The 144,179-nt window shown below is 43.1% G+C and overlaps 2 protein-coding genes across 3 annotated transcripts; both read right to left on the bottom strand.

Annotated features, from left to right (window-relative positions):
- Nucleotides 1–8,748: 8,748 nt before the first annotated feature.
- LOC117354463 lies at nt 8,749–43,559 on the bottom strand. 2 transcript variants are annotated; one of them, XM_033932055.1, is made up of 5 exons: nt 43,503–43,554; nt 43,285–43,340; nt 38,617–38,736; nt 26,158–28,197; nt 8,749–10,225 (listed from the first exon to the last, which is right to left on the bottom strand). In XM_033932055.1, the coding sequence occupies exons 3-5, from the start codon at nt 38,714–38,716 to the stop codon at nt 9,186–9,188; spliced, it is 3,180 nt and encodes a 1,059-aa protein (XP_033787946.1). In that variant the 5' UTR covers nt 38,717–38,736; nt 43,285–43,340; nt 43,503–43,554; the 3' UTR covers nt 8,749–9,185. The 2 variants fall into 2 exon arrangements, with proteins under 2 accessions (XP_033787946.1, XP_033787948.1); XM_033932057.1 differs by lacking the exon at nt 43,285–43,340 and having other exon boundaries at nt 43,503–43,559.
- Nucleotides 43,560–59,967: 16,408 nt separating this feature from the next.
- On the bottom strand, nt 59,968–120,931 carry LOC117354947. Its single transcript, XM_033932908.1, has 5 exons — nt 120,611–120,931; nt 118,996–119,086; nt 87,745–87,864; nt 79,356–81,389; nt 59,968–61,666 (listed from the first exon to the last, which is right to left on the bottom strand). Exons 1-5 carry the CDS (start codon nt 120,929–120,931, stop codon nt 60,642–60,644), a joined length of 3,591 nt encoding a protein of 1,196 aa, XP_033788799.1. The 3' UTR covers nt 59,968–60,641.
- Nucleotides 120,932–144,179: the final 23,248 nt, after the last annotated feature.

Below are 144,179 nucleotides of genomic sequence, written 5' to 3'. Positions count from 1 at the left end.
TTGAATTTATTTATTTATTTATTTTTACCACTATTTAAAAGATCTCTTCTGCAGAATCGGGATGTCATAACAGGCTTGAAAAAGATAAATTACCAAGAACATCAATGGATGATTTATGTAGACTGGGTCCTCCTCTTTGTGGTTCACTAGCCCACCCCCCCCCCCCAGACTACTTAAGCCACCTCTGTGCAGCTCTACTAGGCTTTCCTATGCCAGGTGCTGATGTTCTGGAGCCAGGTATGTACGTTTTATTCTGATTTTTATGGGGTGGGGGGTGTCAGTGATCATTGGGAGAGTGTGTAGAGGTCTGTTCTTTGTGTATACAGTGGTTATCTGGTCACTTTGGATACCGTCTGGGAAATTAGACCTTTTTTAAGATTGTCTAAGTCACAAAGTATAATTTCAGTCCAAGCAGCCTCGTAAAATTTTCAGTTATACATGCAGTAGAACTAAGTCAAGGTTGGCCCATGTCCCAACCAAATCCCACCCTCACCACTACTCCTAAAACGCCCCTTCAGCTCTGAGCTTATAGCAGCAGTAAAAAGGCCTAAGCTGCTTCTAGATACATCTAAAACCCGTTTCAATTATCGTCTTTTAGGTCATCCAAGTGCAGATTTAGGCGGGTTTAAAAAAAAAAATGTTTATTGAAACAGGCAGTACAACCATAACACAGGCACAAACAATGCAACAGATGTATTTTCGTTTCAATTATGTACCTCATAGCACATATGCTACTTGGACTAATCATGGAAAAACTGAAGGCAGGCATTTTCGATGGTCCACAGATCAGACAACTTATAAATGTCCCACATGTCATAGCTTTAATGAATGAAATCAAATCATGAGCTTTTTCTTCATTTGTTCTTGTTGTGAAAAACTTTCTTAGCAACAAAGAGGCAGACAACTACACACAATTAGTAGAGGATATGCTCTTTCATTTCAACACTTAGATCGCTTTCCAGAGAACCTTGGTGACTTAAATGAAGAGTAAGGTGAAAGATTTCACCAAAGTAATCTATGGGAATGAAAATGTGTCAAAAATCACAGAACATTTCTTGAATGAACACCAATTCTTCCATGTGCTGAGTGAATCCAAACAAACTCTACTTGATACAAACTACAACAAATTTTCACATATGCTCAGATTTGTGTAGTTCCCCCAGGGAATTACCCTACAGGGGAACCCACCACCCAGTCATTGCACATGTGTTGGTAATTGTTGGAAAATAATAATAATAATAATGTGAATTTTATATTTTATATGATTAATTTCACTTGCATCTCAATTCTTTCAAATGTGTAATGAGTAGATAATCTTCTCCACGTACATGTTTTTTAGATGGGTATGGGATATGTATCCAAACCTACGGAAATATGGGCCTGCATTCATGGATAAGAAACTTTTTTTAAAAATTTTCCAAAATTTTTATTTTAACAAAGTCACATACAATTTTTATTTTAACAAAGTCACATATAGTCTGATCACTTACATAACCTATACAAAACTAAAAATAAGATAGTCATACTCGAGGTTTTTGCATCGAGACTAAAGAACTCAACAAGACAATTCAAAAACCATCCCCTCATCCCAATTCCACCCCAAACCCCCCCCCCCCCAGCACTCCAGTGTCAAAACGCCCCCCAAAAAATCAATAATTCAACAGGGCACTTCAAGCTCCATGGGACAAACTATCCCAAACAGGAGCCCAAATGGCCTGGAACTTTCTCCAACGACCAGGCCCACAATTCTTAACATCCAAATATTCATACCTTAACAGAGTGAACAGTTCATTTTTCCACATAGTAATGGAAGGTACCTCTGCCTGGCACCACAATAAGAGTATTCATTTCCTAACCAATAAAGAAGCTTTTTGCAATAACATAAAATTACCCTTAGACAATCCCAAGAAAGAGATTTGAGAGCAAAGCAAGACATTTGCCTTCAACGGAACTCGCCTTCGAATGATCGTCTGCAGGTGAAGACCAACAAACGACCAAAAGGTTTGCAAGACCAGAACATATGAAAGAGTCCAGCTGGCTTGGGACAGCTGGCATGAGAGGCAAACCTTGCCACATACGTCCTATAGGGTGAGATATAAAGGCGTAACAGGAATTTATAATACTGTTCTTGCAGAATCACAGAGCGAGTCAAACGCGGGAGACGTTTCATAAGAAGACGCAAACCATCTTCAGTTATCTGTTCAGAGGAAGCAAGATCCTGATTCCACACCACCGCCACAGCTTCATAGTCCCAAGGAGCACTGAAACTGCCCAAACTGACCTGATGAAAGGACAAACTGGTTCTAGGATGTAGAGACAGGGTCAAAGTTTCCTGAACCATATTCACCATGTCCTCATTCAAAGTATTATGGTCCAAAGAGTGTAGATAATGTGTAACTTGACCATAGGAAAACCAATCTTGAGCTTGCAAAATTCCCCGAGCCTGGAGATGGATAAGAAACTTTTAACCATAACTGTTTCCCTAATGTGTTAAACTGCGCTCACATTTTTTTTAGTGCTGGCCACAGAGGTAAGATGCCTCATGCATGGGTTGATGATGATTTATTCCTCTCCACTTCGATGGTCACATTCTAGTAAGTTTAGCAAGCACTCTTCCAATCAAAGCATATTTCACCTAATTGGGCAGAAAAACATAAGCAATCTGCATCGCCTGCAGCATCAGATTGGTGCCGGGCTAAGCGCTGGTACCTCTCTCCCTCAATTCCTGTGGATTCCGATCTTCGTCTCAAATCTACCCAAAATTTTTTCCTTCTACCACAGAAGCCTATGATTCTCCTGAGGCGCATTCTCCTTGCACCACTTCTCCTAGGGAGCCATCTCCTTCTGAGCCTATATATCGCTTCATCAAAAAATGAGTAAAGATATGGCTATTAGAGGCAGACTCTAAATATTCAGAGGCACTCTAAACTAAAGGCAGACTCTAAATATTCAGAGGAATTTCTAGAGCCCATGGACTACAAACATCCTCATAAGGAGCTTATTAAACTTCCTTTACATGGAATCCTAAAGGAAACTCTCCGCAAAAATTGGGAGTCTCCTTTTTCGGTTCTTGCTGCTCCTAGAAAGCTGGACACTCAATACAGGATTATTCCCACTCCTGATTTTGATAAACCTCAGCTTTCCCATCAATTTCTAGTGGTGGAGTCCACGCTAAAAAGTCTGCTCCTTCTAAGGTCTATGCCACAGTTCTTCCAGTCGAGAGAGGTGTATGATGGACAGGTTTGGTAGACTCCTGTATCAAAACTTCATGCTTGCAAATGAGTCATCAATTATAACTTCTATTTTACATGTTATCTCAAGTAGTTGGTTAAGCAAATGCCTGGATATTATAAATATCTTCCATCCCACCGGAAGACGTACTCCCGGTATTTCCTTGTTCTGAAGAAGAAGGGAGGTTTTCAACCAATATTGGACCTCAGGGTTCTCAACAAATTTCTTGTCAAGGAAAAGTTTTGGATGTTATTTCTAGCATCTCTGTGCCCCCTCTTGGATCGCAACGATTGGTTATGCTCTCTGGATCTCAAGGAAGCTTACACTCACATTCCGATTCATCCAGCATCCCGCAAATTCTTAAGATTTCATGTGGCACACCACCACTATCAATACAATGTTCTACCTTTTGGCCTCTTCTTCTTCTCCCAGAGTTTTCACCAAGTGCCTGGTGGTAGTGGCAACAGCTTTGAGGTACCAGAGACCTTAAGTTTTTTCCCTATCTGGATGACTGGCTCATCAAGAATCCTTCATCTCAAGAGGTGCTCCTAGCAGCACCTAGCATCACATCAGACCATACTGTTTCTTTAGAATTTGGGGTTCAAGATCAACTTCCCCAAATCACAACTTCAGTCATCTCAGAAGCTCAAGTTTATAGGAGCCCTCCTCGACACAATCTGACTTAGGAGTGTTAGGACGCCCTCATTCAACTTCCATCGCTCTCATGATGGTTCTGGGCCACATGGCATCTACAGTTCACATGACTCCTTTTGTCCTTTTGTCCTACTTCACCTATGGATCCTTTAGTGGCCTCTGGCTTCTCAATGGTCGCAGGCTCTCGACCCGCTTTCCCAACACATTACAGTCACATCTGTTCTGCAGCAATCTCTTCAGTGGTGGATGCTCTCTTCCAATCTTTCCAGAGGGTTGCTGTTTCACACGCCACCTCATCAGAAAGACGACATATTCGTCAACCTATGCTTGGGGAGCTCACCTAGATGGCCTATGCGTTCAAGGCCTTTGGTCCACCAGAGATCGTCACTATCATATAAATCTGTTGGAACTCAGAGCGATTTTCAATGCTTTTCAAGACTTTTCAATGCTTTTCAAGACTTTTCAGCGTCTTCTGCAAGATCAAGAACTCCTGGTCCGTATGGACAATCAAGTAGCCATGTATTATGTAAACAAGCAAAGAGAAACAGGGTCTCTCCTTCTTTGTCAAGAAGCTCAAAAGATTTGGAATTGGGCAAACTACAAACTATCACAACGACCGGAAGCTAAAGAAACCTATCTGGCCAATTCCAGAAAAGTTAAAACTACAGTCAGAGAAGCCAAACTCCGAATGGAAGAAAACATAGCTAAGCAGGTAAAGAAAGGAGAGAAAGCCTTTTTTAAATATGTTAACGACAGGAAAAAGAACACAAGCGGTATTGGACGCCTAAGGAAAACTGATGGCAACTTTATAGACTCGGACGCAGACAAAGCAGAACTACTCAACAACTACTTCTGTTCAGTCTTCACCTGTGAAGCACCAGGATCTGGTCCTCAGTTACAGGTAAAGGGGAATTTGGAGGACCCTTTCCAAGACATGAAATTTACTGCGAGCGAGGTCTACCAAGAATTATCAAAATTAAAAGTAAACAAAGCTATGGGCCCGGACGATCTACATCCTAGAGTACTTCGAGAAATGAGTGAGGTCCTGGCAGAGCCGTTAGCGGTGCTCTTCAATCTTTCCCTAAGCGAGGGAAAAGTTCCCCTGGACTGGAAAACTGCCAATGTTATCCCGCTACACAAAAAGGGATGCAGGTCAGAGGCTGAAAACTATAGACCGGTGAGTCTCACATCAATAGTGAGTAAACTCATGGAGAAGTTGATCAAGAACAGATTGGACACATTTCTGGATGATGAAAGATTAAGGGATCCCTACCAGCATGGCTTTACAAAGGGAAGGTCTTGTCAATCCAACTTGATAAGCTTCTTTGACTGGGTAACAAAAATACTGGATGAGGGTGAGTCCCTGGATATCGTGTATTTAGACTTTAGCAAGGCTTTTGATAGTGTTCCACACCGTAGGTTACTAAACAAGATGAACGCGTTAGGACTAGGAAAAACATTGACAGCATGGGTACAGGACTGGCTCAGCAGCAGACTCCAAAGAGTAATGGTGAATGGTATTCCCTCAAATATGTCAAAAGTGACCAGTGGTGTCCCACAGGGTTTGGTCTTAGGCCCGATGCTATTCAATATCTTTGTTCAGGATCTAACTCAGGGACTTCGAGGCAAAATTACATTATTTGCTGATGATGCTAAACTATGCAACATTGTGGGCAGAGCAACAGAACCTGATAATGCGACCAGGCCCAGCACTATGGAACAGGACCTGCTTATGTTGGAACAATGGTCAAGTACTTGACAGCTAAACTTTATTGCCAAAAAATGTAAAGTAATGCACCTTGGGAGCAGAAACCCATGCAGAACATACACCTTGAATGGTGAAATCTTGGCAAGAACCACTGCAGAAAGGGACTTGGGAGTTCTCATCCGGGAAGATATGAAAGCTTCAGCAAAGGCAAGACAAATGCTGGGTTGCATCAGAAGGAGCTTTATCAGCCGTAAGCCTGAAGTCATATTACCGTTATACAGATCCATGGTGAGACCTCACCTGGAGTACTGTGTCCAGTTTTGGAGGCCACATTATCAAAAGGATGTGAAAAGAATGGAATCGATCCAGAGAATGGCCACTAGGATGGTCTCAGGACTTAAGGATATCCCATATGAAGAACATCTGACCAGATTGCGCTTATATTCTTAAAGAAAGGGGGGACATGATAGAGACATTCAAATACAACTTGGGTCGCATTGAAGTGGAGGAAGATATATTTTTTCGTACGGGTCCCACTGCAACAAGAGGGCATCCGCTAAAACTTAAGGGGGAAGATTTCATGGTGACACCAGGAAGTACTTCTTCACCGAGCGGGTGATTTATCAATGGAATAAACTTCCACGCCAGGTGGTCGAAGCTAGTAGCGTGCTCGACTTCAAAAATCAATGGGACAAACAGGTGGGGGTGCTACAGGGTCATGCATAAAAGATGGGTAATCCAGGGAGGGGTCTTGAGTGGGCAGACTTGTTGGGCCGCTGGCCCTCTTCTGCCGTCATACTCTATATTTCTATGTTTCACAACATCTTCCTGAAAGCTGTTTACATTCAGGGGGAACATAATTCTTTAGTGGACAAACTAAGCTGCATTCTTCAACCTCTCGAATGATCACTGTAGCTCTCCATCCTATTTTCTCTCAATGGGGGGCGCCTCAAGTAGACCTGTTCGTGCCTCCCAACAACCACAAGCTACCCTGCTTTTGCACCAGACTATATTCACTTCATCGCCTAGAAGCGGATGTTTTTCTTCTGAATTGGACGCACAAGTTCCTTTTTGCATTTCCACCCTTTCCTCTTGTTCTCAAGATGTTTATCAAGCTCAAACAGGAGTCTTATAGCTCCTCAGTGGCCCAAACAACCATGGTTCTCCCTTCTAGTTCAACTCAGCATTAAGGAGTCAATATCTCTGCCAATTTTTCCATCTCTTTTTATGTAGACTCCAGAGTCAAGGTTCTCTTCTATCCCAACCTGCAGTCTTTGCATCTGACAGCTTGGTATCTCTCGGGCTGACTTCAACTATCCTCCCATTCTCTCAGTCTGTTAGAGACATCTTGGATGCTTCCAGAAAACCAGCCACACAACAGTGTTATGCTCAAAAATGGACCCGGTTTTCTGCCTGGTGCATTCTTCATCATCAGGAACCAAAATCCACCTCTCTCTCTTCAGTTTTGGATTACCTCCTGCATTTGTCACAGTCTGGCCTCAAGTCCACTTCCATTAGAGTCCATCCCAGTGCAATTGCTGCTTTTCATCATCCAATGAATGGAAAGCCTCTCGCTGCTCATCCGGTGGTTTCCAGATTCATGAAATGACTTTTCAATGTCAAACCACCTCTCAAACCACCTCCAGTAGTTTAGGATCTTAATGTGGTAATTGCTAGACTTATGAAGCCTCCATTTGAACCAATGTCTTCAGCTCATCTCAAATATCTTACTTGGAAAGTGGTTTTTTTCATTTCTCTAACTTCTGCTCATAGAGTTAGTGAACTTCAAGCATTGGTAGCGGATCCCCAATTTACAGTATTCCATCATGACAAGATGGTGCTCTGCACTCATCCAAAGTTCTTACCGAAAGTTGTCATTGAGTTCCATCTCAATCAATCCATTGTGCTTCCAGTATTTTTTCCAAAGCCTCATTTTCATCCTGGAGAAACAGCTCTTCATACTCTGGACTGCAAACGAGCATTGGCCTACTATTTGCAATGGACTATATCACATAGATCATCTCCCCAACTTTTTGTCTCTTTTGATCCTAACAAGTTGGGACATCCTGTTTACAAAAGGACGATTTCCAATTGGTTGGCTGCTTGCATCTCATTTTGTTATGCTCAGGCTGGGCTGCAGCTGGAGGGTCATTTCACAGCCCATAATGTTCAAGCTATGGCAGCTTCCGTAGCTTTTTTCCACTCTACCCCTATTGATGAAATCTGCAAAGCTGCTACTTGGTCCTCGGTTCATACTTTCAGTTTTCATTACTGTCTGGAATCCATTTTGGCCAAGCAGTATTACAAAATTTATTTTCCTAAAAGGCCAACTCTCCCACCATCCCATTCTGGTTAGCTTGGAGGTCATCCACACGTGAGAATATACTGCCTGCTTGTTTTGGGATAATCTTATCAAAACATCAACTGGAAAGTCCAAAATAGTTTTCAATATACGTTCTATTATTTTCTCACGGACCTCAGTGGTACCGTCTGCAAGCCGCTAAACTTTTAGATCATGCAGAGCACTGGCACCCCTAATCGTCATCGGTCCCTTGTAATTTAATTTTTTCAGTTTTTTCATTCCTAATTTATAAATATTTTAAACTTTTTAAAACTTTAAATAAGTCGGTACTTATCTTATGCTACGCGGGTGGGGGTAAGCACTCCGACATAGGCTACGTTTCGCCCCGTAGGGCTGTGTCAAGGAAATCCCCCTCAAATCAACCTGCTCATGCTCCCCGCGTTAGAAATTCAAGACAGAATAAAGCACAATTATTTACTGTAACAGGTGTTATCCAGGGACAGCAGGCAGATATTCTCACAACCCACCCACCTCCCCTGGTTGGCTTCTTAGCACCTCCCCTGGTTGGCTTTTTAGCTGGCTTACTGAAGTGAGGAGCCATGCGGCTACATCGGGCGGGAAGGCACTCACGCATTCGCAGTGTGGTCAGTCATGAACTTTCTTAAAGTTCTTAAATTGCATGGACACTTTAGCAGCTGTCCGTACCGGGGCTCCATGGATGGCATCACCCACATGTGAGAATATCTGGTTGTTGTCCCTGGATAACACCTGTTACAGTAAGTAACTGTGCTTTATGTGTGCATATATATAGGATGAATGTACACTTCTCCCTCAATATGCGTGGGGGTTAGGGGCAAAGCCAGCCCGTGAATATTAAAAATCTGCTTCTTCCCACCCCCTCCTCTCTCACATTCTCCCTTCCCCTCACATACCTCTGTAAATCTTTGCCAGCACGAGTGACTTCTTCCGTATGTTGCTGGCGCCAGCATTGGGTTTCCTTCTGACGTCACTTCCTGGCTCCACAATCCGGAAGTGATTCAGAGGGGAACCAAGCAGGCGAGAGCAACAAGCAGAAGTTGCTTGCTCTAGCAAAGATCTACAGAGGTATGGGATAGGGGGGAGGGAGGCGTGAGCATGGCATGGTGGGGTAGGGCAGAGAGGTGGCGGCGCCCCAATTGAGACAGCGCCTGGGGCGGTCCACTCCCCTCCCACCCCCCCTTACTACGCGCCACTGTGTATAGGTAAGATGAGTGTATATACTGTATATATAGGTGGATTATACATAATAAACTAAACAATTTTTAATACCACAGCCAAAACAACAACTATTGCTCCTACTAGAATTGGTACAACTTCAATCAGTACATCAATCAGTGCTCTTCTCCTGATTGACCTTCGATTTCTCGTATAAAGATTTCTAATGCCACTCAGATCTAGATTTTCATCATAGTGATTTCCAATACCAAATGTTGCTGATTGAAAGGGAAAAACAGATTCTATAGCCCCGCCCCCAAATCCTCTAATTGCTGATGCAGCATTGGTCATGTCATGGTTCACCCCACTCAACTGAGTGTATGGCAAATTTCTGTTTCTTCTAAACCTGTTTCGTACACTTTCTAATGATCTGCTGATGTGTTCTTTTAGCTTTTTAATTGGTTCCTTCTCCTTTTTGGCAATGTTCTCTTCAGCTTGGGCGTACATCTCATTAGTGTAACATGTGCCTTCATTTTCCTCTACCATTCTGTCAACCATGGCAATCAGTTCAGAGACCTGTCTCTCACGCTCCTCTCTAGTAGCTTTGTTGTTAAAAGCACAATATTGATTGCCACACGTTTGGATCAGCTTCTTAAGGTCCAGGTCGTCTGAGTCTGTTAAATAGTCGTCTACTGACTGATCCTCATCTAAATTATCTTTTCTGGTGAACAAAACAAGCATGTATCTGGTTGCTGCCTCTCCAAATATTTTTTGGAGTTTCTCTACAGCTTGCATTTCTTCTGGAGTGTAACGATCTAGCCGCAGTACCAACACTATGACGTGTGGGCCTGGAGAGGACATAACAATGCATCGTGCAATCTCTTGGGCAGTCTCTTCGTTGGGAGTTGTTTTATCAAAGATTCCAGGAGTATCGACAACTGTGATTGCTCTTCCTTGCCAGGTGCTGCTTTCATGGCTGCAGGTACGAGTGATTGTAGAGGCACTCATCTTGCTCAGAAATTTCTTTTCCCCAAGGATTGTATTACCCGTTGCACTTTTCCCACTTCCCGTCTTACCCACAAGGACAATTCTCAGTTCATCTTTACCAGTGTATCGGCCATCAGTTCTGCTATCTCCTGTAAACAACATAAAGATTACAGTTAAATATGACGCAATTTAGAGACCCTGTTTTACTTGAGATCTTTATTTATGCTAAACAGCATTTACACTGTATGCATCAAAAATATACAGCATTATATTTTTTTAATGCAATTTAGAGACCACCACGATGTGTTGCTTCAGTCAGACTGTCAGCTTTTTCACAGAGGGTTGAAGAACTTGCTGTGTATGGGAAATGGAGGGATGACGGTGTTGGGGTAGGCTTTTTCTCTGTTGCTGAGTTAATTTAGGTGGGTTGTGGGAAGCTGGACATTGTAGGTACAGTAATATGTTTTGTTTTTAATACCGTAAACTGCTTAATTAGTCTTCTTAGGCCAGTAGGTGGTATATGAGTGTTATAATTAAATGTATCTTAAGTAGTGCCTTTAGTAATAATTTACGGAATCAGTACCTTTGCCTAGCAAGTGCTGTACTATTTACACCCTATGTAACTGTGCTGTTTCCACACTGACCTGTTGAAGAGAGGATAGTGCTTGAAAGCCAATCACAGCTGTAATGGATTAGCCCAGTGTTTTTCAACCGCTGTTCCGCGGCACACTAGTGTGCCGCGAGATGTTGCCTGGTGTGCCGCAGGGCCGCCATCAGGGCAGTACTACCAGTCCTGCATTCAGGGGCCCGGAGCTGACAGGGGGCCCGGGCTCCCCCAGGGTCCTAGGCAGTGTTCTAAGGCAGGGGCGCCAGTAGCTCGCCAAGGCAAAGTGAGTCGATCACCCAGGACTCACTTTGTCTTGGCGATCTAATCTATCGAGCCGATAAGTCTTCTTCTCCCCGACGTCAATTCTGTAGTCGGAGAGGAAGTTCGGGCCAGCCAATCGCTGCCTGGCTGGGCAGAACTTCCTCTCCGATTGCAGAATTGACGTCGGGGAGAGGAAGACTGATCGGCCCGAAGCAGGGAGAGCATGCGTCGGCTTTGGGGCCTGTTATCCATTGGTGGGTCCTGTTTCCCGATGGCAGCGGCAGTGGCAGTGGCTTGGGGAACGGCAGGGAGAAAGAAAGAAAGGGGGCAGGCAGGGAAACAGAAGGAAAGAAGAGAAACAGAAAAAAAGAAAGAAAGGTCAGGGAGAGAGGAAGAAAAAGTTGGGGGAGGGAATGAGGTGTGGAGGAGAGAAAGCATACAGGCTGATAGAAGGGAAGAAAGATTGGATGCACAGTCAGAAGAAGAAAGTGCAACCAGAAATCACCAGACAAGGTAGGAAAAATGATTTTATTTTAAATTTAGCAAAGTGGAGGCAGTATTACCACAGTTTTCAAAGGAATTTGCCCAAATAACTTAATAGTTAACTGGGTAAATTCCTAGAGATGAAAACTTCCCTTCACTTACTATGCACAGTTCTGAATTTATATCTGCTGTCTATATTTTACAATATGGTCACCTTTTACTAAACCGCAATAGTGGTTTTTAGCGCAGGGAGCCTATGAGCATCAAGATTCCAGCCAGAATATCAGCTTTGTGTTCAGCCAAACAGGCCCAGGTTTCGCACTGAATAAAGTATTTTATAATTTTTCACTATTCTGTTTACTTAATATTTCATTATAAAATACTTTCTTTGTGTTTATTTGATTCCTATTCAAGAGAATTACTTTATATATAGTCAATATAGGCACAGAGTTAAATTTTTTAACATTTTCTAATGGTGGTGTGCATCATGATTTTTTTCATGAAACAAGTGTGTCTTTGCCCAAAAAAGGTTGAAAAACACTGGATTAGCCTAATGAAAAGGTATCACAGTGTATACCCACAATGCCTTAGGCATGAAATAAGAAAATGGACGCTCTGCATGACTCTTAACACCTTGACCCTGAAGAAGTGGATGAAATGTTATTTCATGTCGGGAGAGGTGTCTGTGCAGTTTGATTACAATCAAAGATAAGTAATTTTTCAACTATTTTTCACTATATGAAATCTAAGGAATTTTCACTGATGTATAGAAAAATGCTATAGAAAACTCTTTGGATCAATGAGGAATGCAGCTGTCTGGAGTAAACATCCAAAAATACCCAAACAGCGTTCTGAAGAACTGAAAAAAAAAAAAATATATATATATATATATATTTCTACACATATACAAAAATTGTTTACAGGGCTTCACTATAGTGATATTATCATGATGTTATATATTTTAATGTTTTAAGATTGATTATTATTTTGCTACAGACTTAAGACTCCTGTGGCTGAAACATGGCAAATGTCGAGTCGAGCGTTTGATGTGAAATATGTATGACCGTTGTAAAATGCTTATGATTGTGGTATTCATTGCTAAGATCCTGTGATAATGTCAATTGGTGGAGTTTTTTCAGCCTATGACTGAAGGTGAGCTGCCCTGTTTCACATACTCCATTGGGGTTCAACAGGGTTTAGCTCTTTATACTTGAGGCTTTATGTCCACCTTTGTTGGATGGGTTGGTTGTGACTGATTCTGGAATGATTGGATTTCATTGTGTTAGTGTGATTGTACAGTATATCCAATCCCCTCTGTTTATTGAGTGCGATTTAACATTATATCTGAGGGGCCTTAGGTGTCTGGGCCAATCAGATCCTTAGGCCCCTCACCAGTATATCCCAGGATGCACTGGGGAAGGGAAGGCTCGCCATTTTGAAGAGGGCCTGCTGGCCAGAGGGAGTAGGCATCCCTTCAGAAAGCCATTGAAAGCAAGGTAAGAGGGAGGGGGGGGGGGTCGGCGGAGCCACCAGGGTGGGGGTTGGAAGGGTTGTGTAGCAGCGGGAGGGAGTAGGCATCTTTCCCACTGCCGGGGAGGGTGTCGGAGGCTGTGTGTTGCTTTTTGGCTGGAGAGAGTGAACATCTCTACAACTGCCGGGGGAGGGTGTTGGGGGGCATTGCTTGGTGGCGGGAGTGGGCATCTTTCCTGCTGCCAGGGGAGTGTCAGGTGGGGGAGGGGTTGCTTGACATCGGCAGTGGGAAGGGGTGTCCAGAGGCGTTGCTTGGCGGCAGGAGGTAGAGGGCATCTCTCTCGTTGTGGGGATGGGTGGGTATAGCAGTGTCAGGCGATTGTGTCTTTCCTGCCAATCTTCAATTTGTTTTTTTGTTGTTGGGGTTTTTTTTATTTTAATTTGCTTGGGTGGGAGGTCTGGCTGTCACTCCCTTACTTTCCTGTCAGTGCCTGAACCAATTAATGCTCAGGCACTGATCAGAAAGTAAGGCAACGACAGCTCAGACCTGTCAGCAAATTTTGGCCACAAATGTGGCATAACGAGGTTAGAGAATCACTCAGCGATTATAGAGAATCCCTCAGAGTGATCATTTTAATATTAATGACCTCGTTGTACTACATTTGCATGGCAGTATCGGAGACTGCTAGAAAACTCAGAAAAGACCTCTCTAAACTGGCTGAAACCGGATTAGAGAGCACGTTAAAGGCAGATTTTAGTTTTGAGAATTTGCCCCTAAATGAGAGCGAGAAAATGTTGACCTCGAGAGGAAATCATAAGGTAGAAGACAAAATATTTGGTGAGGTGACAAAAGGTTTCTAATTGTTTGAAATAAGGAACAAGGTTGGAGGAGAGTTAGCATTAGGATGAGAAAGTGTAGTGGAGCCACAGGAAATGGCAGTTGACTGGATGTAGCATGAATACCAGCACTGGAAGTCCAAATGCAGAAAAAAACACCTATTGACAGCTGTATTAGGTTTGGTTAATTATGTACGTTCATCTCTTGACGGTAACCGAGATATTGTTCTCTTTTCTTTAGACATAAAACGCACTATTAACTACACAAGTAATACATAAAACATCCTCCTCCCAATTATTAATACAATAAGACATATAATATGATTAAAATATTATAATTAAGTAATTTAAATCCTCAAAATACATTTCCCTCTCCCCACCCACCCACCCTGGATGTGTAAGGAAATCTAAGAAAAGGAAAGATACGTGACCCTTATTGCAAGGTAACAAATGTATTCAATAGGCTCCATATTTTATTAAATGAACTACTAAACCCCATACATTCCGCATTCATTCTCTCATATTTATATGTGGTACATACATTTGCCCACCAAAATGTGCAATTTATTCTGTCGTGGCTCTTCCAGTTATGTTGACCATTTGGAGAGCTATTCCCATCATGATCAGACTGGCTAACTATGAATAGATTAAAAATTAATTCACAAAAACCATCTACAATGTTGTTTTTATCTACAAAAAGTAGTTCAGATCTCCCTTGTTTTAGCTTGAAGGGTACTACTCTTCTGTATTCAACATCAATTAAAAATTCTTAGCATAATCAGTATAGTTTGCCGGTCCTATGCTTCTTGACAGATTTCCTGGGACATCAGGCCGCTCAGTGGTATAAATTAATATCTGAATTTTTTAATAAGAAACCAAAGACTGGTCTTCTTGACATTTGGAGCATTGAGATAAAGCAGCAGATTTCTGCATCTCAATGGCCACGAATTTGAACTTGGAGGATGAGATGTACGGCATCTGCATCTATGAGACAAACATGTTTTTTCTTGTTACATAGAGCTTTTTGGACCCCTGTTTGTTTGTAGAAATTGGATAGTTCTAAGTCTAATAGATGCTGGCACAGTCTTCTCGATGTCGAGACATTGGATCATTTAATATTTTATTGTCCATTGATACTTACATTTTGGAGATCCATTTGGGGTCAAGTGAATAAATTATTGGAAAATCCAGTGGCATTGACGTACGATACCGTGCTATTTGGCACGATAATGAGGCCAAAAGCCAAATATCTTCTCATAATAATAAACTTCTCTGTATTATGACAGGGGTTGCCATACAGCTGATTTTGAGGAATTGGAAAAACTGGGATCGGTTAAATTTTACTTTCTGGTGGGAATCTTTATGTAAGGTATGGAGAAAATTCCACAAAACAACTACTAAAGAAGTGTGAAAACCAAATGGAAATACAAATTCACTTCTTGTATCACATGTGAGAAATACACTGTTTTAAGTATACCACGCCTCAGAGACCAAGTATGAAAGCACACATTGGCTAAATACTTAGTTTGGTCTTGGTATCAATCATTGGCAAGTGGTAATTTTGAGGTGTTTTATCCTTTCATTTTCTTACTTTCTAATTTAGATACTTTTTCTTTTTTTGATTTTAGTCTGAGTTTTCAAACCAGATGTATAAACATCTTTGCCACCAAATACTATGAAAAATATGAATCAAAGATAGTGCATAAATTCAAAGAGAGCACTTATCTGAAAAGCAGTTCACACTGTGTAGATCCCAACGGGGCCACCGTTTCACCTGAAGTGGCTTCGTCAGGGGAACGTGTGGAACAGTGTCTAAAATAAGCAACAAAGTTACATTTAGTATAGTATTTGAGTGCATACACATATTAAACTTTAAAATTAACATGTTCAATTTCTAGCAAACTTACGGAACCGGCGTTGATTCAGCATGTATTTTTCAAAGAATGGCGTCGGCAAACCCCAACGCTGAACTATTTAAAGGAATTTAGATCAGCTGTCGGTACAGCGTGGAAAACGTCAAAAAACGTAATCACGTGATGACGTTCGTGAAGCTGACATCGTAGGAAAGAGCAAAAAAAATTTTTTTATCTTCAACCTGAATAGGTCAGTCTCAAAGCATGATCAAAATGTGAAAAATCAAATTATTGAACAAGAAATAAATTGTTGAACAAGAGATAAATTTAATAGTACGCTGTCCAGTCTATTTTGTCATTTAATCCTGAGGGATGCATTGATTGTAAGGTGAATATCCAAAATGTTTCTCTGCGTTTAAGTATAGTGGCTCTATCTCCTCCTCTCCTATTTTTGTTTATGACATCTATTATAAAACCTTTGAGATTATGAAAAGAGTGGGATGCATCTTTGCAATGCTGAACTAATGGCTCTTTAAGTTGACATCTCTTAATATTGGATTTATGTTCAGCAAGTCTTGTTTTAAATGGTCTGGTAGTCATACCTACATAGATTTTTTTGCAAGGACACATGATCACATAGACTACATGATCTGTTTGACAGGTACTAAAATGTTTAATTTTGTAGCTCATATTGTTGCAAGGATTAATGAACTCTTTCGTTACCATAGAAAAATCACAGTACATGCAGTGACCGCATTTAAAGTGTCCATGTATATTGTGCATGCTACTTCTTACATATTCACTATTACTGCTGAAGAATTCCTTAAGATTTTTTCCTCTTGAGTAAGCAAACCTCAATCTGGTATTGCTGAAAGTGGGAAGAGATTGGACAATAGCCCAGTGTTTTTTAATAATTTTAGTTAACTGAAAACTATTAGATGAATGTTTTAACACGAAAGTTGTACATGGATCTTCTGCAGTAGTGCTTGCGGTGTGGTCATTTAATAATAGATCTCTGTTATTATATTTTGCCCTTCTGTATGCATTCTTTATAATGTGTGAAGGATACCCTCTGGCTTTTAGTTTTTTGCTCAGAGATTTTGCTTGAATTTTGAATTCAGATTGCAATGTGCAATTACGTCGTAAACGGAGCATTTGTGAAAAAGGCAGGCTATTCTTCAAATGTTTCGGATGACAACTTGAGTATTCTAAGAAAGTATTTTTAGTCAATGGTTTCTCATATGTTCGTGTAATGAATACTTGATGTTCAATGGTAACCTCAATGTCCAAATAATGTATTCGTGTTGAAGAATATGTATAAGTGAATTGAATGTGATTGTCACAAGAATTTAGCCATTCTACAAATGCTTTTAATTGACTTTCTGAGCCTCTCCATAGAAGAAAAACATCATCGATGTATCTCCACCAAATGAACATAAGAGATTCAAAAGGGGAATGTTTTACCCATTGTTGTTCAAATGCTATCATGAAAAGATTAGCGACCGAGGGGGCAAATGCCGCCCCCATAGCCACTCCTTGTATTTGTTTGAAAAGATTCCCTTCAAACTCAAAGAAGTTTTCTCGCATGGCTAGCGTAGTCAAGGAGATAAGGAAATCTGTAGGGACTAATTGTGGTTTTGGTTGTGAGTCCAATACTTTTTTAATAACATCAATAGCATCTTGTTGTGGAATAGACGTATATAATGCTGATACATCTAATGTAACCATTATGAAGGGTCCTTCATTTAGATCTATTTTGTCTAATTTTTGTAAAAAATCTTTAGAATCTTTAATATACGAGTTACATTTTGGAACTTCATGTTTTATGAATTGATCTACATATCTTGATAGAGGTTCCAAAACGGACCCACGAGTTGAAGTAATGGGTCTGAAAGGTGGATCTATCGGATTCTTGTGTATTTTTGGTAAGAAGTAAATGATTGCAGTCATTGGATACTTAATGTTTAGAAATCTATAATCACGATTGGTGATGTAACCCAGTTTTAATGCTAGATCTGTGATTTTCCTGATTGAATTTTGAAGTCTTTTAGTAGGATCTAATTTGATTTTCACATACGCTTGAGTGTCGTGAAGATGTTCAAGAGCTTTAGTAATGTAAACTGCCTTATCTTGAACTACAATTGCACCTCCCTTGTCAGCTGACTTAATGATAATGTTTTTGTTACTTTGTAAATTAATTAATGATTGGTGTTGATCTTTAGATAAATTAGACTTGAATTTATGTATTTTTAAATTGTGAAATGTTTTTTGAGAATCTTGGCGTACTAATTCTTTAAAAACATTTAAAGTAGGGTCTACGGGTCCAATTGGTTTCCACGTAGATTTAGGAGCAATAGTCGTCCTGTCTACAAAATCAGTTTTACTTGCAAAAAATAATTTAACTTCCAAGAGTCTGAAGAACCTTTCTAGGTCAATATTAAATTGAAATTCATTGTTAGGCACCGTTGGTACAAAGGACAGACCTCGATTTAATAATTCAATATCGGCTATTTCTAAATTATGTTGGGAGAGATTAATTGTTACTGTTGGTTGGGTTGCTGTTGTGATCTCGTCCATGGTTTGCCTCTGGCTTGCGTTCTGCCTCGTCTGCTTTTTCGACTTTGAAACCCTCCTCGTGCGCCTAAAAAAGTCTTTGATGGATTGGAGCTACCTGAGGAACTAAGATTACTAGTGGATGAACTAGAATCTTCTGCATTAGTATTGCTTACAATTTTTGATGGTTCATTATTGGTCATCCAATGATAAACTTTATTGTTAAGATAATCTTTTTCGTCCCTGTAAAACTTTTTCAATTTGAATTTCTTAATATTGTCTTTGAATTTATCTAAATTTTCATTGGTTTTGATCAATTGGCTCTGATAACTTTCTATTGTTTGAGTAGATTTGAGAGTATTAATGGTTTTATCTACTTCAATTTTGTAATGTTCTACTTGTTGTTTGCTTTTTTCTATGATCAAAAGCATTAAATCTAATGAACATTTATTCAAAATCATGTTCCATTTTTTCAAAAAATCAGTGTCATCTTTAAAATTTTGAGGTTCTTTGTTCATACGTAACCCTCTCGGTATTCGTTCACATTTGCAATATTCAACTAATATTCCACTATTAAGCTCAGTTTTAATGATTTTCTTGTTTAAATTGAAAAAAATTCCCCAATCTGTATTGAAATTGTCTGTACCAGTTGAACTGATTTCAAACTGTGAAGGTACATTTAATATTGATTCAATTTGTTCTACATTGAATCCGAACGTCGTATTCCAGTTGCTTGAGGTCATAATTAGTAAGGTATGGAGAAAATTCCACAAAACAACTACTAAAGAAGTGTGAAAACCAAATGGAAATACAAATTCACTTCTTGTATCACATGTGAGAAATACACTGTTTTAAGTATACCACGCCTCAGAGACCAAGTATGAAAGCACACATTGGCTAAATACTTAGTTTGGTCTTGGTATCAATCATTGGCAAGTGGTAATTTTGAGGTGTTTTATCCTTTCATTTTCTTACTTTCTAATTTAGATACTTTTTCTTTTTTTGATTTTAGTCTGAGTTTTCAAACCAGATGTATAAACATCTTTGCCACCAAATACTATGAAAAATATGAATCAAAGATAGTGCATAAATTCAAAGAGAGCACTTATCTGAAAAGCAGTTCACACTGTGTAGATCCCAACGGGGCCACCGTTTCACCTGAAGTGGCTTCGTCAGGGGAACGTGTGGAACAGTGTCTAAAATAAGCAACAAAGTTACATTTAGTATAGTATTTGAGTGCATACACATATTAAACTTTAAAATTAACATGTTCAATTTCTAGCAAACTTACGGAACCGGCGTTGATTCAGCATGTATTTTTCAAAGAATGGCGTCGGCAAACCCCAACGCTGAACTATTTAAAGGAATTTAGATCAGCTGTCGGTACAGCGTGGAAAACGTCAAAAAACGTAATCACGTGATGACGTTCGTGAAGCTGACATCGTAGGAAAGAGCAAAAAAAATTTTTTTTGCTCTTTCCTACGATGTCAGCTTCACGAACGTCATCACGTGATTACGTTTTTTAACGTTTTCCACGCTGTACCGACAGCTGATCTAAATTCCTTTAAATAGTTCAGCGTTGGGGTTTGCCGACGCCATTCTTTGAAAAATACATGCTGAATCAACGCCGGTTCCGTAAGTTTGCTAGAAATTGAACATGTTAATTTTAAAGTTTAATATGTGTATGCACTCAAATACTATACTAAATGTAACTTTGTTGCTTATTTTAGACACTGTTCCACACGTTCCCCTGACGAAGCCACTTCAGGTGAAACGGTGGCCCCGTTGGGATCTACACAGTGTGAACTGCTTTTCAGATAAGTGCTCTCTTTGAATTTATGCACTATCTTTGATTCATATTTTTCATAGTATTTGGTGGCAAAGATGTCTATACATCTGGTTTGAAAACTCAGACTAAAATCAAAAAAAGAAAAAGTATCTAAATTAGAAAGTAAGAAAATGAAAGGATAAAACACCTCAAAATTACCACTTGCCAATGATTGATACCAAGACCAAACTAAGTATTTAGCCAATGTGTGCTTTCATACTTGGTCTCTGAGGCGTGGTATACTTAAAACAGTGTATTTCTCACATGTGATACAAGAAGTGAATTTGTATTTCCATTTGGTTTTCACACTTCTTTAGTAGTTGTTTTGTGGAATTTTCTCCATACCTTACTAATTATGACCTCAAGCAACTGGAATACGACGTTCGGATTCAATGTAGAACAAATTGAATCAATATTAAATGTACCTTCACAGTTTGAAATCAGTTCAACTGGTACAGACAATTTCAATACAGATTGGGGAATTTTTTTCAATTTAAACAAGAAAATCATTAAAACTGAGCTTAATAGTGGAATATTAGTTGAATATTGCAAATGTGAACGAATACCGAGAGGGTTACGTATGAACAAAGAACCTCAAAATTTTAAAGATGACACTGATTTTTTGAAAAAATGGAACATGATTTTGAATAAATGTTCATTAGATTTAATGCTTTTGATCATAGAAAAAAGCAAACAACAAGTAGAACATTACAAAATTGAAGTAGATAAAACCATTAATACTCTCAAATCTACTCAAACAATAGAAAGTTATCAGAGCCAATTGATCAAAACCAATGAAAATTTAGATAAATTCAAAGACAATATTAAGAAATTCAAATTGAAAAAGTTTTACAGGGACGAAAAAGATTATCTTAACAATAAAGTTTATCATTGGATGACCAATAATGAACCATCAAAAATTGTAAGCAATACTAATGCAGAAGATTCTAGTTCATCCACTAGTAATCTTAGTTCCTCAGGTAGCTCCAATCCATCAAAGACTTTTTTAGGCGCACGAGGAGGGTTTCAAAGTCGAAAAAGCAGACGAGGCAGAACGCAAGCCAGAGGCAAACCATGGACGAGATCACAACAGCAACCCAACCAACAGTAACAATTAATCTCTCCCAACATAATTTAGAAATAGCCGATATTGAATTATTAAATCGAGGTCTGTCCTTTGTACCAACGGTGCCTAACAATGAATTTCAATTTAATATTGACCTAGAAAGGTTCTTCAGACTCTTGGAAGTTAAATTATTTTTTGCAAGTAAAACTGATTTTGTAGACAGGACGACTATTGCTCCTAAATCTACGTGGAAACCAATTGGACCCGTAGACCCTACTTTAAATGTTTTTAAAGAATTAGTACGCCAAGATTCTCAAAAAACATTTCACAATTTAAAAATACATAAATTCAAGTCTAATTTATCTAAAGATCAACACCAATCATTAATTAATTTACAAAGTAACAAAAACATTATCATTAAGTCAGCTGACAAGGGAGGTGCAATTGTAGTTCAAGATAAGGCAGTTTACATTACTAAAGCTCTTGAACATCTTCACGACACTCAAGCGTATGTGAAAATCAAATTAGATCCTACTAAAAGACTTCAAAATTCAATCAGGAAAATCACAGATCTAGCATTAAAACTGGGTTACATCACCAATCGTGATTATAGATTTCTAAACATTAAGTATCCAATGACTGCAATCATTTACTTCTTACCAAAAATACACAAGAATCCGATAGATCCACCTTTCAGACCCATTACTTCAACTCGTGGGTCCGTTTTGGAACCTCTATCAAGATATGTAGATCAATTCATAAAACATGAAGTTCCAAAATGTAACTCGTATATTAAAGATTCTAAAGATTTTTTACAAAAATTAGACAAAATAGATCTAAATGAAGGACCCTTCATAATGGTTACATTAGATGTATCAGCATTATATACGTCTATTCCACAACAAGATGCTATTGATGTTATTAAAAAAGTATTGGACTCACAACCAAAACCACAATTAGTCCCTACAGATTTCCTTATCTCCTTGACTACGCTAGCCATGCGAGAAAACTTCTTTGAGTTTGAAGGGAATCTTTTCAAACAAATACAAGGAGTGGCTATGGGGGCGGCATTTGCCCCCTCGGTCGCTAATCTTTTCATGATAGCATTTGAACAACAATGGGTAAAACATTCCCCTTTTGAATCTCTTATGTTCATTTGGTGGAGATACATCGATGATGTTTTTCTTCTATGGAGAGGCTCAGAAAGTCAATTAAAAGCATTTGTAGAATGGCTAAATTCTTGTGACAATCACATTCAATTCACTTATACATATTCTTCAACACGAATACATTATTTGGACATTGAGGTTACCATTGAACATCAAGTATTCATTACACGAACATATGAGAAACCATTGACTAAAAATACTTTCTTAGAATACTCAAGTTGTCATCCGAAACATTTGAAGAATAGCCTGCCTTTTTCACAAATGCTCCGTTTACGACGTAATTGCACATTGCAATCTGAATTCAAAATTCAAGCAAAATCTCTGAGCAAAAAACTAAAAGCCAGAGGGTATCCTTCACACATTATAAAGAATGCATACAGAAGGGCAAAATATAATAACAGAGATCTATTATTAAATGACCACACCGCAAGCACTACTGCAGAAGATCCATGTACAACTTTCGTGTTAAAACATTCATCTAATAGTTTTCAGTTAACTAAAATTATTAAAAAACACTGGGCTATTGTCCAATCTCTTCCCACTTTCAGCAATACCAGATTGAGGTTTGCTTACTCAAGAGGAAAAAATCTTAAGGAATTCTTCAGCAGTAATAGTGAATATGTAAGAAGTAGCATGCACAATATACATGGACACTTTAAATGCGGTCACTGCATGTACTGTGATTTTTCTATGGTAACGAAAGAGTTCATTAATCCTTGCAACAATATGAGCTACAAAATTAAACATTTTAGTACCTGTCAAACAGATCATGTAGTCTATGTGATCATGTGTCCTTGCAAAAAAAATCTATGTAGGTATGACTACCAGACCATTTAAAACAAGACTTGCTGAACATAAATCCAATATTAAGAGATGTCAACTTAAAGAGCCATTAGTTCAGCATTGCAAAGATGCATCCCACTCTTTTCATAATCTCAAAGGTTTTATAATAGATGTCATAAACAAAAATAGGAGAGGAGGAGATAGAGCCACTATACTTAAACGCAGAGAAACATTTTGGATATTCACCTTACAATCAATGCATCCCTCAGGATTAAATGACAAAATAGACTGGACAGCGTACTATTAAATTTATCTCTTGTTCAACAATTTATTTCTTGTTCAATAATTTGATTTTTCACATTTTGATCATGCTTTGAGACTGACCTATTCAGGTTGAAGATAAAAAAATTTTTTTTTGCTCTTTCCTACGATGTCAGCTTCACGAACGTCATCACGTGATTACGTTTTTTGACGTTTTCCACGCTGTACCGACAGCTGATCTAAATTCCTTTAAATAGTTCAGCGTTGGGGTTTGCCGACGCCATTCTTTGAAAAATACATGCTGAATCAACGCCGGTTCCGTAAGTTTGCTAGAAATTGAACATGTTAATTTTAAAGTTTAATATGTGTATGCACTCAAATACTATACTAAATGTAACTTTGTTGCTTATTTTAGACACTGTTCCACACGTTCCCCTGACGAAGCCACTTCAGGTGAAACGGTGGCCCCGTTGGGATCTACACAGTGTGAACTGCTTTTCAGATAAGTGCTCTCTTTGAATTTATGCACTATCTTTGATTCATATTTTTCATAGTATTTGGTGGCAAAGATGTTTATACATCTGGTTTGAAAACTCAGACTAAAATCAAAAAAAGAAAAAGTATCTAAATTAGAAAGTAAGAAAATGAAAGGATAAAACACCTCAAAATTACCACTTGCCAATGATTGATACCAAGACCAAACTAAGTATTTAGCCAATGTGTGCTTTCATACTTGGTCTCTGAGGCGTGGTATACTTAAAACAGTGTATTTCTCACATGTGATACAAGAAGTGAATTTGTATTTCCATTGGGAATCTTTATGTCACATTTTTAAAATGGAGCATATGATGGCCATACAACTGGGACATTATAAGAAATTTATGCATGTTTGGGAGCCATTGTCAGAATTTTGTAAGGAGTGATTGTTAATTTTTCCCTTTGATCATATACATCCAGGGTGGCAAAGAAGGCAAATAGAATGTTGGGCATGATAAAGAAAGGAATCTCGAGTAGATCGGAGAAAGTTATAATGCCGCTTTATAGGGCAATGGTCAGACCACACTTGGAATACTGCATCCAACATTGGTCTCCCTACCTAAAGAAGGATATAAAACTGCTGGAGAGGGTGCAGAGACGAGCAACAAAACTGGTGAAGGGTATGGAGAAACTGGAATACGAGGACAGACTTATAACACTAGGATTGTTCTCCCTTGAGAAAAGGAGACTGCGTGGGGATATGATCGAGACCTTCAAAATACTGAAAGGAATCGACAAAATAGAGCAGAGAAGATTATTTACATTGTCCAATTTGACACGGACTAGAGGACATGTAATGAAGCTAAGGGGGGACAGGTTCAGGACTAATGTCAGGAAGTTCTGCTTCACTCAGAGAGTGGTTGACACCTGGAATGCCCTCCCAGAGGAGATTATGACGGAATCGACCGTCCTAGGCTTCAAGAGCAAACTAGATGCATATCTCCTTAAGAGAGGCATATAAGGATATGGTGGACTATAAATTAAGCCAGGTGTACACCTGGCAGGGCCTCCGCGTGTGCGGATCGCCGGACTTGATGGACCGAAGGTCTGATCCGGAGAAGGCAGTTCTTATGTTCTTATGTTCTTATGCAATTGTTGGATATTTCTAAAGGGGGAGATGATATATGAATTTGTCATAAATATAATTTGATAGAATTTAAGTGTTGTTAAAGTGTGAAATGTCTGTAAAATATGTTGCACTTATTTTTGGCTTTAAAATGAATAAATATATTTTTAAAAAAATATTCTTGGCATAGTTATAATACTTTATCTTTTCATCAGCATATTTCCAGTGTCGTTTCTTCCTCTTTTTTTCAAATTGAGGCAAATTCATTGTGTAAGATCTCTTCTAAATCAGGCTTTCTTTAGAATTCTCTTACATTCTATGATTATATCCCGATTGGACTACTGTAATTCTCTGTTAATTGGACTTCCTCGGTATCAATTCTGATGGCTTCAGCTTGTCCAGAATACAGCTCTTCGCTTGCTTTATCCCCGCTCCATATTTGATCTATGTAAAATTGAACATATGCTTCCAATAGCATATAGGATTCCTTTCAAATATAATGTTCTTACATTTCAAATTTGATCATCTAGCCTTCCTTTGTTTCTGTACAGTCATCTGATTCCTTACATGCCAACAAGCAATCTTCGTTCCTCTTCTCAGCATTTGTTAACTGTACCATCATTTCGACAAATGTTCCTGGATGCTAACCGCGAGTCAACTTTCTCAGTGATGGCCCTGCGCCTTTGGAACTCGTTACTTTATCTGAGATCGGAAAAATCTCTTAAAGTCTTCAAGCCACAGCTGAAGGCTCATTATTTCAGAAAAGCTTTTGACTGTGAATCCCTACAGACGCTTCCTATTCCGGAATAAACAAAACAAAAAAACCCTTTATCCTCTTGTGTTTTTTCCTTTGTTTTATTAATTTCCCCTTTCCCTTATAAATATTGTAACTCATCCCTTCCCTGAATATCCTTTTGTCCCAGTTTGTTTACAGTATCGGTCTTTCCCCTGTCTTTTTATTTTTTAAAAAATAAATCTTGTACCCATTGTTTTTAACTTTGTTAACATCCTTGATTTGACAACAATTGTTAAGAAATGTAGTATATCAAATAAACTAACTGTAACTGTATAGCTCAGGGATCTCAAAGTCCCTCCTTGAGGGCCGCAATCCAGTCGGGTTTTCAGGATTTCCCCAATGAATATGCATTGAAAGCAGTGCATGCACATAGATCTCATGCATATTCATTGGGGAAATCCTGAAAACCCGACTGAATTGCGGCTCTCAAGGAGGGACTTTGAGATCCCAGTTATAGCTCAATACTAGTTTGCTGAATATAGACTTGCACTTTCTCTAAGGTGTTCCTTACCTATTTCTGGTATGTCTGTTGAAACAACTGTCTCATCGCTCGGGACACCAACTCTCCCGTCGCTATAGATCACAGACACACGGAATCTGTAAAACGTGTCAGGTTTCAGTTCCTGTATCTCGCACTGGCTCTCATTTCCTGTTCTTCGTTCTAACCATTTATCATTTTCCACATCACTTGTTTCAAATGTTTCCTCTTGATACTCTACTTTATAACCGTTTATGGTCACTCCTTCCCCAACTTCAGCTGGCATTTGCCAGCTGAGGACAACAGTAGACGATGTCACATTGATAACTGATGGCTGTTCAGGTGGACTGACCAGCAGAGTCTTCACAGTGTCAGTGCTGTCGGTAAGGGCTCTGAGTCCTGGTTTGCACATCACAGAGTATCGAAGCTGATAATTTGAGTCTGGATGTAAATCTGCTATGGTGCATTTTGCTGTAGGATCATTTACTTGCACAATTGTCCATTCTGCCTGCTCTTCAGTTTTATACTCTATCAGGCACTGCAGTATCTCCTCACTTCCAGAGTCCACTGGTTTACGATGGAGTTGTATACTATTGTGACCAACTCTATCAATGATAAAAGGTTTTGGCACGGACGGAGGTTCAAAATTTGTGCTGATCAGCTGTCCTCTTTCATACAGGTAGATAGAAACTCCTGGATTGTCCTTATCTGGAATGGATGCCACTACAAACTCAATTTTCTCATTGGATTTATTGACATTTGCAAACTTTAGAAACAGCTCTACTTGTTTTCTGGTTTTAGCGGTTATTTCCATATTATTAAACCATGGCTTGGAATATTGTTTCTCCGAATCATCGCTGATTATATCTGACTCAAGAGATTTCCTAAGGAAGTGTTGCAGATCCACTAAATATTGTTCATTTTCATTTAAAGAAGTAAATGTAAATGAGACAACGTACTCAACTTTTGGATTTTGTACTAGTTGGTTGAATTCTGCCCTGGAGGAGAGCACTCTCACATCCTTCAGTAAATCAAGGTACAAGTCAACAAAGCTCATCTCTTGCTTCTTGGAATCTATAAATTCTGCAAGTAACAGAGAATTGAATGGTGACTGCTCTTTCCTAATCAGGATGTCGCCCAATTCACTTTCTTCTTTCTCACCTCCACGGATAGAAGGTAAGATCCTTGCTAGATCTTTCTGGAAGGTCTGTTTGAATTGCATGCACAGGCTTTTGAACTGTTGGAGTTTCCTCTTGATTTCAGGGAAGTGCATGGCAGCTGGATGTTTCATCACATCGCAGCATTGCGTGTCCAGCTGAGTCAACTCCTCTGTCCAAGTCTGTATACTGAAAATGTGCCCTACATGAATTTCACGCATCACCTTAGCAGCTTTGGAATCAAGGAGACTTAAAGGATAAAGCCAGACTTTCACAGGTACAGCATTTTTTCCATTTTCACCCAGCAATTTGGGAAGAATTGAGTAAGTATGGATGGCATCCTGATAAGTGACAGGGTTGTTTTCAAGATAGAAATCCCCATAAAATTTACAAGTGAAATTTCTCATGTTGCTATTATCTTGGTTCTTCTTCACGAGAGAAGCGTCTCCTCCTATTGCGATCTTTGGTATCTTTTTTACTATGGCCTCCAGTTTTCCCTGTACATCTAACAAATTTTCTGCAGAAGAAGCCTCTTGATCAAAGACAAAGAAAGCCTGGGCCCCGTACAACACCGCTGTGACAACATGAGTTGCTCTTCCTTGGTCAAAGACCTCCGGATGAGAGACATTTTGATGTCCCAAATGACTCATTGTCAGCTGTTCAAACTTTGTTGTTGTGGAGTACTGAAGTGTAACTCTGGCCTGTTGGTTAGATGTTTTTATGTCTGTCAGATAGTTTCCAGATCCATTCACTTTTATCAGGTCACACAGGAAACTGGCCATCAGCGATCCCCTGACATCCAAAGCAGAAGTTTTCATTTCAATGCTGTCAGATGCAATTATTTGAAATTCACTTTTGGGGTGTGGTCTTGAATCTACATTTTTCGAGAGTGTCTGAATGTTCCAGAGTGTAATGCCTGCAAAGTTACAATATGAAAAGCAGGTTAAATAGGAGATGCAAACTCATATGGATTGATATTCAAACCTACACCTAGCTCATCCCAGTTTTATATAAGCATCTGGGGCAAATTCTATAAACAGTGTACCAATTGTAGGCGGCCTACTGTTGCCTAACCAGCCATTAGGGACACACGTTATTTTTTAAAAAACATCCTAAGGCACGATGCCTACATTGTTTGCGCTTCCGCGAACTTAGGGAGGTGTGTAGGGCCGCCTAAGCTCGCCTAAGGCTAGGTGTGGGTGTGGTTTTGCCCGGAAGTGGCCTTAGATGAGCCTAGGGCCGCGATAGGTGCCTGAAATGTAAGCCAGCAAAATGTCAGAACCCTCACAAGATCATTGGCAGGAGAGATGTCCACTTCCTCCTGCCAGAAACCCCTCCCCCCAAGATCATCGGGAGGAGGAATGCTCAGTCCCTCCTGCCGATCCCCCATGGGGGGGGGGTGGCCTGAGGGATCTGACCAGTCAGAATCTTAGACACTCCCAGCGCATCCTAGAATGCACTGAGAGGCCTAAGATTCCGGTTGGCCCAGGTTTCTAAGGCCCATCCTACTGGAGGGGCTTTAAGCGCCTGGGCAAATCAGGGCCTTAGGCTCCTCCCCGGTGCATCCCATGATGCACTGGGAAGGGGCAGGCCCACCATTCAGTGAAGGCGGGCTTGCCGGATGGAGGAAACATCCAGCCCGCCAACATAATATAAGGTATTCTGGGGTCCGGGTGGGCTGGTTTCGGCAGGAAGGACTAAGCATCCCTCCTGCCAATGAACTTTTGGGGGGTGGGGGATTCCAATAGAAGGGATTCCTAGTCCCTCCTGTCAATGATCTTGGGGGGAGAGGTGGGGGTTCCAATAGGAGGGACTGGGCATCCCTCCTGCCGATGATCTTGGGAGGGGGTGGGGGGTTCTGGCAGGATAAAATGGGCATGCCTCCTGCCAGGGGAAGTCTTGGGGGGGTTGGCAGGAGAATTGGGCACTCCTTCTGCCTCGTACATTCGGTGGGGGGGGGCAGCTTCAGGGGTTGGGGAGGAGGGACTGGGCATCCCTCCTGCTGGTAGTCTTCACAGAGAGATAGATTCCCTGCCATGGCCGCTAAACTGTAACATGAATGCTGGTTAGATAATTGTGGATAGGTGGGCTTAGGCACACGCAGAAAATCCTCATAATTCTGAATTATGCTTTATTGACTAACCCCCCTCTTCTACGAAACCTCTTCATAGGAACTCAATGAGCGTCGGGAGCAGGGCAAGACATTCAGCGCGGCTCTCTGCACTAAAAACTGCTAGCGCATTACTCATTACTCCCAGTAGAAGGATTTCTAAGAGGTAGATCCCCTCTGGGTACAGCTTCTTTGTTCCAGTATAATGTAGAGGTGGTGAAGGAGGGAGAGAGACAGAGGCAGGTACTAAAGAATGCAGGTGCCAGAGAGGATAGCAGGATGATTCTTGTGTGAGGTCAGATGGAGAAGGGTGAAAACGATAGGTCTCTAATCAAGGATGACAGCAGTATGGTTTGAGCATCCATGCAGCCAGGAGTGTCTTTCAGCAGAGTTAAAGCATGACTGACCCAGAACAAAATGTCTAAAGGAAACACCCCAGGCAAGGGAGGAGGGATTGAATATATGAAGGAGGGAGTAGAAAACATGAGAAAGGATCTGCAAAAGTTAGAGGAATGGTCTAATACAGGGGTGCCCAAAAGGTCAATCTCAATCAGCCAGTAGATCACGAAGGCAACGCGAGTCGATCGCATTGCCTTCACGTTCTACCTACTTCCCTTCTCCGTAAAGAGGATGCTGAAGCGCCGGGCCGACCAACCTTCCCCACCCGATGTCAATTCTGACGTCAGAGAGGAAGTTCCGGGCCAGCCAATTGCTGCCTGGCTGGCCCAGAACTTCCTCTCCGAAGTTAGAATTGAAGTTGGATGGGGAAGGTTGTTCGGTCCGACACTTCAGCTCCTCTTTATGGGGTATATTTGTCTATTTTTGTATAGTTGTTACTGAGGTGATATTGCATAAAGTCATCTGTCTTGACTTCTTTGAAAACCTGCGGAATATAAATGATAATGTGCTCAGATCCGCAAACCTATGTGCTATAATACCTAATGAGTGGCAGGACTACTGCATCGGGATGCATTAAAGGAAGAATAAACCCAACTGCTGCGGAGCTAACCTTTCAATCTCTCATTTGAACTTTGGTACATTAGGTATGTAGAAATACATTTGCGTATCGACACTGATTTGCAAATTTGTTTACTGATAGTGATATTCATTTGTAATTATTGCAGTGGTATGTGAGTGTTTGGATTTGTGAATGCGTGTGAGATATGACAACAGTCATTTTTATTTTTCCACTTTATTTCAGTTTATACCCTACTGACGATGCGTTATGCAAAACTCGAGTCGAGGGTTTAAGAACATAAGCAATGCCTCCGCTGGGTCAGACCTGAGGTCCATCGTGCCCAGCAGTCCGCTCACTCGGCGGCCCAACAGGTCCAGGACCTGTGAAGTAATCCTCTATCTATACCCCTCTATCCCCTTTTCCAGCAGGAAATTCTCCAATCTTTTCTTGAACCCCAGTACCGTACTCTGCCCTATTACGCAATCTGGAAGTGCATTCCAGGTGTCCACCACACGTTGGGTAAAGAAGAACTTCCTAGCATTCGTTTTGAATCTGTCCCCTTTCAACTTTTCTGAATGCCCTCTTGTTCTTTTATTATTTGAAAGTTTGAATAATCTGTCCCTCTCTACTCTCTCTATGCCCTTCATGATCTTGTAAGTCTCTATCATATCCCCCCTAAGTCTCCTCTTCTCCAGGGAAAAGAGTTCCAGTTTCTCCAATCTCTCAGCGTATGAAAAGTTTTCCATCCCTTTTATCAGACATGTCGCTCTCCTCTGAACCCTCTCAAGTAACGCCATATCCTTCTTAAGGTACGGCGACCAATATTGGACGCAGTACTCCAGATGCGGACGCACCATCGCCCGATACAACGGCAGGATAACTTCTTTCGTTCTGGTAGTAATACCCTTCTTGATTATACCTAGCATTCTATTCGCTCTCTTAGCGGCCGCTGCACACTGTGCCGCGGCTTCATTGTCATGTCCACCATTACCCCCAAGTCCCTTTCTTGGGAACTCTCATTTAATAAGATCCCTCCCATCGTGTAGTTGTACCTCGGGTTTCTGCTTCCCACATGTAATACTTTACATTTCTCAACGTTGAACTTCATCTGCCATCTCGTCGCCCATTCCCCTAGTTTGTTTAAGTCCCTTTGCAATTCTTCGCAGTCCTCTTTAGTCCGAGCTCCACTAAATAGTTTGGTGTCATCCGCAAATTTTTTTATCTCACACTTCATCCCTGTTTCTAGATCATTTATGAATATATTGAATAGCAGCGGCCCGAGCACTGAGCCCTGCGGGACACCACTCGTGACCCCCCTCCAGTCCGAGTAATGGCCCTTTACTCCTACTCTCTGTTTCCTTCCCGCCAACCAGTTTCTGATCCATCTATGTACGTCTCCTTCCACCCCATGGTTCTTCAGTTTCCGGAGTAGACGTTCATGAGGCACCTTGTCAAAGGCTTTTTGGAAATCTAGGTATATGATGTCTATGGGGTCTCCTTTGTCCATCCGTTTGTTAATTCCCTCGAAGAAATGCAATAAGTTAGTTAGGCACGATCTCCCCTTTCAGAAACCATGTTGGCTGGTTATCAGAAGTTCGTTTCTTTCAAAATGTTCATCGATGTGTTCTTTAATCAGTGCTTCCGCCATTTTCCCCGGAACCGAGGTCAGACTCACCGGTCTGTAGTTTCCCAGGTCACCTCTTGATCCCTTTTTAAAGATGGGTGTAACGTTGGCTATCTTCCACTCCTCCGGGATCACGCCTGTTTTCAGGGATAGATTGTAAATTTGCTGCAGTAGTTCCACTATTTCCTCCTTTAGTTCCTTCAGAACCCTTGGATGGATTCCATCCGGACCCGGGGATTTGTCAGTTTTTAATTTTTCTATCTGCCTGCTTACGTCTTCAAGGCTCACTTCCATGGATGTTAATTTTTCTGCTTGATCTCCCTTGAAGATTTGCTCAGGTTCTGGTATGTTGGTTGTGTCTTCATTTGTAAATACAGATGAAAAGAACATGTTAAGTCTTTCTGCCACTTTTTTCTCCTCCTTCACCACTCCCTTCCTGTCTCCGTCATCCAGCGGTCCCACCTCCTCCCTAGCCAGCTGCTTCCCTTTAACATATCTAAAGAATGGTTTGAAATTTCGTGCTTCCCTGGCTAGTCTCTCTTCATACTCTCTTTTAGCTTTTCGAACCACACGGTGACATTCTTTTTGATACTTCCTGTGCTCTTTCCAGTTCCTCTCAGTTTTGTCCTTTTTCCATTTCCTGAAAGAAGTTTTCTTATTGCCTATCGCTTCTTTCACTATTTTTGTTATCCATGCTGGGTCTTTTGTTCGACTCTTTTTGCACCCCTTTCTGAATCTGGGGATATACAGATTTTGCGCCTCGCTCAGCGTGTCCCTGAAAAAAGACCAGGCATGTTCTACTGTTTGCCATTTTCTGGAAGTGTTCCTAAGTTTTTTCCTTACCATTTCCCTCATTGCTTCCTGAAGTTAAAAGTTGTCGCTATGGTTCTTTTTCCTTTCGGTATTCCAACCTCAACCTTGAACTTGATCATATTATGATTGCTGTTTCCCAACGGACCCACTACTTCCACTTCCTTTGCAGGTCCCCTTAACCCATTTAGGATTAGGTCCAGAGTGGCATTTCCTCTCGTTGGTTCTCTAACAAGTTGCTCCATGAAGCAATCTTGTGTAGCCTCCAGGAATTCTGTCTCCCTAGTGCATCTTGAGCTTCCAAGGCTCCAGTCTATCCCGGGATAGTTGAAGTCTCCCATAATAACCGTGTTACCGCTTTTGCATTCTCGCTTTATCTCGGCTTCCATTTCTTCATCGATATCTCCAGTTTGCCCGGGTGGACGATAGTATAGGCCCATCTTTATTTCAGGTCCTTTCCTTCCCAGTATTTTAACCCATAGCGATTCCAGCTTATTGGTTGTCTCTGCTGTGTCCATTTTTGTTGATTGTATGCTTTCTTTTATGTATAGGGCTATTCCACCTCCTTTCTGTCCTGACCTGTCCTGGCAATAGAGTTTGCACCCCGGCAGTGCTGTATCCCATTTGTTTTCCTCATTCCACCATGTTTCAGTGACTCCAATGATGTCTAAGTCCTCTGCATTGGCCATGGCTTCTAATTCCCCCATTTTGTTTCTTAGGCTCCTTGCATTGGTATATACGCAATTTAGATCCTGGTGATTTCTTAGCTTCATTTCCATTCCCTGTGCTTTTGTCCTAGGTTTCTTCTCTTTTGCTACAATCTTTCTAACCTCCTCTTCTTGGTTAGTCGACTCCTGTAATTTGTCCCTTGTTTCTTCCCAGCCTTTTTTCCCCTCGGTATCTTCATGAGATACCTTCTTCCGAATCATCGATGCTTGGTCGACTGTCGGCTTTCCCCTTCTTCTTAGTTTAAAGCCTGTTCTATTCCTCTCCTGACGTTGTTTGCTAGAAGTCTAGTTCCCGCCGCGCTCAGGTGTAGTCCATCTCTCCTGTAGAGCTTGCTCTTGCCCCAGAACGTTGTCCAGTTCCTCACGAAGTGGAACCCTTCTTCCTCACACCATTTCCTCATCCACGCGTTTATTGATTGTAGTTCCTCCTGCCTTTTCACATCTACTCTCGGTACCGGTAGGATCTCTGAGAACGCTATCTTCTGAGTCCTCACCTTCAGCTTCCTTTACAACAGTTCATAGTTTCAAGTTTCAAGTTTATTAGGATTTTATATACCGCCTATCAAGGTTATCTAAGCGGTTTTTACAATCAGGTACTCAAGCATTTTCCCTATCTGTCCTGGTGGGCTCACAATCTATCTAACGTACCTGGGGCTATGGAGGATTAAGTGACTTGCCCAGGGTCACAAGGAGCAGCGTGGGGTTTGAACCCACAACCACAGGGTGTTGAGGCTGTAGATCCAACCACTGCGCCACACACTCCGCGCAGGACTTCAGTGCACCGACATTGCAGCACAGACAAATCGGCACAAGACCCCAGTACGCCACTTAAAAAGTTACTTTTAAAGAGCTCCGATGGAATTGTGGGGGGAACCCCCCCCCCAAGTTTACTTCATACTCTTCGCGCTGCCGTTGGGGGGGGTTGGAACCCTCCATTATAGAGAACTTTTTTCCTGATTTTTTAGGAAAAAGTTAAGTTTTCTCTATATTGTGGGGGATTGCACCCCCCCCCAACGAAAGCGCAAAGAATATGAAGTAAAGTGGCACATAGGTTTGCGGATCCGAGCACATTACACACAACAAAATTTTTTTTTTTTAACATTTGAAGAATGTGGTGCACATTTATATGTATTCTGGTAATCACAGCTATAGTTCAATTTAGGAATTTTTCTTTTCTTTTATGATTAATCAAAATATATTTTATATGTAAATTATTTTTATAAATTATTTGTGAAGTGCTCAGACCAAGAAACCCATATAATAGTGATGTCACTACAATGAGGTTTTCGAGGGGACCATCATCGCCTTCACAAGTCCCCTGCTCTTCTGCTTGTTCCTGCAGAGGCCTAATGGAGATCTTCATAAAGGTTAACTACTTCTGCAGCAAGTAACCTCCTCCAACTTGTTCTCCAAGCTGCTTTTTTAATTCCCTAACCTCCTGTTCCCTTCTCTGGTTAGAGGCAGAACTTCCTGGGTTTTAGCTTTCAGTTCAACATTCAGCCAGACATTATGGCTCTGTGACCACTTCCTCTTTTCCCAGTTGCTCCTCTCTAGCTTATAAAGATTTATTTACAAAAGAAACTTGCTTTACCACATTTCCCAAAAGGTCTTGGTGGTGTACAATCTAAAAAGCAGAAAGAAATCCAAATTTTGAGACAGGAGAGATAATATCTACCTTTCTACACCCAAGATTTCACCTTAAACACCTGTCTGCTGCTTGGATGTTCCATTGCCACCTGAAACTAAACATGTCCAAGATTGAATTGATCCTCTTTCCTCCTAAACCAGGGGTGGGCAAGTCCAGTCCTCGAGGGCCAGAATCCAGTCAGGTTTTCAGGATTTCCCCAATGAATATACACTGCAAGCAGAGCACGCAAATAGATCTCATGCATATTCATTGGGGAAATCCTGAAAACCCGACTGGCATCCGGCCCTCGAGGACCGGAGTTGCCCACCCCTGTCCTAAACCCTTTGCTCCTCTCTCTCTGTTCTCCGTCTCTGTAAATAATATTGTTATCATTTCTGTCTCCTCTGCTTGCAACCTTGGAGTCATCTTCAACCTTTCATTTTCTACCTACATCGAACAGACTGCTAAAGCCTGTCGGTTTTCTCTCTACTGCTAACACCACAGCAAAGGAGACCCAAACCACTGAACTGTAATCCAATTTATTAGTTCATGTAACAAGACTTAACACAATTCGTGTTTTGGCCAAAGGCCTGCATCAGGAGTCTCTGGAGCTTGAAACTGATGGATAACTCAACTGGTTTGATGTATGAATGTGAATGTATCCAAGTGAGAGAAATCTCATGGCCTGAAACTAAAAGACACAGTGGTGTGTAACAGCTGTTAAGCACCACTCTTTTAGTTTCTATCTCTTCTCCACTTCTATCTCTACAACATCACCAAAATTTGCCCTTTCCTCTCTAAGCACACTACCCAGGCCCTTGTCCACACTCCTATGACCTCGTGCTTAGACTACTGCAATCTACTTCTAAAAGGTCTCCCGCTGAACCGCCTTGCGCCCCTGCAATCTGTACAAAACTCTGCTGCGTAACATATCTTAGAAACATAGAAACATAGAAATTGACGGCAGAAAAGGGCCATAGCCCATCGAGTCTGCCCATACCAATGACCCACTCCCTGATTCTTACTCTCCTAGAGATCCCACATGAATATCCCATTTTCTCTTGAAATCTAACACGCTGCTGGCCTCAATCACCCGCTGAGGCAGCTCGTTCCAATGATCGACCACCCTTTCGGTGAAGAAGTACTTCCTAGCATCACCCCGAAATTTCCCTCCCCTGATTTTCAGCGAGTGTCCTCTGGTTACCGAGGGCCCTGTAAGACTGAAGATATCATCTTTCACCTCTATACGCAAAGTAATATACTTAAAAGTCTCAATCATGTCCCCTCTCTCTCTTCGCTCCTCCAGCGAGTACATCCGCAGTTTTTTTAACCTTTCTTCATACGTGAGATCCCTGAGCCCCAAGACCATCCTGGTAGCCATTCGCTGAACCGACTCAATTCTCAACACATCTTTTCGGTAGTGTGGTCTCCAGAATTGAACACAATACTCGAGATGAGGTCTCACCATGGATCTGTACAGTGGCATTATGACTTCAGGTTTTCTGCTGACAAAACCCCTACGGATACAGCCCATCATTTGTCTTGCCTTGGACGAAGCCTTCTCTACTTGATTGGCAGCCTTCATATCGTCGCTAATGATCACTCCTAAATCACGTTCCACCGTGGTCCTGGACAAGGTTTCACCATTTAGTGTGTAAGTTCTGTGTGGATTTTTTTTTGCCTAGGTGCATTACTTTACATTTTTTAGCATTGAAGCCTAGCTGCCAAGTTGATGACCACTGTTCAAGCTGTCTTAGGTTCTGCGTCATAAAGTCAGGCACACTGCTTTTGCCAACTATGTTGCATAGTTTGGCATCGTCGGCAAACAGTGATACTTTTCCTCTAAGTCCTTGGGTCAAATCTCCTATGAATAAATTGAATAGAATCGGCCCTAAGACGGAGCCTTGAGGTACTCCACTCATCACTGCTGACGTTTTCGAGGGGGTACCGTTTACCATCACCCTTTGAAGCCTACCATCTAGCCAATCCCTTACCCATGTAGTGAATGTATCTTCTGCCAACCTCGCTACACTCACCTCACCCCTCTCCTCAAATCACTTCACTGGCTTCCTATCCGCCTTCACATGCAATTCAAACGCCTATTACTAACCTACAAGTGTATTCGTTCTGCAGCCCCTCAGAATCTCTCCTTCTCTCAGACAAATTGCTTTTATCTGTACCCTTCTCCTCCAGACTTCATTCCTTTTAGCTTGCTGCCCATATGCCTAGAATAAACTACCCGAGTCTGTCCGCCACACCCCTTCCCTTATTCAAAAGTAGACTGAAAACCCACCTTTTGCGAGAGAGCCTTCAACTCATAACCCTACTGCCCTCCTCTCACCACATTAGCCAGCAATTTAACCAACCCCTACCCTCCTGGCATCCTGATTGTTTGTCTTGATTGTTTAGATTATAAGCTCACTTGCCCAGAAACTGTCTCCTTTGTGACTCTGTACAGCACTGCATACATCTGGTATCGCTCTAAAAATAAAAGTAGTAGTCCTCTATAATAAAACCCTAAGCGTGCATGCGCACTTAGGAGGCTGTGATCCCTGCCGCCGTGCTGTGTGCTTCCGTGGCCGCATTCCATTTGCGGTGCTTGGGGTGGCTTGCAGCGTGGGCTTGGGGCGGCTTGCGGTGCATGCATGGGCCGGCTTACGGCATGTGCGCTGGCTTGGGGCGCGTGCAGTGGATTGCCAATGGCAGGAAGGTGTCATGCGGGTAAGAAGTGGAGGGGGGAGAGGGAAAGGGGGCTGCCTTGGGGGGAGAGGGTGTGCTGGGGGCAGACAGCAATCATGCTTTGCTCTGGGGGGGAAACAGAAGGGGGTCACGGAGAGACAGGCAGGCATGGCACAACAGATAAATACAGGCAGGCAGGGGGCCAGGGAGAGAGACAGAGAGACAGCTGGACAGGGGGGGGAGGTAAAACGAAGGGAGAAGGGCTGCTGCTGGACAGGGAGAGCAGGGAAGGAGTGCTGCTGGACACCGGGGAGGTAAAAGAAAGGGAGAAGGGCTGCTGCTGGACAGGGGGAGCAAGGAAGGGGTGCTGCTGGACACCGGGGAGGTAAAAGGAAGGGAGAAGGGCTACTGCTGGACAGGAGAAGCAGGCAAGGGGTGGTGGAGGGGTAGTGGTGGACAGCTGAGGAGAGAGACAGACAGAAAGAAAGAAAGAAAGAAAGAAAGAAAGAAAGACAATGGCCAAGGAGAGAGAGAGAAAGAAAGAAAGACAGACAGACACATCTATTCTAGCACCCGTTAATGTAACGGGCTTAAAGACTAGTAGTAATAATAAAAGACCAGTCAATAATTACACACACACACACAAAATCCCAGTCCTCTACCGAAGTCCATGCAGCAGCCCTCGAGAGAACTCAAGGAAAAGCCAATTCAAAAAGGTACGTTTTAAAGGCCTCTTTGAAGGCTGGAATGCAACAAGACTTCGGATTGAGCGTGGTTACATATTACACAGACCATTTACCTGGAATAAGAGTGTCAGACCGACAGTCATAAAGCATTCCAAGCTGGAAAGGACGGCCCAGAGTTGGCATTTCAGTGACATTATCTTCAAAAGAGGCCATGCTCCTGGAATGTTCCAGACCTATAATACAATTCAGATGATATTAAATAATGGATTAAGTCTACTGCATGGCTAGTTGAAGCTGCCAGGTGTTACTTCATATTACAAAAGGTCAACGAATCCAGCAGAAATGCACACAACTGCATTTGTGACCTCTCCCTACCACCATCACATCACTGTAGTACTGCGACCTGAAATGTATTTGTGTATTCAGGCCAGATCGTGTTCAGCCTATTCTCCAGCGGCCTGATGAATGGAGCACAACTCTGCAAAGGGAAGCGTAGCTTAGGTGCTTAGAGCAACGGGCTAATAGAGAAACCAGGATTGAAACCTACAGTAAAGTTTGAGGGTGGTTTGAAAAGTCTGGTAAAGTTCCATGAGATGGCGCCATGCTCCATTAAGTCACTGATGCCGTCAATAAGTATTTTGCAGAGTTTGACAAAACCTTTTTTTTTTCCGATGGAATTAAAAACTGGAAACTCGCTGGACTAAGTGTATGGCCATCGATGGAGACCACGGTGTTTAGCTTGCTTTTTTACTAAACTTTTCAAAACACCTTCATAGTACATTTATTTATTTATTCAGTTTTCTATACCGTTCTCCCAGGGGAGCTCAAAACGGTTTACACGTCTGTCCCAGTGGGCTCACAATCTATCTAATGTACCTGGGGCAACAGGGGATTAAGTGAATTGCCCAGGGTCACAAGGAGCAGCGTGGGTTTGAGCCCACAACCCCAGGGTGCTGGGGCTGTAGCTTTAACCACTGCGACTAGATTGCCAAGGTGGGGTTGGTCCATGGAATATTCGTGGAATCACAGTCTGCATGCACCTGACCGATGACTCCATTGGACTCTGCTACCTCTGACATCAACTTCCTGTTTTAGGGCAGGGACCAATAGAGCCAACAGCTGCATGCATGCGGACCATGGCCCCACACACCCCTACAGCCTGGAGGCCAGAGGAGGGGTGCTCTGCCGCAGGTGACCACCAAACCATGTACAGTATGCCACTGTCAAACAACTGTGGGCACTTGAGGTCACTGTTCGCCAGCGAAAAAAAAGAATTAGCAATAATAAAAAGGAAAGAGCTTACTTCCTATTAGTATCACAAAGGAAGGGTGTTGTGTCATTGATATAAAATAAACTCACCAGGATGTTTGAAAAAACCACCCAATTGGTCAGGAAAATCGAATCGAAAAATCAATTCAATAGGCTGAATTGAATTAAATTAAAATTTTTTTCCTGAATCGGGCAGCACAACCCTCTATATATATTCAGCAGTGCCACGTATTCAGGTAATAGTGCTGAATATGATATTCAGCACTATTTAACTCATCAGCAATGGCCACTGACCACTTAAAGAGCATTTAATCAGCTAAATGCGGATATTCAGCAGGAGATAACCAATTATCTACCATGAATATTTGTCATTAGCATATTGCAGCTAATCAGCTACATTGCGTGATATACCCGGTTGATGTCCGATATTCAGTGTTGGATTTAGCAGTTAAAATAGGCCGCAGGAATAACCACTAGGAGCTTAATAATAATAATAATAATAATAATAATAACTTTATTTTTGTATACCGCCATACCCCGAAGAGTTCTAGGCGGTTCACATTATTTAGACAGAGATTACAAGTGGTTACATATCAAATTGATCATGGAGTAGTTTGACAGAGATTACGAGTGGTTACACAAATTGATCATAGAGTAGCAGACAGCAAGGAGAGAGTATTTACAAGTGATTACATATCAAAATGGTCATAGAGTTGCGAACAGCAAGGAGAGAAGTAGTGGGAAGAGGAGGGAGAACAGGGGGGGCGAGGATCAGAAGGGGGGGGAAGAGGATTGGAAGGGGCATTGAGGGTCTTGGTCTCGGAATAGGTGAGTTTTGAGTAATTTTCTGAAGTCGAGGTAGTTGTGGGCCTTGAGGACCATTTGGGCTAGCCAAGGGTTTAGTTTGGCGGCTTGGAAGGCGTAGGTTTTGTCTAGGAATTTTTTTGAGTGGCATAGTTTTAGGGAGGGGAAGGCGAAGAGTTGAATTTTACGGGCGTTCTTGTAGTTGTGGTTAAGGGTGAAGTGAGGGGTGATGTAGCTTGGGGATAAACCAAATAACGTTTTGTAGCAAAAACAGGCGAATTTGAATATGATTCTGGATTCTAGAGGGAGCCAGTGAAGTTTATGGTAGAAAGGGGTGATATGGTCCCATTTTTTCAGGCCAAATATGAGGCGGACTGCGGTGTTCTGGATCATCCTTAGTCTCCTGATGGTTTTCTTTGTGGAGCCTAAGTAGATGATGTTGCAGTAGTCCAGTATGCTGAGTATGGAGGATTGCACTAGGAGGCGGAATGAAGAGTCGTCAAAGTAACTGGTTAGCAATGAATATCGGCCTAACCGGTTAAGTCCCAGCAGCCAAAAATAACACTGGAAAGTCAACGTCAATTGCTGGACATGGCGCAGTTTGGAATTTCCGGGTTCAGCGCCGGCAGCAGGTTTTAACCATGCTGCCCACTGCCCGCTGAATATCAGCCCCACAGAGAATTTAAACATTGTGACGGTATTTTTAAAAATGCTCTTCACAGGTTTGAATACTGAAACCCACGTATTTAGTCCAAGATAAAGGTTGTCAACTGGAATTTATTTGAACTGTTTGTCTTACTAATTGAGGCAAAAATGAGAGAGGCGCAGCCTGTTAGGCCTATATTGATTTATTTGATTCAAAAATACAGTACTCCCTCGATATTCGCGGGGGTTCCGTTCCAGGAATCCCCGTGAATCTCGAAAAACCGCAAATACAGTTTTTCATTGGGGAGCCTAAAGAGGGCAATTGGAAAGCAGTTGGAGTGCCTCGGGTGCAGGAAATCGCTCGAGGTAAGCTCCAACTGCCTCTTCCTGCACTAAGTTGGGCCTTATCCAATCAGGAGCTGCGTGTCAAAGCTGCTCTCTCCTGCCTCTCCCGCTGCCCTCTCCTTGTTGGCGGTCCGCGGTCCGAAAATTCCGCAAATGACCAGGACCGCAAACCGCCGACTGTGAACGACTGAGGGAACACTGTACTTATTTATATTCATTTGGGGCTCCTTTTACAAAGCTACACTAGTGGTTTTACCGCACGCACCAGATTAGCGCGTGCTATAGCACACGCTAGCTGAAAATCTACCGCCTGCTCAAAAGGAGACGGTAGCGGCTAGTGCACATGGTAATTTAGCGCGCGCTATTCCGCGTGTTAAGGCCCTAGCGCAGCTTTGTAAAAGGAGCCCTTGATATCTAATATAATAAAACCCTAAGCCGCGCATGCACACTCCCATTTGCGTGCTCCCGTTTTCCGTGTGCTGTAGGGCACCGCAGGTAGAAGTGCGCATGCGCGTGAATCTCTCTCTCTTTCTCTCTTCCCCTGAGGCGGATGTCGGCCGCGGCGGCTGTCAGCGGCTGCAGGCCGCGGCAGCTGTAGGCCGCGGTGGCTGTTGGCGGCTGCAGGCCGTGGCGGCTGTCAGCTGCCATCAACTGCAGGCCGCCGCAGCTGTCGGCGGCTGCAGGCCGCGGCGGGCAAGCATGGTGCACGGAGCCACCAGCAGCGGGTGGAGGTCAGCCCGAGAAACCCCTGATCTACAGGCCGGGCCGAAGTTTCTTTTTAACTTAAAAGACGCTGCAGCGGCTCCTCTCACGAGCCGCTCCTGCGTCGGAGAAGGCGGCGATCGTGAGAGGTGCCGCCGGAAAGTTAAGCTGGTCGGGGCTCGGGCTGTTTGGTCCGTGCAGGCTCCTCTCTCGCGGTCTTGCCGGCAGACAGGAGGGGAGCTAGACCGAAGGAAAAAATGCTGATGCACAGGGAAATGGAGGGAGAGAGAATGCTGCAGCTGCTGCATAGGGAAGTAGGGAAGGAGATAGAAAGAAAGGGACAGGGGCAGGGAAAGAGATAGAAAGACAGACAGACAAAGGGGGCCAGGGAGGGAGAGAGACAGAAAGAAAGACAGCGGGAGGGAGAGAGACAGAAAGAAAAAGACAGGGGTAGGGAGAGAAACAGAAAGAAAGATAGACATATATTCTAGTACCAGCGGGAGGAAGGGAGACAGAAAGAAAAGAAGAAAGACACAGGGACAGGGAGAGACACAGAAAGACAGACAGACAAAGGGGGCCAGGGAGAGAGAGACAGACAGAAAGAAAGACAGCGGGACAGACAGAGAGAGATAGAAATAAAGACAGACAGACATATATTCTAGCACCCGTTAATGTAACGGGCTAAAATACTAGTATTTATATAATGTATGTAGAGGTGGCTAAAGTTCTGCCTTGTACAGCAGTACGAAAACTCAGAGTTGTCCCAGAAAGCCTACAGTTTCCAAAGCAAGGAGTTGTATCTCATTTCCTGTCTATCTCCATCCTTTTGAGGGAAAACAGCTCAGGGTAGGGTTACTGTCTTTGGCCTTCAGCCCTGAGCCACTGCACCAGGACTATTTTTACTAACTGCCAAGCTGCGGCATCCTCTTTCACCGGGGAAAACTGGTCTACGACTACGATTAAACAGTCACTGACTTGGAGCAATCAGGAGTATGGGAGCCAGTCTTGAAGCCTACCAAGCTGCTGAGCTGCTTCCTCGGAGTTAAGGCTCAGACCTCTCCTCTGACACTGTCTGCAAGGAGCAGAAAAGGAGAGAGACAAAAGAGATTGAGTAATTTCTTCTCCTGTGGTCCTAGTTTTCATGCTCAAAAGGACTTAATACATGCTAATAGGATGCTTTTAATGAACTGGATGCAATTACATTAATTAATACAACCAGAACAAAGCAACTTACCTTAAAATAAGAAAATAAATTGTGGACAGCTTGAGGGAAACACTGCTGCTGCTGCTGCTGCTGCTGAAGAAGAAGTGAAAGTGAAAGTGAAACTTTCAGAAATAATGGTTTTGATTAGGAAGAAGTAAAATGACTCACTTCTGCTCATGTTGACCTTGGATATTTGCATGCATTTTTTAAATCTATATCCATCACCACAGCTTTATGAGAGCTATGTTCTGTATGTAAAACATGAGGTAATTTTATAAGGATTTTTACATGTAGAATACTGTTTATATGTAGAAATTGACTCAAGGCGTACACACAGTTATACAAGCACATTACCCTCGACCATCCCCACCCCACCTTTTAAAGTGTCAATGAAGCATGTTTGTGTCAAGTTCATATCAGCAGTTGTGGCTCAGTTCCTGTTTCATTTCCTCATTTCATGCTCCATCTCCAGCAGTATTTAAATCGAAGCTAAAAGCTGCTTTCAACTCCTACCTCTCACCCTCAGACACCTTTACCCATCCTATTATTCCTTCTGCTAGAAACTCCCCAACCTTGAGATGACCTTTCTGTCCAAATTAGATTGTAAGCTCTTCAGAGCAGGGACCGTCTATTGAATGTTAAATGTACAGTGCTGTGTACGCCTTTCATTGCTATAGAAATGATAAATAGTAATCAAAGGAGCCTGAGGAAGAAAAGGAAAGGAAACTACTACTACTAGTAATGCTGAGCTGCACTCCTCCACCTCTTGATGCTTTAGGAAACAGGAAGTGGGCAGCATGCCTCCAGCTGCCAACTCAAGGATTCCTTGAGCACACGTTCAGTTCACAGAAACACTGAGCAGTTCACAGAAACAAGGAGTTGGTTACACCCCTACTGCTCTAAACAAATTGAATGCTCCTGGGTCCCAAATGAACTAAACTTCAGTGTACTACTACTACTAGTACGCTGGTCTAGGACCTGGCAACTCAGCTTCAATGCCAAAAAAATGCAAAGTTATGCACCTAGACAGCCAAAATCCATGCAAGACTTATACCCTTAATGGTGAGATCCTAACAAGAACGGTAACAGAACGAGACTTGGGTGTGATCGTCAGTGAGGACATGAAGGTTGCCAGTCAGGTGGAGCAGGCTTCATCCAAGGCAAGACAGATCATAGGTTGCATACGCAGGGGTTTCGTCAGCCGTAAGCCGGAAGTCATTATGCCAATGGTGAGGCCCCACCTGGAATACTGTGTGCAATTCTGGAGGCCACATTATCGCAAGGATGTGCTGAGACTGGAGTCGGTGCAGAGAATGGCCACCCGGATGGTCTCGGGACTCAAGGATCTCCCGTACGAAGAACGGTTAGACAAATTACAGCTATACTCACTCGAGGAGCGCAGAGAGAGGGGAGACATGATCGAGATGTTCAAGTATCTCACGGGCCGCGTCGAGGCAGAGGAAGACATCTTCTTTTTCAAGGGACCTGCGGCAACAAGAGGGCATCCGTGGAAAATCAGGGGCGGGAAACTACGAGGTGACACCAGGAAATTCTTTTTCACTGAAAGGGTGGTTGATCGCTGGAATGGTCTTCCACTGCAGGTGATTGAGGCCAGCAGCGTGCCTGACTTTAAGGCCAAATGGGATCGACACATGGGATCTATTCACAAGGCAAAGGTAGGGGAGGGTCATTAGGGTGGGCAGACTTGATGGGCCGTGGCCCTTATCTGCCGTCTATTTCTATGTTTCTATGGCACCCATTATTTGTCTCTGTGGCCAGAAAAATAGCACTTATTGTTGCTCTGGACACCAAGGAACTGATATTCAGTGATATGAGTGGGCAAGAGAAGCTGCAACTACAGCAAGAGCAGTGGTCTCAAACTCGCGGCCCACAGACTGCATGCGGCCCGCAAGGTATTATTTTGAGGCCCTCGATATGTTACCAGTGTTCTGGAACGTTGCCTGCCTCCCTGCTGTAACCTCACATAAGCGCTTTCCTGCGTCTGTACGCGATTGTGAGGTGGAGTGGAGAGGACGATTGCGTGAGGTTACAGAAGTGAGGTGGGCAATGTTCCAGAACGTAAGGTAACCATTGGAGGCAGTACAGCTTGTGTGTACATAATCTCGTGAACTCTCGCGAAATTCGGTGCCTCTCCTGGCGGTGACTGCTTGATGTAAGATGGTGGTTGTGTCTGGTGCTGGAGAAAGTGAGAACTGAAGGCAGTTGCGGACGCAACCACCGGACACTTAAGGCACAAGTCAGATATTGATTCTCCCCTTTATAAAAAAAAGCCTAGAAGACTACACCCAAATTTTTGTCTCTTGCAGTTGATACTTTAGAATCTTACTCACAATTTTGCATGAGGTAAAACTTGTTTTAGTTTATAAATCTTTCCTTAATTGCTTCTGATAATTTCAGCTATGCACGGTTCATAGACAACGGCGCAAAAGACAAAAGCGCGCGCCGACAATTGAGCGCAGTGCGGAGGCGCGCACCGCAAAAAATTACAGTTTTTAGGTGCTCCGACGGGGGTTTTTGTTGGGGAACCCCCCAAGTTTATTTAATAGACATCGCGCCGGCGTTATGGGGGGTTTGGGGGGGTTGTAACCCTCCACATTTTACTGTAAACTGAACTTTTTCCCTAAAAACAGGGAAAAAGTTAAGTTTTCAGTAAAATGTGGGTGGTTACAACCCCCCACAACGCTGCGCGATGTCTATTAAGTAAAGTGGGGGGGTTGCCCCCCACCCCCCCACCCACCCCCGTCGGAGCCCGAAAAACAGTAATTTAGAGCGGCGCGCGCCTCTGCGCTGCGCTCAATTGTCTGGGCGCGCCTTTGTCCCGGCGCGCTTTTGACCTGACACCGCTATGCACAGCTGAAAGCAGCGCAACATGCATAAAGTGAAAAACTAACTAAACTTCATTTTCTGCATGTTGCGCTGCTTTCAGCTGCGTATAGCTGAAATTATCAGAAGCAATTAAGGAAAGATTTATAAATTATAACAAGTTTTACCTCATGCAAAGTTGTCATTTCTTTAATAAGACATTAACTATTTTTTTCTGTGGACGCCCAAGTACCTACAACTCCAAAAAGTGGCCCTGCAAAGCTGAGCTAGAGGTTGTAGGTTGGTGCTGATATTCAGCAGCATTTAGTGGTAGTTGTAGAAGTGTTTCCTTTCCCTTTCTTCCTCAAGCTCCTTTGTTTATTATTTTGGTTAGGTATTACTTATTGTATTTGTTCGCCTCGTGTACCCGCCCTATGGCTTGTGTTTTTTTAAATGTTAGTTTTACTTGTGTATCCTAGTATGTATTTATTACCCTTTTAGTGAAGAGCTTCTAAAGCTGCTTTGAAGTCGATGAAATTCAATTAAATCTTCGACCTTATTTTTAGGCTGCATGTGGAGAGGAATGTCGGAGGGGGGAGGGGGGGCAGAGACGAGGTGGGATTTTGACTAATAGGCTTATGTTACCCTTGAGAAGAGAAGACTGAGAGGGGATTTGATAAAATAGACCAAGAAGAAGCATTACTGAAATATTCTGATGTGACACGGACAAGAGGACATAGCCTGAAACTGAGTGGCAGCAGGTTTAGGACAAATGTCAGGAAATTCTGTTTCACACAGCGCGTGGTGGGTGCTTGGAATGCACTCCCGGAGGAGGTTGTGGAGGAGACTACTGTTCTGGGATTCAAGCGCAAGTTGGATGCACACCTTCTTGCATATCATATTGAGGGTTACGGTAAATCCGGGTCTCCAAAAAGGAGTACCTAAATGGGCCGCCGCGTGTGCGGATCGCCGGACTAGATGGACCTCGGTCTGATCCGGTGAGGGCGTTTCTTATGTTCTTATAAAACAGGCCAGAAGCTTCAAGTATTGTTAGGGTTACCTTATTTAATCATGGAGAAACCCAACACATGGCCCCGCCCTGTTCTGCCTGTTCCGTCTTTAGCCCCGCCCTGTTCCACCTCCAGCCCCACCCCCAAAAAGCCTCATCTCTTTTTTTCATGATCTCCAGGCTGTGTCTGGTGGGCCTCCAGCATGCGCGCATGTTTGTTGAAGGCCCTCCAGATGCGGCCGGAGCTCAGGGCTTTCCAAAACCTGGACAAACTACAGGTTTTAGGAAGTCCATCCAGGAACCCAGACAGTCCTCTAAAAACAGGACATATGGATGTCTGGTAACCCTACGTATCGTAAATGAAGCTTACTTACCCTATAACCTTAAAACAAACACTTCTATTTCAAATAATTCTCGGGTGTCTATGGGAACAGGACCATCAACAATGGGTAAATATTTTCTCATGAGTAAACATAACATAGGCCAAGAAAAAAAATGTGTTTCTTGGTGCCTTGGGTCGTTTTTATCTGTTCCTGGGGTTATTTGGGGCGCTGATTCTGAAAATTGCATTGGATAGACCCAGTGGCGTACCTAGGGTATGTGGCACCCGGGGCCCATCATTTTTTGACACCCCCCCCCCCCCATGTAAAAATTTTTTTTTTTTGCAATAACCATGAAATGGAATAAATGGTCAGAATAGAAACAGGCAGTGAAAATTTTCTTTTATTGAACCTCATATATGTAACCATTATTCCCAACATAACATAACATAAATTATGTCTAAATTGTCATGACATTAGAAGTACATATGGAGTAGTTGCAGGTGATGCTTGGGACAGTTCTGATTGTGTTAGTTCGGTTTTATGTGTTTTTTGAATAGAAGGGTTTTTATTTCTTTTTGAAGGTTTTGCAGTCTGTGGTTGATATCAATTGGTTGTAGAGTTGGGGGTCGAGTGTTGCAGCTCGAATGGCTAGGAGGTTGTCGAACAGTTTTTTTCTTTTGACGTTTTTGGTACCCTCCAACCAAAAACGTCAAAAGAAAAAAACTGTTCGACAACCTCCTAGCCATTCGAACTGCAACACTGATAAGTTCCCAGAAAAAAAATACATTAAAATAAGAAGTACTGAGGATGCCATCTCTCCCCAATCCCAGGTCCTAAAGTCTAAGACAGTAGCGCAAACTAATGCTGCCAGATACAGGAAAAAAAAATTTTGATTCGATTCAGCCCTATTGAATTGGTTTTTCAATTCGATTTTCCTGCCCAGTTGGGTGATTTTTTTCAAAACTCCTGGTGGGTTTTATAGCTTTTTCACCCCCTTTGGCTTCTCCTAACCACACTGGCGCTGTGGTGTAAATAAAATAAAGAAACAAAAAGGACTTTTCCTCTCTCTGTTAAATCCTAGCTCACGTTTGCAGTCCAACACCAGCTCTGACAGGATACACATTTCAAATCTGACATATTATAATCACAAAACAGAAAATAAGATTAATTTTTCTACCTTTTGTTGTCTGGTTATATTTCAAATCATGTTGGTCCAAGGCTCTGGTTTTCTTCTGATAACTTGCTTGCCAGGGTCTCCTTCTTTCTGCGTGCTAACCATCCATCTGCCAACTCTGTCCTCCCTTTCCATTTCCCTTCCCTCCCCAGGAAGTCTGGTATCTTTCCTTTTTTTCATCTCCCTCCACAGATCCACCTTTTCTTAAATACCCTTTCATCCGGCATCTCTCCCTCCTTCCCCACCATCCCAGAGTCCACCATCTCTCCGTTTCTTTTCCTAATTACCCTCCTATCCAGTATCTCTATCCCTCCTCCACACCATCCCTTGTGTCCAATTTCTCTCCCTTTCTGTTCCTTCCCTCCCTAAATCCCATGGTCCATCATCTCTCTCCCTCTCCTCTATTTTCAGACCCATTATTTCTTCCCCCCCCCCCAAAGTTTGGCATATGCATGTCTCTTTGAACACCCCCTTCCCTCCGTGTACTTCTAAATCATGGTCCCCCCCCAAAGGCCTGTCCCCCCTTAAAGGTCTGCCTGTCCCACCTTGAAGGCCTGCACCCCCCTTGAAGGCCTGTCCCTTCCCCTTGTAGGCCTGTCCCCCCCTTGAAGGCCTGCCTGCCTGTCCCCCCCTTGAAGGTCTGCACCCCCCGAAGGCCTGCACCCCCCCGAAGGCCTGTCCCCCACTTGAAGGCCTGTCCCCCCTTTAAGGCCTGCCTGCCTGCCTTTCCCCCCCTTGAAGGCCTGTCTCCCCCTTGAAGGCCTGCACCCCCCTTGAAGGCCTGCACCCCCCCTTGAAGGCCTGTCCCCCCCCCTTGTAGGCCTGTCCCCCCCCTTGTAGGCCTGTCCCCCCCCTTGAAGGCCTGCCTGCCTTTCCCCCCTTGAAGGCCTGCACCCCCTTGAAGGTCTGCACCCCCTCAAAGGCCTACACCCCCCCCGAAGGCCTGCACCCCCCTGAAGGCCTGCCTGCCCCCCTTGAAGGTCTGCACCCCCCCCCGAAGGCCTGTCCCCCCTTGAAGGCCTGCCTGCCTGCCTGTCACCCCCTCCCCCTTGAAAGCCTGCTTGCCTGCCCGCCCGCCCCACCCTGAAGGCCTGATGCCCCGCCCCACCCCGAAGGACCGCTCGCCCCCCTGGCCTCCCCGCACCACCTATGAACAGCCGCAGCAGGATCGCGAAGTCAGCGTCAGCGATCCCTGCGCTGCTTCCTGCGTCACGGTCCCGCCCCTCCTCTGACGTCAGAGGAGGGGCGGGATCGCGGCGCAGGAAGCAGCGCAGGGATGCTGACGCTGACTTCGCGATCCTGCTGCGGCTGTTCATAGGTGGTGCGGGGAGGCCAGGGGGGCGAGCGGTCCTTCGGGGGTGGCGGGGGACTGAACGGCAAGGCCGGGAACACCCCCTTAGGGCTGGTACCCGGGGCGGCCCGCCCCCCACGCCCCCCCCCTAGGTACGCCACTGGATAGACCAAAGGAAGTTGAAAATGAGGACTCAGGATAGTGTTTTCAGAGATCCTACCAGTACCGAGGGCAAATGTGAAGAGGCAGACAGAACTACAATCAATACATGCATGGATGAGGAGATGGTGTGAGGAAGAGGGGTTCCACTTTGTGAGGAACTGGACAACGTCAGGAGAGATGGACTACACCTGAGAGCGGCGGGAACTAGACTTCTGGCAAACAATGTCAAGAGAGGAATAGAACAGGCTTTAAACTAAGAAGAAGGGGAAAGCCGACAGTCGACCAAGTGTCGACGATTCGGGAAAAGGTATCCTGTGAAGATACTACGAGGGAAAAATGCTGGGAAGAAACAAAGGGCAAAACACAGGAGCGGATTGAACCAGAGGAGGAGGATAAGAGGATTGTAGCACAGGAAAAGAAAATAAAGATCGAAGCACGGGTAAAGGAAACGAAGACAAAAAATTACCAGGACTTAAATTGCATATATACAAATGCAAGGAGCCTAAGGAACAAAATGGGGGAACTAGAAGTCATGGCCAAAACTGAGAACCTAGACATCATTGGGGTCTCTGAAACATGGTGGAATGAAGAAAACAAATGGGACATAGCACTGCCAGAGTCAGATAGGTGCACCAACGTAACGCCTGCTATTGACCTGGCATAAGCAGTTGCACCTAGATTTTGGTGTGCCAAATTGGATTTGCAGTAATATTCTATATCAGTTTAGGTGCATTTCAACTCTATTATAGAACTGGAGCTAAGTGTGGCCTGTTGTGGCACCCAAATTAGGAGCCACTTTCTAGAATTGCCACATTAAAGTCTCTTATTTGATTTATTTTCTTGTGCAACCTAAATTAAATAACCCGAGTGGTGTAGATAATCAAAATAACAATATATATTTGCTCCACTCACTTGGAGAAGCGCATCTAGTGTTTATCAATTATAAACGGCGATATGTAATATAGTCACTTTACTCTTCAGGAAAAGGCCTCAGAATTGGAGCCTACGCACAGTCGTAATGTCATAGACTGAGGTGATCAGCGTAGTTTTAATGCTCCTTGCTCCAGTCATTGGCCAAAAACCTGATTATAGCTACACTTTTTTAATATTATTTAACAATTTTTGTCTGATTTACTGATCCGGAATTCAGTTTACTTATTATACATTTACTTTCTTGTAACATTAGCATTCGCATTCCCGTCACCTGCAACTGAAAGCTAATCACCATCAATCAATAATCACACAACTCAGTTTTATTGGAATAAATATTTGTCCGCAGCTTTATTATCTATCTGAATATTATCTCCACTTACAATACAATCTGTGTCAAAATCCAACAAACCCCCAATGCATATTTCACACACACCCAGGGAGCTATTCGGTGTCGAAACTAGCTCTCGTTAAGTCTTTAAATTTATAACATTCTCCCAAACATGATCCACGGTGACGCAAGACCATGCTTCCCCACCCCTCCCCCCAAACATGATCCACGGTGACACAAGGCCATGCTTCCCCTCCCCTCCCCCCAAACATGACCCACGGTGACTCAAGGCCATGCTTCCCCTCCCCCCAAATATGATCCACTGTGACACAAGGCCAAGCTTCCACTCGCAGCGGTATCGCAAACGAGTGTTACATTTATTTATTTATTAACTGCCAAATCCCATTTTCCGCCCCACCCAAAGCTGCGACCACCTCCACCCAAGTCGACATATAACATGTACACCCCCCCACCCCACCCCACAATACTGACACAAAACATAACACCAGCACAAATGGGAAGGAGGGAGGGATAATATTTTCCTGAAGAGACTACTCTGCTGTTCCCCTTTCCTCACAGAATTCACTCCAGACTGCCACAACATCCAACCAATCACGTGACTGCTCCACCCCATCACCTTAGAAACCTCCCTAATCATTTTTCTTTCTTTCAAGCTCTATTAACCCTTTCTTACCTCCTCTTATAAGCTTGCCAATCCTTATTCTACAGACCCTTGACAGCACCTCATATATTCACCCTCTGCCCCACCCCTCCCATTTTACCCACACCATCATTCAATAAATATTACCAGCCGGTGACATCAGCTCAGCTAATGTTATAATGATGAATCTGGTGTGATATAACATTTCTCTTCTATCTTTCTCTTCTATCACTGCATTCCTTCACTGTTCACCATTTTTCACCAATTTTTTAATGTGAACTTATCCATTATACTGAAAAGAGTGACATCTAAATTACGTATCTTAAGGCAGTGCTTGTTCTTAAAAATGCCGACGCGGCCAGCGTTTCGCGGAGTTTTGTTCTCGTCCGCTGCTTCAGGGCCAAAGTTAGGGCAAGAAAAGCTATTGCTCTTATATTCTGAAAACCCTAACGCGGCTTCGTACACGGAGCCCATAATTTCAAAGAAAGAAAAACTAAGGGCTCCTTTTATGAAGCCGCGTTAGCGGCTTTATCGCGCGTGACTTTTAATCACGCGCTCACCCCCGCGCTAGCCGGAAAACTACCGCCTGCTCAAGAGGAGGCGGTAGCGGCTAGCGCGGCTGGCAGTATAGCGTGCACTATTACGCGCGTTAAACCGCTAATGCGCCTTCGTAAAAGGAGCCCTAAGTAAATCCTGCAGTCTGGTTACACTTCTAATATATCTCTTAATAACATGAATAACACTAGTTAACTTCAGAAGTATTAACATAAGCCTTAGTTGAGAGGAAAATCTCCAAATGAGCAGAATCTAAAAAAAAATATATGAATGTTTATCATATGTGATCAGACTCTTACAGTGAAGCTTTCCCCCTCTTCTACTAAACCGCGCTAGGGGTTTTAGCGCATGGAGCCGTGCGGAATGGCTCACGCTGCTCCCGATGCTCATAGAGTTCTTATGAGCGTCGGGAGCAGCACGGGTCATTCAGTGTGGCTCCTGGTGCTAAAACCCCTAGCGAGGTTTAGTAGAAGAGGCCCTTTGTCTCCTATTGCCAAACCTTAAAGTCTTTTTAATACACCCCATACACTAGAACCAGTGTCAGCCAACCTTACAATCTCTAGAGTAGTCAACTTCGTAATTTCCAGCAGGCAGATAGTATAGATATCTGCAGAATGATTTCCCTTCCGAATCAATGAAGGACCAGAGCCAGAGTAAACATATAAATGGTTTTATTGATCATATTTTTAATATTACAATATTTGACAGTGAGCAGGAGGATGATTGGTATATATGTTTAATAATTTATATTATTAACTAAGGGGTCCTTTTACTAAGGGGCGTTTTAGTGCACGCTAAATGCTAATGCGTCCATTACAGCCTATGGACACGTTAGCGTTTAGTGCACACTAAAATGGCTAGCACGCCTTAGTAAAAGGACCCCTAAAAAAATTAACACAGTTAAATTAATGATATCAAATTGTGTAATGAGGAAAAAAGACCTCAAATACTCCGGTGTCAAAAAACAGAGGTTTTTGAAAGAACACTCCAATGGGGCAAAGGATACTGTCATAGGTCATATAAAAACTCATTTTAACACAAATTTGTGCAAAAAATAAATCTTTTCTAATCCTATACAGTACTCCCCCGATATTCGCAGGGGCTCCGTTCCAGGAACCACCGTGAATTTTGAAAAACCGTGAATGCGGTTTTTTTTATCTGTCAAAAGGCAGGGGAGGCAGGAGAGGGCAGCTTGAGCACCGGCAGGTGAAGAAAATCACTCGTGGTCTGCTCCAACTGCCGCTTCCTGTAGTAAAGGCGGGCTACACCAATCAGGAGCTGCATGTCAAAGCAGCTCCTGATTGGTGTAGCCTGACTTTATTCAGGAAGAGGCGGTTGGAGCAGACTGCGAAAGAGTGAGTCCGCGATTTGCGAACCGCAAATTTGCAGGGGAACACTGTACTCCAGTCCCTTTTTTTTAAATTAAAGTTTTATGCAGGATGCTTTTGTTTTTATTTGTATTATAATTTATATTTGTTTATTAATCAAATCAAACTCTATCCCAACAACGCTAAAAAGCAGGAGGATGAAGAATAATCCAAACCTAATAGCGATAACGCTGAAAAGCAGGTAGTATATACTGGCAGTTATATCATAAAGAGAATATCAAAAAAAGAGAAAAAAAACCTCCCTCACATTTATGTAATGTCATCCAAACAAAGAGAGAAAGTCAATATGTCAATAGTGTAATCACAAGGAATAAAAAACCCGTGGTTTTGAGAACCTAATTCATTATTTATTTTTTACATTATTTAAATCTCTTTTTAATAAGTTAATTTAATTCATTATGTGCAAAAATATCAAGTGAAAACATCACTCAAATTTTAAAACATACATCCACATATTCATAGAGTTCCAAAAGGCACAACTTTATGTTGGAATAGGACAAAAAACCCCAAAGAAGTCCTTGTAAGGATCAACTGTGTAGTCCTTCAGTCAGTCTGTTGATCCAATCCTTATGGGCCAATTCAGTACTTTGATTGACTGATTGGTCCAATCTCTTTTAATTCAGTCTTTAAAGTCTAATCTTCTGTAGTGTCTTTCTGGTTCAATCTTTAACGTTAAGTCTTTAATCAAATCCTTAAAGTGCTTGACTTTAAAGATTGAACCAGAAAGACACTACATGCATGAGATCTATTAGCATACAATGAAAGCAGTGCATGCAAATAGATCTCATGCATATTCATTGGGGAAATCCTGAAATCCCGACTAGATTGCGGCCCTCGAGGAGGGACTTTGACATCCCTGCTCTACACCCTCCCAGCCACTGAAGCCCTCCCTAGCTCATCCTCCCCCAAAACGGCCATATACAGACATAGACCGTGCAAGTCTGCCCAGTACTGGCTTTAGTTCTTCTTCCTCAGGAGTCCTCCCAAAAAAATGAAATGCAAATTGCTCACATACATTCATTCTAGCAACATATAAGACATTATGAGGAGAAAAGAGAGTAATAGAAATGAACTACAGGCCGTCAGGGAGAAATGTGTGAAAAAGGGTACATGTTTCTAAATGAGCAAACAGAGAAAACCTTGTCTTGCTATGGATAAAGAACAAACCAAAAGGCAAGAAAGATGTCCTTTCAACCAATTATCTTTATTCTTAGATGTTCGTCCCAACATGGATCCAGGTTTCAGCGCATGCATATGCCTTCCTCTGGGGGTACTGAATTCATCTGCTGGTAAAGAAATACACCAAATATGCTATCAAAACCGCTGCTGAAACAACGCCAGGAACTAGCGTGGTTAGTATTGAAAAAGGAAAAAAGAGAGAACGAGAGATGCACAACTGAAAAGTGAATGTGAAGAAAATAAAAAATGGGTCTGAATTACTATATTGTGATTCAGAACGATGCGTGCCCAATTAAAAACGGTCATTAAAAATAATCAATGAATTTAGGGCCCCTCTACAATACCTTAGTAGCGATTCCTGGTGCGGCAAATGCAATAAAACCCGTTGAAACTGAAGGGGACTTCGTACCACAGCTTTGTAAAAGTGACCCTTAGTTACTAAATTGTGAAAATGAAGTGGAAAGAATAAAGGTAATATCGCAGTATATTAAAAAGTACTCATTTTGAAGTGTGAACCTTGAAAATAAACCAATCTCAAAAGTAAAGGAATGTGTTCTTACTAAATCAAGTTGTGCTAACTATATGACAACAATCAAAATTTATTTGAGATTAGTCTTATAGCCCGTTACATTAACAGGTGCTAGAATATATGTGTGTGTGTCTGTCTTTATTTCTTTCTCTCTCTCTCCTTAGCCGCTTTCTGTATTTCTGTCTTTCTTTTTCCTTGGCTGTCCACTACCATCCCGCACCCCTCCTGACCTGACTCCCGCTGTCTTTCTTTCTGTCTGTCTCTGTCCCTGGCCCCTTTGTCTGTTTGTTTTTCTGTATATGTCCCTGGCCCTGTGTCTTTCTTCTTTTCTTTCTGTCTCCCTTCCTCCCTCTGTCTGTCTGTCAAAAGCAGCATTCCCTCCCCCTCTATTTCCCTCCCCCCACACCAGTTCCCTGTGCACCTGCCCCTGTGTCTTTTTTCTTGTCTTTCTGTCTCCCTTCCTCCCTCTGTCTGTGCAAAGCAGCATTCCCTCCCCCTTCCATTTCCCTCCCCCCACACCAGTTCCCTGTACAGCAGCATTAGCGTTTCCTCTACCCTCTTTCCCTTCCCACAGTGGCGACTACAAACGCGGGTCCGAGTCATTTGCCGCAGCCGCCCCCCCCCCTTCCGTTCCCGCGGGCCCGACTGGCGATTTAAGCAGCGTGTGCATCAGTGTTCACACGCTGCTTCGGGTCCTTCTACTGCCCTGATTTACTCAGGCACGTCCGGAGCAAATCAGGGCAGTAGAAGGGTCCGAAGCAGCGTGTGAAGACTGATGTATACGCTGCTTAAATCACCAGTCGTGCCCACGGGAACGGAAGGGGGGGGCGGCGGCAAATGACTCGGGTCCCGGGCAGCGGAAAGTTGCTGGGCTCCGCAGGCCTCTCCACCCCACCATCCTAACGTCAAACTGATACCTGAGGCCGGCCACCACCACCACCACTTCCGCAGCTCGCTCGCGCTTCGGCCGGTAGGTGGAGAGCAGGGAAGCTTTTGTGATGCGCGAACACGCAGCAGCAGGACGGACCAGAAGCCGCGCATGCACACTTCCTATGTGTCGCTACAGCTCACGGAAAAGCGGCACACACTTAGAAACTGCGCATGCGCGGCCTAGCATTTTATTATATTAGATGATATGACTTAAAAACATGTTATAATCAAGTAGATGAATGCGAATGAAAATGTACATAGATAACCATTATAAATATATTAAAATGAAAGGGGTCCTTTTAAGGTGTGCTAACTGATTTAACGAGTGCTAAAGATTAGTGCGCACTAAATCGGTTAACGCACCTTAATAAAAGGACCCCTAAATGCATAAATCATGGCTCATAGGTACAAAAGGTTACATAAACATGGGTGCATGAGTAATAGCTCAAAATTCAAAACAGGTTGCAATAAATGCATACGAAGCATCTGAGATATATGGACGATATACACTGTATACTTAAAATATATTTAAAGATTGTTTATAGAAGTAAGAGACCCTGTCCACATTATACAAGGAGCATAAAGGCATTCTGGAGTTAAAAAGAAGGAAGTCATCCTGCCACTGTATCGTGCTATGGTGCGCCCGCACCTGGAGTACTGTGTTCAGTTCTGGTCGCCGTACCTCAAGAAGGACATGGAGGTACTTGAGAGGGTCCAGAGAAGAGCAACTAAGCTAATAAAGGGCATGGAGGACCTCTCATATACTGACAGACTGAAAAAGCTGGGGCTTTTCTCCCTGGAAAAGCGGAGACTTAGAGGAGACATGATAGAAACCTTCAAGATCATGAAGGGCAGAGAAAAAATAGACAGGGACGGATTTTTCAAATTAAGGGGATCAACAAGTACAAGGGGGCACTCAGAGAAATTGAAAGGGGAGAAGTTTAGAACAAACGCCAGGAAGTTCTTTTTCACACAGAGGGTGGTGGATACATGGAACGCGCTACCGGAGGATGTGATAAACACGCTACAGGGGTTCAAAGAAGCTTTGGATAGGTACTTGAAAGACAAAGGGATTGAGGGGTACAGATAAGAGTAGAGGTAGATTATAGGGATGGGATTAGAGGTAAGTTATAAAATTAATCAGGGATCACTGTTCAGGCACTAGGCCTGATGGGCCGCCGCGGGAGCAGACCGCTGAGCAAGATGGACCTCTGGTCTGACTCAGCGGGGGCAACTTCTTATGTTCTTATGTTCTTAAAATAGATTATTGCTTCACTTCACCAAACTGCCATGTTGGCATAAATGTATGATTGTCAAGTAGCAAGCTAGAATTCCGCGATAATTATACAAAACCTGACAGAATTTACTCTGGGTTTTACTAAACCACAGTAGAGGTTTCCACCATGGGCCAGCGAGGTAACTGCTCCGATGCTCATATGAGCGTCAGAGCAGTTACCTCGCCAGGCCACGGTAAAAACCTCTACAGCGGTTTTGTAAAAGGAGCCCTTAGTAAAACGGCTGCAGTGGGTTTTTTTTTTTTTTTTTTATTTTATTTTTTTTTTTTATATTATTTATTTATAGAATTTTTTACAAATTTTCCAAGCATATACATCTTGTACAGTAAAGTGAGATCACACAACATATTAAATTAACATTCCAAAATTAATATTACTACAAGGAACTTCTAATCTAGCTGATCTCACACTAGTCCTCAATATTATTAGATCCATAATTAAGAGTAGAACAAATATAATTCAAATTAGTTAAATAAGAAAAAAAAATCCTTTTCTGACTAAAGTGCAGGGAATTAACCTTAAATAGACGTTATGTTGTTATTATTCCTTTTTCTAGACGTTTCACTGAGATAAAGCTAATCAACTGAGATGGCTCTGTAAATATATACTTAAATGATAAATATCTAACTACACATTTACATGGATATCTCAAAAAGAAAATACCCCCTATTTGGGTCTGCAGTGGGTTTAAAAGCTATATAATTGACATTTTGGCAAGTGGTCTACAAGTACAAGCTGTATCAGAAAACCTGTATCTATTTTTATAATTATTTATTTATTGAAATTTTCAGTACATTACAAGAAACTAACATTCTTGCTAAGGAAATACAGCAGGAATAAATGTTAAACATCACATTTTTATATATAAAAAAAAAAAAAAAGTAGAAATAAAATTCTCGCTTCTTTAGACCATACAAAAATCAAAGGGGAGTATAAGGCAGGTAACATTAAGAAGTTAAACACAAAGAAAAAAGAACTAATCAAGGAAAGGCTATAACATATTTGGCTTTTATATTAAATTCCGCTAAACAACAGCAATTTTCTTTAGCTCCAGAAATGATCTTAGCTGCTCCGGCTGAAAAAAAATACAGTGCTCCCCCGAGATTTGCGGGGGTTCCGTTCCAGGAACCCCCGCAAATCTTGAAAAACCGCAAATACGTTTTTTTCATGGGAGAGCCTGAAGAGGGCAGCGGGAGAGCAGCCGGAGCACCGCGAGTGCAGGAAATCACTTGCGGTACGCTCCGACCGCCTCTTCCTGCACAAAGTCGGGCCTTATCCAACCAGAAGCTGCGTGTCAAAGGGACAGTCCTGAAATATTTCAAGGAGAAACCAACTAGTATTAAAGAGATCTTGCATTAGAAAAACGGTTTGAACTCCAATTCTTGATTTAACCCATTTGGACATGAAGACGCCAATTCTATAAATAGTGCCTACTGATAGGCACCTAGATCGGGGCGCCGACCAAGTTAGGTGCCTAACAATTGTTTCTTAATTGGTTTAATTGGCACAGTAATTGAAAGCGACATTAAAAACAATTTTTTAAAACTAGTTTAAAAATTTCATTTTTGGGTAGGTGTCTAATTTGGTAGGTGCCATGTAGGTATCTGCACTGAGGTGCCTAACCAAAAAGTCAGCATGGTTAAGGGCAGAGTTTGGGTGTGAACTTAAGAACATAAGCAGTGCCTCTGCTAGGTCAGACCAGAGGTCCATCGTGCCCAGCAGTCCGCTCACGTGGGTGCCCATCAGGTCCAGAACCTGTATAGTAATCCTCTATCTATCCCCTTCTATCCCCTTTTCCTTATCCAATCCCTTCTTGAACCCCAATACCATACTCTGTCCTATCACTCCCTCTGGAAGCGCATTCCAGGTGTCCACCACCCTTTGGATGAAGAAGAATTTCCTAGTGTTGGTTCTGAATCTGTTCCCTTTTAATTTTTCCGAATGCCCTCTCGTGCCTACCTTAGGTGTCTGCATTTTAGGCCAAGGATACTCTGGTCTAAAATACCGGTGCTTAAGTTAGACACCTACCAGCACCTAGGCGCTGGTATGTCTGATTCTAAAACAGTGTCTAAATTTGATTGACATGCGGTATGCACCATTTTTCTAGGTGCCTACTGATTTAGGCCCCATTTATAAAATCAGGCCTGAAGTGTTGAATTCATTATCTTTTGTTTGGCACACGAGAGGGATAATTCAATATTACCACCCCTCCAGCTTTATTTAAAGGTCCTGAATACAAAGAAAAGGAGGTCCTCGGATGAATGTTGCTTTTCTATCCAATGAGTAACTAAAGGGGCTGACAACCTCTCTGGAAATGCAGCTTTGGTGTTCTATATCTGAGACTTCACCATCTGTTTAGTTTTGCCCACAGAGAGTCATTTGCAAGGGCTGGTATTACAATTGTTGGAAAAATTAAGGTGATACATATTGCCTCTAGTTGGGTGGCTAAAGGTGGAGTCAGCGAATGGCGACAAAATGAATGAGTCATATGACTATGGCCATTATGATTTATATTCAGTTGTGTATGTTGCGTAATGTTGAATATAGCACTACATATCTAGTATCCATAAACGGAAGGGCACTTGTATTCTATGGTTGGACATCTGGAGGTTTTTTAAAAGCTGCCGTAAATCTTTTTATCATAAACCACCAAATACCTAACATTCCTATTAGAATTCGTACAAGTATAGGCAGCGTATCGGTCATTGCTGTGCTCCTGACACTAGTTCGAACAGTTTCATAAGTATTTCTAATGCCATGCAGATCACGGGCAGTAGAACACCAATTAAGCTCTTCTGCAGCCCTGTCCTCAGGTCCTCTAATTGCTAATGCTGCATTGGGCAAAACATTGTGCCTGTCATGGTCCCAAAGGCCCACCTTACTCCACTTCCTGTCTGTGTTTCGTGCACTTTCTACTTCCCTGCTGACGTTTTCTTTTAGCTTTCTCATCAGTTCCCGCTCCCTTTTGGCGATGTGCTGTTCAGCACAGACATACATTTCATTGGTGTAACATGTACCACCGTTTTCCTCTACCATTCTGTCAACCATTGCAATCAGTTCTGAGACCTGTACCTCACGTTCTTCCCCAGTAGCTCTGTTGTTAAAAGCACAATATCGACTGCCACATATTTGGATCAGCTTCTCAAGGTTCAGGTCTTCTGTTAAATAGTCGTTTATTGTCTGATCTTCTAAATCATCTTTTCTGGTGAACAAGACAAGCATGTACTTAGTTGCTGCTTCTCCAAATATTTTTTGGAGTTTCTCTACCGTCTGCGTTTCTTCTGAAGTGAAACGATTTACCTGCAGTACCAATACTATGACATGTGGGCCTGGAGAGGACATTACAATGCATCGTACAATCTCTTGGTCAGTCTTTTCATCGGAAGTTGTATCAAAGAGTCCAGGTGTATCAACAACGACAATCGTTCTTCCCTGCCTGGAGCTGCTTTCTTGGCTGCAAGTATGAGTGACTGCACTAGTACTAGCCTTGCTTAGAAACTTCTTTTTCCCAAGGATTGTGTTACCCGTTGCACTTTTCCCAGTTCCGGTTTTACCCAAGAGGACGATTCTCAGTTCATCTCTACCAGTGTATCGGCCATCAGTTCTGCTATCTCCTGTAAACAAAAAGCTTACAGTTAGATATGCTATAATCTAGAAACCACCATGATTTATTATTTCAGCTACTATCAGCCTTTTCATAGACGGTTAAAGAACTGACTGTGGGAACTGGAGGGATTGTGATGTTGTTGTGGGCCTATTCTCTGCTCCTAGGTGAATGTGGGGGGTTGTGGGAAGTTGGATAATGTAGTTTATATGTTTTGTTTTTAATGTTTCAAACTGTTTAAATGGCTTTCTTAGGCCAGTGCAGTGACGTATTAAGGGGGGGGCAGTCCGCCCCGGGCACCCTCTTGGTTTGGGCGCCAGCATCCATTCTCCTTTCTGTCCCTCTCTTTCCCAGCCCCCCCCCCCACTACTGCGCACACACGTCGCTTCCCTTGTACCTTTTTAATGTTTGCGACGTGAGCTGCTCGCACCAGCTTCAGCTCTTCTGCTGTCACTTCCTGGACCCGCGCATAGGAAGTGACGTCAGAGGAAGAGCTGACGCTGGCAAGAGCAGCATGTTGGGGTTGCTGCTTGCAATGTGAACATTAAAGAGGTAAGGGGGAAGGGAAGGGGTGGGCTCGTGTGGAGCAGGATGGGGTGGGGAAGGAGCGGGTGGAGGTGGGGGTGGAGAAGAGGGTGGGGGAGGGCACCTCTCATCCTTGCTATGCCACTGGGCCAGTAGATATTATATGAGTGTTTATATTAAAGGTATCTTAAGTAAAGCTTTACTATGCTGTTTCCTCACTGACCTGTTGAAGAGTGGATAGCAGTTGAAAGCTAATCGCGGATTTATTGAGTTAGTCCAAAGGAAAAGTATCACCTGTAATTTGCTTTTTGACCCTTTTCTCTAGATATGGAACTAAAATTTTAAGCACTTTCCCAAAATACACACATAAAAGAGAATTAAATAGACCTAAGGACAACAGATTGTTTTCAATGAGTAAAACATAGAGCTGTACAATACATCTCCTTGATTTTAGAAGGAATTGAGGAAATGGGAACCTACTACAAAGTGAGCCTTACCACTTCTCACACTAGATTAAAACAAAGGGCATGACTCAACAGTCCCCTGCAGAACTCAGCTGATGAACAGACTTAAAGGTTCAATTAGGTTTTTAGGTTCACTATACATGCCACAGGTGGCATCCACAAAAATTCAGAGGGGCTAGGATGCTACCAGGATTCTTTCAATTTCCACCCAACACGTTGCCGCAGCTGCTATCACCCTTCAAGCAGCAGTGGCAAAAACAAAGAAAAGTAGATCGCTAGGCCACATTATTCTTGCTTGTGGCTGCTGGCCCTGTCCTGGAACACAAAATTATTTCGGAGGGGGAAGGGGTTGGCAGCCACGGGCAAGAGAAGTGTGGCTCTGCGATTTCTTTGTTTTTGTCACCACCGCTGTCAGGTGAGAGGGGGAAGAAAACAGATAGAAGGGAGAGAGTAAGACAGATGAAGCCTGAAGGGGAGAGAGGGGGAAAGATGCTAGACACATAGAAATGGAAAGAGGGGAAAGATGCTGGATGACATGGTGGAGAGACAAGGCAGACTCTGGATGGAACTGGGGAGAGAGGCCAGACGGTGGATGGAGGGCAGAGAGAAAGAGGATTCTGTGTAGAAATGGGGAGAGATTGCAGCCAGATACTGGATAGAAGAGACCACAGAAAGAGAGCAGATGCTGGATGGAAATTTTTTTTTGGGGGGGAGAGGGGCCAGATACTGGATAGAAGGGATCAGAAAAAAGAAAGCAAGCACTGGGTGGAAAGGGAGGGGGGGAGAGGGAAAAGACACTGGATAGAAATAGGGAGAGAGAGGGGAACCAGATACTGGATGGAATGGAGCAGAGAATGAGGTCGAACAATGGGTAGAAGGCAGCAGAGAAAAAATGACAGACACTGGGTGGAAGGAGGAGGTAGAGAAAAGGGGAAGGGAAAGAGGGGCCAAACACTGGATGGAAGAGAGCAGCGAAAGAGGCAAACACTGGGTGGAAGGGGGAGAGGGAGGGGGAGGGAGAAGGGGGCCAGACACTGCATAGAAAGGGGGAAGAGAAAGAGGGGCCAAACACTGCATGGAAGAGAGCAGAGAAAGAGGCAAACACTGGGTGGAAGGGGGAGAGGGAGGAGGCAGATTCTTAATGGAAAGGGGGAAGAGAGAAGGGGAGAGTGTGGCGCAGTGGTTAAAGCTACAGCCTCAGCACCCTGGGGGTGTGGGTTCAAACCCACGCTGCTCCTTGTGACCCTGGGCAAGTCACTTAATCCCCCCATTGCCCCGGGTACAATAGATAGATTGTGAGCCCGCTGGGACAGACAGGGAAAAATGCTTGAGTACCTGAATAAATGTAAACCGTTCTGAGCTCCCCTGGGAGAACGGTATAGAAAACTGAATAAATAAAAAAAATAAAAAAGAAGGCAGATGTTGGATAGAAAGGGGGATAAGTAGAAGGGTAGATGCTGGATGGAGGGGGAGCAGAGAAAAAAGGAATAGGGATGGAAATAGGGAGAGAGGGAGCAGAGAAAGAGGGTTGATGCAGTATGGAGAAGGGAGAAAAGAAAGGGCACACGCTGGAAGGAATTGGGAGAGAGATAGGGCAAATGCTTGATTGGGGGGGGGGAGTCAGTGAGAGACTGGGAAATAAGAGAAAGTGAAATAGGAGAGCCAGAATGAGGGAAAGAGATAGCAAACTGTAGGTAGAGAAAAAAGAAAAGGAAATTGGAGACTGTATAGTAGGAAAGAATTAAATCTGTAAAGAGGCAGAAGAGTAAAGAGAAGAAAGGAGAGAAAAAGGATAAATATAGAAAATGGAAATAAGGTGATGGACTAATTTTAATATATTTATGACTAATATTTGGAAATCAAACTCTCTGTCCTTATGTCAGAACAGGATACCATAACAGCAGAATACTGTCCTGACATGAGGAAAAAGGTTTTAGCCTCTGAAAGCTAACTGAAAAATGTATTTAGTCCAATAAAATTATATCATCATCATATTTTCCATCTTTTGTTTTATTTGTATTTGTTAACTCATAGTATAGTGATTGGAATGTCAGTTTCTCAAATTTACATCTGCTATCTTTTAATTTGCACAGTACAGGGGGGCATGTATCACTTTATCTATTTCTTGTGTTGCTTTTGAGGGTTGAGTTTAATATTTGTCTATATGTTTCTAGTTTTAATTTGTGGTTAGTTATTTTTATGCTGTGAGGGTCTGTCTGTGTTCTGTTTATAGTTTATAGTTTATGGTTTATTACATTACATTACATTAATGGCTTATATTCCGCCTGTACCTTGCAGTTCTAAGCGGATTACATCAAAAAGATAACTGGACTTTTCCAGGAAGAGGAATACAATTAAAGACGTAAGGTCTAAAACAATTTTGATGTGAGGATGCTAAGAGGAGGCGGGAGGGGAAAAAGGAAGGGGTTAGGACATTTGGGTGAATTTCTTGAATAGTAGACTCTTGATTTCTTTGCGGAAAGCCTGAGGACAGTTGAGGCTGTCAGTAGGTTGGTGATTTTATAGCTTTATAGATTTTATAGTTTATAGTTTATTTAGATTTGCTATACCACGATTTCTAACTAGCAGATCACAGTGGTGTCAAAAATAACATAATTCAAATGGTAGAAAAGAACTACAATATTTTGATATGAAAAGCTGCAGTTTCTATATTCTTACTCTAGTTAGGAAGACATGATTTTCTGTTAGCATTAACTGTGCAGGATGGATCTGTGCTAATCTGGCTTCTTTAGTTTTTCAATAGAATTTATTTATTCAATTTTCTATACTGTTCTCCCAGCGGAGCTCAGAATGGTTATACATGAATTTATTCAGGTACTGAAGCATTTTCCCTATCTGTTCCAGCAGGCTCACAATCTATCTAATGTACTTGGGGCAATGGGGGGGAATAAGTGACTTGCCCAGGGTCACAAGGGACAGCTTGGGCTTGAACCCACAACCTCAGGGTGCTGAGGCTGGAGCTCTAACCACTACGCCACACTCTCCCCGTTAGAGAGTAACATGGGGACAAAGATTCATCCTCGTCACCTCACCGTCCCCACATTTTCAGCCCTTTTTACTCACCGTCCCTGCAGTGAAGTGCATTTTTCATCCCCATCCTCTCAACGTCCCCACAGTTTTAATTTTCTTCCCCGCATCTCCTCACTCAAAACAGAAAGATGATTTTATGCAATTTTATGGACCTCTAAGGCATTGCAAATAGACATTTTGGGCCATATTCTGTATAGGACGCCCAGTCTCAGAAGCAACCTAAGTGGCTTTTGAGAATCGCACATGGGCGTCCTATATAGAATAGAGGTCTGCACGGGAACGGGGATTGCGGGAATCCCGTGGGTCCCGCAGGAATCCCCCCTAACCCACAGGACTCTCACAGGGAACCCCCTCTGGCCCACGGGACTCCCACGGGGACCCCCTTCTAGCCAACGGGACTCCCACGGGGATGGAAGGCTTTGGAAGCAGGGTTCGTCCATTTAATATAATGGACACGTCAGCCTTAGTAAAAGAGGGGGTTTATAAGTTAATTACCTGAACAGAAAACAAAAAAAGGGTTCCACCAAAGAGATTCCACAAGAAAAACAGCAGCGCAAACACAAAAGAAACTGTGGAATTGATGATCCTGTGAGAAGTAATTGCTGCTTTTTATGGGGACAGGCGGGGATGGAGGTAATTCCTTGCGGGGAATGAGTGGGGACAGAGAGGATCCTGACGGGGACAGGTGGGGACGGAGAGGATCCTGACGGGGATGGGTGGGGACGGACAGGGCCGGATTTAGATGAAAAGAGGCCCTAGGCTATTCCACTTATGAGGCCCTTTCACCTCCCATTTTTAAGGTTGTAAATTACATGAGAGATAATAAAATACATCATTACTGTAATATATATCAATATGTTAAATGAAACATGTTGTTATTGGTACTAACCTTTATAAAAAATGTGACGGATAATAAATAAAAAAAAGTCGAGAACACTTATTTGGACATTTATTCTCAGTACTTGTAACAATAACTAATCAAACATAACATACAACATTTACAAAGAAACAAAATTCAAATAATGAAAATCTTTGACTACGAAAATAAAATACACAATAAAAATTATCATATTTTCTATCAAATTAAATTAAATATATTCAATACATTGAAGATTAAACCAAATTCAATTCAGATAAATTTATTCCATAATAATTCGCATTTAAAGTTTGGGTATGAATTATTATGAATTTTAAGTCTTAAACTAAACCAGAAATGGAACTTTATTCAAACAAAATCCAGATCACAAAAAAGAAAATATCAAATTGTATATCATATTAAATTTTATGTTAATAGTTATTTTATTTAAGAACTGATTCAATCCAAGTATACATTTAAAACGAAATAGTAGATTAGAAGAATTTCTTTCTAAACTTTTTCACACAGAATTCTTCTCTAAGTTCATCAAAATCTATTTTTCTGAAGGTCTCATTTTCGATGCACAGAATACTCAATGAAGACAACCTCTTAATTGATTTTTTATATTTTTAAGTCTTGAAAATGACCTTTCTCCAGTACAATTAGTGACTATTAAACTGAGAAACAGCCGTAAGATTGATTCCACATTGGGGAAGGCCACTTGAATATTTTCTTTGAATATTATTTGACACAAGTCTGTATGCGACAATGTGGAATTTTTTGAAGGTTTATGTGTTTGTCTCATCTTTTCTAATAACATTAACACGTGTTTCATATTATCGAAGTAACACGAATATAACCGAACGTCGGGATATCAATAGGTCTGTTTGTTTGTCTGTTCCAATCTAAACCAATCTGCACTTTATTTATGCAAGAACAAACCAGAGCTTAGTAGCATAAGGCACGTCAATATTTGCCATAGCAATCAGTGAACGTATGAACTATACTTTGGTGTAATCTAGTATATACAAACGAACAGACCCAATGAGCCGAATGCGTTAATCTCAACCAATACATTTTTATGTTTGTTTATTAGTCATATGCGTAGAATTTCTCCTTATTTTCGGTTCAGTGTTTTAGTGTTCACTGTTTTTAGAATAGTGTCATTTTAATTTTGCTAACAATTTGAATGTAGGCCCCTCTTGATCTGGAGGCCCTAGGCTGAAGCCTAGTTAGCCTATAGGAAAATCCGGCCCTGGGGACGGAGAGGATCCTGGCGGGGACGGGTGGGGACGGAGAGGATCCTGGCGGGGACGGGTGGGGACGGAGAGGATCCTGGCGGGGATGGGTGGGATTTCTGTCCCCGCGCAACTCTCTAATACAGAATTGCATCTGTCCTCACAAATAGACACCTAAGCCCACCTAACCATCATGTCACAAGCGCAAGTTAGAAAATTGCACTGCTGCTGAGCAATTGTGGCAAGGGAATCTCCCTGTCGTGATCAGTTTAGCAGCCATGGGAAGGACCCCCCCCCCCCCAATGAAGATGACCGGCAGGAGGGATGTCCACTCCCTTCTGCCGGAAACACCCTCCTCCCCGAGACATCCCCTGGCATCAAGCTCAGTAACCTGTTTCCAGCAGTGACCAATCCAAGTCACAAGTACCTGGCAAGATTCCAAAGAGTAAAACATATTTATGCTGCTTAAAATAAGCAGTGGATTTCCTTACATCATCTTAATAATGGCTTACGGACTTCTTTTTTAGGAAGAGGAAGATGGTTTAAGAAAGAAGAAAATTTAGGAGTCAACGTCAGTGAGTGGACTTAGGGAAAGATTCTCAAAACTTTAACGCGGTCGCTAAACTGTTTTACTTCAGTTTAGCCTGCACGCAATATAGTGGTGGATTATCAAAATGGATTATCTCTGTGTTTTTAGTGAGGTTTCTAGCAGTCTCCGACAATGGCATGCAAATGTGCTATTTAACATTGAAATGAGCCCTCCGGTGGATTCTTAAAAATTGCCGAGGCATTTTTTTTTAGTCAAGGTTTATTTATTGAAAATTTTTCAGTCAATAAAACAAGTATGGAATAACAACAACAACAGCTCTACACTCTCGAAGAACGTAGGGAGAGGGGAGACATGATTGAGACATTTAAGTACATCTCGGGACGTGTCGAGGTGGAAGATGATGTTTTCTTTCTCAAAGGACCCTCAGCCACAAGAGGGCATCCGCTCAAACTCAGGGGAGGGAAATTTCATGGTGACGCCAGGAAGTACTTCTTCACGGAAAGAGTGATAGATCATTGGAACAAGCTTCCAGTGCAGGTGATCGAGGCCAGCAGCGTCCCAGACTTTAAGAATAAATGGGATACCTACGTGGGATCCCTACGAGGATGAAGATAAGGAATAGGGTCACTAGGGTATAGACTTAAGGGTGTGGGTCAGTAGAGTGGGCAGACTTGATGGGCTGTAGCCCTTTTCTGCCGTCATCTTTCTATGTTTCTATGTTTCTAATCATGTGATAGATAAACAGAGTAGCATATATGTTTTTGAAGAGCAGCATTGACTTGCAGCAACCAAAAGCAGCGACTGGTCTGGGGGTGCCGTTACAGTGCCAGCACTTGTGTTTTGACTGTGGCTAATGGGGAAAAAAAAATGTGTATCTTTATATTTTTAGTGGAGGGTTAGTAAAATCATGCTTCTTTTGAGTTTTTAGGAAAGACAGGCATGTTTCATGCGCTCATGTTAAAAGCCGACGTTACTTTTTGTCTTGTGTGTTTCTGGCTGTGGGTCATGATTAAATTTTACATTAAAAACAAATTACGAGGACTTCCGGCGGAAGCATGGGGCTGTGAGCAGGACAAGCTCGTGGCTCCGGCGCGCCCGCTGCAGACAACTTCATAAACGGCATTGAAAATCTCAGCCCCGGGGTCGGCGTGCAGGAGAGTGCGATCGGGCGTCTCGGGTGCGATCTGGAGGCGGTCCGTGGGATGGCCGCGCGTTCGGGCAAGGCGGACCGTGAGCGCCGAAAGCCGCCGGAGCTAAAGATGGCGGCGCACGTGGCACCTACATCGCCGGAGGCGCCTGAGACCCCCAGCTCTCTATGGGTCGCGGAGGTGACTGCCGAGGTGCAGGCCGCGCTGGAGGGCACGCTGGGAGCTAAGCTCCAGCGCATTTTAGACAAGCTGGATACGCTGGATCAGAAATTTGCAGCCCTGACTTCAGAGGTTCGGGAGACCCAGCAGAGAGTCAGTGCTGCTGAGGACGCGGTGCAGAGGATCTCCCAGGAACAGGAGGGTCAGTCTACTTCTCTGGCAGCGCTCCGGGCCAAGGTGGAGGATCTTGAGAACCGGTCCCGCCGCAATAATTTGAGGTTCGTGGGCTTGCCGGAGTCGCTGGGGGACGCGGATCTGGGGGACTTCCTGGAGAAGTGGCTGATGGAGTCCTTGGCCCTTCCGCAGCAATTGGGTCCCCTCTATATTGAGCGGGCGCATCGTTTGGGATCCCGGCGAGATGGAGTGGAGCGCCCGCGGGTGGTTATCTGTCGCCTGCTCAACTATCGACTTAAACTTGCGGTTCTCCGGGCCCTGCGACAGGGGAAGAAGCTGCTCTATAACAACAAGCCGGTCCTCTGTTTCCAGGACTACTCGGCGGAGGTTTCACAGGCTCGACGCAAGTTTTCTCCTTTGTGTTCCAGTCTAGTCCGGCGCAGTATTCCTTTCTCTCTTCAATATCCTGCTCGGTTGCGGGTGCTGCATTCCGGTAGACCGCACCATTTTGATACTCCAGAGGCGGCTCGGCAGTTTGTGGAGGAGAAGTTCCCGGAGGTGGCGTCGTGATCTGTGGCTGGGCGTCTGTGGTGGAGCTGTCCCCGTTGGGAGCTGGATGCTGCGGATCTCGATTTGGAGAGAGCTGCGGAGATTTCATCGAGGGCCTTCCCCCAGGGATGTGGAGGGCTTCTGCTGATTTTGCTCCTCGGCCTGAACATTGTTATTGTTTTTACTTTATTTCATGTGTTGGGTTTCCTGCACTTGGAGTGTGTTCCTCTTTGCTATGAGTGTGAGTGTGTGTGTGTGGGGAGGTCTGCGTGCTTTGTGACCAGAGGCAGCGGCGGGGGGTTGGAGTGGCTGTGGTTTGGATTATGGGGGGTCTGTCTAAGGGGCGTCTTTGGGAGGTTCCTTTGTATGACTGAGGGTCTGGGTTGGTCCTGGCGGTGTGGATGATGTGAGTATGGATGCTTGTCTGGAGGGGGGGTTGTCGGGGGTTCTGTTTACTTGTTGGATGGTTGGGGTGCTGGCTGCGGTGTTCCTTGTCAGGGGGGTTTATCTACTCTGGCTCTTCTTCGGTGGCAGCCCTTGGTTTGTTAGTTTCAGGGTGGGTATGGGGGCTGAAGGGATTAGTGTGGGACCTGCAGTGGGCGTGCCTGCTTCCTGGAAGTAGCACCAATTGGGGTGCGGTACTTGGTTTGGTGTGGGTTTTGGGGGGGGAAGGGGGCTGTTGGGGAGGGAATAGGGGGGGTGGGGGGTTTGGGTGGAGCTGGGGATCTCTTTTGGGTTGGACAGGTGGGTGATAGGTGGTGCATTTTGAGTGAGTGGTTAGAGGGGTGGTGGCTGGGACGCTCCTCTGGCCTTTTTCGATGGGATATTCTGTATCTGCTTTTGGCTCTTTTTCTAGTCTTTTCTGGAACATAATTTGATATCTTGGAATGTGGGGGGGATACATTCACCGATTAAACGGTATAAAATATTGCAAGCCTTGAATCGCAGGAGGGCATCCATTGCTTTTCTCCAGGAGACCCGGTTGACATCTGTGGAGCATGCTAAGCTCTGCTCTTGGTGGGTGGGCACGCATTTGGAGGCTCCGGCTCTGGGGGGTAAGGGTGGGGTGGTGATACTTTTTCGCAAGGGTCTGCGCCTACAAACTCACAAGGTACTTCGGGATCCTGAGGGGCGGTATCTTATTGCCTCGGTCTCTCTTAACAATAAACCCTTATTGCTTTGTAATCTATATGCTCCTAACAATCCCTCTGCCAGGTTTTTTCGGAAGTTGCGTAACCTTTTGTTACGGTTTGGTGATATTCCGGTGCTCCTTGGGGGCGACTTCAATGAGGTCCCGGATCCGCGGTTGGATCGGTCTTCTTCCGTGGGACGAGAGTCTCTGCGGGCTTGCACGGGGGCTGGCATGCTGATTTCCTCTTTGAATTTGTTGGATGTTTGGAGGGTTCTTCATCCGGTGGAGCGGGACTATTCCCATCTGTCTCGTGCCCATGGGACGCTTTCTCGCATTGATTATATTCTTTTGTCCAGGGACCTTCTCCCGGCGGTTCAAGAAGCCATGTTGGGCCCCATTGAGATCTCGGACCACGCTTGGGTGGGCCTGCGTTGGCTTTGGGGTTCACCGAGGGTGGGGGGTGCCTCTTGGCGGTTTCCCTGTCATTTATATCGTAATGTTCGCTTTCATGACTTTTTGTTGGCTAAATGGGGGGATTTCCAGACTGCCAACAAGCAACATAGGGAGGATCCGATTCTTTATTGGGAGGCTGCGAAGGCCGTGCTGAGGGGAGAAATCATGTCGTTTGTCTCTTTTGAGGCTAAGGCGCGTCAGAGAGAGATTCTTACTTGGGAAGCGAGGGTTCAGGCTTTGCGGCGGCGCTTTGCCAGTGCCGCTACGTTGACGCTTAAAAAGCGGCTTTTGGAAGCACAACAGGTTTTGAATGAGCTCCTGCACAGGGGGGCTCAATGGCATAGGGAGCATTATCAATTTCAACTTTTTCGGTTCGCCAACAAGAGTAGCAGGATGTTGGCGCGTTTAGCTCGCTCGTATCGGGGATCCGAGGGTGTAACCGCTCTGCGAGATGCGAGGGGAGTGCTTCACCATAAGACTGAGGACATTGGTCGAATTCTGAAGGACTTTTTCGCTGACTTGTATGCTTCGCCTGGCCCGGATTTTCTAGCAGGGGGGGTCTATTTGGATAGCTTGGATTTACCTCAACTCAGTGCTGCTGACTCCGACCTGTTGGAGTGCCCTGTGCGAGCGGAGGAGGTGGAGTGGGCGATCCGTGCCAGTCCGTTGGGCAAATCTCCGGGGCCGGATGGCTACCGGGGCGAATTTTATAAGTTGTTGGTGGCTGAGATAGCTCCGTTGTTGTCGGAAATCTTTAATTTGAATGTGGCTAAGGGGTTTTTGCCCCGATATTTGAACTCGGCGCAGATCGTTGTTCTTCCTAAGCCGGGTCGGGACCCGACCTTGCCGGACTCCTATAGACCCATATCCCTGCTCAATTTTGAGACTAAACTAATGGCTAAGGTGCTGGCGAATCGGTTGGCCCGTGTGCTACCTTCCCTAATCTCAGAACAGCAGGTGGGGTTTGTACGGGATCGGCCTGTTTCTAAGAACCTTCGCCGTATCTTGCTGGCTCTGGAGAAATCTGGAGTGGATGGAACCCCCGCGGTGCTGGTGAGCTTTGATGCCGAAAAGGCCTTTGACCGGGTACGGTGGGGGTTCCTCTTTGATACGCTGAGGGCGTACGGGTTTGGCCCCTTTTTTCTTGGTGCTCTTTGGGCCCTCTATAGTGACCCGGTGGCACGGATTTCGGTGAATGGTGGCTCATCTGACTCCTTTTCTATCAGTAGGGGGACCCGTCAGGGCTGTCCCTTGTCGCCTCTGCTGTTTGTGCTTTCCTTAGATCCCCTGATTCGGGAGATTCAGGCCAACGCGGACATCAGTGGCCTTCAGTTGGGAGCTTCTCATTTTAAAATTGCGGCCTTTGCTGATGATCTTTTGGTTTTTTTGACTAACCCGCAACGCTCTCTGTCCACCCTTTTGGAGAGTATTAGGGAGTATGGGGATTTTTCCGGGTTCACCCTAAATTTGAGGAAATCGGAGGCCCTGGCTTCATCGGGGGATCTTCGGCAATCTTGGAGGGGGACTTTTCCACTGCATTGGGCGGATTCCTCCTTCCGCTATTTGGGAATTCGATTGTCCATGGATGTTCGGGAGCTTTATAGGTTGAATATCGCTCGTTTGCTTTCCACTACAGGCTCTGTGTTGGCCGCCTGGCGTAATTTGCCTCTTTCTTTGATGGGGAGGGTGCAACTTTTTCGGATGGTTTTATTCCCTAAGTGGCTTTATGTACTTCAAACGTTGCCTTTGTATCTCTTGCGTAAGGATATCCGGGCCCTGTCTTCTTTATTATCCAAGTTCTTTTGGGGTGATCGGCGACCTAAGTTGCGGTGGCAGTTTTTGGTGGGATCCTGGAGGCGGGGAGGCTTTGGGGTGCCTGATATGGCTCTTTATAACCAGGCGTGTTTGTTGCGCCACGTCCGAGACTGGGTTATGGGTACGGATCTGTACACGGATCTCGGTCTGGAGCGCGATTATTACTATCCTTTTCACCTTCTCTCATTATTGCATGCTAGGCTGGCGCTGCTGCCCGTGTTCTGTCGGCGGAGTATTTTGTTTCGCCCCCTTTGGGAGGTCTGGCGACGGCTGCTACCGTTTTGGCGGCAGGATCCACAGGTTAGTGTGTTACTGCCTTTGACCGGCAATATCTCCTTCCCGCCGGGTCTCTTCCCCTCTCTCTTTGGGCGTTGGCGAGCTAAAGGGTTTGAGTATCTTTTTCAGTTAATGCGGGAGGACGGCACGCTTTTTTCGTGCGATGAATTGTTGGGTAGGGGTCTGCCTCCCTTGGGTCTTTCATTTGCTCATTGTCAATTGAGCCATTACGTGCGGTCTCTCCCTAGGAGCTCTCTTTCTTTGGAGTTTGGGATTCGGTTTCGAGATTTTTTGGAGGGGGGAGAGGATTCCGCATCTGGGATCTCGGTTTCCTTGTATCATAGACAACTTGGGGCGCTTGGTCCACCGCGGGAGTTTTCCTTGGTGCTGTTGGCTTGGCAGAGGGATTTGGGGCGGGAACTCGGAGCGGGCTTCTTGCTCCGGGCTCTTCGCGGGGTCCCTGCTTTGGTGCACAGTGCGGAACTTCGTGAATGCCATTTTCGGACCTTGCTGAGAGCCTATGCTTCCCAGAGCCGGGCCTACCATATGGGATGTGTCCATACTCCTTATTGTCTCACCTGCCATTCGGAGGTGAATTCTTATTTTCATGGTCTTTGGGGATGTGAGAGTGTTCAGAGCTTTTGGGGGGCCCTGGCTTCCTTTCTTCAGGGTCTCTTGCGAGTTTCTGTTCCTGTTTCTGTTAATCATATGTTATTTGCTCATTTTTCCTTGTTTTCTGTGTACACATCTGCGGAGAAATTGTTTTTGAGCAAATGTTATATTTTGGGGAAAAAATGTATCTTGAATTTTTGGCTGGCGGAGGTTCCTCCCTCCTTTTGGTATTGGCGGAATAAATTACATGCCCTTTTTGGATGGGAGGCCCTCCTGGCTTCTTCCTCTCGCCGCCGGAGCAGAGACTTTGTGCACATTTGGACTCCTTATTTGGACAGTTTGTCTCCCCGGATGCGCAGTCGTATCTTGAATAGCCTACATGCATATTCTATTCCGCCTGTCTGATGTGGGGGGGTGGGGTTGGGGGGGGTGATGGGCGGGGGTTTTTGGGGGGGTAGGGGGGGGGGTGGGCTACTTTGTAACCTAAGAGGACATCAGAGTCCAGTCCTCTTAGGGGTAGGGAGCTCTGTTTTCTATGTTTGAAATGTTTTTGCCCTGCTGTGTCGTTGTGATTTGGTTGTTGCTTAATAAAAACAGATTTCACATAAAAAAAACAAATTACAAGATTTACCTGAATTATAGTTGTTTTTTTTGAGAGAAAAGCATGTTTTATGCGCGATTGATAAAAGTTGCTTCTCCCCTCCTCCCCCATTCATTCAATAGCTCTTGCATGCCTATGATTGACACACCGCTTATATTCTGCGCATGTGCCAGTCACTAGCACCAGTGACTCGACGCATGTAAATTTAGCGAATCCTCCCTGCTGTCTGCCGACATGATTTGCATGTGCGATTTTTGGAGAATGTCTCACTTTTTAAAATTTGCTATCAAAATGGCTGCGTTAGCAGACCGTCGCTTTTTAACACAGGCTTTTGAGAATCCTGGCCTTATTGGGGATTGATAAATTATAACTTCCTGGATAGATAGTGGAGTGAAAAGGCAGATGAAGTGGATTTCATAGGAAGAAAGAGGCTGAGGCGGGAGAAAGGGTGAACCCACAATAAGGGGATTGTAGCAGCCTGAAACAACCAAAGTAGAATTTTTAGGAAAAGGCAAGTCTCAGAACAAGATGAATCATTATTGAGCATTTGTAGTTTGAAAATCAATAAAGAATGGGGGGGGGGGGGGGGGGTAGAAAGAACAAGAAGATGCAGAGTGGAAGAAATAGAGGTCATGAATATGGACAAGTTCACTGAAGACTGGATGGACCTTTCACAGGGAGCATGAAAAAGGGAGAGAAGACGAAGGAAAGAGGGATATAAATAATATTAGAGGGGTTGTGATTGGTGGGATGAGAGTTGCCTTGGAGTGCCAGGATTGGGACTGATATCCCTATTTGAGAAGAGAAAGTAGAGCAGGAGAATAGAGAGAAGACAACAGTAAGCATGATAACAGTGATAGGGTGAGTTGATCTCAGAGAGAACGGAGATGACTGAATGAGAGGAAAGAAATATTGACGCTCAAAAGCAAAGAACAAGGTAGAAGACAAAATATCTGGTGAGGTGATAAAAGTAGAGAAATGATAGTTCTAAGCTTTGTAGTTGTTTGAAGAAGAGATTAAGATTAGGGAGAGTTAGCATCAGGACGGGAAAGTAGTGGAGCCATAGGAAATAGAAGAATGAATAAAAATATAAGCTTCTGGCAATTGATTGGATGGAGTAGTAGTGGCAAGGACGGTGTCCAATCAGCCAATAAAAGTCTTTATTCAAACAGAGGGTCCCGACAAGGTTCCAAGTTTTAGCATGTGAACAACGCCTTCCTCAGGGGACACTAAGCAAACATATAAAATGTAATTGAACAGCACAATAAGAACCATGAGGTATAAAAATTCACAAACAATATATGAAAAGAATATATATATCAATACAAGTGACATGCACACGTGAACAAAAACATTCAGGATGGTAGCGTATATCTTAAAAACAAAATGTAAAACCATATACGTGTCCGATATTTTTCCACTTTTTTTTACCTGTGGTTTGTATTAGTAGTGTCTTTCTTAGTTCTTGTATCCAGCATATGGTATATTCTATCTAGTATCTTTTATCCCTCTGGCTCCTAACCCTCTCTGTCTACCCTTTGGCTTTATGAGCAATCTTCTGAGTTACATCACAGTGCTGCACACCCGGACTTACAAGCTCTTTTTAATCTCCCTGCACTTTATCACACCATTTCCGTTCGGACAGTTGCCATTCACACGAGTAAGTTTTTATGCTGCACACAGCCCATGCTGTATCTTTTCCTCACACAAAACAAGGAGTAGAAATGTTCTATATAGACTGGTGGACTCAATCTATTTTATAAATGTCCTTTATTTCATCCAACAACTCAATGACTCGACATGTACATGTTTCGGCCGAGAAGGCCTGCTTCAGGAGTCTCGTGAGTCTTCACAATACTGTGAATATTAGTGTGTCAAAATCCAAGGTGCTGATATAATTTCAAATCTTCCAATGGAGGGGGGTGAAAATGGTTTCTCATATATTTACTGATTGATGTAAGTGCTGTTTTTCAAATTACTGGTATGTATTCCTTTACGCACTGTTTTTAGACTGAAAAATTAATAAAGATATACCCCCCAAAAATCTTCCAATGGCATTAACAGGAGCCAAAAATGTATTCTGGGCATCCTGTGTTGCAACATTTATGAAACAGATTGAGTCCACCAGTCTATATAGGACATTTCCACGCCTTGTTTTGCGTGTTTGAGTTTGTGGATTTGGTTCTCCTGTTTTATGTTTTGTGTCTTTTTCTCAGTCACTCACGTCTTTAGACATCTTTGATTTACTCTATGCCCTCTACTCGTTTTCCTTTTCGTTCTGTATTTTTATCGTATTTTATATATACTTCATATTTTAGATGTATGTCATTTTTATGGTTTTGAAGTCCAAACCGTATGACCTCTTTGTGTATTGGTTCTATGCTCGTGAGGTTTTATGTAACCACTTTTGTTTTTATTCATATACGTATATTCGCTTTTAAGTTTGTCCTATTTTGAAAACGTATATGGTTTTACATTTTGTTTTTAAGACATACGCTACCATCCTGAATGTTTTTGTTCACATGTGCATGTCACTTGTTTTTATTTATTTATTTATTTAGATTTTTATCCCGTCCTCCCAATAGCTCAGAACGGTTTACAAATGAACATACACAGTGGGGAGCAACTAGACATATAAGTGGTACAACAGGTTTAGTGATTGGATTTAGTTTTTGGAGAGAATTGAATACAGGGAGAGTAAGCAGAGCGAGAGAAGGGAGAAATACATTAGTTTAGTTTAAGGAAAGTTATAAGCGTATAGGTACAATTTGTTAGTGGATAGAGTAAGAGAGGGTCATACTGGAATTTCGGGAAGGTGGTAGGAGAGTGGAGGGTGGGGCCTAAGGGGGGGGAGAAGACAGAGGAGATCTTTAATTGAAGAGGAGGGTCTTTACCGATTTACGGAATGTTAATAATGAGTTCTGTTGTCTAAGTTGGGGGGGGAGTTGGTTCCAGAGGTGTGGAATGAAGTGGCTGTAGGATTGTTTGTGGGCAGTTTCTGTGAGCAGGGATCTTCCAGGGGGGGTGCATAGGCGTATCTCTGACTTTGAGCGGAGGGTGCGAGTGGGGTTATAGATGGGAAGTTTGGATTTTATGTAGGAGGGGGTGGTGGAGTAGATTCTCTTGTGGGCAATTGTCAGGGCTTTGAAAGTACAGCGTTGGCTAATTGGGAGCCAGTGTTCAGCATGGAGTGCCAGGGAGATGGAATCGTGGTAGTTGAGGTTGTGTAGGAGGCAGATGGCTGCATTTTGGACCCGTTGGAGGCGTTTGATATTATTTTTGGTTAGTCCATTAAATAGGGAGATATATAAATATATATATATATATATATATATATATATATATATATATAATGAAGTATATAATGAAGTATTATAATGAAGTATAAAAATTCACAAACTATATATAAAAAAATATGTGAAAAGAATATACAGTATAAATATATATATATTTATATATATTTATATTTATATTATATATATATTATATATATATATAATATATATATATATAATATATATATATATATATATAATATAAATATATATATATTTATACTGTATATTCTTTTCACATATTTTTTTATATATAGTTTATATATAGTTTATATATAGTTTGTGAATATATATATTTATATATATATATTTATATATTTATATATATATATTTATATATATATAAATTATATATAATATAATATATATATAATATAAATATAAATATATATAAATATATATATATTTATACTGTATATTCTTTTCACATATTTTTTTATATATAGTTTGTGAATTTTTATACTTCATTATTTTGCTGTTCAATTACATTTTATATGTTTGCTTAGTGTCCCCTAAGGAAGGCGTTCACATGCTGAAACTTGGATCCTTGTCGGGACCATCTGTTTGAATAAAGACTGTTTTATTGGCTGATTGGGCGCCTCCCTTGTCTCTTCCATTGTACTGTTTGCATTTCGAGGCGAGGAGTTTCTTCTTTCTCATTGAATTGACTGGATGGAGCATGGGTACCAGTACTGGAAGCCCAATGTTATGTTGTATGCCGCATATAAACTTGCAAACATTTTCTCTGAGGTGTTCCTTACCTCTTTCTGGTACGTCTGTTGAAACTACTGTCTCGTCACTCGGGACACTAACTCTCCCATCGCTACAGACCACAGACACACGGAATCTGTAGAATGTTTCAGGCTTCAGCTGCTGTATCTCACACTGACTCTCATTTCCTGTTCTTCGTTCCAACCATTTATCATTTTCCACATCGCTTGTTTTAAATGTTTCCTCTTGATACTCTACTTTATAACCGTTTATGGTCACTCCTTCCCCAACTTCAGCTGGCATTTGCCAGCTGAGGACAACAGTAGACGATGTCAAATTGATAACTGACGGCTGTCCAGGTGGACTGACCAGCAGAGTCTTCACAGTGTCAGTGCTGTCGGTAAGGGCTCTGAGTCCTGGTTTGCACATCACAGAGTATCGAAGCTGATAATTTGAGTCTGGATGTAAATCTGCTATGGTGCATTTTGCTGTAGGATCATTTACTTGCACAATTGTCCATTCTGCCTGCTCCTCAGTTTTATACTCTATCAGGCACTGCAGTATCTCCTCACTTCCAGAGTCCACTGGTTTACGATGGAGTTGTATACTATTGTGACCAACTCTGTCAATGATAAAAGGTTTTGGCATGAATGGAGGTTCAAAATTTGTGCTGACCAGCTGTCCTCTTTCATACAGGTAGATAGAAACTCCTGGGTTGCTCTCATCTAGAATGGATGCCACTACAAATTCAATCTTCTCATTAGATTTATTGACATTTGCAAATTTTAAAAACAGCTCTACTTGTTTTCTGGTTTTAGCAGTTATTTCCGTATTATTAAACCATGGCTTGGAATATTGTTTCTCAGAATTATTGCTGGTTAAATCTGACTCAAGAGATTTCCTAATGAAGTATTGCAGGTCTACTAAATATTGTTCATTTTCATCTAAAGAAGTAAATGTAAATGAGACAACGTACTCAACTTTTGGATTTTGTACTATTTGGTTTAATTCTGCCCTGGAGGAGAGCACTCTCAAATCCTTCAGTAAATCAAGATACAAAGCAACAAAGTTAATCTCTTGCTTCTTTGACTCTATAAATTTCACAAGTAACAGAGAATTGAAAGGTGATTGCTTCTTCCTAAGTAAGATGGCACCCAATTCACTTTCTTCTTTCTCACCTCCACGAATAGAAGGTAAGATCCTTGCTAGATCTTTCTGGAAGGTCTGTTTGAATTGCACGCACAGGTTTTTGAACTGTTGAACTTTCTTCTTGATTTCAGGGAAGTGCACGGCAGCTCGATATTTCATCATATCACAGCAATATGTGTCCATCTGAGTCAACTCCTCGGTCACAGTCTGTATACTGAAAATGTGCCCTATATGAATTTCATGCATCACCTTAGCAGCTTTGGAATCAAGTTGGCTGAGAAGATATAGCCAGACTTTCACTGGTACAGCATTTTTTCCATTTTCGCCCAGCAATTTGGGAAGAATTGAATAGGTGTGGATGGCATCCTGATAAGTGACAGGGTTGTTTTCGAGATAGAAATCCCCATAAAATTTACAAGTGAAATTTCTCATGTTGCTATCATCTTGGTTCTTGAGAGATGCTTCTCCTCCTATTGCGACATTTGGTATCTTTTTGACCATGGCCTCCAGTTTTCCCTGTACGTCTAGCATATTTTCTGCAGAAGAAGCCTCTTGATCAAAGACAAAGAAAGCCTGGGCCCCGTACAACACCGCTGTGACAACATGAGTTGCTGTTCCTTGGTCAAAGACCTCCGGATGAGAGACATTTTGATGTCCCAAATGATTCATTGTCAGCTGTTCAAACTTTGTTGTTGTGGAATACTGAAGAGTAACTCTGGCCTGTTGGTTGGATGTTTTTATGTCTTTCAGATAGTTTCCCGATCCGTTCACTTTTATCAGGTCACACAGGAAACTGGCCATCAGAGATCCCCTGACATCCAAAGCAGAAGTTTTCGATTCAATGCTGTCCGATGCAATTATTTGAAATTCACTTTTGGGGTGTGGTCTTGAATCTACATCCTTCAGGAGTGTCTGCATGTTCCAGAGCGTAATGCCTGCAAAGTTACAATATGATAAGCAGGTAAGTAGGAGATGCAGATTTGCATAAGGATTGATATTCAAAAGCTATACCTGTCTCAACCCAGTTTTAGCTGAGTAAATCAAATTGTTCTCTTAGGCTTCCACATTGGCTTCATAATTCTCCAGCAAGATCCAGACAGTTGCTACAATACATCTAATTGGTTAACAATCTGGTCTATCTAACTGGAAAAATGTATGTGAGCAATACTGCCAACTGTGAAGGGGCTAGTTTAAAGGGGGGGGGGGGGCGTTTTTCAAATGTAGCTGGTTAATATAAACGAGTGCCTATCAGGAGTCTGTTCTATATAGGAAAGTATGTGCTACTTTCCTTATAGAATTTCATCAGAAGCAGTTTTATTTGTACATATGTGGTTAGGCTTGAGCACTTTCACCAACCACAGAGCTGGTTTGAATGCTCGTATCCAAAGTCTAGAGATACACACATATTTTGTAGTATGCTATAAATTACATGTATAACCAGGGGTGTACCTAGCATATGTGACACCCGGGGCCCATCATTTTTTGACCCCCTCCCCCCCATCTATATGAAAAATATGATTTTTAGTAACAATCCATATATCACACAACAAGAGTGTACCTAGGAAAAGGCAGCATCTTAAACACTGCAGTGAGCACTAGAACACCAACACATACATTGTAAAACTAAACAAGACAGATCCCGCACAGTCAATTGATCCTGTAGTCAATGCCAACTGAAAACTATGTCCTTTTCATACACACAGAACAGAGATACACCCTCGCCCAATATGGAATAATCACAAACTAAAAATAGAAATATGTAGACAAAAGTTAAACTGAACCGCCAAGAAACCAGACTCTGCATACAATGCAACACCACAACATCACAAAAACAGTGACACATGTCCCCTAATACTGTGCAAAATATACAGACAGTGGATGTAAATTTGAAAAAACTGATACATAAGAATCACCATTTTACAAATTAACAAATAGAAATAAAACAAATAAAAAGAAATAAGAAAATACCATTTTATTGGACTAATCCATTTTTCAATTAGCTTTCAGAGGCCAAATCTTTCTTCAGATCAGTAAAGTATACTGCTTTTAAGGTATCCTGTCCTGACCTGAGAAAAGGGGTTTAGTCCAAAAAAAATTGCCTTATTTCCATTTCCTATTCTTAAACTTTTAGCAATACAGTTACAATACTACTTTATTCTAAGTAAAGCAACAAAAATCTTTCTACTGTTTGTAATTTCAGCTTTAATCATCTTCTCTTCGCTCTCTTCTTTCTATACAGCATATGTCCTCTCTTCCTTCCATGCAACGTCTGCACCCCCATTTGCCCCTTCCACCCAGCTTCTGCCCTCTCCTTCTACCCCTTCCATCTACTGCCCACACTCTCTCTGCCCCTTCCATCCATTGCCCACACTCTCTGCTCCTTCTATCCATTGCCCACTTTCTCTCTCTTCCATATAGCATCTTCCCTCTTTCTATGTCCTTTCAATATCCTATGCCCCTTCTCTCCTTTGTACATGATTCATTTCAACTTCACCCCCTCTCCATTTTTCTGTCTCGACCCCCTACCCTATGCTTTGGCATCTCTCTCTCTTCTCCTTTCCTTCCTTCCCACTGCACACCATTATCTGGTATCTCTATCTCCTTCCCTTCCCCCAATGTCCTGTCATCTCTCTCCCTCCATGCTCTGGCACCTCCTCCCCCTCTGGTCTGACATTTGTCTCCTTAGTTTCCCTTCCCTCCCCCCATGCCCTGACATCTCTCTCCTCTCCTTCCAACTCCCCCTTCCCCTCCATTATCTGACATCTCCTCTTCTTCCTTTCTCTCCCTCCCTCCTTCCTTCATTTCCCCTGGTTTTGCATCTGTCTCCTTCCCTCCCTCCATACCCTGGCATCTCTCCCTCCCCCTCCATGGTCTGGTATCTTCTTTCCTTTCCCTCTTTCCCATGGACTTGGCATCTCTGGTTCCTCTCCCTTGTCTTCCTTCTCCCACCTTCCCTGTTTTTCCCCAATTGGGTGCTGCAGCAGCATTTCTCTCTCCCCCTTCCCTTCCCTGTGCAGCAGCAGCATTTTTCCCCACCATTTCCCTGTGCAGCAGCAGCATTTTTCTCCCCCCTCCCTTCCCTGTGCAGCAGCAGCAACATTTCTCTTCCCTGCCCTGTGCAGCAACAGCGTTTCTGGCTGGTTTCATGCTGCAGCCGGTTTTCCATTCAAAGCCGCGGGCGTCGACACTTCGTGCAATCTGCAACTGCATAAGTAGCCTTCTCTCTGACGTCATGACATCAGAGGGAATGCTTCCGATGCAGCCGTGGATCACGCAAGTAGCCGACGGCTGTGGCTTTGAGCGGAAAAACTGCTGCAGGGGAGCCGGCCAAAAACTAAACACTCACCGAAGGGAGCACAAGCTGGGCTGGGGACACCCCTGATTTAAAGTTCCTGCGCAACTGCTGGTTAAGGAAAGCAGCACTGGCAGAATAGGGAGGGTGGCCAGATGTGCATGCCCTTGGGGCATGCATCCGGGGTGTAACGCCCCCTCCCTTGGTATGCCACTGCATATAACTATATACCCTGCCTAAGCTCAGCCTATGTCTATACCCACTGTTCTGCCCCCACATTCATGGAAGTAGGCTGCTTCTTGTTTTGAATAGCATGTCCTTATTGCACGTACTTTTTGTACATATGCATATATTTTTGTTCCCTTCACTTAAATTGTAGACGTATAACCAGCATGTTAACTTTTATAATTGCTTTGTTCATCTTTTTTGTTATCAACTGCAACTGCACTGTTTGTATTGAATCTAACTGCTGTGAACCGCCTAGAACTGCCTGGGGTATGGCGGTATACAAAATAAAAATTATTATTATTATTATTTATGGATCGCTAGTATACCCCAGAAGAAGTTCAATGTGATTTACAATTTAGAAGTGCCTGGACATGTCTAGGATTTACATTATTTATTAGGGTTCATGACATAGATATCTTGGTTTGTGTTTGTGTAGGCGTATGATTATGGTATATGGTTTGGAGAGAAGGTTGGCCATATCTGGTGTTAGAAACATAGAAACATGATGGCAGGTAAAGGCTAATGGCCCATCTAGTCTGTACATCCGGCAGACTGTTCCACACATTTCCTTAGATTACTTTTGAGCCTATCACCTCTTAACTTCATCCTCTTCCCTCTCATTCTAGAGCTTCCATTCAAATGAAAGAGATTTGACTAATGTGCATTTATATCACATAGGTATTTAAACGTCTATATCATAGGTCCCCTCTCCTGCTTTTCCTCCAAAGTATTCAAATTGAGATCTTTAAGTTTATCTCCATACACCTTACGATGAAGACCATGCACCATTTTAGTAGTCTTCCTCTGGACCGACTTCATCTTTTTTATATCTTTTTGAAGGTGCGGCCTCCAGAATTGTACACAATATTCTAAATGAGGTCTCACCAAAGTTTTATACAGGGGCATCAATACCTCCTTTTTCCTACTGGCTATACCTCTTCCTATGTACCCTACCATCCTTCAAGCTTTCGCTGTCACCTTTTCAACCTGTTTGGCCACCTTAAGATCATTACATACAATCACTTCCAAGTCCCGCTCTTCTGTCATGCACCTGAGTTTTTCACCCCTTAAACTGTACCATTCCTTTGGGTTTTTGCAGTCCAAATGCATGACCTTTCATTTCTTAGCATTAAATTTTAGCTGCCAAATTTCAGACCATTCTTTGTTTCACTAGGTCTTTCTTCATGTTATTCACACCATCCAGAGTGTCTACTCTTTTGGTATCATCCGCAAAGAGGCAAATCTTACCTGACAGCCCTTCAGCAATATCACTTATAAAAATATTAAAAAGAACAGAACCATGAGGCACACCACTGGTAATATCCCTTTCCTCAGAGCGCTCTTCATTGACCACTATCATCTATCATCTTCCACTCAACCAGTTCCTGTCCCAGCCCATCACTTTGGGGCCCATCCCAAAGGCACTCAGTTTATTTATTAGACACTGACATTACGGGTTCTGGTATGAGTGCCATTTTCCTGGTTTGTGGGGTGATGGGTATGTAGAGAGCTTTATATCTATCAAGATGGGAGAGGTGGTTTGCTTCTTGTTTGGTTTCTGTTGGTCATAGCCTGTTGTTGGGGGGGAGGGGGGTTTAAGATATTTTCCGAATAGGATTTTAGACCTTTAAAAAAATTTGGTAGGAGGCAGTGTTCCTCAATTGTGCTGGTTAAGGATTCCACCATTTTTATGTCAGGTATGGGAAGATTGTAGTGAGTAGTTTTGTATCTGATTCTTCTAGGATTTGGGAATTTTATTCTCATATGGTTGTTGATCAGGTTGTATTTGTCATTGGATGATATTTCTATTAAATTCAACATGCAATCTGATGTTTCGCTATGGAAGATTAGAAAGATCAGTTTAAAAATGCACCTTGCTTCGAGTTCAGAGTATAGGGGTGTCACTTTGTCATATTTAATGGCTGAGAAAATAAGTCTGGTTGTTACATTTTGAATAGTTTATAGGGCTTTTTTCGTATATTTTCTTTGCATCCTGCTTGGAGGAGTTTCTTCTGCTCTCATAATTTCAATAACTTTGCATATAAAAATTATTCTTTTTACCAGCTAAGTCTATTGAGAAATTGAACCAATGCTTTCTGGTTTCAATTTTTGCATAGTGGTCCAGAGTTTAGTATAGTTGTGGCTGGATTATTGTACCTCATTGTATTTGGACCTACCTTCTTTTTGCCTTCATGCATTGCAAGTGATTCAAAATGCAGTGGCAGGGTTATTTGCAAAGGTACCCAAATCATCACATATTACTCCTATATTGAAAGCTTTGCACTGATTACCAATGTTGTATAGAGTGAAGTATAAAATCCTGTCATTGATTTTTCAATGCTTTTATGGAGATGTACTTGTTTATACAGTATTTCTAAAGTTTTGCAGTTTTATGAACCTTCACGAGAGTTGCAATCTGGAGCATCCAAACAGTTAGTGTTACCATCTGTTGTAGATTTTCATTATGCTGAAATTTGCTCTCATGCTTTTTCATTGGCTGGCATATGGTTAATGAACAGACTCACTAGTTATCTAAGGCTTAGTCCTACTATCTCTTAGGTTAAAAAAAACAAACAACAGTTGAAAACGTTTTATTTTGTGCAAGAGTATTCAGGCTGAAATAATGACACAGTATTTTATGTGCAATCTAAAGGTATTTGTTTTGTATATGTGTATGTGTTTTGATGATATTTTGTATGTTTTTATTGTAATCTACTTTGGATGTAAGGTGGAATATAAATATTTCAAATATCTGCAATATAGAGGTGAGCCTTCTCCAACTCATTACACTGATCTTGGGGGTTGGTCCTTAACCTCTACTGGTTGACTCTAGAAGGGTTCTTTCTCCTCCCATAGTCAATACACCTTATGCAGGTAATCCAATTCCTCAATCACATCTGTACTACACCAATCCCTTGGGCTGACCATGAAACTGAGACTGAACCTCTACCAGTTTCCCTTGGTAAATCCCCTTAGCTTCGTGAGGCTTCTAGTCTTTAGATTGCAAATCAGACCCTCTAAATACAGTCTGACTTCCTCCAGCTGTATAGGGAGTTCTTCTGTATGAGGAAGTGATGAGAAAGAAATTAAACAGCTGTTCTTGTGAATCTTCCAGAGGAGTGTGTGCCTGTTCACTTAATCTCTGTACAAAGGAATTATGGTAGTGCATTACAAGAGGATTGTTTCAAGAGTTAATAGAATTTTGCCACAGTCCCTACTGTAATTGTTGTGCAACCCATCTCTGGGCTCAACCCTCCGCCCATTATTTGAGAGGTCTTCTATACATAAATAATAGGTGTCGTCATCTAATTTTTTCATCTTTCCTCATGGGACACATTTCCTGAAGTTAGTGGATTTCTTCTGTTTCTCAGTCAAAATCTAATGGCTCTATGGTACAAATTTTGATTGATGTCACTGAATGCACCAGTTTTCATGCAGGCCATGGCCATGTGCAAATCAAAATAGGATTTATTTTTTTTTTTAAACCCCAACAAACTTACACAGACACATGGAATAACTACATCAGCCAGGATGTCATGTGGAACCCACTCCACATGACAGTGCCGATGCAGCAACTTCCACACATGCTCAGTAGGGCATTCTGGGAAACTTAAGCTTTGTTTTACAGTGCTCATCCCAGACTCTGTTAGAGGATGTTACCCACTTGTGAGGACTGCTAGGCTACTTGTCTTCAGAGAAAAATGGATGCAAACTTAAATAATTTCAACTTAGCTTTGCCTAAGCGGTTATATGTTACACAAACTTTTTACCTGGAATAAGAGTGTCAGAGCGACAGTCATACAGCATTCCAAGCTGGAAAGGACGGCCCAGAGTTGGCATTTCAGTGACATTGTTTTCAAAAGAGGCCATGGTCCTGGACTGTTCCAGACCTAAAATATAATTCAGACAATATTAAATAATTGAACAGGAGTTGGTCGGCAGTAATACATTACTAGATGCAAGCTGCCAAGTGTTGTTTCATATTTCAAAACGTTAGCAAATCCAGTACCTATACACATTTGTGACCTGTCTTCCTCCTCACCCAACCCCATCCTTTTACTTTACAACATTAGGCTGATCAGCCACCACATCACGATAGTAATGCAACCTGAAATGTATTTGTGTATTTAGGCCAGATAATTTTTAGCTCATTCCTGATGATTGGAGCAAAGATCTAGACTAGAGAATGACATGGGGACCGTTTACTGCAGTAAATCTGCAGGAATGGAGACATGTGCAACTGGTTTACCACAGAAATGGGGACAAGACCTTTCCCTGCCCCACAGGAATGGGGACAAGTCCTTTTACCGCCCCTTAAGAGCGGTGAAAAGACTTACTTCTGTGGTAAAAAATATTGCGCCCGTGTCAGACTCGGCATCTTCTCCCCAGCTCCTCTTGCACTTATTTTACCTTCAGGAGCCAGCCATGCCATGATGAAGACAGAAGGAACCTAAAACCAAAGCCTGAGACCAATGTGATTTGAAGAATAAAATTACCAGACAACAAAAAGAAAAAAAAAAAATTATTTTATATTTTATGATTAGAATATTTCAGATTTGAAATATATATCCTGTTAGAGCTGGTTTTAGACATAACTGAGGACCGCAAAGTCCAGGCTGTGCTTCTTTAGCTTCCAGCTGGCTTAGGGCTCTCTCTCTGACCAGGGGGCAGTTGCCCTAGTTGCTCTCCCCTAACACTATTCTTGCCATGTGTGACTGAAGTATTCTGTACTAATTTGGTTTGTTCAGTTTTCACAATAGTGGAGGGGATATTTGTGAAAGGGAGGGGAGACAGGGGTTTTGTTGATCCGTGCTCTGCATTATTTGTATTTATAAAATGACAATTGTATGGAATATTGTCTCTTTTTATACTTTAATAAAATAAGTTCAGTATAAAATCATAACAATTTGAGGCTTATGCAAATGGATCTGACAGTTGGCAGGACAGGGACTGAGCTCGTGAGGACGGGGCAGGGACGGGAACTGAGCTCATGGGGATGGGGCAGGGATGGGGACGAGCTCACGGGGATGGGGCAGGAACGGTGATAAATTTTTTTCCCCATGTCATTCTCTAATCTAGACCAGTGTCTCTCAAACTGTGTGCCATGGCACAGTGGGGTGCCCGATGCGATTCTGGGTGTGCCACAAGAGATTCCAGGATTTTACTTTATTTTTAAAATTTTCCTTCATAAGTATACACTAGAATAGATAAAATGTACGTTGCGTACGCAAGAGTCTGTCAATGTTATGAGCATCAGTGTACGTAAGGATACAACTGCCCAGACAAGCATCATTCTTTGACATGATTGGTCCTTGAAAACTAATGGCAAGTAATTTTATTTTTATTTTTTTTATGCAACAAAGCAGTCAAGGCTTTGTTACTGTTTGGATCTTCTTATCTATGCGAGCTTGGTTTTTCAGCTCTAACAGAAATTAAATTGAAAAAAAGAGAACAATTATAGATAGTAGATGATGAAATGCGTGTTTGCTTGTTGACTGTCGAGCCACATTTTGAGTTAATTTGCACTCAAAAACAAGCATATCCATCACATTGATTAGCAATTCTATCTACTTTAGTTTCACCATTGCTATAATTACCCATAAATAGCTTAAAGAACTTTAAATAAATAACTCTCAAATTTAATTTTTGTTGGTTTTGCAATTTTATAATTTCAGTTATAATGTGCTGCAAAAAACATTTGTTTCGTTTAGTGTGCCGGAGCTAAAAAAAATTTGAGAGACGCTGATCTAGAAAGTGGAGGAAGTAACCATGGCTGTGGAGTCGGTACACCAAACCTTCAACTCTGACTCCTCTATTTTTCTATTCCTACTGATATTAGGCTTTAAATTTTCTGCTCTGGATCTAAAGGGTTCATAGACAAAATCGCGTGAGACAACGGCGTGCCGACAACCGAGCGCAGGGTTGACGGCGCGCCGAAGAAAAGCACTATTTTAAAGGGTTCTGACGGGGGGTGTTGGTGGGGAACCCCCTTATTTTACTTAACAGACATCGCGCTGGCGTTGTGGGGGATTTGGGGGGTTGTAACCCCCCTCATTATACTTGAAACCAAACTTTTTGCCTGTTTTTTAGGGAAAAAGTTCAGTTTTAAGTATAATGTGGGAGGTTCCACCCCCCCAAACCCCCCACAACGCCAGCGCAATGTCTGTTAAGTAAAATAAGGGGGTTCCCCACCAACACCCCCCGTCAGAACCCTTTAAAATAGTGCTTTTCTTCGGCACGCTGTCAACCTTGCGTTCAGTTGTCTGCGCTCAGTTGTCGGCGCGCCGTTGTCTCGCGCAATTTAGTCCCGTCACCGATCTAAAGTACTGGTAAATTTAATTTTATATTTACCAGTACTCTGATTTAGGGGGAAATGCTTTATACTTATATAAGTTTAAAATGATACAGGAAGTTCTTTTTTATTTATTTATATATTTATTCAAATTTCCAATTTTTACAAGCATAAATCTTGGCCAGAAAATAAGGTTACAATTGAAATTAAATATTCAAAAATAAATTTCCCATGTTTTAATGAGTAACATTATTTAAACTTCATTAAAAAGGAAATCTTTAAGAGACCTGAGGCAAGACATTGAAATCAACAGGGATCAGAAGAAAGAAATCATAAAGGAAATTTATAAATAGCGGATTACATGTTAAACTTCATCAGTTTCTAGCTGATTCACATGGAAGGAGTGGAGATTGCCACTGGTACCAAAGGTTTTCTTGATATAGGAAGTTCTTTTTCATAGAGAGGGAGGTGATGGAGATGAAAACGGTGATGAAATTTAAAAAAGTATGGGATGAACGCAGAGGATCTCTAATGAGAAAATGAATAGTGTAAAAGGCAAAACTTAAATGGTTGCATGTATGTTTGATGTGTCAAGTGGTGCTTAGATGATGTCTCCAGATTTGAAGATCTAAGGCAGGGACTGGGCAGACTTGCATGGCCTATGTCCTGTATATGGAAGTTTGGTTTAGGATGGGCTGGAGAGGGCTTCAATGGAAACGCTAGTAATATGGAACATGAGGACAGGGCTGGGCAGACTTTTATGGTCTGTGTCCTGCAAATAACAAGATGATTTGGATAGGCTGAAGTGGGTTCGAAGGCAGCTCCAGTAGTTGGAACCTAAGGACAGTACTGGGCAGACTTCTGTGGTCTATGTCCTAGAAATACCAAAGAAAGACAATTTAATTGTGAATTAATGAGCATGACTGTTGGGGAGACTGGATGGACCATTCAGGTCATTCATTACCTGCTGTCATTTATTATGCTACTATGTAACATTATAATGCACTGTAAATTTAAGGTTTTCTTTTGAAGCTGGAGTCGTTACAATTTTACTGATTCCTACTCCACCCAAACTTGCGTCTGATGCCCATGCCAAAGCCCTAGAAGTAGCCTAGTGGTTGGAGCCATAGGAGTCAACTTTTCAAAATTATTGGGGGTGCTAAACCCAATGAAAATTACTTCTCACTGGACAAAATCAAGAAGTTTGTTCACTATTGGGGGTGCTCAAGCATCCATAGCACCCACAGAGCTGACTCCTTTGCTTGGAGCAACGGATTAGTCAGAGAAGCCAGGGTTCAAATGTCACTAAGGCTCTTGTGACCTTGGGCAAGTCTCTTAACCCTCCATTGCCTCAGGAGTAGCCTAATGGTTAGAGCACTAGGCTGACAACCAGGGAAACCCAACCCCCCCTCCTCCCAGGTCAGGATTAACCAATAGGCCCAGTATGCACGTGCCTAGGGCCCGAAATGGTCAGGGGGTCCGATGAAGGATGGCATTAACATTGTTTTTTTCCAAACGGCAATGGGCCCCTCCAGCATCGATTGGCAATGCAGGCCCCCCCGATCAGCAACGCGCGCCCCCCCCCCAATCGACGGAAAGTAAGACAAGCAAGCAACATGGGTAAGAAAGGCAACGGGAACTGTAATTTTGCAAGTGGTGCTGCTTGCCCAAAGCTTCCCTCTGACGCAGCTTCCTGTTTCCGCCTGGGCGCATGGTGGGCCCAGTGTACTTGTGTGCCTAGGGGCCCTCGACAAATTAATCCTACCCTGCCCCCCCCCCTGCTTTTACTAAGCTGTGGTAGAGGTTTCTACCACAGTCCAGAGTGCTAAATGCTCCAACGCTGCTCCAATGTTCATAGAATTCCTAAGAGCATCTGAACCTTTAGCTCTCTGGGCTTTTAACTTGGACTGGAACACTGGCAGTGATGGAACACGCCATAGGGATTTGTGCAGTTTGTTCCAGGAATACGGTGCAGCAAGATAGAAGGGATGGAGCCTGGAGTTGGCAGAGGAGAAGAAGGACATAGATAGGAGGAACTTATCAGCTGAGCGGAGCTCACAGGCGAGAACATAGGGGGAGATAAGTGAAGAGAGATAGTGAGGGGGCAACTGAGTGAATACATTTGTAAGTCAGTAAGAGGAGTTTGAATTGTATTCAGAAACGGATGGGGAGCCAATGAAGTGACTTTAGGAGAGAGATAATGTGATTATGGTGACTCTCATGGAATATGAGTCGTGCAGCTGAATTCTGGACAGATTGAAGGGGAGAAAGATGGCAGAGCAGACCTGAGAGTAGCGAGCTGCAGTAATCTAAGTGTGAGGTGATGAGGGCATGGTGGGGGGAGAGAAAGAAGGACATGTTGGATGGAAGGGGATAGAGGGTAGAGTTAGTGAAAGACTGCAGAATAAGAGGAAGGGAAATGAGAAGTGTGATTTGAGAGACAAGAGACGGAAAGCTGTAGGTAGACAGTAAAAAGAGGGAAATTGAAGACTGTAGAATAAGAATGAATGAAAAGAGGGAGAAAAATAAACTGAAGAACACTGAGAGGAAAAAACCCAATGTTAGAGATGGATGTAGTAGAGGAGATGAAGAAGACAGGAGAGAGAAAAATGACAAATGAACACTAAACCCTGGTACAAGAGTTAAGAGAAGACAGAGGAAAGCAGAGACAGACCAACATAAGTAGAAAAGTAGAAAAAAAGATTGTATTTTAAATTTTGAATAAAGTACAAAACTCACAATTGAATGCCTGATATATCATAGGGAAGAGGGTGGGGCAGTGCAAGAAAGGATGGGGTGCAATTATAGCTTGCTACAGTCCTGAATGCACACAGTAGGCAACCGCTTAGGGGCGTGGTGGGGCGAAGCTAGGAATGAGCTGGAGCGGAACTAGTGGCATGGCCAAGGGCAGGGTTGGGGCGTGGCCATGCCCTCTTTTTTGTCTTCACAAATATGGTAACCCTATGTTTAATATTTGTGCCCTGACAGTGGCAGGTTTATGCATCCGTGCCTTTAAGAATGAGTCCTCCAGCTCCCCATGTGTTTTATGGGATGCTTCCTAGTGTCTGCTGAAACTCTAGCCCTCCATGCTCTCTGTGTTAGACTCTAATGCTCTCTCTCCCTGTCTGATCAGCAGCTCTCCGTGTTTAGTCAGCGGAGGACCAAGGAATTGGGTGGAGTCTGGGCGGGACTGTGGGTAGAGTTTAGGCGGGGCTGTGGGTGGAGTGTGGGTGGGGTCATGTGTCCTTTTTTTTGTCTTTTGTTGCCCCCCCTCCCGCATGTATTTGTTCCTCATGTTGTAAAGGGAGAGCAAGCGAAGAAACAATCCCATACACCAAAGAAACACCCCCCCTTACTGCATGCATCTGCTTGCCAATGTTGCAAAAGGGAGCATTAAAAAGCCTTGCTCCTGCAGTAACAGTGCATGGAACAAACCTTTCTGTGATCCCAGAAACCAGAAAAATAAATTACAATGTACTCTGCCTGCAAGTTCCTGGAGGAAAAGTCCATAGTCTGTTATTGAGAAAGGCATGGGGGAAGCCACTGCTTGCCCTGAATTGGTAGCATGGAATATTGCTACACCTTGGGTTTTGGCCAGGTACTAGTGACCCGGATTGGCCACCGTGAGAACGGGCTACTGGGTTTGATGGACCATTGGTCTGACCCAGTAAGGCTATTCTCATGTTCTTACAAGGAATTACATGTGACCACACAGAAGCAGTCTGATTTACAAGTGCCATCTCGACTCCTCAGGTAACATGTACAACTCCCAACTGCAAATACTTTGCTAGTTTCAGAGATACCAAGCACACACATTTAGCTGCCCTCACACACCGACCTTCGCTTTTCATATGCATTGAAGGAGCTAAAATCTGGCATCACACCTTCTCTCCCTGCCTGCCCACGGTCCCACAACTTTTTCTCTCCATTAGCTCCCCATCCCCAGTCCTACCTTCAAACGTGTCTTTGAAGTAGCCAGCGGCAGCAGCGATTCATTCAGCTTTGCGGTAACAAGCTCCACAGTGTTTCCAGTCTTGCACCTTACCCCCTCTCCAACAACTTCCTGTTTCTGGTGGAGCGGCTACCAGCAGTCTGAAAGCTCTGGAGGTTGGTGTTGGTCCCTCAGCTCCCCCCATCCCCATTCCTACCTTCAAACTTGTCTTTGAGGTAGCCAGCGATGGCAGCAATTCATTCAGCTTTGTGGTAACCAGCCTTGGAGTGTTCCCTATCTTGCACCCCACCCCCTCTCCAACAACTTCCTGTTTCTGGTAGAGCAGCTACCAGCAGTCTGAAAGCTCTGGAGGTCGGTGTTGATAATCTGACTGAATGGTTGCTTCTACAGGTGACCTCAAAGAAAATTTTGAATGTAGAATGTGATTAGGAGAGAGGGAGAGAAACTGGCTACTGTCCAGGGGGAGATGCTGGATCAAGGAAGGAGAGGGGTGGTTGATAATTAAGTTGCTGCCTCTCGTGAGGCTTGGATATGTTGATACATTGGCCTAGCTTCAACTTTTTTAATATCCCTGCATTGGGGTCTTTCAGGAGCTGGAGGGAAGGACAGAGGAGTTGGATCTGCAGGATGCTAGACCTATGTATGTGTGTGTGTGGGGGGGAGGAGGCTGAAGCTGAAAGGAAGGAAAGGGAGAGAGGTGCTAGACCAGCAGGGAGGTGACTGGAGCTGGAAGTAATGGAGAGAGGTGATTGGGGAAGCACCTGTGTATGTGTGGGGGCACTGACTGGAGCGGGAGGAAAGAAAGAGAGAGGTTGGACTTGCATTGGACTTGCAGGAAGGAGGAGAGAGAAGGGAAAGGAAAGAGATGCTGAACCAAGATGATGAAGGAAGGGAAAGTGAAATACTAGACACAGCGAAGGGAAAGAGGAAAGAGGGGGGGGGGCAAGAGACACATTGGTGAACTCGCAGGCCTTGAGCATGCGCAGATGCTCAAGGCCCAGCAAGAAGAGGAGGCAGATCTTCAGGCACCAGCACCAACGCACTGGGCATGCCGGTGCCAGTGCCCAGGCCCAGATAACGGTAAGAAGCGGCGGGGGGTGCCCAATCACAGCGGGGGTGCCCAATCGCGGCAGAGAGGTGCCCAATTACGGGGGGGGGTGCCGGATCGTGGTGGGGAGGGTGCCGGATCGCAGGGGTGGCCTTCGGGGGGAGCAATGCCAGTTCTCGGGGGGGGGGGGGGGGGTGGAACGTATCAAAACGAGTTTCCATTATTTCCTATGGGGAAAGTCGCTTTGATAAACGAGCATTTTGGATTACGAGCATGCTCCTGGAACGGATTATGCTCGTAATCCAAGGTACCACTGTATTCTGTTAGCATGAATTTTCTAAGTAGCATTCGTAGTAATTTGGCGTGCTCAATTTTCTCAATAATGGAGGGGATATTTATGAAGGGGAGGGAAGACGGGGATTTTGTTGATTCTTGTTCTGTATTATTTGTGATTTATAAAATGACAATTTTATAATATTGTTTATGAATATTTATGAATATTGTTTCTTTTTATACTTTAATACAGTGATTTCAATAAAAAATCATAACTATTCGAAGCTTCTGTGGATGGGATCAGACAGAGTTTATGGCAGGGATGGGGACCAAGCTCATGGAGACGAGGACAAAGTTTCATTCTCCCCGTGTCATTCTCTAACTATGTTGGGGAATTAACCATTTTTATTAACCTCCAAAATCCTCTTTAGTGGGGAAAACCCAGTCCAGGACTAATAAAGTCACTCACCTGGAGAACTGAGGAGTATGGAGAGCCAGCCACAAAGTATAACAAGCTGCTAGATTTCTTCCACGGATCCTGTCTTCCGACACTGTCTGCAAGGAGTAGATGAAAAGGAGATATTTCGTAATCTAGATGAAGAAGAATTCAGCCTCTTTCAATCCTCTAGATCAGTGGTTCCCAACCCTGTCCTGGAGGACCACCAGGCCAATCGGGTTTTCAGGCTAGCCCTAATGAATATGCATGAAGCAAATTTGCATGCCTATCACTTCCATCATATGCAAATCTCTCTCATGCATATTCATTAGGGCTAGCCTGAAAACCCGATTGGCCTGGTGTTCCTCCAGGACAGGGTTGGGAATCACTGCTCTAGATCACAGGTGTCAAAGTCGGTCCTCGAGAGCCGGAATCCAGTCGGGTTTTCAGGATTTCCCCAATGAATATGCATGAGATCTATGTGCATGCATTGCTTTCAATGAATATTCATTGGGGAAATCCTGAAAACCCGACTGGATTGCGGCCCTCTAGGAGGGACTTTGAGATCCCTGCTCTAGATTTCTCTCTGGAAAGGTCCACCAATACGTTGAGACTACATAGAGAAGGGGAATAAAGCAGAAAATTACCCAGAAATTGTTACTTTAAGAACCTTTGCTGGAATATCCTATAAATAGTTGTGGAGATATAACCATTGGGTAATATCCACGGCCTGAGGATTCTGGGTAAGTCACTTAACCTTCCATTGTCTCAGGTACAAGTGTCTGTATATAATTTGTAAACCGTTTTGATTGGTGTATCAAATCCCATCCCCTCTCCATTTACCCTTCCCTTTTGGCTACTCAAGTTGCAACTGCTTTATTGTTTGAGAGACACAATACAGTGAATAGAGGCTGGGTCTAATGGTCTTCCAGCTACCCTAGCCCTGGCTCTGCCCTCAGCCAATCCAATATGTAACCTACCAATCCTCTACCAATAAAAGAGCTATATATTCTTTACATAATTTCACTGAAGATGCATTATTTCACATTTCCAGACCCTTTGCTGCTCTATGGTGTTGATATTAATTTGCTTAAGAGCCAACACATAATTAATAAGAGGAAGCGTGCTGTGTCCTGGCTTTCTCATCGTTGTCTCTGATTCTTTTGTTTTGCTCTTTTACATTGCCTTACTTTAGATGTTTTTTTTTTTTGGTTGTTGTTTTCTGAGGGTTTTGTGGGCGCGGTCCCTCTTCATGCCATCATTACTTCTAAATGCATTTATTTGCCTCCACTTTAATAGAAATTCCTGTTTATCTGTTATAAAGACAAAACAGGCATCCCTGATTGCAGAAAAGATTTCAAAGAGAAAAGAATAACAAAAAGACCCAGAGGTATTGCATAACAAATTCAGATTCTGCAGCATTTCTCTATCTGTCATTATAAGTCCAATAGTCACAGGGAGGGGACACAAATGACTTCCCTTGAACTCTCTTGTGAGTTTCTATGCTCAGAGGAGCTTAATACATATTATCATAATACTTTTAATCCTGCAATTCTATGCGGATTACAAATTATTTAGGTACTCAAGCATGTTTCTCTAACTGTCCCAGTGGGCTCTCACTCTGTCTAATGTGCCTGGGGCAATGGGGAATTAAGTGACTTGCCCAGGGTCACAAGGAGCAGTGCGGGATTTGAACTCGCAACCTCAGGGTGCTGAGGCTGTAGCTCTAACCACTGCACCACACACTCCCATTAACTGGATGCATTTACATTAACACAACTAGAAGAAGGTAACTTACCTCCAAATACGAAAGACTATGAAGACAGCTTGAGGGAAACGCTGCAGCTGCCGGAGGGAGATTTAAACTGAAAGTGGAATGTTCAGAAGTAATGGTTTGAGTAGGGGGGAAGCAAATGACTCACTTCTGCTCTTGCAGACATGAAGACTTGCACGCATACAGTCACCTCCACAATTTTATAAGAGCCGTGTTGTGTATGTAAAACACGAGGTAATTGTATACGGATTTTTACATGTAGAATTCTGTTTTATATGCAGAAACGGACTCAGGGTGTGCACACATTTATAGAGGCACATTAAAAGGCAGGGGGGAGGGGGTAAAGTGTCAGTGAAGCAGGTTTGTGTCAAGTGCACATCAGCAGTTCTGGCTCAGTTCCGGTTTCCTTTCCCTTTCTTCCTTTTGCTCCCTTGTATAGTATTTTGGTTAGGTATTACTTATTTTATTTGTTATCCTTGTATACTTGCCCTATGGGCCCTTGTGTATCTTTTCACCCTTATATTGAAGCACTTGTAAACTGCTTTGCTATTGACAACTTGCAGTCAATCAAATTCAATTAAAGCTTAAACTGCACATTTAGTCCACATCGGCAGAGGGATTCCTGGGGACAGTCACAAGGTGGGATTTTGACTAATATGCACACGTTATAAAATAGGCCAATAGCTTCTAATAGCGTAAGTGAAGAGTGGGGCAACTTCGGTCCTCGAGGGCCAGAATCCAATCAGGTTTTCAGGATTTCCCCAATGAATATGCATGAGATCTATTAGCATACAATGAAAGCAGCGCATGTAAATAGATCTCAGGCATATTCATTGGGGAAATCCTGAAAACCCGACTGGACTGTGGCCCTCGAGGAGGGACTTTGACACCCCTGGTGTAAGTGAAGAGTGCTTAACCCAAACATGGGCAACTCCGGTCTGCGAGGGCCGGAATCCAATCGGGTTTTCAGGATTTCCCCAAAAACATTTCGCCGTCCTCGTCCAATCCATCATCCTCTCCAAACTTGATTACTGCAATGCCATTTACTTATGCCTAACAAAAAAAAGTCTTCAAAGACTCCAGCTTATCCAGAATACTGCAGCCAAGTTGATCTTTGCAAAACACAAATCTGACCATGTCTCCCCACTCCTGTCCAATCTTCATTGGCTCCCAGTGATTTCCAGAATCCATTTCAAATGCTCCTGCCTGGCTTTTAAGATCATTCACGGCATCCTTCCTCCCCTAATCCCACTATCCTTTAACTCCTCGAGTCCTGCTCCACCAGACCCGCCCAAAGATATAAACAGGGAAAATCTCTTCTCTTCAAAATCACAGGTCTCTGGAACGACCTTACTATCCCGTTGCAGAACCTGGGCTCTCTCCAACTATTCCGCAAGCAACTGAAAACTTGGCTCTTCTCTAACATGTAATTCTATTTTCCCCTTTACTCTTCCATTCTATATATAAGCTCATGTAAACCTTTTCCTTTCTCTTCTTATATTTTAAGCTCTTGTAAACTGTGCCGAGCTCCACTTCCGTGAAGCGGATGCGGTATATAAACTTAAGGTTTAGTTTAGTTTAGTTTATTTCCATAACATAATTTATATTATTGTTGCTGCCGTGTGCTCTTAGATCTTTGGTGATCCATCATCCATCTAGAACCCATTGTGGCACAGAAGTCTGCCTATTTTGAGGTTGGCTCCTTGTCTTTGGAATCAACTTCCAAGCACTGCCCCTCGGATTCCATATGTAATTTCGGCACGAAGCCAAGATGCACCTGCATCTGAATTAACTGATAAGCCTTATTGCAGTTAATGGACAATAATTGGGATTTGCACAGGCATCTGCCTACACCCTGTTCTATAACTCTCTGCATCTAAATACCCATTAGGCAATTCAAAATTAGGCATGGCCAGGGGAGGGGCGTCAGCGTTGCAAAAAAATTGTGCGTGGGGCCCCATTTCCATGCCAAATGCCGAGTTAGGCATAGATCTTGGGTTTATCTGCTATTCTATAAACACCGTTCAACTTGGAGCACCATTTAGCATTCTGTGCCAATTTTTTCAGCGCTGTTTATAGAACGCCCCCTGTTGGTGTTGAGAGTAGCTTGAAGAGATTTAAAGTATTACTGAAAACTCATTTCTTTTAGGGTTGCTTCTCAGGGACAGTTGTGGACTGGTACGATTGTCTTCTGTATGATTTTAATTTTAACATAATATAGAATTTTAATATAATTAATCATACCAAAAAAGAATACAACCAATAATTATTTTTAAAAAAGTATAAGTGAAATGAAAAAGGAATTGCTATGACATACAGGAAAATATGCAATTTTTGTATTATACACCACTATAATCTCAACAGGCCAAGTGATATATCCAATTTTAATATACTAAACTAAAATGCAGTTATCAATATCTCCACCCTTATATATTTTTTCTTTTGCTATAACAATTAAAACATTTATAACATCCTTCTTATATGCTGCTTCTATTAAAGCTCTAGCTCAGGGGTCTCAAAGTCCCTCCTGGAGGGCCGCAATCCAGTCGGGTTTTCAAGATTTCCCCAATGAATATGCATTGAAAGCAGTGCATGCAAATAGATCTCATGCATATTCATTGGGGAAATCCTGAAAACCCGACTGGATTCCGGCCCTCGAGGAGGGACTTTGAGATCCTTCTCTAGCTCATCTAAAGCAGTTAAAACATAACATCATGTTTCAACTATAGTCTGTGAGAGAGAGCTGTATTTATTTTACAACGTCTCTGGGTAAAAAGTATTTGCATGCTGAAATTTACCCACTAGGGGGTCAAGTTTTCAAATTTCGCTTAATCACAGAAACACATGCCCCCCCCCCCAAAGCTGTGTTAGGGTTTGTTTGGTTTTTTGTTGTTGTTTTTTAATTGCTGGTCACTGCAGTAAATCTACGATGCTCATAGAATTCCTACGAACATCAGAGATTTTACCACAGCAGCCAGCTTTGTAAAAGGAGCTCACAGTTAATTGTAAATGGTTACCTATAGCTGGGATTTCATTCAAAACTAATGGACTAGTTTTCTTTTGAAGCTGAAAATCCATCTAAAATTAGTTGGTGAAAATTGATATGATCGATATGATCGAAACATTCAAGGTACTGAAGGGAATAGACTTGATAGATAAGGACAGGTTGTTCACCCTCTCCAAGGTAGGGAGAACGAGAGGACTCTCTCTAAAGTTAAAAAGGGATCGATTCCCTACAAATGTAAGGAAGTTCTTCTTCACCCAGAGAGTGGCGGAAAATTGGAACACTCTTCCGGAAGCTGTTATAGGGGAAAACACCCTCCAGGGATTCAAGACAAAGTTAGACATGTTCCTGCTAAACCAGAACGTAGGCAGGTAAGGCTAGACTCAGTTAGGGCACTGGTCTTTGATCTAAGGGACGCCGCGTGAGCGGACTGCTGGGCACGATGGACCACTGGTCTGACCCAGCAGCGGCAATTCTTATGTTCTAAGTGAATTACAAATAGCATAAAAAGACAATCCTCGTTCTTTAGAGTTTAGACCTCTCCCCCAACTACCCTATTTCCCCCATCTGGCGCCTACTCTTCACTATATATCATCATTCTCCCTATCCAAATGTAAAAAGGCCACATTCTCATTTCCTGGTTGAAATAATAAATTGCCCCGCAATGGAATCTGAACTGTCACACCCGAATCTTCTCTCAAATGCTTAACTAATCATCTCCACACCCATTGCAAGAGTTGCAACAGTACACTATTGGCTAGATTCACTAACCTTACAGATCCGATCTGATCCGTTAGCGATCCATTCCGTGAGGTTGCCAGGCACCCAATTCACAACGTGTCTTCATGCAAATGGGGGTGATCAGAGTCACACCCCCAACCGACTGCACGGATTGCTGGAGAGCGATCCTGATGCATGCGCAGACCATCTTCTTTGCCCGTAGATGGTCTGTGCATGCTCCCCGTGTGAGCTTTCCGGTGATTTGAACCTGATATGAAAAGTTAAATGTTCCCCCCTTCCTCCCTGGACATTTCAGTCAGAGGCACAGAGTGTTCTGAAAAGTGAAAGGAGCCCTGGGGAGTCAGTTGCTGTTACTATCTGGGACGCCGGAGGATCGTTATCGCTGCCCTGACCAGCCCTCTGCAGCTGCAGTTACTTGAAAAAATCAGACAGGCATCTTTAAGGACGGACCCCTGACGTCACCGGGTCCGTCTTTTGTGCCTCGGATTCTGCCTTAAATTGCGGTCTGCAGCCGCGGAGAGACCGCAGGGCGTGGCCGAAGGGGCTCCCTGAGCCCCTTGGAGCACCGTGGAGCTGTGGAGCAGGATACCAGGTCGTATAAATTAAATTGACTATGGGGATAAGGAAAGTTAAATCTAAGAGTTCAACACCTGTTGTCTCAGGTCCTATGGATAGACATTTGACTTTTTCCTTAGACTCTCCAGCACAAAATGTGTCTGATTTGAATTCTCCCATATCCGGAGCATCGATGAGTCCTCTACAAAGGACACCCCCCCTTCATCCAATATCCGGTATAAGTGGGAATATAACTCCCACTAGTTCCACAGGTCTTGTGGTATCATCCACCTCAACAAGTAAATTGATGTTTACTGATATACCTAAACCACTTGAGTTTACTAGTGTAGTGGATGAACAACCACTAGCTGTGGAAAAACAGGATATCACTCTAAAGCAGGGGTGTCCAATGTCGGTCCTCGAGGGCCGCAATCCAGTCGGGTTTTCAGGATTTCCCCAATGAATATGCATGAGATCTATTTGCATGCACTGCTTTCATTGTATGCTAATAGATCTCATACATATTCATTGGGGAAATCCTGAAAACCCGACTGGATTGCGGCCCTCGAGGACCGACATTGGACACCCCTGCTCTAAAGGATCTTTGGTTAAGTATTTCTAGAGTTGAGGGGTTTCTCAGAGAATCAATGATACAAACATCTGATTTCTCAATCTGTGGTTCAAAAGTTTGAGAATGTGGACGCAAATTTAAATTGTTTGGAAACTAGAATAGGTGTGGTTGAAACACAAAGTAACACATTGCAAGCTGTTTCACTATCTGCTGTAAAAGATTCCATGTCACTACATTTGAAAATGGAAATGTTAGAAAATATGCATCGGGGGAAGAATCTCCGCTTGGTTAATTTCCCAGTAACCCATTTGTTATTGCCAGAAATATTGTTAAGAAAGTATTTTAAGGAAATACTGGGATTACCCAATGCGGATAGTTTTCCAATAAATAATTGTTATTACATTCCCCAGAAGAAAAAGGAAACTGTACAGGATGTGGACCATCTGGTAACAGATGATGTTAACTTGACAGAGTTTTTAGAAGACTCTCAAGATGTTATACAGACTCGGTCCACAATGATTCTAACATGTATGAGTGAGACAGATAAAATGTTGTTAATGAAACTTTACTTTAAAAATAGACTGACCAAGTTCTGTGGGGATTTGGTCAGTATATTTCCAGATGTCTCAAGAGCTACTCAGCTTAGAAGGAAAGAATTTCTGAAATTGAGAAATAGAGTATTAGCACTTGAAGCATCATTTTATTTAAAGTTTCCTTGTAAATGTTTGGTTAAGATACAAGATACTGAATTCGTTTTTTGGGATCCCATTCAACTGCAACACGTGAACAGAAGTGAGATTTATTTTTTCTTTTCCTATTCTTTCTCTTTCATTTTTTATTGAGAAAATAGGGTAGGTATGTCCATGTCCTAAATATAGTAGGGAATGATTTGGGTTCTTTGGAATTCAACCCATTTCTTTGTTTTTCCTTTAAATTTAGGTGATTAATAAGCAACATGTTTTCCCCTTTTAGTGGGCTTGTAAAGGATTGTTTGTTGTATGGTTTGTTGTATTGAAAATGTGTATGGAAACTTTTTTTCTTGATATCTTTATGATATTGTTAATGTATTAAATTCAAATTTAAAAAAAAGGAGCCCTGTGAAAATCTCCTCAGCCAGAGTCCCTGACTTGTGTAACCATTGGACTCTCTTTTGGAGGGAATGATTGTAGGCTGAATCCTAAGATCCCTTGCTGTACCAGTGCCAATTGTGATTTCGGACGGTCACTTTTCAGCGGGACATAGACACACAGTGGCACAGCGCAGGCCGGGAACTCTCCTCTCTCCACATGTGAAGATCAAAATTCGACTCCTCCCCCCATCCCGTTTCAACTTTTTCCCTCTAGGCCGAGGCCTTTACTTTTTAAAGCCAGTGGTTTGAACCCACGGGTTTAAAGCGGGGCTGCACTGTGGTGTGTTCTGGAACTTAACAGAACACACCATAGTGCAGCCCTGCTTTAAACCTGCAGGTTAAAACCACAGAGGCTGGACGGTAAGCAGGAAAGTCGGGGCAGAGAGAGCACTGGTCCTCAGCAGTCACTTGCTTTTTGATCGGTCAGCCCAGTCAGTGCTCCTGTTTTTCTCTGCTCTACTTGGTCCTTCTTGCCCTTATTGTATTGGACTTACCTGGGGAGAGTGTTGTTTCTCGTTTCATCTGGGAGGTTTCGGGGAGTTCTGGGTGGGACAGAGTTTATTGCTTTGTTAATACTTTTTGTATGTATGTTGTTGTTTTTGCACCAATTTGGAGGTTTTGATTTTTGCTCTGTTAATAAAATTATTTTTCAAGTAAAAAACAAACAAACCTGGGTTGTAATTCTCAGTCTGTAATATCCAGTCACCTCCATGCCAAAGTAGGCAAGCATAATTATAATGTTTTATATGAGGAACCCCTAAACTCCCTTGGTACCAATCTCCCACCATATAACAGAATTTTAACTTTGGGTTTTTTTTTATGTGCCCAGCAAAACAGGGCAAATATTCAATTTATTGATGTCTTTTATAAGCATACATATAGGAATGGTTTGGAACAAATGCAATAAGCAAACACACCAAAATAGAGGGGAGCAAAAAGCCTCAGAAGTCCATCATCTTTGTACAGTTATATTTTACATATGCTGCTAACATATATCGGGACTGGCAATCATTCATAGGCAAAAATTCCTCCAAAATGTTCTAAATCAGTACATTTTGAATATTTTGTATGTTATGTATAGTAATCTCTAGATCTCTATTTTGGTGTGTTTGCTTATTGCATTATTGAGATCCCTCTATTTTTGAATTGCATTTTGGAACAAATACAGCCATTTCAGCAAAATCATCATTCATATTAAATTAACCTTCCCCAGCAAGGGGAGGGGGAACACTTCTGCATCCCTAACCTTATATATAAAGTCTGTCTGTCCAAGTTAGACTGTAAGCTCTTCTGAGCAGGGACAGTATATTAAATATAAAAATGTACAGCGCTGTGTATGCATTTCATTCAAAAAATATGCAAATCCATATGCAAAATAGGTCCTCTTCATTCAAAAGTAGGAATTATTTAGTCAACTCTAGATCTTAGGGAATTGATTTAGATTAGTGCTGCGGGTTTTGGAATGCTCCTGCCTCCTCCCACGTTGCTTCCCTAACTCGCTACTACCACCCGCTGGCAGAGCATTGAACCCTCCACCCTGATACTAACAGGGACCTATCAAGACCTACTCTTAGACCCAAGTTGTCTTTGTATTTAGGGCTTTCCCCCAGGGACATCTCTCTTCCTGTGATAGGATGGGTAACCCATCACACCTAGTTTCCACTACATGATATTGGTTCTGCAAGTTAGTTACACATTTTCCCTATAAAAAACAGGCTTGCCTGACTGTAATTTGAAGAAACTGATTCAGAGATGCTCCGACTGACCAATATTCAGCTAAATAGTGCTAAAACCACTAATCACTGATATTTAGTGGGGTTTTCATTGGCTGATGGGCTAAGCTATATCTATAGTGCTTGCAGTTAAACCTGAAATTTAGTACCGGTGACCATATACAGACCCAGCATTAATATTCTTTGCCACTGACCATGGGAGGTAGCTAGGCTGCCTCCTGCAGAACGAGTACTGGTCCTGTCTCCCTGATTCTAGTTTTCTTCTCACTTTTAATGACTTGTTAGGCTCATTCTTTATCCTCACAGCATTCCTATTTGGGAAAATCCTTTAAGATCGACAGTATAAAGATTTCAAAACTATTCCTACTTTATGCCTGTTTTATAAAGGTAATCAAATAATAATGATCAAAGTAACCCTGACTTCAATTCTGAACAAAATAAGGAAAACTACTAGTCTTATAGCCCGTTACATTAACGGGTGCTAGAATATATGTGTGTGTGTGTCTGTCTTTATTTCTTTTTCTCTCTCCTTAGCCGCTTTCTGTGTTTTTTTTTTGGGGGGGGGGGTTTCCTTGGCTGTCCACAACCACCCCTTGCCTGCTCCCCCTCCATTATCCCTTCCTTTTACCTCCCCTGTGTCTAGGCCCAGTCTCCTTATCACACCTGTATTCCTTTTCAACCCCTTCTCTCACAACTCACCTTTTGCAGTCCCAAGCTCCAGCCCTCTTCTCCGAACTGTCTTCTTTTAACAGCCTCCTACATCAGGTCTCTTTACCCAAGAGCCCCCCTTTAAAGCCTCTTTCCCTCACATGTCCCCTTTTTACAGCCCCAGCTCCAAACCCCTTTTTAGCCCCCCCCCAGCCCCCTTCTCACATCTTTTCCCTTTCAGCCTCCAAGCCCAGCCCCCTTTATACAGTATGTCCCTTTGCAGCCTCCTTCTCACACATATCCCCTTTTCTGCCCCCTTCTCTTACACATCCCCATTGTCAGCTTTTGCGGTGGCAGCTGCTGCTGACCACCAGCCATAACTCCATTACAAAAGATCCTCGGACGGTTGGGAGTGATCTCCCCCTCCCCCCTTTTCCGGGCATCCGATCTTGCACCAGGGGAGTTTACTTGGGGTGGGGGGGTCACAGCCGCAGGCATCGGGAGGAGTTTTTGTTGTTGCTTGGGGGAAGGGGGGGTTCGGGAAATCGGGGGTGCCGCTGGTCTGTTACATGTTTCATCCGAAGGTGAACGCCAGTCCCAACTCTGAGCGATCCTCCGCCCAAACTGATTCCCCGCTTGACCTCCCTTACTCGGGTTGCGTTAGCCAGCGCTAATGTGAGCGAGCGGCTCTAGCACCGGCTTCTCCACCCGGACCCTGAGCACGCGCCGCGCTCCGCCCCTTAGCTACCCGGAAGTACCGGGCTTCACTCGCCTGCTCCCAGTAGGCCAAGAGAGAGGGGGGGGAGTGGCTGCCATGGTGATCTGGCCGACTCCCTGGTGACAGGAGCCGTGGCGGCACCTTTAAAGTGAAAAAATAACTTTGATAAGGGAGCCGGCCAACTGGCAGTTCAAGTTGGAGCTTTGCTCTGGCCTGCTCCCTGCCCTCCTTGCCATATTGTATTTTTTAATTTGAAAGACGCGGCGGTGGCTCCTCTCATGATCCCCACCTGCGTCGAAAGTCCGACGCAGGCGGGGATCGTGAGAGGAGCACCGCCGCGTCTTTCAACTAAAAAATACAATACGGCAGGGAGCAGGCCAGACTGAAAAACAGCAAGGAGCAGCATAGTAAGGCAAGGAGCAGGACAGAGGGAAGAACAGCAGAGCTGACAGCCGCCGCGTCCGACATCCGCCTCGGGGAGGAGAGAGGACTTCAGGCAAGGAGCAGGGCAGAGCAAAAAACAGCACGGGCCGACAACCGCACGGAAAACGGACGCACGCGATGGGAGTGCGCATGCGCGGCCTAGCGTTTTATTATATTAGATTATAAAGAATAAAATTACAAAACACATAAACAAACATGGTTTAATGGAACAGAAACAGTAGGGATTCAGCTGCTGGAAGTCTTGCCTCACCAATTTGTTTCATTACTTTGAAAGCATGAATAAAAGTAAACCAGTTGATATGGAGGGGCATTTTCAATAGGATGTCTAAGTCTGACTTTTGATGTTTTGGGAAAGATGTCCAAAAAATTCAGTAGAGAAAATGCTATTTTTGAAATAGCAAGACATCTATCTTTTTGTTTTTTTAGTGTTTCCCTTTTTTGGCCATTTTCGAATATGAAAATGTCCAAATGAAAAACACACAAACAAGCCATTGGGACGTACAAGCAACCAGCATTCTTAACAAACTGACCACAGACATCTGAGCATAGGGGCACATTAAAAAGTCCCAAATACACATTTCACCATAACCTGCTTATATAATATGGTGAGTCCTCCAAAGCCCACCCAAAACTTACTGTATCCACCTGTACATCACAATAGCCCTTATGCCTGATCAATTTCTTTAACTGGGTGACCAAAGAATTGGAAAGAAGGAGTGTGCTAGATGTGGTGTATTTAGATTTTAGCAAAGCCTTTGACAGTGTTCCACACAGGCGTCTAATAAATAAATTAAGGGCTCCTTTTACAAAGGTGAGCTAGGACCTTAACACGTGGAATAGCGTGCGTTAAATTGCCCCACGCGCTAGCCGCTAAACATAGAAAGATGACGGCAGAAAAGGGCTATAGCCCATCAAGTCTGCCCACTCTATTGACCCACCCCTTTAAGTCTACTGACTGACTCCCTTAAGTATACTGCCACTCTACTGACCTGCCCCTTCAAGTCTATACCCTAGTGACCCTATTCCTTGACTTGACCCTCGTAGGGATCCCACATAGGTATCCCATTTATTCTTAAAGCTGGGATGCTGCTGGCCTCGATCACCTGCACTGGAAGCTTGTTCCAATGATCAATCACTCTTTCCGTGAAGAAGTACTTCCTGGCGTCTCCACGAAATTTCCCTCCCCTGAGTTTGAGCGGATGCCCTCTTGTGGCCGAGGGTCCTTTGAGAAGGAAAATATCATCTTCCACCTCGACACGTCCCGTGATATATTTAAATGTCTCAATCATGTCTCCCCTCTCCCTACGTTCTTCGAGAGTGTAGAGCTGCAATTTGTTCAGTCTTTCTTCGTACGAGAGACCCTTGAGCCCCGAGACCATCCTGGTGGTCATCCGCTGAACCGATTCAATTCTGAGCACATCTTTACGATAATGTGGCCTCCAGAATTGCACACAGTATTCCAGATGAGGTCTCACCATGGTTCTGTACAATGGCATTATGACTTCAGGCTTCCGGCTGACGAAACTTCTCTTGATACAACCTATCATCTGCCATGCCTTAGATGACGCCTTCTCCACTTGACTGGCAGTTTTCATGTCTGCACTGATGATTACTCCTAAATATCGCTCTGCTGTAGTCCTGGTCAAAGTTTCTCCATTCATGGTGTAAGATTTGCATGGATTTCCACTTCCAAGATGCATGACTTTAAATTTCTTGGCGTTGAAGCCCAGCTGCCAGGTTGAGGACCAACTTTCTAATGTACACAGGTCCTGTGCCATAGTATCCTGTAGATTGCAGTCACTTACTATATTACATAGTTTGGCGTCATCAGCGAATAAGGTTGCCTTACCTTGAAGCCCTTGAGTCAGATCCCCAATGAATATGTTGAAGAGGAGTGGACCCAGGACTGAGCCCTTTTAAGCAGGCGGTGGTTTTTCGGCTAGCACGCACTAATCCATTGCGTGCACTAAAACCACTAGTGCACTTTAATAAAAGGAGACCTAAGTATCCTTGGGATGGGCCCCAAAGTGACAGACTGGGCCAGAAACGGATTGAGTGGAAGGCAACAGAGAGTAGTGGTCAATGGAGGAAAGGGATGTTGTGTGCCTCAAGGTTTAGTTCTTGAGTTTGTAAGCGATATTGCTGAAGTTTCAAGTTTTTATTAAAATTTGATTCAGTCGCTTATCCAATTTCTTTTTATTTTATTTTTTTAATATAATTTTTATTAAAGAGTCAACAAGAGAAACAAGCATGGTAGAATGAAGAGATATACAGACAGAAGCATCATTGAAAAAGACACAATAGCCATCAACAAGAGCACATAGGGCCTGTTTTACAAAGCCGCACCGCAACAGCCCCAGAGCCCTTTAAATCTCTATGGACTTCGGGGCCGTTACCGCGCTGCAGCTGCTAGCGTGGCTTTGTAAAACAGGCCCATGGTGTACCAGTAATACGCAGGACTATCCAAGGGCAAGGACATCCCGTTTCGCTTGTCGGCCCATAAATTTTTCAATGTGGTATGCCTATCCCCGAGAATCCCTGTGTTGCCTGGTGTGCGTGTTGCCCCTCGTGTAGGGGCTTATCCAATTTCTAAGCGAAATACAAGTTAAAATGTAATAGGGAAAACAAAAACATAATAAGATAAAAACAATGTCATAACAAGGGAATTAAAAAGAATTTAAGAGAAACAACGTTAAATAAATAGCATACTAATGGGCGACAAATTTGACAGACAAACATGAGACAAAAGGAAGCTGGGTTGGAACTACAAGTTGAATAGGAAAGAAAGCCAAAATAAGGAACAAACAAAAAGAAAGGGAAACATTGCTACTTGTTTCTTTGGAGGAATTTGAAGAATGATATGAACGATTAAATCAAATGTTGAAGGCTTCTTTGAATAGATGACTCTTAAGTAGGCCCTTGAAACTGTCAAGGTTGCTCTCCTCCCTTATGGAAGCTGGTAGGGTATTCCAAAGTTGTGGGGCCACCACTGAAAAAATGTCATGCCTTTTTGTTCCTATTATTCAAAGGGAGGAGACTGTAAACAATTTACGGTCAGATGATCTAAGAGTCCGGTATGGCTCGTATGGAATGAGATATTTATCAATGGATTGAGGTGATGTGGAAAGAGTGGTTGATCGCTGGAACAGTCTTCCACTACAGGTGATTGAGGCCAGCAGCGTGCCTGATTTTAAGGCCAAATGGGATAGACACGTGGGATCTATTCACAGAGAAAGATAGGGGAGGGTCATTAGGGTGGGCAGACTAGATGGGCCATGGCCCTTATCTGCCGTCTATTTCTATGTTTCTATGTTTCTAATCATTTTAAACGTTATTAATGAAATTTTATAAGAAATTCTTTGATTGGTAACCAGATGATACCAAACTCTGCAATAGGCACCCCTTATGGTGTGAATAATATGAGGAAGGACCTAGCAAAGTTTGAAGAATGGCCTGAAATTTGCAGTGGTATGCAGTGACATTTATAGCAGGGGATTCAGAAGATGAACTAAACCAGGCATGACCAACATCAGCCCTCACCAAGTCAAGTTTCAGGATTTCCACAGTAAATACGCATGAGATCTATTTGCATACAGTGGAGGCAGTGCATGTAAATAATCTCATTCCTCTTTAGAAACCAGCTATAAGAATGCTAACTCGATCCTCAGATGCACCACTCCACGTTCAAACTTTTATCATTACTGAAAGTTGTTCCGGTGAAGAAAATGCACATCAAGCTTAACGTAATGAAAAAAGTTTGAACGTGGAGTGCATCTGAGGATTGAGTTAGCATTCTTATAGCTGGTTTCTAAAGAGGAACGAGTTAAAGGATAGGATATTTATGACCCTTAATCCCCTTTTCTATCCTCCTCCTCCCTCCCTTCTGACCCACTCCCCTCCCCCGTCTCCCTCCCTCCCCCCTTCTTCTCTCCTTGCTATTCGCAACTCTACGATCAATTTGATATGTAACCACTTGTAATCTCTGTCTAACAATGAACCGCCTAGAACTCTTCGGGGTATGGCGATATACAAAAATAAAGTTATTATTATTATTATTATTTGATTGAATGCTTATTTAGTTTATAGAAAAGAGTGCAGCAATATTGTAAATAACCTTATGCATAGTCATTGGAGAAATCCTGAAGACCTGACTAAATTGAGGCTTTTGAAGACTGAGGTTAGACACTCCTGTATTTAATATTGCTGTTACTACTCTATTAATTATTTCTGTAGCGCTACCAGACGTACGCAGCGCTGTACAGAGTCACAAAGAAGAAGAAAACAGTCCCTGCTCGAAAGAGCTTACAACAGGGGTGTTCAACCTTTTGGCTTCCCTGGGCCGCATTGGCCGAAAATTTTTTTTCTGGGGCTGCACAAATGCGCAAATGCTGCAGCAAGACAGAGGAGGGAGCCGGCAAGATGGTAAACACCCCGGGGCAGCAGAGGAAAACACTGCATCGCCCTTGACTAGGGCCGCACAAAATACTTCACGGGGCCGCATGCGGCCCTCGGGCAGCAGGTTGAACACCCCTGGCTTACAATCTAAACAGGCAAGACAGATAAACAGGATGTCATGGATACAGTTAAGGGGAACGGTTAATCTGCTGGCTGGGGTTGGAGGGCAGAGGGGAGTACAGGACAATCGAGCCATTGTGACATCACTGATGAGGTTGGCTCTGATTGGTGGAATGAGGCATTATGACATCACAGACTCAGCTCTGCTTCCCACAGACTGAAACTCTTCACACTACTACTATGAATTATTTCTATAGTGCTGCCAGATGTACGCAGCGCTGTACAGAGTCACAAAAAAGAAGAAAACAGTCCCTTCTCAAAAGAGTTTACAATCTAAACAGGCAAGACAGACAAACAGGATGTCATGGATACAATTAAGGGGAACATTAATGCAATATGTACCCTTAACTAAGGTTAATGTGCTCATTTTTTGTGCTGAACAATTTCACATCTTCGTCTCTGAGAGTCACCTATAACATTTGCTACTTCTCCTTTTGACTTCTGTATTGATGTGAAATAAACAAGCTCTGTATCACTACCGCCTTCCCCAAATCTATCCTTCACAGTTATACACAGACTGACATTATGTGGTGTACGTGGAACTGCAGATTCCATCAAAACAAGAAGCTGACTCTTAAGAAGTCAGGGCACGATAAATGAACTTGACCTTGTAGGTAAATGATGGAAAGAAGAAACCGTAAAATGGCAGTAGGAAGGTGGGGGCAGGCGTGACACACAGGAGAAAAACTGACAGTTTATTTTCTTATTTTTGCAAGTACACATGCAGGAGGCTAAGATGCCTGTGTATTGATAAAGAAAAAAGAAATATAAGGGGATAGCCAAAGAAAATTATTACAATGCGAGGCACGTTGGATCTTTAAATTAAATACACTGAGACCAAATGGTTTGAATTCCAATGTCGGTTGGAAATCATTTTTTTGAATCCCAAGGAAGCCATCCAAAGAAACAATGTAATGAGACACCTGACGGTAGAAAAACCAATCACTGGCCTCCAGGAAACCGTCTGCCTGTAAATCCTGAAAGGAACGAGGTATACCCTCTGCTACCACAACATCTCGTACATAACAAAGATCCTGGGCACTCCATCTCCGCAGTTGTCGTTTGGAGGCATCAGGGTCCAAGTCTTGGTTTCCCCACAGTGGCAGCAAGACCGTGGAGATAAAAGGTAGGTGCATGCGCTTACAAAACCACTGCCAACATTGTCACATAGATCTCAACAAGGGATGACTCCTAGTGGGGAAAATCCAGTGAGGGCACTTTGCATGAAGATAGTAACGCAGGTGAGTAGGAGTCATCAACTGTTGTTCAAGAGAGACAGGAGTGTAATAGTTGGTGTCCTTAATCCAATCCACCAGGTGTCGGAGAAGGCAAGCAATGTTGTATCTCCTCAGGTCCAGTAGTGCCAATCCACCACGCCCAACAGGCAAAGACAATTGAACAAGTGTCAAGCAGGGTTTTTTACCATTCCACAAAAAGTTTTGCAATACAGTGTTATACAAGCCAAGACCCTTGTTAGTGATATGCGTAGGAAAAGTCTGCATCACATAAACCCACTGGGGGAACAACACCATTTTATAAAGAGTAATACGTCCCTGTAAGGACAGAGGGAAGCGAGTCCATAGACCCAAAAGATCCCTAGTTTTGCCCAGTAACACTGTAAAATTTTCCTTATAGGCCTGGAATCAATTGCCAGTGATGTAAACCCCCAGATATTTGAGCCTATGTGCCACCTTTCGCAAAGGGAAGGGAACAGTCCGATCCACATAATCATGGCCAGTGCCTCCGATTTGTCCAAGTTTAGCTCCAAACCTGACACCTTCCTATGAAGCCAAGCAGAAACCGATAACGTGGAAGAAATGTGGTCGACTTTGAAAGCCACCATACAGGAAGCAACAAACCGCTATGTTAAATCAGTAAGTAAACGGAGTAGGAACAATAAGCCACAGTGGTTCTCTGCGGAGATCTCGGACCTCATCAAGGAGAAGAAAAAAGCATTCATCTCTTACAAACAATCAGGGAAACAGGACTCTAGAGTAAACTATCTGGCCAAGTCAAAAGCCGTCAAAACAGCAGTTAGGGAAGCCAAATTCAGCATGGAGGAGTCTCTAGCAAAGAACATCCAGAAAGGAGATAAATCCTTCTTCAGGTATATCAGTGACAGAAATAAGAACACAGGCGGGATAGTACATCTCAGAAAACCAGACGGAGACTATGTAAAAACGGACTCGGAAAAAGCCCAACTGTTAAATGAATACTTCTGCTCAGTCTTCACCCGCGAGGCGCCGGGACTCAGCCCTCAGTTACAGACAAGGGTTGAATCAGTTGACCCATTTAGTAATTTCGAATTTACACCCAGCAGTGTCTACTGCGAGCTGTCAAAGCTCAAGGTTAACAAGGCAATGGGGCCTGACAACCTACACCCCAGGGTGCTCAGGGAGTTGTGTGATGTCTTGGCGGAACCGCTATCCGCGCTCTTCAATCTCTCCCTTAGTACAGGTAACGTCTCGAAGGACTGGAAGACGGCTAACGTCATTCCACTTCATAAGAAAGGCTCCAAGATGGAGACAGCAAACTACAGACCAGTGAGTCTCACATCAATAGTGAGCAAACTAATGGAAACTCTAATCAAACGCTAATTGGATACGATCATGAACGAGGAGAGTCTACGGGATCCCCGTCAATATGGATTTACTAAGGGGAGATCCTGCCAATCCAACCTGATTGGCTTCTTTGACTGGGTGACGAGGAAGCTGGATGCTGGGGAGTCTCTGGACATCGTTTACCTGGACTTCAGCAAAGCATTCGATAGCGTACCACACCGCAGGTTGCTGAGCAAGATGAGTTCTATAGGATTGGGCGACACATTGACGAAATGGATTGGGAACTGGCTTGGAGGTAGGCTTCAGAGGGTAGTGGTAGAGAATGACACGGTGACGGTTTACCCGCGGCCACCGCATTTAAGCCGCGGGTCACCGCCGAAAACGGGGAAGAAAACTAGCAGTCGCTGCGGTGACGGGGACAAGGCCATTCACCGACCGCGAAAACGGTGAACAGGTTTGTCCCCGCGGGCCAATGTACCCCCTTCTAGGAACCGCTATTTCACCGTGCTCCTCATTTGTCATTTCAACCCTTCCTGCCAATCGCAGCAGAAGGGTACCCAACCCCTCCTGCCGGTCCTCCCAATGGCCTCCCCTAAGATCGCCGGCAGGAGGGTACCCAACCCCTCCTGCTGGACCCCCCCCAACGAACCCTCCCACCCCGGAACCCCCTTAGTCTTACTTTTCAAGTTGGACCGGACAGCTCCTCGCTCGTCTGGCCAGCAGGCCTGCCTCCGTCCAAATGAGGCGGGCCCGCCCCTCCCCTCCCCTCCCCTGCCTCCCAATGGCCTCCCCTAAGATCGCCGGCAGGAGGATACCCAACCCCTCCTGCTGGACCCCCCCCCCCAACGAACCCTCCCACCCCGGAACCCCCTTAGTCTTACTTTTCAAGTTGGACCGGACAGCTCCTCGCTCGTCTGGCCAGCAGGCCTGCCTCCGTCCAAATGAGGCGGGCCCACCCCTCCCCTCCCCTGCCTAACCCACAGGATCCTAAGGCCTGATTGGCCCAAGCACCTAAGGCCCCTCCTATAGCGGGAGTGGCTTTAGGTGCCTAGACCAATCAGGCCCTAGGATCCTGTGGGTTGGGCAGGGTAGGGGCGGGCCCGCCTCATTTGGACGGAGGCAGGCCTGCTGGCCAGACGAGCGAGGAGCTGTCCGGTCCAACTTGAAAAGTAAGACTAAGGGGGTTCCGGGGTGGGAGGGTTCGTTGGGGGGGGGTCCAGCAGGAGGGGTTGGGTACCCTCCTGCCGGCGATCTTAGGGGAGGCCATTGGGAGGCAGGGGAGGGGAGGGGAGGGGAGGGGCGGGCCCGCCTCATTTGGACGGAGGCAGGCCTGCTGGCCAGACGAGCGAGGAGCTGTCCGGTCCAACTTGAAAAGTAAGACTAAGGGGGTTCCGGGGTGGGAGGGTTCGTTGGGGGGGGGGGTCCAGCAGGAGGGGTTGGGTACCCTCCTGCCGGCGATCTTAGGGGAGGCCATTGGGAGGACCGGCAGGAGGGGTTGGGTACCCTTCTGCTGCGATTGTCGGGAGGGCCGTTGGGGGGGTCTACAGGAGGGGTTGGGTGCCCTCCTGCCGTGATCGCTGGGGGGAGGGGAGACTTGCAGCCGTAGCCGCGGTCACTATGCTAATCACGGCAGGGAGATCTTTGCCGCGATTAGGTACAGCGGCCGCGTCTAATTACCATATAGGCTAACATTGTAAGCATTTAAACTTAAATTTTAAAGTACATGTCGTGTTTGTTTTTGCATTGCTAGCCCCAGGGGTGGTGGAAGATTAGTGATTGAAAAACTGTATGAAAAATAACTATTTTAAATTTAGTGATCAAAATGTGTCAGTTTTGAGAATTTTTATTAATTAATTTTTTCTCTGCGTGTTTTGTTTTTGTATAGTTATTAACTAATATTTAACTAAGTTTTAAAGTTTTAAAGAATGTTTCCTTTATACGTAAATAAAGAAAAGTGAATGGGATTGCAGTGGCGGTGACGGGGCGGTGAATGGGGTGGCAGTGGCGGTGACGGGGCGGTGAAGAGGATGGTGAGACGGGGACGGGGCGGTGACGGGGTTGGTGAGACGGGGACGGGGCGGTGACGGGGATGGTGAGACGGGGATGGGGCGGTGACGGGGACCAATTTTTTCACCGTGTCATTCTCTAGGTAGTGGTGAACGGCACTCCCTCCTAAATGATGGAGGTGATCAGTGGAGTAACGCAGGGTTCCGTCCTGGGCCCGATCCTGTTCAACATCTATATAAGAGATTTGGCAGAAGGGCTCCGAGGTAAAATAACATTATTCGCCAATGATGCCAAACTAAGCAATGTAGTGGGGAAAAGCACAACAGACAAAAATTCAATGCCCGACAACATGGCGCACGACCTACTTCTACTGGAACGCTGGCCTAGGTCCTGGCAACTCAGCTTCAATGCCAAAAAATGCAAAGTCATGCACCTGGGCAGCCATAATCCATGCAAGACTTACACCCTTAATGGCGAGATCCTAACAAGAACCGAAGCAGAACGATACTTAGGAATGATCAGTAAGTGAGGACATGAAGACTGCCAATCAAGTGGAGCAAGCTTCCTCCAAAACAAGGCAAATCATAGGTTGCATACGCAGGAGTTTCGTCAGCCGTAAACCTGAAGTCATTATGCCATTGTATAGATCCATGGTGTACTGGAGTACTGTGTGCAATTCTGGAGGCCGCATTACCATAAGGATATGCTGAGACTGGAGTCAGTCCAGAGAATGGCCACCTGGATGTTCTCGGGATTCAAGGATCTCCCATACGAGGAGCGGCTAAGGAAGTTACAGCTCTACTCACTTGAACGCAGAGAGAGGGGAGACATGATCAAAACGTTCAAGTATCTCACGGGCTGTATCGAGGTGGAAGAAGATATCTTCTTTTTCAAGGGTCCCAAGACAACAAGTGGACATCCATGGAAACTCAGGGGCGGGAAACTGCAAGGTGACACGAGGAAATTTTTTTTCACTGAAAGGGTGGTTGATCGCTGGAATAGTCTTCCACTTCAGGTCATTGAGGCCAGCAGCGTGCCTGATTTTAAGGCCAAATGGGATAGACATGTGGGATCTATTCAAAGAGATAGGTAGGGGAGGGTCACTGGGGTGGGCAGACTAGATGGGCCGTGGCCCTTATCTGCCGTCTATTTCTATGTTTCTATGATCCTCAACCAACTACAAAACTCAGGAAATAGACTGACCCAGCTGAGTCAACAAGAGCAAGATATCATCCGCAAAGGCCAAACAACGCACCTCCTCCTGCCCCACAGACAACCCACTAACCAACCCATCCTCTTGTATCCGCTGCAACAAAGGCTCCAGAGGTAATATAAACAATAAAGGGGAGAGGGGACAGCCCTGGCGGGTGCCATGTTTCACAGGAAAATAGCCAGAAACCTGACCATTAACCAACACCGCTGAGCTAGGATGGGTGTATAGAGTACGAACCATACCCAAAAGGGACCCCCCAGCCCAAATCTGTCCAGCACGCCGAACAGATACTCCCAATCTACACAATCAAATGCTTTATGAGCATCAAGACTAATCAAAAGAGCCGGGAGAGAATGAGTAACGCTATGACCCAGAGCCGCCATCACCTTCCGAACATTCCAAACCACCTGTCTCCCCCGGACAAACCCAATCTGATCTGGATTAATTAAGTTAGGCAGAAAAACAGAAAGACGATTAGCCAAGATTTTCGCCAAGACCTTTAATTCAAAATTAATCAGAGAAATCGGATGATAAGAATCCACAAAGGCCAGATTCTTACCAGGTTTGGGAATCAACACCACATGCGCTCAATTAGCTTGAGCGGGAAAAGCTCCCATGGTTACCACCCGAGTAAAATAAGCCTCCAAGGAACCAACAATATGATCTTGCTAAATTTTATAAAATTCAGAAGAGAGACCATTGGGTTCCGGGGCCTTCGAGAGCGGTGAATCCTTAATGACCTGCCGGATTTCCAGGGCCGTGATAGGAGCATGTAAAGCCTCACTCTCCTCCCCCAAAACCTGAGGCAGGTATAAAGAGTCCAAATAGGAAGCCAAGTCTCCCAAAGAAAAAGGCGTACCAGCATAAAACTTCTGAAAGTGGCGATAAAAGATATCAGGAAGACGATCCCCTTACAAAAATGTGGGCCCTGCCAAGGATGGACTAGAAGAGCCAGTAATTTACCAGAACGATTCCCATATCTATAAAATCCATGTTTGTAAAGTTGGAAGGACTTTAGGGTGCGCTCATGAAGTTTAACCTGTAGTGCCACCTGGGCAGCTTGAAGGGAATCTCTGTCAGCTGGATTTCTCGAAGAAATCCATTGATGCTTACATACTACGATGTTACGATGCAAGCATAACAGTTCCCACGAATATGCTTTCCGCTGACGTGCCACATAAGCTATAGTTCCCCCCACCCCCCGAAGAACAGCCTTGGCGGCTTCCCATAAAAGTAGGGGATCCAAAGCAGAGGGTGCTTTGTCCAGTAAATATTGCTCCCAATGCTTAATAATATGCTCCTTATAACAAGAGTCCCAATAAAGATAGTGAGGGAAACACCACTGACCAGGCGAGGCCCCAAAGTGGACCCCCTGAACCTGCACCCAAACCAAAGCATGATCAGATATAGTGGAGGTACCAATCTCCGCATGAGTCACCTGGGGAAGAAAAAAAGAGGACACCAAAACATAATCTATACGGGACATGGTAGGATGAGCCTGAGCCACATGGGTGTAATCCTTATCCACCGGATGATAGAGCCACCAAACATAAACCAAATCCAATACCTGACAAAACTGGGCGAATCCTCGCACTGACCGAAAATCAGTAGAAGAGACCCCCCCCCCCCCCCCACCAACGATCCATATCTGGATCCAGAACCACATTGAAGTCACCAAACATCAATAGAGGGAGATGCTGAAAGGTGACACAGAGTCCAATAATCTGTTGAAAAAAATTCCATGTTAAAAACATTCAGGGCATAAATATTAGCAATCACCATTTCCTGTCCCTGGACCTCCAAATGAAGAAATAAATACCGCCCCCCCCCCCCTCCCCCAGAGTCCTTAACCACCTTTTGAACAGTATAAGGAAGAAACTTACTTAACAGGATCGCCACTCCCGCACTGTGGGTTGAACCCATGGAATAATAGACCTCCTTCACCCAACCCTGAGCCAATTTTTCATGTTCACTGTTGGACAAATGAGTCTCTTGGAGACAGGCCACATGCATGTGTTGTTTTTCTGAGAAGCTGTAATATTTTGGAATGTTTCACTGGCAAATTTATACCAGCCACATTCCACGAGCAGGCCCGTAAAATGGTCTCACCCAGTGTCATACCACAAACATATAAAATGCAGAAACCAAGTTAAATATCAAAGGATCCAATGCCCAGCCCTCACCGGACACCCTCCCCACCCCAGCAGTGGACCCATAAGGAACCCCACAAGGCCATCCCAAGACATCCTAACCCAGACACTGGAGTGCAAACCCCACCCCAATCCCCCAGAACCCAAAATACAATGGTTCCCTTTTCTCCACCCCTCCCCATACAAATCCCCCAAAACTCACTTCACAGCAAATGTTCCAATCCTCTTCCCTTGGCATGAAAGAAAGCAAGACAGTATACCAAAATACAGTGACCACCCCATTACCAACCCTAACACCCCTGCCCCAAACAGAACACACCTACTAACCCCCAATGCAAAGCCACATTGCCATCCAACCAACAACTCACACACCCAGCAAGCAAGCTGCACCCACTCACTCCCTCACCAAACAAACAGCACCATCAGTACCACAAACCACTCAACCCAAGACTCAAGAGCCCCCATCAGAAGAAGCCACTAGTCCTTGCTGCTGGTGACAAGCCGTCGGTGGGACTACAACAATGCCCAGAGTAGAGACAAAAGTAAGGGCTTCACTAGGGGAGTCAAAAGTTTGCACTCAACCCTCACGTTGGATCCTTAAGCGAGCTGGGTAGAGAAGAGCAAATTTAATTTTATTGCTGAATAGTGTAAAGCAAATGGGAGTAAATTCCTTCCTCTGTGCCGCTACAAAAGGGGAGTAAGTAATCCTGGAAACAGAAAATTTTCTTATTTTCATGGTAGAGTCCCATGCCAGCCCGGATCGCCTGCAAGATTGCAGTTTTGTGGGCAAAATTTAAAACTTTAAAAATTACCACTCGGGGCCGCGAGCCCTCAGTGCCTTTAAGTCCCAAACGGTGAGCACATTCCACGCAAAGCTTGCCCAGGCGGGAATCTAGGGAAGGGGATTGAGAAAGCCATGATTCCAAAAAGCCGATGAGCTCCACATCAGCAATCCGCTCCAGCAACCCCACCAGCCTCAAATTATTACGGCGGACTCGATTCTCTAGATCATCAACTTTTTGAGTCAGCTGGGCAAGTTGTTTCTCCATGCGGGCCGCACCAGATGTCATCGGGGGTAACCTGTCCTTCAGGGCACCCACCCAGGATTGTGTCTCATCGAGTTCCAATCCCATGCTGTCCAGACGCTCATGGGCCGAATTGATTTTGTCGAAGAACTTCTGCAATTTTTAATCAATAGCAGTCTCGACCAAAGCCATTATCTCTGCCACTAGTTCAGCCATCCTTGGCGATTAATGGTAGGGTTCGCTGGGCTGGCTACCGATGCCATCTTGGACTCGAGGGGCTTGCCGCGCTTCCGCTCCTTTCAGATCGTTCGAGATGCCATAAACAATGCCAGGCAACCCCAAAAGTGCGCTATGCCAGCAGGCACCAATCCCCTCACCAGCTATGCCAGTGCTTGTTTAAAAGAATGACTCGTTGCAGATAATCAGGGCTCAAGGATGGGATCAGAGCCTCTCAGCATCTGCTCAACTGCATGATGTCACCGGAAGTCTTGATTTATCATTTTTTAATTTGTCGATTTGGCTCAGTACATCTTCCAGATTCACCAAGATTACTTTCAGTTCCTCCACATCATCACCCTTGAAAATTCTTGAAACCCATTTGAAAACTTCTTCCCTAAAGACCGAAGCAAAGAATTCATTCAGTCTTTCCACTATGGCCTTATCCTCGCTGAATGCCCCTTTCACTCCTTGATCATTCAACGGTCCCATAGATTCACTCACAGGTTTTCTGCTTCTGATGTACCTAAAAAAATTGCTATGAGTTTTTGCCTCTTTTGCACGTTTCCCTTCATATTCTTTTTTAACTGTCTTTATCAAAGCTTTGCATCTAACTTGCCAGTGCTTGTGTTTCTTCTTATTTTCTTCATTCAGATCCTTTTTCCATTTTGCAGCTGCACACCTCCATTTGCAATGAACTAGAAGCCATGCTAAGGTCTGTATCTGTTTTTTCTGGTTTAACCCTTTTGCAAATGAAGTTATCTGTGCAATCTATATATTTATGTCATTTGGTTGCATCTATTTGAAGAATGAGCTCATTGGAGCACAGTTTAGTGAGAAAAAAGGGTTGTTTTTATAGCAAGAAACCTAAAGCTATGTTTTTCATGTGCTGTAATTAGCAAATAACATTGCTGTTTGGCCAGAAAACTAGTAGGTTTTGCCAGGAGGCGTACCAAGGAGGGGATGGTGGTGATCCACTGGAGGTGCACAGCCGGCCAGATCCAGAACCTCCCGCGCTGCTCCGAATGGCACCTCAGCGTGGCTGCTGACTCTGCTCTGTTATAAGTACGACAGCCGTGCTGAAGTGAATGAAGGTCCCGCGATCAGGACAGGATTAACCAATAGGCCAAGTAGGCACGTGCCTAAAGCCAAAAATGGTCAGGGGGGCCCGATGAAGGAGGGCATCAACATTGTTTTTTCCAAACGGTGATGGGTCCCTCCAGCATCGATCGGCAACGCAACCCCCCTCCCATCGACGGAAAGTAAGATAAGCAAGCAACATGGGTAAGAAAGGCAACGGGAACTGTAATTGTGCAAGTGGTGCTGCTTGCCCAAAGCTTCTCTCTGACGCAGCTTCCTGTTTCTGCCTGGGTGCATGGTGGGGTGGGGTGCCGTCTACTGCCTCTGTTCCGGAAGAGGTAAGTGACAGGGGGAGGGGGGTAGGTGGACGGCAGCCTCAGTCATCCTGAGATCTTGCCGCAACTCCATGTGTCTGCCGGCCCAGCCCCCTCCGACGTCACTTACCTCTTCCATCCGGAGCAGAAGCAGTCATCGCGGGATCTTGCTGATTTGGGATGGAGAAAGAAAGGAGCATAGTAAGATGGTGAAGGGAGAAAAGGAGGTCAGGGTGGTATAGAATCATGGTGAAGGGTGAGAAAGGGGGTCAGGGTGGTGTGGAAGGGTGTGGAGGGTGAGAAAGGGGGGTCAGGGTGGTATGGAAACATGGTGAAGGGTGAAAAAAGGGGTCAGGTTGGTATGGAAACATGGTGAAGGGTGAGAAAAGGGGTCAGGGTGGTATGGAAGGATTGTAAAGGGTGAGAAAGGTGGTCAGGGTGGTATGGAAGTGTGGTGAAGGGTGAGAAAGAGGGTTAGGGTGGTATGGAAGCATGGTGAAGGGTGAGAAAGGGGGTCAGGGTGGTATGGGAGTGTGGTGAAGGGTGAGAAAGGGTGCAGATGCTGATGGAAGTGGGGGAAAGGGAGATGAGAGAGTGAAATGCCAGACCATGGGGGTGTGGGAGAGGGAAGGAGAGGAGAGAGATGCCAGACCATTGGAGGAGGGAAGGGAAGAAGATAGATGCCAGACCAATGGGGGTGAAGGGAGAGATGGAAGGGGGAGGCATAAAGTTTCTGGAAGGGGAAAAGAAGGAGAGAAGATGCCATATAGAAGGGGCAGAGAGAGGGTACACAGTGGATGAAAGGAAGAGAGTGACAAGAAGATGAGGAAAGCAGAAACCAGAGAAGACAAGGTAGAAAAAAATTATATTTATTTATATTTTTTGCTTTAGGGGAGATGCATCGCTGTTTCTGTAGTGTTGCATTGTTTGCAGAGTCCAGCTTCTTGGTGCATCAGTTTAATCTTTGTCTACGTATTTTTATTCTATCTCCCCATTTACAAAACTGTAGAGCATTTTTTAGCGTTGGCATCTGAGCTGTTACCACCATGGCTAAAAACCACACTACAGTTTTGTAAAAGGGGGGGGGGGGGGGGTTAGTTTGTGATTCCATACTAGGTGAATGTGTTTTCTGTGTTCTGTGTGTTCGAAAAGACATGGTTTTCTGTTAGGATTGACTGTGTAGGATTGATCTGTACTAGTCTGGCTTGTTTAGTTTTACAATGGGTGTATTGATGTTGTACTGCTCACTGCAGTATGTAAGATGCTGCCTTTTCCTAGGTACACTCTTGTGTGACGTGTGGATTGTTACTAAAAATTATGTTTTTCATACAGACGGTGGGAGGGGGGGTCAATAAATGATGGGCCCCGGGTGCCACATATGCTAGATATGCCACTGCTACAGAGATGAGTTTTACAAACTTGTCGGAGCTGATATCCTCAAGCCTAAGGAGACCATGTTTAATTATCACATTAAGGAGGGATCCTTGCCCATTTCGCTCCGGCAGGCGCAAATTGTGGTTTTCCCTAAACCGGGTAGAGACCTTACCAAGGTAGAATCTTATAGACCTATCTCCCTCCTGTGCTGAGGCTAAATTACTAGCAAACGTCTTAGCAAATAGATTAACCATACAGTTACATCACTTGATTGCTCAACCCCAAGTGGGCTTTGTTCAAGGTAGAACAGTGGTCAATAATATTCGACTGATACTAACCTCCCTAGAGTGGGTATGCCACCATAGATAACCCTCACTATTAATCAGCTTCGATGCCGAAAAGACTTTCAACAGAGTTCAATGGGAGTTTTTGTTCTATATATTGGACCATTATGGCTTTAACAGATTCTTTTAAGATGCCATTAAAACTCTTTATCAAGATCCCTGGATGAGGGTGGGTGGCAGCGGGACACAATTTGAATTTTTTCTGATTCGTAGAGGCACCTAGCAGGGTTGCCCGCTCTCTCCACTACTCTTTGTACTCACTTTGGTTTGGCTCATTAGAGAGATCCTCTCTAATCCGGAGATAGTGGGTGTTACCCTGGGATCTCATACTTTTAAAATTGCTGCATTTGCAGATGATTTATTTGTCCATGTCATACAACCTAGATTGTCCCTCCATACTTTGTTGGAAAGTTTCAAGGAATATGGGGATTTCTCCGAGTTTATATTAAACATGGATAAATCAGAGGCACTAGTGACAGATGAAGAGTTGCAGCAACAGTTACAGCAATGTCTATACACATTCCAGTTGCTTCTTTTGTGGTTGCATGGTGAGGACTGACGGTATCTCCAGAGGGAGATTACTAAATATTGTAGGGTAGGTAAAAAACCAAAACTGCAGTTTGAGAGATTTTTGAGCCCTAGTATGGGTGGGGGTAAGGGCCTGCCTGACCTGCCCTCTTACAATTGGGCCTACTCACTCCAACACCTCAGGGATTGCATATTTGGGGACACTGCTTTTACCTAAACAAATCTAGGGAAAGGACATATATAATCCTATCTTAACTCAAAAGTATGCCCTATTGGAATAAACCTAGGAACTCACACTGACACTACAAGATCCACTCACAGCACTCATACACAGACCCACTCGCTCAGAAAAAACAGAAAATAACAAAAATTGTGGAGAAAAAGCCTCAGTTCGACTTCATCTGGCAAAAAACTCCACTTCAAAACAACAAGCAAGTAAGGTCCAAATTTGTGTTGATCAACACATCAGTGAGAGACATAATAGTAGCCCACATAGGAACCACCAAAAAAACATTAGCATGCCAGAAAAAATTAAAAAACTTTCAAAAGTGTGAGTGTAGCATATAGCACCTGAAACAGTCTTAAACACAGTCAGTGGCAAGAAGGATAAACAAAATAACTTAGCTGCAGACGGTCTTCAAGCTGTCTTCCACGCACCCAAACGGTGCCAGCCCGCTTGGCCCCGCAGCCACTCCTGCCCCTTGGGCTTTGGCTCCCTCTTGCCCTGATCGTGTCGGGGAACGTTGGGGTGCCGCGGGGCAAGAGGGCTTGGGCTCCCTCTTGTCCTGATCCAGTCAGGGAACGTCGGGGTGCCGCAGGGCAAGAGGGCTTGGGGTCCATCTTGCCCCAATCATAGTTGGTGGGGCCAGGAGGGCTTGGGCTCTCTCCTGGCCAGATCGGATTGGGGGCAGGGGTGGATCGATGCAGGAGAGATGGGTCATCTCTCCTGCCGCTTTAGCGATTCCAAGTGCCGTGTTTGGCGGCACTTGGTGGTATCGCTATTGCGGCAGGGGAGATGAGGCATCTCTCCTGCCCTGATGGTTGCGATGGGGGGTGGGTAGGTTGCCGGGCCGCTGAGCTGATCGCACCAGCCGCCATCAGCACAGCGGCCTCTTTTTCGGCACTTATACCTGTTTTGACTTGGTCTAAGTCAAAATGTATAATTGCTGACTAGGCAACCTATCAAAACTTTTGGTTATACCTGCTGTACGCCTAGGTTTAGGTCCGCCCTTTCCCCTCCTCTAAAAACGCCTCTTTTCGCTCTATGCGTTTAGAGGCAGGGAAAAGGCCTAAGCTGTTTTAGATACGTCTAAAACCAGCTTTGATTATGGTTACTTGGACGATCAGGCTTTTTGATCGTCCAAGTACCCATTTAGGCCACTTTTTAGACATTTGTTTTTTTTGATTATGAGCCCCTTAGCTTAGTCAATAACACTGCTGCACCAGTTCCCCTCTGACGCGTTTCCAGTTGACACATTACATGATAACCTTGCGGACTATCGGCTTTTCTGTTGAGGTCCTCAAGAGGTTGAAACTATTTGTAGAGAATATGGGGGTTCCATTGTCCATGTACACAAGATTATTTAGGATATTTTTCTCCCTAAATCGTATGACGACCGGGAACATAGATGGCCCCTGCACTGTGCTACATATGTTAGTAAATGAGGCTGTCTCCTCCTATAATGCCACTCTCTCCTCTGTTCTAAATACCTTTGCTCCCCACTCTATGCTCTGTAAGGAGTGCCACAGCCCAGCCCTGGCTAAACTGTAAAATCTGCTACCTACACATCTGCGTCAGGTCTGCTGAATGTCTCTGGCTTAAATCCCACACTCATGCTGACTTCATTCACATTAAACTCCTCCTGACCTCCCCCCAGTCTGCTCTCTTACATGCCAAATGTCTTTATTCTCTTACATGTCTTTATTCACTTGTCTGACTGACTCAGCTCCAATCCTTGCCATCTCTTTGCCATACTGAACTCCTTACTCAAGGTTCTCCCACCTCCAACCCATCTGTCACTCTCCCTCCAGACTATGACTGAGTACTTCTGTGACAAGGTTCACAAAATTAATCTTGGGAGTTCTCAACTGAGCCACTTCCCCTAGCCTCCTCCATCAAATCCCCTCAGCCCTCACCGCCTTCTCTTCCTTTCCTAAAGTCACTGAGAAAGACACCGCTTATTTTCTTTCCTCCTCCAAACTCACCACTTGTTCCTCTGATCCCATCCCAGCATCTACTTATCACTCACTCCTACTGTTGTCCTCTCTAATTGACATATCCTCAACCTATCACCCTCCACCACAACTGTGTCTGATGCTTTCAAATATACTATCATAACGCCACTCATCAAAAAACCCTCACTGGCCCTACCTGTCCTTCTCAACTATTGATCCATTTCCCTCCTCCCCTTCTTATCTAAGCTACTCAAACACGTTCACTGCTGTTGTTTTGACTTTTCTCTCATCTCGAGCTATCCTTGACCCACTTTAATTAGGCTTTTGCCTTCTTCATTCTACAGAAACTGCCCTTACTAAAGTCTCCAGTGACCTGCTCCTGGCCAAATCCAAAGGCTTCTATGTCATCTTCATCCTCCTTGATGTATGTGCTGCTCATGACATGGTAGATCCCTGCCTTCTCATCGATATGCTGTCCTCGCTTGGGTTTCAGGGCTCTGTTATCTCATGGTTTTCTTCCTATTTCTCCCATCGCACTTTTAGCGTATGCTTTGGTGGACCCTCCTCCACCACCATCTCACTATCAATTGGGAAACTTCAGGGCTCTGTCCTCAGAGACCACTTCTTTTTTCCATCTACACTTCTTCCCTTAGTGCTCTAATCTCTTCCCATGGTACTCAGTGTCACCTCTATGCTGACAACTCACAGATCTGTTTCTCTACATCTGAAATCTCTACAGACATTCAGGCCCGAGTCTCAGCCTGTCTGTCTGACATCGTTACCTGGATGTCTCGCCACCATTTAAAACTAAATATGGCCAAGACTGAGCTCTTTATCTTTCCTCCTAAACCCATCTCTCGTCTCTTTTCATTCTCTATTTATGTAGACAACACCCTCATCCTCCCTATCCCTTGAGTTCACAATCTCGGGGTGATCTTTGACTCATCCCTCTCCTTTTCTTCTCAAATTCAACAGGCTGCCAATTCTTTCTCTAATACATCATTAAAATCTGATCCTTTCTTTCTGAGGGGACTGCTAAGACCCTCATCCATACTCTCATCACCTTTTGCCTAGACTACTTCGACCTGCTTCTCACTGGCCTTCCGCTAAACCATATGTCTCCTCTTCAATCTGTCCAGAATTCAGTTGCACATCCCTTAACACTATGTAAGCAACCTCCATCTGTAACCAGAATATTCCGTCCCTCAATGTTATGTAATAATCTTCCTAATTTGTATGCATTGCTATTGTTATGTAAACTTGTTATGTATATGTTATATACCTGACTGTAAACTCCCTGGAAATGTCCAGTTTTCACCCAATTTTGTAATCCACTAAGAACCGCAAGGCACAGGCGGAATAGAAATCTCTAATGTAATGTAATGTAATATAATGTAATATTCCATCAAGACTGGAAGCCCTGAATATGTATACCCTAGAGCACAGGTGTCAAAGTCGGTCCTCGAGGGCCAGAATCCAGTCGGGTTTTCAGGATTTCCCCAATGAATCTGCATGAGATCTATTTGCATGCACTGCTTTCAATGCATATTCATTGGGGAAATCCAGAAAACCCGACTGGATTCCGGCCCTCGAGGAGGGACTTTGACACCCCTGCCCTAGAGGAAAAGAGGGATAGGGAATATATGATTCAGACATTCAATTGAAAGTAGAAACTTGAAAGATATTAACGTAGAACAAAATCTATTCCGGAGAAAGGAAAATGGTAAAACCAGAGGGCATAATTTGAGGTTGAAGGGTGGTAAATTCAAGAGTAATGTTAGGAAATTCTTTTTTACGGAGAGGGTGGTTGATTCGTGGAATGCGCTTCCGAGGAAGGTGGTGAAGAAGAAAATGGTGACAGAGTTCAAACGAGTGTGGGATGAACACAGAGGATCTCTAATCAGAAAATAATGGGTATATATTGAAGGAACCAAGGCCAGTACTGGGCAATCTATTATGGTATCTGTCCCGTATGTGGACATTCAGTTGAGGACGGGCTGGGGAGGGCTTTGATGGCTGAAATGGTTAATATGGGCTGGGGTGAGCTTTGATGGAAACTCCAGTAGATAGAACCTAAGCACAATACCGGGCAGGGCTCTGGGTCTCTGGCCCAGAACTTTCTAAGAAAAAGGACAATTTTAATTAAGCATGTAGGGTTGGGCAGACTGCATGGACCATTTGGGTCTTTATCTGCCGTCATTTACTATGTTACTATTTTACAGTGTTGCTATGTGCACCCTACCCCTCTCTTCAAGTCACTTAATTGGCTCCCTATCCATTCCACATACAGTTCAAACTCTTCTCACTGACCTAGAAGTGCATTCACTCCACAGCTCCTCGATATCTCTCTTCCCTCAGCTCTCCCTGTACTCCTCCCCTGGAACTCCGCTCTTCAAGTAAGTCTCTCTTATCTCTACCATTCTCTTGAATGGCAAACTCCAGACTCCATCTCTTCTACTTTGCTGCTCTGTAAGCCTAGAACAAACTGCCTGACTCAGTGCGTTGGGCTCTGTCTCTGGCAGTATTTAAATCCATGCTCAAAGCCCTTTTCTTTGAAGCTACTTTCAATTCCTAACTCCAACCCATCTGCTAGCACCCATCTATCTTGCATTTCATCTAATGCCCCCATCTGATCACTGTGTATAGATACACCTTTTTATCCAGTTTGTCTATCATAACTAGATTCTAAACTCTTTTCAGCAAGGGCTGTGAATTCCATGTTTGATGTATTATTATTATTATTATGTTCTTGTATACCGCCATACCCAATGAGTTCTAGGCGGTTCACATCAATTAATTAGGATCCGATCTGCACATGGATTTACAACATTTTGTCGGAGTTACAAGCAACGAGGAAGGAAATGTTGGAACATTTTAGCATATGCCTGGTAGCTTTATGGAAATGATAAGAAGTAGCAGTAATAGTTGTAGCATTGATGTAGCATTCTTTTTCATGCATTTATATTTTGCACGTCATCATGTATACTTTATAATCATAAAGGAGTATGAATAGGAACATTTTATTCACAGCAACAAATGTTTTAGTCCATTTGGATATGTGGAAATAAAGGTCAGCAAACAAGGTGTAGGTGATAATCTTTTTATTGGACTAAATTACAGTTACAGTTACATCATTTATATTCCGCTATTGCCAACAAATTAGTTCATAATGGATTACATTCAAGAAGCTAGATCAGTAAATCCAGGATAAACATATAACGAAATCATTATTTATTATTTTTATTTTAAAAATTTCTATACCGTTTATAGCTAAATGATTCACAGAATTACATACATAATTTAAAAAACAGAATCATCATAACATACAAATAATCCTTAAAAATCATTTTTTAAAACCATCATGATTCTGCGTACGGCTTTTTTTAGCACCTGCCGTATTGGTAACAGTTCTGACGCTCATTATGAGCATAAGAGCTGTTACTGCCACGACCGGCACTAAAAAAGCCTTACGTGACTTTGTAAAATAAGGGCGGGGAGGCACTTCTTAAACAAAAACGTTTTGAGCCCTTTTTTTAAAAACATTAAAAAGGTTCAAAGATCATTGGATTGGCAAAGTTGTCCAAGCAGAAGCAACCTTGTAAGAAAAGAGAGTGGCAAACAATCTCTTGGATACAATTCCCCTAGAATGTCAATGAATTATGTACACTATAATATTGATTAACCAATGGTCTGCAAATTACATCTACTGTGGTATCAATCCATACAATATTTTAAACAATAGACAGTATAATTTGAACATTATTCTGGCCTCCATTGGGAGCCAGGGTAATGCTATATAAGATAAAGTAATTCTGTCTGATTTTTTTTTTAAATTTGTAAATTAACTGAACTGCCAAATTCTGTATTGCTTGCAGTCTTCTAAATAGGTTCTTGGAAATTCCTATAATTCCTATGTACACAATGTTACTGTAATTCAATTTGCTTAGAATTAATGCCTTAACTACCTTTCAAAATTGTTCCTAATATTTCTAAGTTTTCTTAAAATCCCAAAAACATTTCTAGTAAGATGATTAACCTGATTCTCCATAGACAGTTCATAGTCCAGAATAATTGTTTGTACTTTTAAAGTGTGATCTAGCTTTTTTTTTTAAAATAAATCTTTATTGATTTTCAAATCTTAACCGTGCAGTGCATTAAATCTTAACATATGACAAATCAAGAAAAGCACTTTAAACATAAAAATTTTCAAAAACCAATCATTCCCCCCCTTAACTAATCAAAAATATAAATGCATACAAACTTCCAATAATCTGGTTATATAATCTGGTAAATAATAGTGCATTCCCACCTCCCTCCCCCTGTGGATGTGTAAGGAAATCCACAAAAATTAAAGGGACATGACCACTATATTGAAGCAATAAAAGATGCCAATGGGCCCCACACCTAGTTAAATGTTTTACTATGCCCCAAGATTTCCGCATTCATTCTTTCATATTTATAGGTGGAGCATACGTTCGCCCACCAGAAAGTAAAGTTAAGTCGATCATACTTCTTCCAATTGCGTGTAATCATCTGCATGGCTATTCCTGACATGATTAAGAAAAGCCGACATTTATGTCGATCCATAGGGGGATTAACATGTAGTAGAGTTCCACATGTTATAACTTCATAAGTCAAAGGTATTGAAGACTCAAGTTAATGTGACAACATTAATGTGACCCCCATATCGACTTCCAAAAATTAAGTATCAAAAGACAATAGAATAACAGATGATCCAATGTCCCTATGTCAAGATGACAATGCCAGCATCTATTAGATGCCTCCCATTAGACATAACATCATCTAATGTACGAATCCCATCAAATTCTTCCATGAGATTCCAGCACTGCCTATTTGAATCTTGGAGTTTAGCCATAAGAAATGAAAAGTAGATTCCAATGTTTTCCATGTGTCCAATAAAATAATATTGTCCTTAGCATATCTAGGTAATTTGATACTCAATACATGAGACAGTCGCATTATGGACATTAGTTGCCATTCTAAATATAACCAATCCGGGAGATGATCCATGAGCTCAGGGAGGATCCAATACATACCCTGACATATTATATAGGCCTGATGGTACCTATTAAAGTTGGGAAAATTTACCCCACTTGCCGCAATCGGATCTAGCTTCTAATCCATCCCATATTTGAGGATTGATCCTTCTTCTTGTATATGTTTAGAACTTATTAGTAAAAATTTGATTTTGTCTTTATTCAATTTGAAATAGTTGATACTCATCCAATCCATAATCAACTGAAAATGCTAAGGGCTCCTTTTAAGAAGGTGCGTTAGGGCCTTAACGCGCAGAATAGCACGCACTAAAATGCCACACGCACTAGCTGCTACTGCTTCCTCTTGAGCAGGCGGTAGTTTTTCGGCTAGCGCACGCTAATCCAGTGCTAAAAACGCTAGCGCACCTTCATAAAAGGAGCCTTAAGAAATCTTCTGTTGAATATCTTGTAACATATCATCTGTTTGAAACAGAACAGTGATATCATTAGCGTACACACAATAACTTGCTCTCTCCAATTTCCACTCTAGTGATGAAAGCAACACATTAAATAATACAGGAGATAAAGGAGAGCCATGTGGCACTCCTGATGGTGGTGACCTCTTTTCTGTATCTGACAAACTTTGGAGTGTTATCATCTCTTAACCAGGTCAGTGAAGAAATAATGCAGTTACACTGGGTTTCAATAGTACAAACTCTTCTTGCTCTGAGGCTGTTTGAATATGGCATTACATCTTATTATATATTCTTGTAATCACAGCTATATTCTAATTAGAGATTTTTCTTTTATAATTAAACAAAATATATGTTTATAAATTATTTGTGAAGTGCTCAGACCAAGAAACCCATATAATAGTGATGTCACTACAATGAGGTTTTCAAGAGGACCATCATCGCCTTCACCAGTCCCCAGCCCTCCCTATTTCTTAAGGCCTATATACAGCCTATCTGGTGAGTGCATCCATTTTATGGTGCTGATCTATTTTGGGGAGCAATTAACGATGTTGCCTCTCATTGGTGACTTATTAAAATAACAATGAAAAATAAAAATGAAAATATAAGTGTAAAGAGCTAAAATAAAATACTAATCGTTTTTTCTTATCTGGTTAAGTTCCCGTCCCTCCGACCCGGATTTCGTCTCTTCGTCAGGGAGGGACACTAAGAGAAAATCAAACAAACAGTGTTTATTAACTCAACTTAACTTGTGAAATAATGATAATAACTTTGCAATCTTAATCTGGATCTAAACACTATTCAAACATTATTAAAAACATAAAGAACCCTTTATTCAAGTTCTTGTAGATTTTTTAAGTTCAAATATTACCTAGTGGAGGCTCACTTATTACAGGAACAGTCAAAGTGGACGGGCCGTCTGAACCTATCTACTGCATAAACGCCATTTATATTGGCTGGCCGGAAATGGTAATGAACCCAACTGCCGGAAGCAGACACAACATCTGATGGTTTCTTTCTAAAAGTCTAAATTGCTAGCCATTCAATATCTAAATTTAAACCGTTTGGCTCTAGAGTGTGCCAATTATATATCAAACGCTGTTCTTTTTGTATTATTTCACAAGTTAAGTTGAGTTAATAAACACTGTTTGTTTGATTTTCTCTTAGTGTCCCTCCCTGACGAAGAGACGAAATCCGGGTCGGAGGGACGAGAACTTAACCAGATAAGAAAAAACGATTAGTATTTTATTTTAGCTCTTTACACTTATATTTTCATTTTTATTTTTCATTGTTATTTTAATAAGTCACCAATGAGAGGCAACATCGTTAATTGCTCCCCAAAATAGATCAGCACCATAAAATGGATGCACTCACCAGATAGGCTGTATATAGGCCTTAAGAAATAGGGAGGGCTGGGGACTGGTGAAGGCGATGATGGTCCCCTTGAAAACCTCATTGTAGTGACATCACTATTATATGGGTTTCTTGGTCTGAGCACTTCACAAATAATTTATAAACATATATTTTGTTTAATTATAAAATAAAAATCTCTAATTAGAATATAGCTGTGATTACAAGAATATATAGCAACAAGTGTCACAAATTACTAAGAAATTTATCTCTCTAATTTGTAGTCAATTACATCTTATTAAAAAGAGGTGAAGGATAGATAGAGGTGATGAACTGATAATGGGTTAGACATGGCTCAATATTTAAACCCTGCAGTCAGTGTTTGTCTAAATTTATCTGTGGTACTAGTATTATATTGTAGAAGTGAAATAAGGTCCAAAAGATGTTGTAAATGACTGCCTTTTATTCTGACTCAAAGATAAAAAGTCCTCTGACAAAGTTTAAACTTGCAACTGGAGAAAGCTAAAGTGCTTTGAATTGCTACTTATGAATTGATTTTGGAATCAAAATATGATTTTAAAAAAACCAACAAACCACCAAATGAACCAGATCTATGTAGTGTTAAAATTGCTCCAACAATGGCAAATGTAGTTTCGGTGAAACACAGCACTAACATATTTGGACTCCTGAAGCAGTCATTTGTGCTGAAACATGCTCATGTCAAGCCATGCTTTTCCAGTTGCTCGGTCACTTTGTCAGAGAACTGTTTATCTTCAACTCAGAATTAATAGAAGTCATTTCAATATCATTTAGACTCCTTGGTTTCTTAATTTTGTATCTCACTTCACCTCTGCTGTTTGTTTCTCATGAGGATTTTGCCTTACTTTTTTTCCTGATTTGCTTAAATTATATTCACTTTCACTATCTAAACCAGGGGTGTCTAACCCGCGGCCCATGGGCTGCATGTGGCCCATCAAGGAGTTTCGTGTGGCCCAGCTTCTCCCTCCCTCCCTTCTGTGCCTCCCTCTGACAGGTAGTTTTCTGGCCGTCTCCCTTGCTGCAGTCATCCATGGTTGATTCCTCGTTCATGATCTGCGGCTGTGTCAGAAGCGTTTCCTCTGATGTCACAAAGACAGAGAGAAGGCTACTGAAGCAGCTGTGAATTGCACACGAGGACGACTACAGCAAGGAAGACTGTCATAAAATAAACACTCGCCAGGAGGCACAGAAAGAAAGGAACGCTTCCAGCGCGGATCGCTGACGTCTATAAAATAAACGCTTCCAGCACAGCCACGAATTGTGTGAGGAGCCAGCCACCATCGCCCGCAGCTTTCACCAGAAAAACGATTGCAGCAAGGGAGAAGGTAAATACCCGCTGGAGGGAAGCACAGAAGGGAGGGAGAGAGGGAGAAGGTCGTGGAGGGAGGGATCACAAACTTTGGACAAATGATGAAGGAAGGAGGGAGGGCGCATGAGCCATAGGATTGAAGAATGGAGGGATGGAGGGAATAGTAAGAGAGAATTGGGTGTCTGAGAGAGGTAAAGAAATGGTGCACATGGAGAGATGAAGAAAGAGAACTGTTGGACAGAGAGAGGAGGGAAGGAGAGAGAGAGAAAATTATTGGACATGGTGGTGGGAAAGGAGTGAGGTAGAGATGCATGGGAACGGAGAGAAGGGGGAGAACATGCTGGGCAGAGGAAACCTCCTGGACTGAGTTTTTTTTTTTAAAGTACAGAGGGGGAGGGTATTAAAAGAACTGCCCGATTGGGCGTAGGGGGGGAGCTTATGGGACCAGAAACAGGACAGCGAGAGAGAGAGAGGGTGGGCAATGTCTGAAGGGAGGGAAGTTGGACCTGTGGTGGTGTGGAGGAAGAGGGAAAGAGATACTTGAAGGGAGAACTGTTGGGAAGAGAAAGAGAGAAAAGGTGAACCTGGGGGAGGGAGGCAGGCAGGCAGGGGGAAAGATGGGATTGGGGCAGTTGGGAAAATACGTACATCTTCTATATTAGTGATTGCAAATCTGGGACCTGCTCAACCTTTTTTTTTGCTCATCAGCTAGTGTTAGTGTTTATGCAGCCCCAGAAAAAATTTTTGGCCAATGCGGCCCAGTGAAGCCAAAAGGTTGGACACCCCTGATCTAGATAGTGGGCTGTACTGAATATACTTGAAGAGTGGCTACTGCTATATAGATTGCAGTGATATTTAGTATGATATTTGGATAGTTATCTGGTCAGTGGATTACATTACATTACATTAGTGACTTCTATTCTGCCCGTACCTTGCAGTTCTAGGCGGATTACAAAAGAAGCTAACTGGAGCATATCCAGGAAAGTTATAATTATGGATTTAGGATTACAAAAAGATAAATGGACATTTCCAGGAGAATTACTATTTAGGGAGCTGTTTACATGGTTGAGACTTTGAAGAGAAAAATTGCAAGAGTAGAAGAGACTTTGAGGGGGAATTTACAAGGGGAGGAATGACAAGGGGAAGCGTTAAGATATATGGATAAATTTTTTGAATAGCAGGGTTTTGATTTCTTTTCGAAAAGATTTGAAGTTGCTCATTGATGTCAGCAAGTTGGAGATAGAGTGGTCTAGTTTTGATACTTGCGTCGCTAGTAGGTGGTCAAACATCTTCTTGCGCTGAGTGCCTTTGAATGGGGGGTAGGTAAATGGGGTCTGAGTTCTCATTTGTCTAGTAGTAAGGTTCCGATATAGGCGGTTGTTTAGATAAGTGGGGGCAGTGCTATTTATTGCTTTGAATAAAAGACAGTATAATTTGAATTGAATTCGTACTTGTATAGGTAACCAGTGTGAGTCTAGGTAGGCAGTGGTGATGTGGTCAAATTTTCTTAGCGAGTAGATCAATTTGAGAGCTGTGTTTTGTACAGTCTGTAATTGTTTTATCATGTTTGCAGGGCATGGTAGGTAGAGGATGTTGCAATAGTCCACTAGACCCAAGACAAGGGATTGGACTATGAGCCTATATTGCTCTTTGTCGAAGATTAATTATGAGCCTATATTGCTCTTTGTCGAAGATTAATTATTGATGTTCTGTGGATAACGAAACAGAACATCGATACTCCTCCTTTTGAATATCTGGATAGTGCTACGATGGTCTGTAATGATTTTCAATAGCATACCAATATAGAGCTTCTGAAAATCAGTGGATAGCATTTGAAAGGAATCTGCAATGAGAGGGCATAAGAGGAAGTTAAGAGCTGATAGGCTCCGGAGTAATCTGAGGAAATGCTTTTTTACAGAAAGGGTGGTAGATGCGTGAAACAGTCTCCAGGAAGAGGTGGTGGAAACAGAGACTGCATCTGAACTCAAGAAAGCCTGGGATAGGCATGTGGGATCTCTTAAAGAGAGGAAGAGATGACAGTTACTGTGGATGGGCAGACTAGATGGGCCATTGGCTTTTATCTGCTGTCATTACATTACATTAGCAATTTCTATTCACCATTACCTTGCAGTTCAAGGCGGGTTACAAAAGAATTATCAAGGAAGTATTACAAAAAGGTATTACAAAAAGAGATTTGGTCATTTTCAAAGAGAGTAAGAAGTGAGTATGGTTATTTGTTTAGGATAGTTGGCTTTAGTGAGAGGCAGTGTTTGATAATTGTGGTGTTATTTCTTTTTCAGGGTTTTCTTGAATAGTATGGTCTTTATTTCTTTTCTAAAAGTTTTGTAGTCTAGGGATGCTGTCAGTTGATTGGCGATTTGGTTGTCTAGTTTGGCTGCTTGAGTGGCTAGTAGGCCATCATATAGTTTTTTCCGTTTGATCTCCTTAATAGGGGGCTGTGATGCCTCTGTATATTACTGACATGTTCAGAATATTAATGATATGTATCCTCAAGTCTGCTTACCTGACCTCCTTGACCTCCAAAGGACAGTAAGACCAGATGGTTTCTACAATAACCTTGCTTATTTGAGATCCTGACTTCCTTTGTCTGAGTGTCAATTGGATAGCATCAAAGAGACAATAAACTGCAACACCTCCTTGCGTATTTGACATCCTGACCTCCTTGATCTCCACAGGACAGTAAGACCAGATGGTTTCTACAATATCCTGACTTCCTTTGTCTGAGTGTCAACTGGATAGCATCAAAGAGACAATAAACTGCAACACCTCCTGGCTTATTTGAGATCCTGACCTCTTTGATCTCCACCGGACAGTAAAACCAAATGGTTTCTATAATAAATTTGCTTAGCTAACATCTTGACTTCCTTTGCATGCGTGCCACTCAAATAACACCAGTAAAGACAAATGGGAAACCGGGCTCTGCCACACCTCCTGGGATACATCAAAAGGACAGGGAAACCAAACAAGTATCTGCTATCTTGACCTCTTTTGACCTGGGTGTTGTCAAAACAAATAACAAAAGACCAGAACCAGCTGTCTTACTAAGAAGGCAGCAGTTGTTACCCTATATAAAAGATGAACTCAGCCCATGGAATCGGAATCCATTTTCGTTGCAACAAAGGGACAGAAACCCGGTTCTCCCCTCCTATCAATCGCAGAGGGTTCCCGATTGTGAAGGATGGTACTGCCCAGAATTACGGTGATGTTATTCTATTTGTATATTTATCTATGCATGTAATAAATTGTTATTGTTTAGGCTTTATTTTATCTGTGTGCTTTTTTGAGTGTCACTGATCATCCCATTGGGCAGAAATAAGTGGCAAAACATATTGGTACCAGAAGTGGGGTTGATCAATGTGGTCAAAAAGGCACCAGATGAAACATGGGGTTGAGGGGCAGGCCCCCAACCTCTCCATTCCGGGTTTGGATGACAGCATTTATAAATTAGTAGCCACTGAGTGGTCTGTCGAGGCAGGATTATGTGAATCCTGGACTTTTGGAAGTGGGGATCCACATGAATTATGTGCCTCTTTACAAAAGGTGAAAATTACAAAAGGAGAGCAAGAAGGAACTTCTAGACAAGGAAGGATGATTTTGTCAGACTGGAGGAATTTGCATGAAGCTAAACAGGAATTACAATTGAAATTAGAAGAGCTGGAAAAGAAAAGGTATAATCAACAGCATGCCATTACAATGCTACAATGTCAGAATAAGTTGTTAATGGAGAAGGTAGAAACCTATCAAATTGTAACAGAAAAGTCAGCTATGCGATATGCACGATATAAATACAAGAAACGGAAGTGGAAAGTGAGTTACAGAAAAGTTAAAATCTTAATTTATCATCTGCCGAATGATTGGGATCCATGCAAACGGGATGGGAATATTTGGGATTCAAATTCTAATAACCGTGAGGAGGATATAGGTGTTGAAGGAGAACAGGCAGAAAGTTTAGAAGCAAAGCCTGTGAGGAAACAAAGGTTACAGGGAAGTCTACAAACAAGAGACAATCTAACTAGAAATAATGTTATGGAGGATGTTACTCCACATGAAATCATGGATATGATGGCACGTTTTACACGGCAGCCTGGGGAACCACTAATACAATGGGTAATTCGGGTGCAGAAGCTGAGCGCAGCAGGGATTATGTTGGATGCCACCGATGCCCCTAAAGTTGTTCAAATTAGTCAAGAAGTAGCAGTACAAAAGGCGTTACGGGAGGATCTTTATCCTGCAAAAAATGCCTCAAATGATAAAATTTGGTATACATTAAAAGATGCTCAAATGAGAATTAAGAAGGAGACTATGAAGGTAGTCTTAGTAATAAGTCACGCTGACACATATATGTCATTACCTTTTACAGTGTCCATTAGAAATAAAATTATTAAGTATGCTGCACCGGCATACAAACAGGTAATGATACATTTGTTGATCAATCAAATAGACAGGACTATTTTGGAAGCCTTAGAAGCGGTCCGACAGTTAGGAGATCGGGGGGACTGGGGACCTCAAAATACTTTTGATAAAAAGAGAAAAGGACCATCCAATTCAAACAGGGCTAATCGGGCGTCTTGGAGGAATATGTCTGGCATTAATAAAAGATGGTATAAAGAGGGAAGAAATAGATGGGAAAAATACAAGGAAATTATGGGAAATGTACAAAAGTAGAGGACTGGGAAAGAAATCTATGTCTCAAGCACAAATGAACAAAGGAGAGAGGGAGGATATTTTGGTGCCAACGGCTCCCCCTGAGGAAACTGCTTCCATTCTTTATCCTGATTTAAAAGGGTGGAAGTGTTGGGAGGATCAATAATATGAATGCTAAGTGACCTTTATAATGTATAAAGTTTTATTAGATAGTATAAGGAAGTTGCACTCCAAGTAATTTTGCAAATATGTCTTTTACCTCAAACACTAACATTGTGAACCACTGTACCTGCACGTAAACCTCTCTTGTATATTTTATAGATTAAAAACTTCCCTGTTTGCATTCTCTTACGATTGTGTGACAGAGCTTTGAAATGGAAGAAAATGGAAAAGAAGACCAGTAAAACTATATAGAGCAATTAACTTAAGTTTCTATCTCTCTTTCTTTTAGAAGCTTAGTATCCAGACATGGTCCGGAGAACCAATTTCACTGTGTCACATTTAAAATACTTCCAGCAATGTGACATGATAGTGGGAATCCAATGGATACCACATTAGTTTGTGACTCTTTTGATTAATAGTGTGCATATTTACAGATTAAATTCAACCCTAAATCATTACCGATGGAAGAAAGCATGCCGGAGCTCGGTGTTTGTCTGTTGCTGTTATGTGTTGTCTGTTTTAGTTTATGGGGTACCCCAACATCGCACATTGGCCATTTCCAGAGTTTATTCCACCCCTTTATTAGTCCAAATGGTACCATCTCCCTTTCCAAAAAAAAAAGATTCCCCCACTTACAAGAAAGTATATTATGAAAACCATGCTCACAATGATTTTATGCTATGGCTCATACAGCCCAATGATAATTTAGTTAGGGGTTATATTATAAGAGGATATCTGAAGAAAAAACAAAGCTTTATACCTGGTAAAATGGTGTTCATTGGTATGTGATATTTGCTAAATAAAATTAAATAAAAAATGGTCTCTCTTTATTTAACTTACCAGGTATAAACAGTGCAATGCACATCTCTGACATAAGTTATTTTGGTATCACATTCTGTACATGTGTATGGTCTCTCTTAAATGACATAATAATTATGTTCAGAACATAAAAAGGTGTATTTTCTGAATGTCCTACAGAATACCTTTAAGTGCATTAGTGTTGTTTCTCTTATCTCACAAAAATATTACCTTACACACAAGTATTGTGTCACATGTTATCACATTCTGTACATAAAGTGTTGTTTTTTTTTATACCACTAGGGATGCTTATTGTAACTAAAGCATTGAAGCTAAACAGTCATGATGAAATATTTTCCTTGGAAAATCACGTACTGGGAAATGTTATTCCATATAGACTTTCATCCCTTTGTGATAGAATTGGTCAGCTCTGCTCTCTTATTCTTATGATTTGGCTAACATGCTGGGTTAAGAGAAAATTTCACCAGATCAAGAAGATGATGACACGCAATCAGACATACAGTGCCGTGCCATGACGCTATTATATGGCACCGACTTGGGAATAGAAGTGAGCCTATATCCTGCCGCTTCACATTAGGGCTGGTCTCTGGGGGTGGTGCACTGGACTCTTACGTGAGTGAAGGCATGTGAGTGGCATAGCAAGCCTATTGAAACTGGAGCATAGCCAGACCCTAACCTAAGCTGCTAAGAAAAATGGGATACCAGATGAACTGCAGGGATCGATGGTGAACATGAAGCTACCCTAAAAGTATGTAAGCCATGAGTAAGAGCACAAACATAATATTAATAAGATTATTAATTTCCATAATTCCCGATACGTGATACTTTCAAGTAAAAAGTCTAATTAGCAAGAAATATTAGAGAATGCAAACATACCAGTTGATGGCTGAAATACTGGCTGGCAAACAAGCATATTTTGGCTCCAGAGGAGCAGATGTTTTTAGATGGGAAGGTGAATGGGTGCCCAATACTGCACATAATCATGAACTAACCCTACGATATGATCAGTTAATGTTACGTGTTAATGATACTATCATACAACAATATACTTTAGATAGTAATGTTTCTTCAGCCTTATAGGGGACTATTTGTGAGATTCGTGTTTTGTCTTTTATTGAATTTTTGATTCCTGCTATTCAAGCTCCTTTTTCAGTATGTTTACAGAAAATTAGTGTGTTGCAATGGGCAAATAATGCACCTTATCATTTTTATGTTTAATTTTTCTTTTGCCGAGGTACTTACTCCAATTGTTTTATTGCTACCTATAAAGAAAGCCTAGCAATTCTAAATGAAGCAAAACAGCAATGTAACCTTACTTTGCTACGGCATAAAATAGATACTGAATTTTGAAATACTAACTGCATTCTGTGGCAGATCATATTGAAGATACCACTGCATTCCATGGGTGGGATGCTATTACTAGAGGCAGTGATATGGCACAAAAGGTGTTTCTTCATTTTGTATTCTATAATTTTGTTTAGCTATCTTTATACATTTCTTAATTGTGGGTTTACCTCTTGTATATACAAACGGACACTCTCTCCCTTAATTCGGAGGACTTCTTAATTTGGAGGAGCAGACTTGAGTATCCAGGGGTGGACTGTGATGCCTCTGTATATTACTGACATGTTCAGAATATTAATGATATGTATCCTCAAGTCTGCTTACCTGACCTCCTTGACCTCCAAAGGACAGTAAGACCAGATGGTTTCTACAATAACCTTGCTTATTTGAGATCCTGACTTCCTTTGTCTGAGTGTCAATTGGATAGCATCAAAGAGACAATAAACTGCAACACCTCCTTGCGTATTTGACATCCTGACCTCCTTGATCTCCACAGGACAGTAAGACCAGATGGTTTCTACAATATCCTGACTTCCTTTGTCTGAGTGTCAACTGGATAGCATCAAAGAGACAATAAACTGCAACACCTCCTGGCTTATTTGAGATCCTGACCTCTTTGATCTCCACCGGACAGTAAAACCAAATGGTTTCTATAATAAGTTTGTTTAGCTAACATCTTGACTTCCTTTGCATGCGTGCCGCTCAAATAACACCAGTAAAGACAGATGGGAAACCGGGCTCTGCCACACCTCCTGGGATACATCAAAAGGACAGGGAAACCAAACAAGTATCTGCTATCTTGACCTCTTTTGACCTGGGTGTTGTCAAAACAAATAACAAAAGACCAGAACCAGCTGTCTTACTAAGAAGGCAGCAGTTGTTACCCTATATAAGAGACGAACTCAGCCCATGGAATCGGAATCCATTTTCGTTGCAACAAAGGGACAGAAACCCAGTTCTCCCCTCCTATCAATCGCAGAGGGTTCCCGATTGTGAAGGATGGTGCTGCCCAGAATTACGGTGATGTTATTCTATTTGTATATTTATCTATGCATGTAATAAATTGTTATTGTTTAGGCTTTATTTTATCTGTGTGCTTTTTTGAGTGTCACTGATCATCCCATTGGGCAGAAATAAGTGGCAAAACAGGGGGGTATGAGAATGGGGTGTGAGTTTTCCTATGTCTGGCTGAGGTGTTGTGGATGAGGCGGTTGTTCAGGTAGTTTGGACTATCTCCATATAAAGTCTTAAATAGTAGACAGAATTTAAATTGTATTCTTGCTGGGATTGGAAGCCAGTGCGATTTGAGATATGCTTCTGTAATGTGGTCATGTTTCTTCAATGAGTAGATGAGTCTTAGTGCTGTGTTTTGGATTGTTTGTAGTTGTTTTGTTATTGTTGCAGGGCAGGGGAGATAGAGGATATTACAGTAGTCTAGTAGTCCTAGTATTAGGGACTGTACTATGAGGTGTAATTGTGATTTTTAGAAGAATTTCCGAACTTGTCTTAAGTTTCTCATGACTGAGAATGATTTTTGTATTGTTTTATTGATTTGCGGTTGCATGGTGCAGCATCTATCGATGATTGTTCCTAGTAATTTTAGAGTGTGTTGTATGGGGTAATTGATTGCGTTGATTTCAATGTTGGTTATGGTTGGTATTTTGTTGTTTTCGAGGAGGATGAATTTAGTTTTGTCTGGGTTCAATTTCAGTTTGTGATCTTTCATCCAGGTCGCTACTGATTTTAGTGTTTGGTGTACTGTGTCTGTCATGGAGGGTTTTGGTTGATCGAAGGGTACGAGAATGGTGATGTCATCTGCATAGCTGTATGAGGTTATGCCTTGTTTGTCCAGGTGGGAGCTGAGGGAGGCTGTATAGAGGTTGAAGAGTGTAGGAAAAAGAGGGGATCCCTGGGGAACTCTGCAGGGGTTTGACCAAGGTTCAGATTTTTCTTTGTCTGGTTTTACTCTATAGGTTCTTGATTTTAGGAATCCTTCAAACCACGAGTATACTTTATCTGTGAGACCTATTGTATCTAGGATTTGTAGTAGGATGCTATGGTCCACCAGGTCGAATGCAGTGGTCAGGTCTAGTTGTATGAGCATCATTTTTTTTCTTGTGCTGAGATGTTGTCTGGCTGTGTCTAAGAGAGATCCTAGTAGTGTTTC

The sequence above is a fragment of the Geotrypetes seraphini genome, chromosome 2 (genome assembly GCF_902459505.1).
Source record: "Geotrypetes seraphini chromosome 2, aGeoSer1.1, whole genome shotgun sequence".
Classification (NCBI taxonomy): Eukaryota; Metazoa; Chordata; class Amphibia; order Gymnophiona; family Dermophiidae; genus Geotrypetes; species Geotrypetes seraphini.
This window is presented reverse-complemented; position numbering and strand designations above follow the sequence as displayed.

Excerpts from the sequence above, each read along its gene's own strand:
- LOC117354947 (XM_033932908.1), bottom strand. The coding sequence starts at position 120,931 with ATGGGATTGGAACTCGATGAGACACAATCCTGGGTGGGTGCCCTGAAG. Across the intron at positions 87,865-118,995 it reads CCACTTTGGGGCCTCGCCTG|GTCTGGAACAGTCCAGGACC; the intron begins GTCAGTGGTGTT and ends ATTATATTTTAG. Across the intron at positions 61,667-79,355 it reads AACAGACGTACCAGAAAGAG|GAGATAGCAGAACTGATGGC; the intron begins GTAAGGAACACC and ends TTTTGTTTACAG.
- LOC117354463 (XM_033932057.1), bottom strand. The coding sequence starts at position 38,716 with ATGGCCTCTTTTGAAGATAATGTCACTGAAATGCCAACTCTGGGCCGT. Across the intron at positions 28,198-38,616 it reads GTCTGACACTCTTATTCCAG|GCATTACACTCTGGAACATT; the intron begins GTAAATGGTCTG and ends GTAACTTTGCAG. Across the intron at positions 10,226-26,157 it reads AACAGACATACCAGAAATAG|GAGATAGCAGAACTGATGGC; the intron begins GTAAGGAACACC and ends TGTTGTTTACAG.